General features: G+C 39.9%; 6 protein-coding genes across 7 annotated transcripts; all 6 read left to right on the top strand.

Moving 5' to 3' along the window:
- Window positions 1-4,864: 4,864 nt before the first annotated feature.
- Window positions 4,865-15,481, top strand: LOC137009335 (E3 ubiquitin-protein ligase TRIM39-like). The gene is made up of 6 exons (XM_067371462.1): window positions 4,865-5,437; window positions 10,681-10,776; window positions 10,890-11,123; window positions 13,090-13,237; window positions 13,822-13,848; window positions 13,957-15,481. Exons 1-6 carry the CDS (start codon window positions 4,865-4,867, stop codon window positions 14,490-14,492), a joined length of 1,614 nt encoding a protein of 537 aa, XP_067227563.1. The 3' UTR covers window positions 14,493-15,481.
- Window positions 15,482-18,059: 2,578 nt separating this feature from the next.
- Window positions 18,060-24,359, top strand: LOC137008893 (E3 ubiquitin-protein ligase TRIM39-like). Its single transcript, XM_067370663.1, has 7 exons — window positions 18,060-18,174; window positions 18,814-19,370; window positions 19,495-19,590; window positions 19,969-20,202; window positions 20,780-20,930; window positions 23,525-23,560; window positions 23,673-24,359. Exons 2-7 carry the CDS (start codon window positions 18,816-18,818, stop codon window positions 24,209-24,211), a joined length of 1,611 nt encoding a protein of 536 aa, XP_067226764.1. The 5' UTR covers window positions 18,060-18,174; window positions 18,814-18,815; the 3' UTR covers window positions 24,212-24,359.
- Window positions 24,360-28,127: 3,768 nt separating this feature from the next.
- LOC137008818 (E3 ubiquitin-protein ligase TRIM39-like) lies at window positions 28,128-39,566 on the top strand. The gene is made up of 7 exons (XM_067370532.1): window positions 28,128-28,600; window positions 32,548-32,638; window positions 32,758-32,853; window positions 34,086-34,319; window positions 37,001-37,151; window positions 38,988-39,014; window positions 39,133-39,566. The coding sequence occupies exons 1-7, from the start codon at window positions 28,128-28,130 to the stop codon at window positions 39,564-39,566; spliced, it is 1,506 nt and encodes a 501-aa protein (XP_067226633.1).
- An 11,104-nt stretch (window positions 39,567-50,670) lies between these two features.
- Window positions 50,671-95,419, top strand: LOC137009275 (E3 ubiquitin-protein ligase TRIM39-like). 2 transcript variants are annotated; one of them, XM_067371342.1, is made up of 7 exons: window positions 50,671-50,770; window positions 77,522-78,078; window positions 82,833-82,928; window positions 83,342-83,575; window positions 91,118-91,262; window positions 91,870-91,896; window positions 92,019-95,419. In XM_067371342.1, the coding sequence occupies exons 2-7, from the start codon at window positions 77,524-77,526 to the stop codon at window positions 92,579-92,581; spliced, it is 1,620 nt and encodes a 539-aa protein (XP_067227443.1). In that variant the 5' UTR covers window positions 50,671-50,770; window positions 77,522-77,523; the 3' UTR covers window positions 92,582-95,419. The 2 variants fall into 2 exon arrangements, with proteins under 2 accessions (XP_067227443.1, XP_067227442.1); XM_067371341.1 differs by lacking the exon at window positions 50,671-50,770 and adding an exon at window positions 73,630-73,716.
- Window positions 55,232-72,338, top strand: LOC137009288 (E3 ubiquitin-protein ligase TRIM39-like). Its single transcript, XM_067371360.1, has 6 exons — window positions 55,232-55,786; window positions 56,060-56,155; window positions 56,532-56,765; window positions 68,935-69,082; window positions 71,409-71,435; window positions 71,558-72,338. Exons 1-6 carry the CDS (start codon window positions 55,232-55,234, stop codon window positions 72,094-72,096), a joined length of 1,599 nt encoding a protein of 532 aa, XP_067227461.1. The 3' UTR covers window positions 72,097-72,338.
- A 1,793-nt stretch (window positions 95,420-97,212) lies between the features above and the next one.
- LOC137009451 (E3 ubiquitin-protein ligase TRIM39-like) lies at window positions 97,213-106,648 on the top strand. The gene is made up of 7 exons (XM_067371697.1): window positions 97,213-97,279; window positions 100,924-101,480; window positions 101,650-101,745; window positions 102,148-102,381; window positions 102,544-102,691; window positions 105,183-105,209; window positions 105,332-106,648. Exons 2-7 carry the CDS (start codon window positions 100,926-100,928, stop codon window positions 105,868-105,870), a joined length of 1,599 nt encoding a protein of 532 aa, XP_067227798.1. The 5' UTR covers window positions 97,213-97,279; window positions 100,924-100,925; the 3' UTR covers window positions 105,871-106,648.
- The last annotated feature ends 9,167 nt before the right edge of the window (window positions 106,649-115,815 follow it).

The following is a 115,815-nucleotide window of genomic DNA, read 5'->3' as shown; positions in this document are numbered from 1 at the left end:
TGCTAAAACAGACACTGCGTTCACACAATGTTAACTAGATTAGCTTTGAGGCTAAAGGCTTTAGCATACGAACTTCAATGTAAAAACTACAGAGGTTAGCTTAGCAACACTGTGCGGTTTGTTTACAATGACGTTCTTCCGGAAGCGTTGGTTAAGACTTCCGTGCCACGACTGTAACTATGGCGACCAAACAAAATGATAGTGGCGAAAATGTGAATTACATCAAATACATGTAACTGTACAAATGAAAGACACATGCACGTACAATCAAGCATTACGTGAAATGTCGTCGCATTTCAACTCTATAAATAAGAGACACCACTCGTAGCTGTTCTACGACGTGGGGCTTAAACTTAAAGTGATAGCTTTCTGCTGTAATAGATGGAAAAATCGCGACCTCGGCGGGTCTCTATGTGCACGCAAAATATAACAGGTTCGAAAGCTTCACTTGATCAGTTTCAAATCACTTAAATTGCGCTCGGACACGTATTACACGAGCTCAAACAAGCAAGCATATAGCGTTTAGCAAACGGGAGAATATAGCACACTGAACGCAGTGGAACACGCACTATGGTCAGTTTGGCTATAAATATAAAACAAGCAAGCGTATAGCGTTACTGTTTAACAAAGGGAGAATATAGCAGATTGAGTACAGTGGAACACGCACTGACCCTTTAGCTATAAATATATAGTTTTAGAAACAGACCGAGGAACACGCTCAATCTTGCCGTTCTGTGAGGAGAGTATTCGTCCTACACAGAGGTATTTTAACTATTGCAGTTTAGTTTCAATTCAGCTCTCTGATACACAATAACGTTATTATAGCTATTTGAATGACGCTGGAACACGCAGACATCAGGATAGCTATAAACAAGGCATTCTAGAATTTAAGGAACACGCTTAATTCTTACCTTATAGTATGTGTGATATAGATCTGAAATTTACTGCAGACTGGAGTTTAGAGACAAGACAGCAGACTGGGGTTACAGCTCTCACTCATTCAGGCACTCGTTCAAACGGACCGCGCCGCGCGCTGCATACGTCACACGAACACTGAGGGGTTTAATAATTTGCGTTGATAAAAAGAAAAATGACTTGATATGTGCTCCAAGTTTAGATTAAACTGCCCGAATTATTCTCCACCATTTGTAGCAAATTAGCTCAAAATAAATATGAATAATTAATCATAACTAGTTATAATTAATTATTAATATTTTAATCAGTCAATAAAATTAACTTAATGTAATAAAATTAATATTACAATCAATTAACCTATTGTTCAATGAACACACAGTGTTAATTGTTTATTAACTAAGAAATGTTCATTTCCAGGTTATGGGAAATAACAATCTTATTCTACTAAAAGCCTGTAGTCAGGACCGACATGAATAGGGACTCCAGTACATGAGCGCAAAACACGGACAACCTTACGTGTGACATGAACAAGACTTTATTAACTAGACTAAACACTTAAACTACTCTAACATTCACACACATACATGCATACAGTTTACCAAGAGAGAGAGAGAAAGCAGAGTACAGGAAGCAAGAAGTTACAGCATTGTTGGACATTCAGCAGATCAACAGCCTTGAGCAAACCATCAGTTTAGTTTTAACAGGCCCTTCTTTAAAAGGGGAAAGGATACTCAATGTATCCGATAATGAGACTAAGTTTGATACTTGCGTGTCTCTCCAAGTTGAATTAAAACTGTCCTGATGCAATTTGTGAGGCTTCCGTTGAATCTTTGCTGATATTGTCTTGACGAAAGAGAACCGGCTGGATTCAGAGGATCTTTGGTGAATGGAAGGTCTAGGCCGAGGCCTGGCACAAGCTTGGGGTTCCTTAGAAGCTTCTAGCTTCTTAAAGCATCATCTTGACGTCAGCATTCATCAGTAAAAGAGAAGAAGAGGAGGAAGAGCAGGAAGAGAAGGCTTGGTCTTGTGATCAGTAAATATAAGGGGTGAAGATGTCACACCCTCTTGAGGTGTCTGAGCCAATAAGGAGTTGCCCCCTCGGAGGGAAGTTTTACGAGTCTTTGTTCTGTAGCAAGATATTAGCATAAGACACTGGATTGGATGTTTGAGAGAAGAACCCTCTAGATTCTTATAATACTAATGTGTCACAGAGTTAGTAACATGTAACATAAATTACCAAATAGGAAATGAAAGTTGGAGTCCGTAGATACCAAGCATGCTGCCAATGTGATCTCAGTTAACTATAAATTTGCAACTATGGAACATTAATACCAAAATAGTTCAAAAGAGAGAATTAATACATAGAATAAAGCCTATAAAAGGAAAGTCATGAGATGGGAAAATTGGATACATGTTTATACATTTCCCAAGTGGTTATATAGAGAATACATAGGATTAAGAGAGTTTATTCGTCCTTCTCAGGAAGAATGAGTCACTAGTCTCTCCAGAGTTCTTCTGGATCATAAAAGTACCATATAACTGTAACAGGACACCTAGGTTGGCCTGTGTGCTAGCAACATTGGGATGCTGGTTGCAGTTTTAGGGGGATGAGTTCAGAGAACTTTGATAGTGAGAGTGAGTTTATGGGTAATTCATCAAATACAATGAATAATTGTGTGGCTGATTGGTCCAGACGTTACATCTCAGTGAAGGTGAAAGTAGTAGGACATCCGGGGACTTTTTCCCTACTCTACTGTGAATATGGACATACTTCTTCTCTCACATACTGTTTTTCAGCTACTACATAGTAGGGGGAAAAAAAAAAAAACACATTAAAGTGTTTGCACACTCAGCAGGGATGAATTAGAAACTGTTCCATATTCATGACTGTGGGCGGGGCTATGACATCACTGCAGCTGAGACTAAGAAGTCAGTGAAGGTGAAAGTAAATAAAACAGATGAACTGGAAGCTTCTTCAAACAACTTTATTCAAACACACGGAAACTAGTGATCACAGCTGACATTCACTCAAAGGTAAGTGTTGGAAATGTCAGAGCTCTTTCAGCAGTTAAAATGACTTTACATAAAATGACTTAATTTCTAAAATACTATTAGAATATTGTTAATGATATAATTCACCTGGCTGTAAACTTTGATATTTGCTGTCATGCCATACAACTAAAAGACTTCAAAAACAATGTACTGTGATTGAATTGCAGACAAAATAAACACAGCGAGAATGGGTGGGGGCTGTGTTTATTTTGTCTGCAATTCAATCACAGTACATTGTTTCATAAGCCGCGTTTCCACCGCAGTAACTTTCCCCGGAAACAAGGGACTTTGGGGTGGTACCTGGTGTGCTTCGACTGCAGGGACCAGGTCAAAAGTTCCAGGTAAAAATTCCCCCCTCAGAAAGTCCCTGCTAGTGAGGTAGTACCAGGTCAAAACGAAGTTCCAGGTAAAAAAATCCCCCTCAGAAAGTCCCTGTTCACGAGGTAGTGTTTTTTCAAAGTTTAGGAACTTTCAGGGGTGGGACTTGAGCGCTGAACATACCGATTGATTACTCCATGCAGCATTTTATTTCAACTACCATTTTTGAGTCTGTTGCAGTATATGCAGTAAGAGTTGTTTTCTATTCAAATCAACAATGGCGTTTAAAAAACGACCGATGGACCAACAACAAGGTTCAGGCTTTATTTATATGCGGAGGATGAAACCCAACGGGAACTGGAAAGTTGCACACAGTCCTACGTCACCGGACTAATTTTCACTGTACTTTAGACCACGATGGAAATGCAGACAGCAACAGGTCTGGGGGAAAAAAAAATTTCCTGCCACTAATTGTTCTGGGTAATTACGGTGGAAAAGCAGCTATATACACAAAGAAACTTGCTGAATGATCAGTTTTATATAAAGACAGGTGTCTCCAGGAGAGATAGCCTACTCTTTTCAGTATTTTGTTTTTTCTTCGACAGGACAGTTTTGTGCACTAATTTTGTACTTAATATACTAAAAATTCTTCTTTAGTACTTCTTAAGATAATCTTAAGAACATCTAATTGTACTCAACTGTGCTATTTTGAGACAGCATGAAATATGAACTAAAATGTGCTTTTAATATACTATCTCTATATTAATTAAATACATTTTTTAAATAGAGACAGTATATTAAAAGTACATTTTAGTTCATAATTCATGGTGTACTTTTTTTCACCTGGGTTATTATAATAAATTATATTTAGCAGACTTACTGTATTATTTCAACTCCAAACATAAAATTGTCTTATATTGTATCCTTGATGGGTGTTTGTATGACATAAATCATGAGCAGGGATATGAACATGCATTTATTTGAATTTCATGTTTTAGGGGAAATGCACAAGCTACCCCACAGGTTAGACCAGTTTACAAGACTAAATGATAAGAATTTATTTGCTGAAGTGCCGTCATACCTGTGGTTGCATGAGTTCTTAATTAGTTGTTGAAGAACTGAATTGGAAAGCACCACAAGAGTGCACACATGAGCTGTGGATGTCCAAAGCAGTAGACAGATACAATGAAATACAGTTGAGCTTGAAAGTTTAGATACCCCTTGCAGAAACTGTAAAAATGTTATTTGTTTTAACAAAATAACAAGGATCCTAAAAATAATTTTTTTAATCACATCTGTTATGTGAAATAGTTTATTCAGGACAGTACTAAATAAACAATAACATGCAATTTTTATGATCCTTCTTATTTTAATAAAATTATTCACATTTTTGCAGATTCTGCAAGGGGCATGTAAACTTTCGAGCTTAACTGTATGTGTGACTTACATGTCACTATGTCAGAATATACAGCTACTTTTGAAGGGCTGTTAGTAGAGAAGTACTTTATTTATTTACCAGTATTATCGAAATTGCTCTCTTCAGCAATATAGATGAAATATTGTCATTGTTTTGTCAGTCATGGCATCTTCCAGTGGTCCAGCACTAAATGAGGAGCTCCAGTGCTCCATCTGTCTGGAAGTGTTCACTGATCCAGTCACCACTCCATGTGGACACAACTTCTGCAGAACCTGCCTGAGCGAGTGCTGGACGAACACACAGACCTGCTTCTGTCCGTTCTGTAAAGAAGAATTCAGCAAAAGACCTGATCTCAAGATTAATACAACACTCAGAGAGGTTGTGCAACACTTTAAGAAGAACCTCCAGGAGAAAATCCAGGAAAATCCTGGAGAATCTGAGGTGTTCTGTGACTTCTGTGGTGAAAGAAAGCAGAAAGCTGTGAAGTCCTGCCTGACGTGTCAAAGCTCTTACTGTGATGATCATCTGGAGCCTCATCTCAGAGTCCCACGTCTAAAGAAACACAAACTGATCAACGCTGTGGAAAATCTGGATGATTATATATGCCAGAAACACGAGAGACCTCTGGAGATGTTCTGCAGAGATGATCAGACGTGTGTTTGTCTGTCCTGCACTGAAGGAGAACACAGGACTCACAACACTGTTCCTATAGAGGAGGAGAGTCGACAGAAGAAGGTAAAGAGTTACAGATAAAACTAAAAATTTTTGAATTAAAGGGGTCTTTAAACAGTTTTCAAAATCAATATTCAAATAAGACTTTTTTGTCAGAAGATGGAAAACTAAATGTGTGTGTTCCCTTTCAGTCAGTCACATTCGACGTTACGTCAGACTGACGAATGGGGTCTTACCTGAGAGCCCAATCACCTTCGAGTGGTACAAAAAGAGCCAATGGTACACAAAGTACCTTGGTCTGCGGAATTTGCATTGCAAGCTCCGCCCTGCTCTGTGGCTATATAAGGAGTAGCGTGAGCATTCTCGCATTTAAGCTTTCGCTTCAGAGCCGAGCGTTGTTGTGCTCTGCAATCATCTTTGAGTCTCTTCAGATACGAGTGTTGGCATAATGGTGCATTCAGCGGGAATCGCAACTAAAAGAACCTTTTCTTCCTGCCTGCTTCACAAGCTGCAGATCATTATCATGGTCTTGTATGCTGTGCTGCGATATCCCCCTGTGTGCTTCAGCACTCCTGAGAGAGTGAATTTCTTTATAAAGACACGGGTGTGTCTTTATAAAGACGTCATTCTCCCCATATGGTTCTGAATGCGATCGTTTCCTATTCTCACTGACGGCCATGTTTGTTGTCTCGCATGCCTGGGCATGAGCATGTTGAGACTGTTTTTGTGGGTGTTTCATGCTTTCACATGAAAGCATGATCATGTCGGCATGCTGGCTGTCTCACCTTTCTCATAATGGCTGAGCTTCTCAGCGTGTTGTGTGCATCAAATTTGAAATTAGCTAATTTTGTGCATAAAATTGTAAAAATTTCTCAGTTTAAACATTTGTTATGTTATCTATGCTCTATTGTGAATAAAATATTGGCTCATGTAATTTGAAAGTCTTTTAGTTTTCATTTTATTCAATTTTAAAAAACGTCCCAACATTTCCGTAATTCAGGTTGTACTTCTATAATTCAAATCATGTAAATTGTTAGGCTACATAAATTAGGTCAGCCGGAACTGGGAACACTTCCCATAACACCTGATGTACTTGCTACATCATAAGAAAAATGGCGTCTATACTAATATTAGGCCGCATTTACACTGCAAGTCTTAATGCACAGATCCGATCTTTTTTGACCATATCCGATTTTTTTGGACAACCATTTCTTTTAAAAGTGACCTGTATCGGATATCTCCTTTTTACACTGCACTTGGCGAAACGTACCAAAAATAGCCTATATGACATCACAAATCAATTTCAATGGTACATTGAGCTTAATTTATTGACATGAATTCATACAGAAACCCATGCAATAGTTACATCCCTATATAAAAATAATACAAATTCTTCACTACATATGCAGCTCCGCTGGAAGCGTGCGAATTGAATAATACTTGGGTACGGGTAGATATTCACAGCTTCATGGGCTCAAACCCGCCATCCTATACTAGTTTTTTTTTTTTTTTTCATTAAAACCAATGCGTTCATCAGTGATTGTATATCAAGGGCAGTGTGCTTTTTATTTTGTGGTTTCAATGGAATGAATAGAGTCTCCACAACGGGACTGAAGCGCGCGTCTGTGCACGAGCCATCATCACTGACAACAGCGGCAACGAGCACTCAGTGCGATTTCAACGTCAGATCGGATTTTATTTAACACAAACAAATGAAATGAATGATCTACCAATCAACTAGAGATGCTCTGTTTGTTATAGGTATTTCTGTACCGCGAAATGTTAAAAAACCCTTACTATTCAATGACACAGGAGTCGCATTTACAAGGGAATATCCGATTTGTCCGCTTATACTGCAGGCGCAAACGCACGTATCAGATTCATATCTGATTTAAAACCACATATGAATGAGGCCTGAAACCGATCTGTGAAAATCGGAATCCATGCGCTTTTTTCCTGCTTACACGGTCGTGACTCATATCCGATCTGTACCACATGGGAGGAAAAAATCGGAATTGGGTCACTTGAACCGTGCAGTGTAAATGGGACCTTGGTCTCTCTCTGTTTATCCCGAGGTTTCCAGTAGTCTGCCAGATCCAGGCCATATCCAGATGAGATGAAGGACCTGCGCCTAAACATGACCACAACGCAGCCCTTAAGTGTCAACTAAATTATCCCTTGCAAAGGGATCCCTTGCTCCTTCCCTTTCCTTTCCCTATGTATAGATAAAACATTATCAAAATGATTCCAGTTTGCACGGATCCGTGGAAACTATTAATAATTCTGTATTATGCGGGCCAGACAAGTAATTTGGTGATGTCACTTTGTAAAGAAAGACTAAGCATTTGCGCACATCCACATTCAAACGCGCATATCTATAGACTAAACATGTAAATGAATGGCAAGAACACATTAAAAGTCTTGTTTTTAGTTAAAAAGGTGCCATTTAAGTGGCCCCTAGGTTAATAATTAACGATTCCTCAGACCAAGTGATTTAATCAAAAACTTACTTTAGCTCTTTTAACTTTTTCCTAGAGCTGCTGTAAAGCCAAAGCAATCTCTGTCCATTAATTTTCCTATTATCAGTATGAAGCTGCTTTGAAACAATCTGTTTTGTACAAAGCGCTATATAAATGAAGATGACTTGACTTGATGCTGCGCCTTCTATGTCAGGGCTGTCTGTTCCACTTCGCTGCACCATGGCAGGTATGCCTGTAGTTCCTCTGACCCTGCTGGTTTGGTTCCTGGGGGCCTGACTAGAGTTCCCCAGCCCATCCCGCTGGCTCATCCAAACAATCAGGCTCGTCTATTTCGGGGTGTTCGCATAACAATAGCGGGCAAGGATGCCTCCGTCATGCGAGTAGAGGTCACAGCCCTACTGGCGAAGGGTGCGATCGAGCGGTCCCTCCAGCCGACATGAAGTACAGGTTTTTATGGCCCCTACTTCATTGTACCCAAGAAAAGAGGTGGGTTACGACCGATTCTGGTTTGCAGTGAACGACCTGAAGGATGCATACTTTCATGCCTCGATTCTCCCTCGGCACAGACCATTTCTATGCTTTGCTTTTGAGGTGCAGGCATATCAGTACATGGTTCTCCCATTCGGGCTGTCCCCGTCTCCCTGTGTCATCACGAAGGTCGCGGAGGCAGCTCTTGCTCCACTCAGGGAGCAGGGTGTTGGTATTCTCAACTACCTCGATGACTGGCTGTTTATAGCTCATTCTCGGGAACAGTTGTGCGAACACAGGGACCTGGTGCTCAGGCACCTCACCCGTCTACGCTCCCGCTGCATGTCACAATGCGCTCGCCATCTCCTCCTATGGAGTCAGAAGCATCTGAGGTCGCTTCTTGCCATTCATATCCAGGGCAAGCTCAATCTTGCACTACTATAGTGCACTGACTTCTGGTGACAACACGCTTGGGGCAGAAGTCGATAACAACAGATGCCTCCCTGTCAGGCTGGGGAGTGATTTTGGATGATCGCACAGCCCAGGGAATATTGGTAGTGCTCTGTTCTGGCCAGCTCAGATATCTCACCTGGAAGGCTCTCCATGGGAGATTCCGACCAGGAAGGACCTTCTCTCCCAGGCTCAGGGCATAATATTCCATCCTCGCCCCTGAAGGTTACTAAAGGTCTACTATCACTACAGCTACGGCCTTGTCTACCAGACACACCTATGATTTGAAGTGGAACCTCTTCATCACTTAGTGTTCTTCTCATCAAGCAGATCCCTGGAAATGCCTGATCGGGTCTGTGCTCTCCTTTGTTCAAAAAGTGTTGGAACGAAGGCTGTCTCCTTCCACCCTCAAGGTCTACGTGGCTGCCATTTCAGCTCATCATGACTTAATTGATACTAAGCCAGTAGGGAAGCACAACCTGGTCATCAGGTTTCTGAAAAGGACCTAGGAGGCATAATCCACCTCGCTGTCAACAGATACCCTCTTGAGACCTTGCAGTAGTCTTATATGCACTGCAGAGATCACCCTGTGACGAGCAGGGCGGGCGAGAGCCGTGAGGGAACGGCGCGAGGCCGGTGACGCTCATTATCACTCGCGTCACCTGCCTCGCGCCGTTCCCTCACGGCTCTCGCCCGCCCTGCTCGTCACACACCCTTTAAGCCATTGCACTCAGTGGAGCTAAAGTTCCTCTCTTAGAAGATGGCACTCCTGACTGACAGGGACCTGCAGGCATTTTCAGTTGACGAAGCGTGCCTGGAATTCAGGCCAGCGGACTCTCACATGACCCTGAGACCCCGGCCTGGATATGTGCCCAAAGTTCCCACCACTCTTTCAGGGATCAGTGGTGAACTTGCAAGCGCTGCCCTTGGAGGAGGCAGACCAAGCCCTAGCACTGCTCTAGTTAGAACTCAGTGCTTTAGGACCTCAGACCAGCTCTCTGTCTGTTATGGAGGCCAGTAGAAGGGAATGGCTGTCTCCAAGCAGAGGTTGTCCCACTGGATAGTGGATGCTATAGCCTTGGCTTACCAGGCTCAAGATCTGCCATGCCCCCTAGGGTTGCCTCCTCCTGGGCGCTGGCTCATGGCACCTCACTAACAGATAGTTGTAGAGCTATGGGCTAGGTGACACCTAACACATTTGTAAGATTCTATAATCTCTGTGTAGAGCCTGTGTCCTCCCGTATACTCACCCCAAGTGGCCAGTAAGTAGGACCTCCTTCGGTAGCATATGTCTTTCCCCTGGCAAGACTACACTTGCCATCTCTGATGTTGAAATATTTCCACCCTGTTGGCTAGGTTACCTCAGAGATTTCCATATGTATTACTGCCTATGCTGGTTCATATGTGTCCTTGTAAGTCCTCCCTATGGGTAGGCAGCGTGCTTAGCATATTTTCAGGTGGGAATATGCTTGCCCAGTGTAACTATGGTTACTTCTATGTTTAGCCTAGCCCTTTGCTCATACTGGCCTCACGACAGGGAGCTGTGGCTTGCGCAGGACACTGGAAGACAGCCATTGTGGCGTTTTGGACAGGGACCCCATTCTTCAGTCATTCTGACGTAACATCGAATGTGACTGACTGAAAGGGAACACACCGTCTCGGGTCCTCAGTGAAAAACTTGAATGCGAGAATGCGAGCGCTGCTCCTTATAAACCCACAGAGCGGGGCGGAGCTCACAATGCAAATTCCGCAGACCAAGGTACTTTGTGGCTCGTTTTGTACCACTCGAAGGTGATTGGGCTCTCAGGCGAGACCCCATTCGTCAGTCATTCTGACGTAACGTCTCCATTCTCTCCTTCAGGGAACGAGGGTTACATACGTAACCAAGATGTTCTTTTCTGTATGTAGAATCAGCTGGTTCAGACTCAGACAGACGTGCAGCAGATGATCCAGGACAGAATGAAAAAGATTCAAGAGATCCAGGACTCAGTAGAGCTGAGAAAAGTAAGTACAAGTTAAAAAATGTAAAATTGATAATGCATTATAGTATTTCAATCTGCTTAATAAAGGTTCTCAATTAAATGGATAAAACTTAATTGACTGATCTCATTTATTAGATAAACACAGAGAAAGAGAAATCCTCCAGTGTTGAGCTCTTCACTGATCTGATCCGCTCCTTTAAGCGATGTCAGTCTGAGCTGCTGAAGAAGATGGAGGAACAGCAGAAAGAAGCAGAGAAAAAGGCTGAAGATCTCATTAAAGAGCTGAAGCAGGAAATCAGTGATCTGGAGAAGAGAAACACTGAGCTGGAGCAGCTCTCACATGCTGACGATCATCTCCACCTCATACAGGTCTGTGAACATCTGTCTCATCAGTCATCATGTACAACATTACAGGACAAACACTGTTCCAAAAACGGATGAGCTGCTGTTATGGTGCGTTCACACCGGACGCGAATGAAGCGGTAAGCGCGAGTGATTTACATGTTAAGTCAATGCAAAGACGTGAATTGACATCCTGCGGCGCGATTCGTGCGAATGAAGCGGCGCGAATGACGCGGTGCAAATTGAGCGATTCGCGTGAATTGCGCAAGTTGAAAAATCTGAACTTTGGCGAATTTCCGCGTCGTGTTAACCAATCAGGAGCTTGCTCTAGTAGTGACGTGACGTAGCGAGCTGAGGCAGAAATTCGAAACAACAATGGAGGACAAAATCATCGTCGCTATACATCTTCATACATTTATAGAAACAGAAATAAAAAGGATCGTGTTTGAAAGAAAGTGAGTGAGGAGGTCGGACAATCTGATAAGTTGTAAAAAAACGGTCTTTACTCAATTAGAGCTATATATATATATATATATATATATATATTAAGACTACAGCTTATTCGCTGTAATTTACAATTATTTTCCCACTGACAAGTTGTGTTTATTCAGAGGAAGTGTGCAGAAAGCAGTGGGAGAGTCTGGGACACATAAAGGAGCGGGAGAGCCCCTCTCATGACGCGAATTCACGTCTGTTGTGAAGGGATTTAAACGCGCGAATGAAGCGAGTAAACTCAAAATGTTCAAGCGTCCAACTACGCGCGAATAGCGCGATTTATTCGCGCAAGTCGCGTCTGGTGTGAACGCAGCATAAGACATTGTAAGACAAAGGTTCTGACTTTTTTATATCATGCTTTACAAATCATACAGAAAATAAAGAAGCAGTAATAAAATCACAATAGGTAAATGACTTAAGGCAAGATGCTACAGACAAAACATTGTTCCCTTTTGAGTGGAACTCCACACTGCGTTATGATGTTTGATGCTGTGGCATCACCCCTGCGTGAGCTGGTGTATGAAGCACATGTGGGAAATGCCCATTTTGATTGGCAACGACTTGGTCACGTGACACAGCTTAAGCGCATCACCAAGACCATAATCACTACATCATTAGGGATGACAAGCTCGATCTCTGTATCATGTGTTTAGGAGTGAAACATGCTTGATCAGATCTTCACACCTTTGCTATGTAGAGAAAAGGGATCTTGGGACCGATGCTGAGGGCATGTTGCCACCAGAAGTCGGTAACGACAGATGCCTCCCTGTCAGGCTGGGGAGCGATTCAGTCTGTATTAAATGATAATCAAACAACAAAACAAAAGCTTTAATAAGGATTAATCTATATTTAATTTACACAGTTATGACTATGCAGAGTTAGTTCATATTTGATTATTCAATTTGTGTGGTATATTTACTTAACCTACAACTATTAGACCTACCTGAAAAAATATATAGCATTGTTTTATTTGTATCTTGGAATATTTTTTACCATGGTATCGACTTTGGTATAGAGTATTGTGCACTTTTGGTGGTACTGGTACCGACTACTAGATTTTTGGTATTGTGACATCCCTATTCGTTACTAAAAAATGTTTAAGTATCATAGTATGTTTTAATAAAGCTAAAATGTTTTAAAAAGCTATAAAAAGGCTAAACTATTCCATGTTTGACTCATATTTAAATTATTTAAAGATTTTCTAGTGTCTATCCGGTAAAGGTTTATAGGGATTTTAAGAAGTAATTAGTAATGAGTTGAATTACTTACTGAGTAATTAAATTACTTTAATATTTTTAAGTAATTTAAAGTATTTTAAATACAACATTGATGATGTAATTAGTAATTAATTACTTTTTTGAGATAACTTACACAACACTGGATATTTTACCCTATTCACCTGGGGTGTCTTGCCTCAACTGTGTAAAACATATTGAATTAACTTGTTTAAAAAAAAACAAAAATAACATATTTATTAGTCTTCTCTCTCCTTCTGTAGATGTACTCATCCCTGTGCAGTCATCCACACACCAATATCTGGAGTGAGATCAGGATTGACTCTGATGTGAATGTGTACACACTGCATAGAGCTCTGAGACAAGTGAAGAAAACTCATAAAGCTCTAAATAAAAAACTCAGTCAAACTGGTATGTGAATATCCAGTACAGTGTAAAAAAACAAAGAATTTCTGCCATTGTATTTCTTCTAATATAATTACTGTTTTTACTGCAAAGGCAAAAATCCACTAATATGCAAGGGCTTCATGAAATACATGCTATTCCAAAAAAGAAATATGAATTTATATACAATTATTAATGACACGTTAAGTTATTCAGTCATTCAAACTGATGGGAAAAGATTAGATGTACAAGGATTTCTTATTCTGTGGCTCCGCTGTTGGACAACATTAGTATTACATCCTTCATCTGAGAGTTGAAATGTCTGATAATTTCCAGTTTGCTATTAGCCTTCTGAGCACCAGAAATTCAAGAAACTTAGCATTTTACTTCAGAATGACTGTATCTCTATATATACAATTTTTTGAGAAGTTTGCACTTTGTCCACATACGATACAGGAGTATATGACATAGTCATAATGGGCCAGACTTTTGTTCCCTCAAGATTCTAAAGGTTTGTTTTTACAGTGAATAGAGATTTTAGATGTAAAATCATTTATCTGAAATATTCTTATACAGTATTCATCACCTTGTACTGTCATTTGTGTCCACAGGTTTGGGGTGTGTACAGAAGTATGCAGGTACAGTGTGATTGACACCGTTTTCTTCAATACACTTACAATAATTTATAATCCGTTTTATAAACAAGAAAATTTTTGTTCTGATTGATAATGTCTGATCTCTCTCAGTGGATGTGACTCTGGATCCTGATACAGCTAATCCATATCTCATCCTGTCTGATGATGGAAAACAAGTCAGTGATAGAGACATTATGCAGGACGTCCCAGAAAATCCAAAGAGATTTGATGACATTTGTGTTCTTGCAAAGGATGGATTCAGTTCAGGGAAATTTTACTATGAGGTGCAGGTGAAGGGAAAGACTCGGTGGAGTTTAGGAGTGGCCAGAGAATCCATTAACAGGAAGGGGGACATTAGCCCAAGTCCTGATGATGGAATCTGGTCTTTGTTATTGATTAATCAGAGTCAGTATATAGCTTGTGATAATCCAGTGGTCTCTTTCCCTCAGAGAGGGGAAGCTGAGAAGGTGGGAGTGTTTGTGGATTATGAGGAGGGTCTGGTCTCTTTTTATGACGTGGACTCCAGATCTCATATCTACTCTTTCACTGGTCAGACTTTCACTGACAAACTCTATCCATATTTTAGCCCAGGCTTTAATGATAAAGGTAAAAATTCAAACCCACTGATCATCACACCTGTCAACTGAAATGAAGTAACAAGAAATATGAAAAGATTAACTATGCATGTGCTGTTTCACACGTTGTACAAAATATGTTGTTTCAATGATATAATGTATTGTTATAATGGGAAAAAGCATATCGGTTTAATGACATAACATCTCGTTATTACCAGAAAATATTTGTTATTAGGAGAAATAAATGTTGTTTTAATGAAATAGCAATCCATTATGAATGCTATGAAATATTCTAAGATTATAAATAATCTTTTTAATGACATATCTCATTTTTACGACATAATTCAAAAGAAACAATAATATGTATATCACAGCAATGCACAACTTTAGTTTCATTTGATAGTACTCAGTGCTTCCTACATATAGACTTTCCTTGGGCGTGCCGCCCAGATATATATTCGGCTGCCCAAGTATTTTGGAGACACATTTTTGCTTTTATTATTTTTATCCTCTTATAGTTTTTTATCTGCCTGAGATAATGAAACCATCCGCGATCTAATAACTAGTGGAAAATCTCCCCTCACTTTATGCGTTTCGTACCTGCCCATTCTGTGTGCGTGAGATCTGTTTACTCCTGCTGACATTCCCACATGCGCTGCAGAGATGCAGTGGGTGGATATGTCACACAGGCTTGTGCAACAGTGCTTCAGACTGCTTCAAAGTTATTCTCAATCAATGAATATCACACATGTATGCCAAGCGATTGCTAATGAACTCAAGTTGATGAATTATGACAATGTACTACTTCATGGCCTTTATATAGTATGTTTTAGATGGTTGTAATAATGCATAATATATCTCTCTCATCTGAAGGATCATCCTGCAATAGTATAGACATTTCAAAACAAGAGTCCCTGTGTATTTTGGGCTTGTTTATATTTAAAAGTCACATGCAGTTTTTTTTTTTCTTCTTCTGGGCATTATTGGTATTTTTTGTTTCACAATAAATTGTATTTAATTTGATTTCCATTTAATTCATAGTAAACTATTGTAGCCTCTGGCTGGGATGCTCCCCCACAGGAAGAAACACATATTATTCAGAAATATATAGATTTGTCTCCCATTCACTGAGAGAGACACTATATGACAAAGCAAGGAGAACTCTTCCATTTAAATGCTGTAATTTTGCATAATTTACAATGCATAATAATGCATAATATTAGTATGTAATTAAATGTAATAGTAGCATATGTAATTAAAATGAATTTCAATAAATAAAAATATTGTTAAAAATCATACATTATTTGTTGTTTGTCACATGTAGTAGACCTTTTTTGTTCTGTGGGTAATAGGAGGATTTTCTACCCAGCTACAACCGCATACCTGTGGGAAGCACTGGTACAGAATTATTATTAAGTGTAAATGACTCTCAATCTAGTAAATATTCTTCAAGAGAAGTGAGAGCATTAGAAAGCTTCACAATGAAAGAGTTTTTCACTTTGGTTTGAGCACAATATCGGTGAATCCGTGAACCTGAGTGAGCTGACGGCAGTCCATCGATGCCAGGAGCTTCTGAGAGCCGGAGACGGTGGGAACAAACTTCTCCATCAGTGTAACCGTCGCAAGCTTCTCCTCATCACTGACAGACAGAAACACAATATCAACTCTCTGGAAGATTTTCACTCTCTGAACATCATATTTAATATAGTACAATTTATGTTTCTAAACAAATCTAAAGTGCATGAACACGTCACAGCTGAAATTAAACTGCTGTTAAACACTTAAAGTCTTACCCATACGGGATCTTTCTGACGCTCTGCATTCCCAATCCCTCTATCCGGAACAAAACGTTCCTCAACACTTGTGACAGCGGGTTCTGGAACGTGGTTTCTCTCCAACTTTACCTCCAACTGAGTTAGAAGTTTGAATTGTGAGAATTGAATCAACTAGTCAAATTATGAAAGCAGAACGAAATAAAATACTGTAAAGACAAACACAAACAGTAATTAAGGTATAGAATGAAATAAATTATTATCCTGTACAAACCTCTCCGTTCACCTTGTGGTTTCTCTCCATCAACTTTACCTCCAGTGACGCCTTCTCTCTCTCTTCATTTCTGTGATTAAACCATTAATATCCAGCATGGACTGACATATATTGTCTCCTTCATTTAAAACGTTTTCTTTTTAGACATGATATTCACACTATGAAGTTTCTGAATCTGTGAGCAATATGTGAACTCCTTTCAACAAGTGGGCTGCTGCTGCTTCATTTCGTTAACAGAACTTAGACTACAAAATAGTGCATTAGCGCCACCTACTGGGAGTATGGACCAGAAAACACAACACCAATATCGTTTTCAGCTTCAGTATCTGAACCTCACACTCCGTCCAGACTCAGAGCAAACAAATAGTACTCGACAATATTGTAAGCATATTTAAAATATGGTCTTCTTCTGTGCTGCACTGAGAATAAACACTTGACGAGAATTTCATACATTTATTTACATTGTTCTGACAAAAAATGCAATACAGCAATACTCACATATCTTAGTTTGATAAATCGGCAGAATCTCCTCAGACGGACCGCCAAAATAACCGTTGAAATTTAAATGGCTGAGATTCGCGCTTCAGGATCATGACGTGTGCACTCGTCGTCATTAACCCTTTCAACGGTGAGTTTAAAATATTCTAACTGTCCCCCCAGAGTGAGTTTTTTTTAAGGCGACCGTTATTTTAGAACGTTTGCCTTTAATGTTTCCATAGCGACGCGTCATGCGTGTCACGAGCGCTGAACGCAGCCACAATAACACTGTATGACAGATGGATCGCTATTATTTTCTTTTTCCTTGTTTATTTAAAATATTCACAAACTTGCTTACCATGTCATCAACTATCTGATATTCCGATCCTCAAATATGTGTAAGTGAGTGTGTTTTGTCGTTTAAAAACCTTTATAAATGATCTTTATCTTGATCTATAACGCGAGATGGGCGCCGCCATCTTAGTTTGCGCTGCAGTTCACATAGTCCTGTCAGTCGGATTTACAGCAGGTGAATTCATCAGTTTCTCCCGAAATATATGCAAGTAAGTGGCTGGTGAACTGGAAGAATAATAGAGTAAACTTTACAGTTACTTGGGCCCATTATGTGTGTCTGATATGAATAAATGTCGGCAAATTGTATTTGAATGGACTGTAATTGCTCCTTCCACTGATGTCTGACATCAGTGTGTATTTTATAAACTTGAAATATATTGTTTTAATGGTGCTTATGCGTATTTAAATGTCTGAAACCTTAAAAGAAACGTTATGTGTCTGAAAACACTGCATAGTTGTGATATATGATAAGAGCTGCGCGCGTCCGTCTCGCAGCCAGAGCGCGAAAGCACAGTTTGAATCTGGCAGTTATGTGACATCACTGAACGTTCGAAATCCCATATGTGGGACCGTACGCCCAGAGGCACAGAAATAAAAATCCCATATGTGGGACCGTACCGCTCAAAGGGTTAAGGAACTAAACAAAACTACACATATAGTCTGTCTGTATATTTATTACAATGTTTACACACTCAGCAGAGATGAATTAGGAACTGTTTCATATTTTTGATTATGGGCGGAGCTATATGACATCACTGCACGTGTGTATAAAGACCAGTAAAAGTGAAACGAAACAGATGAACTGGAAGTTTCTTAAAAACAACATTTCTCTTCAGAAACTCTGAAATTAACGATCAAATCTGATATTCACTCACAGGTAAGTGATGAAAATGAAAGTTCTCTAGTTTAATAGCATGAAGCAGTAAGAATGTTGGTAAAATTATAGTTTGTGTTCATGTCACATATCAGAAACAGGAAGTACTTGAACTGCAGACAGAATAAACAAAGTTCAGTGAAAAAACTCCATTAAACAGGTGTTTACAGATGTTTATTAAGTAGGTTATTTGTTTGAAAAAATACACTTCCACTAATTTTTTTGTTGTCTTTTATAAAATATATTTTCATGATGGTATTAAAATGTTGTAAAAAAAAAAAACCTCTTAAATTTGCTGTACTGTGGCTCCCAGAGACATATTTAGTTTCTGTGTTTAGTATCTTGAGTTTTATTTCTACCACTTAATAGTACCCAACTGCAGTGCCACAGAGCTGAAAGTACAGACCAGCAATCAGACCAGAAGTTAGTGGTGGAGCTTATAGGCTCGGTGTGGTTAGGGTTAGTGTTGGTGGATGGTCTGACATTCTTTGACTTTGATATAAACAGTGGTACATAAATAATCATTGTTAATTATAATAGTATTTAACATGCAACATCCATAGCCTAATTTATTCAGTGCATATAATTATGAAAGTTGCTCTCTTCAGCAATGTAGATGATATATTATCATTTTCTTTTCAGTCATGGCATCCTCCAGTGGTCCAGCACTAAATGAGGAGCTCCAGTGCTCCATCTGTCTGGAAGTGTTCACTGATCCAGTCACCACTCCATGTGGACACAACTTCTGCAGAACCTGCCTGAGCGAGTGCTGGACGAACACACAGACCTGCTTCTGTCCGCTCTGTAAAGAAAAATTCAGCAGAAGACCTGATCTCAAGATTAATACAACACTCAGAGAGGTTGCACAACACTTCAAGGAGAAGCTCAATCTAGGAGAATCTGAGGTGTTCTGTGACATCTGTGATGAAAGAAAGCAGAAAGCTGTGAAGTCCTGCCTGACGTGTCCAAGCTCTTACTGTGAGACTCATCTGGAGCCTCATCTCAGAGTCCCACGTCTAAAGAAACATAAACTCATCAACGCTGTGGAAAATCTGGAGGATTATATATGCCAGAAACATGAGAGACCTCTGGAGATGTTCTGCAGAGATGATCAGACGTGTATTTGTCTGTCCTGCACTGAAGGAGAACACAGGACTCACAACACTGTTCCTATAGAGGAGGAGAGTCAAGAGAAGAAGGTAATAATAATAATTTTGAATTTGCATGCTCTTTAAATGGTTTAAAAAGAAAAAAATCAAACAGGACTGTCAGAAGATGGAAACATAAATTCAGTGATAAATGTGTGTTTTTGTCTGTATGTAGGATCAGCTGGTTCAGAGACAGACTGACATTCATCAGACGATCGAGGACAGAATGAAGAAGATTCAAGAGATCAAACACTCAGTAGAGCTGAGAAAGGTTTGTGCTTTGATCAATCAGAGTTCATTTCCTGACTCATGGTCCTTTTCAATCCCCCTCTCCCATTTCACTTTCTGTTTAACTATCCTACCAAAAAATATATCTCAAAAAATGTTATGCATCATAATATTTCAATCTAATCAATAAAGACATTGAATTAAATTGAGAGTTCTGCCAGTAACCCTCAAGTTCTAAACACTTTATTTTTTCTCATATTTCACAAATCTTAGTGTATTGCACTTGAGTGTCTTTTGTATTCCACTGAAAATTACGCATTTTAAGTGATATGCGGTTAATTGATGATGTAATATGTACATGTACAATATGTAATATGTAATATATTAACAAACAGAACTTTTACCTGTTTTCATTCATCAGAGAAACACAGAGAAAGAGAAATCCTCCAGTGTTGAGCTCTTCACTGATCTGATCCGCTCCATTGAGAGATGTCAGTCTGAGCAGCTGAAGATGATGGAGGAACAGCAGAAAGCATCAGAGAAACAGGCTGAAGATCTCATTAAAGAGCTGCAGCAGGAAATCACTGAGCTGAAGAAGAGAAACACTGAGCTGGAGCAGATCTCACACACTGATGATCATCTCCACCTCATACAGGTCTGAACATCTGTCTAATCATGTACAATATTACAGGACAAACACTTTTGTCATTTATTTAGTGCAAGTTTTAGTACAGAAAATATCAACAATTCTTAAAGTATTCAATCAACTGGGGGTGGTATGGTATTATCCACACTTTGGATATTTTACACTATTCATCTGGGGTTTCTTGCCTCAATCCTGCCTAAAAAATATTGAATTAACTTCTTTAAAAATATAAACATAACACATTTAACTGTCCTCTTGTCATGCTACTAAAAGCCCAAAGATGAAGATGAGTCAAGGGATTCCTAAAACAAAAGGATTTAATAAGAAAACAAACTCAGATAGTCAAAGTCCATGAGACAGTGTGTCTAAGCACAAGCGTTACACAAACAATAACTCACAGTGAAATGAGAACTCACAGGAACTTAAATCTACACAGATAATGAACAGAATACAAGGTGTGATTAATCTGTAACCATAGTAACAAACAAAGGAAAAAGGAAACAACGCTGCGCAAACTAAAAGTTCATGAAAGTGAAACTAAGATAAGATAACTGAATAAGTGTGACATCTCTCTCTCCTGCTGTAGATGTGCTCATCCCTGTCCAGTCGTCCACACACCAAGAACTGGACTGAGATCCGGATTGACTCTGATGTGAATGTGAACTCTCTGAAAAGAGCTCTGACTGAACTGAGGAAAACTCTAGATAGGAAGCTAAATGAAAAACTCAGTCAAACTGGTATGTGAATATCAAATACAGTGTATAGATATTTTTGTTAGTAACTATCTAATAAAATAAATTTTCAAGGACTATATGTGATAAAAGGGTTATTTTATAGTGTCACTTTATTTTATAGTGTCACTGTTATATGTAGTTAGTATGGTAATAACTATAAAATATAGCTGCAAGCAGCAATTACGGGGCCATGCAAAAAGCGGCACAACAAGCCAGCCAACATGGCTGGGAGCATCAGACCAACTGCAACAATGAGAAATTAAAGACATATTAAGATCATTTTAGGCAAAAGAGCTGAAAATTGATATATACAGTCAATAATAAAGATTTATCTCTTTTGACCAATAGGTGGCGCTGTGACCAAATTAATGTGGTATGATCATAGTGAGGTGACAATGACACTCACTAAGGATATGACTCCCGTGAAAATAAGTCAACTAGATCAAAAGTTATAAGCATATGAAAAAAAAACACTAGGTGGTGCTGGTCCAAAACTTCTCAGGCTCCTTCAGGGCATTGTGCTGATGACCCAATCTGAGTTTTGTAACGATACGCTAATGCGTTCATAAAATACAGTATTTTCGAACTAAATTCAAAATAGGCCGATATGGGAAAATTGGATATCATCCGACTCAGTATGATGCCCCGAATCTAAAAAGACCCCGAATCTATGATTTTTGGACAAACCTATCTGAAGTTATAAGCAAAAATAGTATTTTTTTTGTATCTCCAGACCAGTAGGTGGCGCTGTACTGAAACTCAGCATGTAGTTTTTTGGTCATGCTTGGGAAGACATGTACCAAGTTTGGTCTGAATATGATAAAGCATTGCAGAGATACAGCCTTGAGTCCAAATTGGGTGCTCTATATTAAATTAATTTGCGTGTTATTTGAGATTGGTTGAGTTTATCAGAAAGCTTTTGATAACTTTTTGTCAGCATGGACTGAAGATGATCTGATTTGATTTTCATAAAAATCAAACAAATCATCTAGGACTAGTTAAAAAAAGTTCAAAATTTAACATGGCGAAAAAACCATAAGTCGAAACCTAGCACGTTTGGTATAGTTGGACTCAGTAGGGATTCAGGAGTGTAAGGAGATGACTCCCGTTAAAATGGGTCGACCACACCCAAAGTTATAAGCATTTGAATATATGATTTTACCACTAGGTGGCGCTGTTTCGAAACTTCTCAGGCTCCTTCAGGACATCGTGCTGATGACCCATTTTGAGTTTTGTAACGATACGCTAATGCGTTCGTAAAATACAGCATTTTAGCGCAAAATTCAAAGTGTCCGATGGCCAAAATGGCTGATATGGTAAAATTTGATATTATTCGACTCAGCATGATGCCCCGAATCTAACAAACTTATGTTTGTTTCCAAATTTATGATTCTTGGACAAATCCATCAGAAGTTATAAGCAAAAATAGCCATTTGTGGTATCTCCAGACCAGTAGGTGTTGCTGCGCCGAAACACTGCATGTTGCCTCAGGTCATGCTTGTGATGAAATGTACCAAGTTTGGTCTGAATATGTTAATCACTTTGGAGATATAGCCTCAAGTCTGATTTGGCGAGATTTTCGTCAAATTCATTCGAGTTGTTTTCGAGAACGGATGGATCTATCAAAAAGCTATTGATAACTTTTTGCAAGTATAGTCTGAAGATGATCTGATTAAATTTTCATGAAAATCGGAGTAAGAAAAAGTAGCTTTTTCGGAAAAATCAAAATGGTGGGAAAATTTTCATGATGGAAAATGATGACACATGGTGCATCGAAAGCGTTGAAACGCTTTAGCTTTAGCCAAGGAATCAGTGAAAAAAAAGAAGAATGTTGTTTCTAGCCCTTACGGTTCAAAAGTTATTAGCATAAACATGAGTGAAATTTTGGACAGGTGGTGGCGCTAGAGGGATTGAGTTAGAGACTCCAAATTGGCTATGGACACAGTTGTGACTGTCCTCTACCAGTGTGCCAAATTTCACAACTTTTTAGCATATTCTTCCAGAGCAGAAGAATAATAATAAAAAAAGTAACGATTACAAGAGGTGCCTTCGCACCTTCGGTGCTTGGCCCCTAATGATGCATAATTACATGCTGCAACTAATCCTAACCAAAGCAAACCAAACCCTAATCCTAACCCTACAGTAAGAACAAGTAGTTACTTAATATTGCTCAGCACTTAAATGTTTAATTACAGTGTAACAAAGACACCTTAAAATAAAGTGTAAATTATAACATTTTAGCATTGGTGACCTGCTGCTGGTCATCACAATTATTTAATCTCTGTCTGCAAACATTCACAATGTTTCAAAAAATAACCACAATATAACTTAAACTTGCAATGTTAGCATTAAACTGGTATGATAAAATCACTTACTAAACCTAGTCTATGTGAAGTTAAATCCAAACTTTAACTTATGCCATAACCAGTTACTGCAGTATTACTTTAACTTACTTTAGAGACATGACATAACTATCCATGTACAAACAATAATACATAACCAGAAATCACTACATTATTATGATGCTGCCAATAGAGATACAGTGACTGTTGACCTGAAATTATTCCTATAATAATTCATCATTATATTGTCATCAGTGTTCACAGAGTTGAAGTCTGTGCAGAAGTTTGCAGGTACAGTGACTGACACCATTTTCTTCAATACACTGACAATACTTTGTTTATAATTTATTATATACTGTACATCTGAAAATGAAGTTGATTGATAATGTCTGATCTCTCTCAGTGGATGTGACTCTGGATCCTGATACAGCACATCCACGTCTCATCCTGTCTGATGATGGAAAACAAGTCCATGATGGAGACATTAAGCAGAATGTCCCAGAAAACCCAAAGAGATTTGATACTTGTGTAATTGTTCTGGCAAAGCAGGGATTCAGTTCAGGGAGATTTTACTATGAGGTGCAGGTGAAGGGAAAGACTAATTGGGATTTAGGAGTGGCCAGAGAATCCATTAACAGGAAGGGGAAGATCACACTGACTCCTGATAATGGATTCTGGACTGTGATTCTGAGGAATCAGAATCAATATTCAGCTGCTGAAAGTCCACCTGTCTCTTTATCTCTGAGTGTGAAACCTGAGAAGGTGGGAGTGTTTGTGGATTATGAGGAGGGTCTGGTCTCTTTTTATGACGTGGACTCCAGATCTCATATCTACTCTTTCACTGGTCAGACTTTCACTGACAAACTCTATCCATATTTCAGCCCATGGCTTAATGAAGAAGGTAAAAACTCAAAGCCACTGATCATCACACCTGTCAACTGAAACAAACTAAAAACATCAAATCTGAAAAGATTAAATACGGATGTGATGATTTTAGAATATATAAATAAAAACCACTAACCACAATCAAGTACATTTTACTTGTGATTTTAAAGAAATTAATATGTGACTGACAAAATGTGTACAAGTGCCCCCCCCCCCCCCCCCCCCAAAAAAAAACCCTGTATATTTAGGCCCTTTAAAAAAATCAGTCACTGACAAAACATCAATTATAATCATAGTCAGAATTATTGGCAATAAATATTGGTAAATATGAGCAAAGGCGGCTGTGAAAATAAATCTGCATTGTTAATCCTTTTTATCTTTTATTAAACAAAAATCTCACCTTTCATTGAAGTAAAAAAAAAAAAAAACTACTAAAAACTGTAAATATGGGAATATATTTCAGAGATATTTTACTCATTAAAAATTACAAAAATTGTGGCCAGTGTGTTTTGGAGAAAAACATTCATTTCATAAATTGTTAGATTTTTTTACAAATAATTTGAATGAAAGATCAAAAGGATAAACAATTCATTATGTGTGATGAGGGAGTTAAACAGGCACAGGTGGAGGAAGTTAACTAATCAGGGACTAACGAGAACAGGTGCGGACAATACAGGACATTTTGGTGACATCATATGTATTTTTACATCCATCTTTGATCATATTTAAGAAGGGTGCCAATAATTCTGGCCATGACTGTATAATGAAATATTTGTGAGTTTTATGCTGTTTGAAAAAAATATACTTCATCACGGCTACATTTGAATGGCCAAAATGTGTCTTTATATTTCTAATCAAGATTCTCTTTCATTTATACTTTGTTTTTGCTTTTCAAATCTACTATGAAATTTTATATAAATTGATATAATATTATATGGTGAAATTTTACATAATATGCAACATTTCCAAAAGTGCTTCTACATATTATTTTGTAAAGAAAACTCTGAAGCCATTTTCTTCTCTTCTTCAGCTGTTGAATTGAATTACTTGTGAAATATTATGGTTCTTGATTTACTGTATATTGTATTAACTGCAGCATCTGAATAAAGACAAGAGTTCAATTCTATAACTGATATTGTTTATAAACTAAACAGATTGCTAAATATTATGCCAATACAGATTGGAGAATGATGAACATCTGCTCACACACAATAAACAACAGACAGGATATGAATAAAACAGGATCTTTATTGTTGACTTTCATCAGTTGTGAATGAAAATACTGAATTATTATTTAGCATAGATGCCATTAAATCTAGTAAATATTCTTCAAGAGAAGTGAGAGCATTAGAAAGCTTCACAATGAAAGAGTTTTTCACTTTGGTTTGACCACAATATCGGTGAATCCGTGAACCTGAGTGAGCTGACGGCAGTCCATCGATGCCAGGAGCTTCTGAGAGCCGGAGACGGTGGGAACAAACTTCTCCATCAGTGTAACCGTCGCAAGCTTCTCCACAACACTGACAGACAGAAACACAATATCAACTCTGGAAGATTTTCACTCTTTAAATATCATATTTAATGTAGTACAATTTATGTTTTTAAACAAATCTAAAGTGCATGAACACGTCACAGCTGAAATAAACTGCTGTTAAACACTGAAAGTCTTACCCATACGGGATCTTTCTGATGCTCTGCATTCCCAATCCCTCTATCCGGAACAAAACGTTCCTCAACACTTGTGACAGCGGGTTCTGGAACGTGGTTTCTCTTCATCAACTTTAACTCCAACTGAGTTAGAAGTTTGAATTGTGAGAATCAAATCAACTAGTCAAATTATGAAAGCAGAACGAAATAAAATACTGTAAAGACAAACACAAACAGTAATTAAGGTATAGAATGAAATAAATCATTATCCTGTACAAACCTCGGAAGCTTGTGGTTTCTCTCCATCAACTTTATGTCCAGTGACGCCTTCTCTCTCTTCATTTCTGTGATTAAACCATTAATATCCAGCATGGACTGACATATATCGTCTCCTTCATTTAAAACGTTTACTTTTTAGACATGATATTCATAGCCTACTATGAAATTTCTTCTGAATCTGTGAGCAAATGTGAACTTTCAACAAGTGGGCTGCTGCTGCTTCGTTTCGTTAACAGAACTTAGACTACAAAATAGTGCATTAGCGCCACCTACTGGGAGTATGGACCAGAAAACACAACACCCTTCATATCGTTTTCAGCTCCTTCACTATCTGAACCGCACACACCGTCCAGACTCAGAGCAAACAAATAGTACTCCACACTATATCGTAAGCATATTTGAAAAATGGTCTTCTTCTGTGCTGCACTGAGAATAAACTGTTGACGAGAATTTCATAAATTTATTTACATTGTTCTGACAAAAAAATGCAATAAAGCAATACTCACATATTTTAGTTTGATAAATCGGCAGAATCTCCTCAGACGGACCGCCAAAATAACCGTTGAAATTTAAATGTCTGAGATTCGCGCTTCAGGATCGTGACGTGTGCGCTCGTCGTACAGTGGGCATTAAGGAACTAAACAAAACTACACATATAGTCTGTCTATATATTTATTACACTGTTACGCACTCAGCAGAGATGAATTAGGAACTGATTCATATTTTTGATTATGGGCAGAGCTATATGACATCGCTGCACGTGTGTAAAGACTTCAGAGAAAGTGAAACTTAACAGGTGAACTGGAAGCTTCTTAAAAACAACATCTCTGAAATTAACGATCAAATCTGATATTCACTCAAAGGTAAGTGATGGAATTATAAGTATAACTAGTTTAATAGCATGAAGAAGTAGGCCTATGTTGGTAAAATTATAGTTTGTGTTCATCCCACATATCAGAAACAGAAGTACTTGAACTGCAGACAGAATAAACAAAGTTCAGTGAAATTTTCTGCCAAAATCAGTATTGTATCTGGTCGGTATTGAAAAGTACTTTATTAATTTTGTGCAAAATGCGATATCCATCGTGTTATTCTGTCATGTTTTCTCCCTTTCTTTACAAAACGTCTCCTTTTTCTGCAGAACGCGATATGCTCAACCAATCACAGCGCACCATTCCACCCACTGTAAACATTGAAGGCTTTTTTAAAAAGCCGTTTTTAATACCAATGTACTCGGCAAATGTATTTATTTAACCGTGCGGTGGTGCCAGATACTCTTTAATCGGCAATGACAAATAATTTATAACATTACCAAGATGACCCGTTGAATTCATTTTGGGAGCGACGGCTGAATGATTTTAGTAAAATGTCTGCATATAAGATAAATATTGGCAAAGTTCAGACACTGTCATATATGTGAATCAACTTACTTTGTTGTGTATTTTCAATTTGAAAATAACTTTTATATTGATTGATTAATTGCATTTTGAAAAAAATAAAAAGTGTTATGGATTTATTGCATTTTGGGGAAAAAAATAATACGTTTTTATAATAAACTTTTTTAAAATCAAAATGTAGATTTAAATTTTTAATGTTTTTATAACCAAAAGATGCTATGTGAAAGTTTGAAAAAGAAAATAGTGGTTTTCATCTTGCCACTTTCTTGGTAAAGAAAACAACTTTTTACTCAAATTAATCAAAATGGAGTTATTAAACCAAACTCTAAATATTTAGTTTCTGTATTTAGTACCTTCAGTTGTTTTTCTACCACTTAATAGTACCCAACTGCAGTGCCACAGAGCTGAAAGTACAGACCAGCAATCAGACCAGAAGTTAGTGGTGGAGCTTATAGGCTCGGTGTGGTTAGGGTTAGTGTTGGAGGCGGGTCTGACATTCTGACATATAAACAGTGGTACATAAATAATCATTGTTATTTATAATAGTATTTAACATGCAACATCCATAGCCTAATTTATTCAGTGCATTTAATTATGAAAGTTGCTCTCTTCAGCAATGTAGATGATATATTATCATTTTCTTTTCAGTCATGGCATCCTCCAGTGGTCCAGAACTAAATGAGGAGCTCCAGTGCTCCATCTGTCTGGAAGTGTTCACTGATCCAGTCACCACTTCATGTGGACACAACTTCTGCAGAACCTGCCTGAGCAAGTGCTGGACGGACACACAGACCTACTTCTGTCCATTCTGTAAAGAAAGATTCAGCAGAAGACCTGATCTCAAGATTAATTCAACACTCAGAGAGGTTGTGCAACACTTTAAGGAGAAGCTCAATCTAGGAGAATCTAAAGTGTTCTGTGACATCTGCAATAAAAGAAAGCAGATAGCTGTGAAGTCCTGCCTGATGTGTCAAAGCTCTTACTGTGATGATCATCTGGAGCCTCATCTCAGAGTCCCACGTCTGAAGAAACACACACTGATCAACGCTGTGGAAAATCTGGAGGATTATATATGCCAGAAACACGAGAGACCTCTGGAGATGTTCTGCAGAGATGATCAGACGTGTACAGGGCCTGAAGTTAACTTTTTTGACCACCAGCCACTGTGGCAGGTGGATTTAAAAATCCACCTGCCACAGTAACTTTTTACCAGCCAGTTTTTTTGTTTTGGTTTTTTTTGCCTCGTAAAGGTGAAAAATAGAAATCACACAAACATTGTTCTTTAACTTGTAAGAATACACATTTAAGTGCTGTCAAGTTATTAACGAAATCATTATAAGTAATAATAACTCTTAGACTATAATTTTTTAAATCTTTTTAATTCATTGATTTGCTGTGTCACAGACATAGTCATATGTCATATTCATATATACTGACTGCTGCTAATCTGAGTCCACAAAAAAGGAGCAGATGCACTCCTCTTCCTCCACTGCTGCTGCATCTTCATGAGGTCTGGTCTCCTTGACCGTATGCTGCTGGCATGCCACATCTCAACTGCTGTGCTAGGGTCAAAGTCTTTGATTGAGGGGGATGACAGATGGACAAAGAGCAGGTCAGACAGTGTCTCACATTTGAGACTGGACCGCCAATCAGACTTCACCATCTTCATTACATTAAACCCACGCTCACAGTCTGCTGTTGATGCAGGCATGCATAACACCAGATCCACAAGGTCCAGGAAGTCAGGGCATGTCTCCCTCAGCATCCTGTTAACTTCAGCCCAGGTGATTTTCTCCAGTGTCTGTGGCTCCTTGTAGAGGCAGGACTTGATGATGGTCCACTGGTCTGCAATCAGATCGACATCAACTCCAGAAGAGATCAATATCGGCTTGAAGTGACTTGTGAGCCTGTCCACTTCTGAATCACCAAAGTCTGAAATTATATAAAAAGATTATTTTAAAAGTTTGTAGTAGAAGTGTATGTTGTTTTGAGTGTAACATTTTGACCATTTTTAAAGTTGTGTTCTTTAATAATAGAAAATCATACTGCTCTCTGGCATTAGAAAAAAATTGTACATTAAGTTATTGCAAGTTGCTTTGAGATGCTAACCTGCACTGTTTTCTGGATCAGGCCATTGTTGGAAGCTCACTATCTTTGTATCGCTCAGGATTCCAGACTCCACATCCCCAAATCTGTTGTCCATGCTGTCGGACAGCTTGTCCAGAAGTTTGTCTTTGTTAGCCATCATGTGGCTGGTGTCACTATGTCTCAGGTTAACACCCATGTAAGTGTTGGAATCCAACACCTTCCTCAGCATCGGTCCAGGTCTGTAGTCAAAGTTTTAAGTTTTAGTTTACTTTTTTCAAAAGGATTTGTACATCAAGACTTTACAGTTTTAATCATTACAATACAATCACAATGAGTGGTTCATTGGATACATGCTGTGTGAGTAAAGAGCGTTTTGCCTTTATCAGAATAAATTAATTTAATACATGTGTGTCAAGACAGAGTCATGACAAGAGGGAGGTCAAATATTAGGAGGTAAAATTGGACTAGGTTTTAGGAATGAGAAAACCAATTTTTAAGCTGAAGCAAAGATTTGATAACACTTTTTAAACTATAAACAGTAATCAATATAATTATTAAATCATATAATTATAATATAATTACCTGTATTTGTATTTGAGGATCACAGCCTGGGTGGAAGTCAGGCAACTGTGGACGTCAGCTACTGTTAAACATGACTGCTGCAATTTCACTGACAGGTTGCTAAGATGAGTCAACGTATCATGCAGGAAACTGCTGAACTTAAGAGTATCTCCATCTGTCACCAGCTTGTAGAACCCTCGTGCCTTGCTCTGTTGAGCAGCATTTACCCCTTCATCGTCTGGTGACTGCATCTTTAGAAAACAAGAACAAAATTAATTAAACTGGAAATGGAAGAACTGCATTTGACATGTTAAATCAAAATGTTGACAGATAAATAATATACAACAGTACCTATAAGCTACTACTTACCTGCTCAAGGTGCTGAACAATCCCCTTAAACCCCCTTAAGAAATGGTCCAAGGCCCTCAATAGGTGAGAGACCCACCTTGTACCTCCTACTCTGGTGGGCATCAGTGGTTTTATCCCTAGCACTGAGAAACTGTCCTTTAATTTGGCTCTGTTCAGTGGGCTCCTGTGATAGAGGGTGAACAGGCCAGTCAAGAGGTCCTCAACTTTCCTACAATGACTGTTGGTCTTCATTACATCTTTAAATGCCAACTCAAGGCGGTGTGCCATGCAGTGGACTCCTAAAATGTACGTCCTTTCCCCACGAAGCCTGCTGACAACTCCTGTCTTGGATCCTGTCATAACGGCCGCTCCATCTGTCCCACAAGCAACTAGCTTTTCCTTCCATTCCTCCTCACCACCACTGACTGCAGACATCTGGGAGCATATTGCATCTGTTATATGTGCTGCATCTGCCTTTTTCAATGCCTGGATCCCCACAAACTGCACCTTGACTTTTCCTGCTCTGCTCATTCTAGTGTAGACCAACTCTTCTTCCATTACACTACTGTCTGTGGATCCATCTGCCATTATGGAGATGAACTTGGTGGCAGATATCTCCTCCTTTACCTTCCTCCTTTCAACCTCTGCTATGTAGTGCATGAAGACTTGGGCTTGGTTTGCATTTCTGTATGTCTTCCCTACAGCTAACCCTTTCTGTTCATCCACCCTACAGAAACAATGACAATTCACAGTTAGCTTGATAACACATGCATGCCAGCGCATGCACGCACGCACGCACCTACACACACACACACACACGTCTGGTTCACTATCTTTGTGGGGACTCTCCATAGACTTAATAGTTTTTATACTGTACAAACGATATATTCTATCTCCTTACACTAACCCTACCCATCACAGAAAGGTTTCTGCATTTTTACATTTCCAAAAAAACTCATTCTGTATGATTTATAAGCTTGTGTACGCATGGGACCTCTATTTAGGTCCCCACTGTGACACGACTCGAGTCCCCATGAGTCTGTGTGCATTCAGGTTGAGGTCCCCACCGGGATAGAAAAACGGGTATACACACACACACACACCGTGCTAACTCAACAGATATAAGTTAGACCTAAGTTACCGCAGCTCGTATGTAAACAAATCACACACGGCTGTGTTGATGGCTGATTTAGTCTGGCAACTGTTAATTACAGCCTTCAGGAACCGTTAAGCAGAACTAAATTAATATTAATATTACTGGTAAAGTTACCGGGTACCGGACATTTTCTCACTGGTTCCCAACTCAACATACACACGCACACACATCTGTGTAACTGTCATTGTACCATAACCAACGTCAGCTTTGCTTTATCTCATCTCATCCCATCTCACCAACAGATTAATACTTACTCGCACATCCAAACGTAGTCAGAGAAGGGCCTCATCTTCTTGCCGATCGCGTGAACGTTCCGAAACAGGAGTCGCATCCTCTCAAACTGCGCTGCTTTCATGGACGTCAGTGCCTTGACCGCAGCGGTCTCCTCCGGAAGCGCAGTCTTTGCTATTTTGCAACTTATCGTGTGTAGGTGGCTTTTTGATGACTCGTGGTCCTTAATTGCTTCTAATTTTAAATTTTTAGTCCCGATTACAAAAGGATTTGACTTCGCTTTCTCTGAGCCATACATACGGCAGTCACTGCAGTACATTTCGTCTGTACTGCTGTCATAAATCAGCCACTCACGAACCTTGCCATTGTCGCCAATTGTCCACTTTGAATTAAAACGTCGTCTTTTACTTTTCTTTGACTCATCCTCATCTTTTTGTTGGTTGTTCGTTTCAGATGGCCTCTTTACCCCAGTAATGTGCCGCCACATTTTGAGCTAATATCCAACGAAATGGCGGACTTTAAAAAAAAACAAAACAAAAAAAAAAAACAACAGACGCAAAAAACAACAACTAATGAATCACTCAATTCTCATTGGCTACCCGCCAATGTGGCAGGTAGATTGGCAGTTTTACCCGCCAATTGCAAAATTCACCCGCATTTGGCGCGTGGTCGGGTGTTAATTTCAGGCCCTGGACGTGTATTTGTCTGTCCTGCACTGAAGGAGAACACAGGACTCACAACACTGTTCCTATAGAGGAGGAGAGTCAAGAGAAGAAGGTAATAATAATAATTTTGAATTCGTATGATCTTTAAATGGTTTAAAAAGAAAAATTCAAATAAGACTGTCAGAAGATGGAAACATAAATTCAGTGATAAATGTTTTTCTCTGTATGTAGGATCAGCTGGTTCAGAGACAGACTGACATTCATCAGATGATCCAGGACAGAATGAAGAAGATTCAAGAGATCAAACACTCAGTAGAGCTGAGAAAGGTTTGTGCTTTGATCAATCAGAGTTCATTTCCAGACTCATGGTCCTTTTCAATCCCCCTCTCCATTTCACTTTCTGTTTAACTATCCTACCAAAAAATATATCTCAAAAAATGTTATGCACCATCATATTTCAATCTAATTAATAAATACATTGAATTAAATTGAGAGTTCTGCCAGTAACCCTCAAGTTATTTTTTCCCATAGAGCACAAATCTTGGTGCACTTGAGTGTTTTTTGTATTCCACTGAAAATTACGCATTTTAAGTGACATGCAGGTAACTGATGATGAGAGAATTTTTATTTTGGGTTGAACAATCCCTTTAAATAATATGTAATACATAATATACACTGCTCAAAAAAATGAAAGGAACACTTTAAAAACACATCAGATCTCAGTGGGGAAAAATATCATGCTGGATATCTATACTGTTATGGACTGGGTAATGTGTTTGGAATGAAAGGATGCCACATCGTTTGATGGAATTGAAAATTATCAACATACAGAGGACCGAATTCAAAGACACCCCAAAAATCAAAGTGAAAAATTATTCAGCAGGCTAGTCCATTTTGCTGAAATTTCATTGCAGGAACTCAAAATGGTACTCACTAGTTTGTATGGCCCCCACATGCTCCTAATGAGACGACGGATGGTGTCCTGGGGTGTTTCCTCCTAGATCTGGACCAGGGCATCACTGAGCTCCTGGGCAGTCTGAGGTGCAACCTGACGGCGTCGGATGGACCGAAACATAATGTCCCAGAGGTGTTCTATTTAGGTCAGGTGAGCATAGGGGCCATTCAATGGTATCAATTTCATTCATCCTTCAGGAACTGCCTGCATACTCTCGCCACATAATGCTGGGCATTGTCATGCAGGAACCCAGGACCCACTGCACCGGCGTAGGGTCTGACAATGGGTCCAAGGATTTCATCCCGATACCTAATGGCAGTCAAAGTGCCAATGTATAGCCAGTAGAGGTGGATATGCCTCCCCAGACCATCACTGACCCACCACCAAACCGATCATGCTGAACAATGTTACAGGCAGCATAACGTTCTCAACGGCTTCCCCAGACCCTTTTATGTCTGTCACATGCTCAGGGTGAACCTGCTCTTATCTGTGAAATGCACAGGGTGTTAACTGACTTGATGCTATTCTTTGATTAAAAAGTGTTCCTTTCATTTTTTGAGCAGTGTATAAACAAATAGAACTTTTACCTGTTCTCATTTATCAGAGAAACACAGAGAAAGAGAAATCCTCCAGTGTTGAGCTCTTCAATGATCTGATCCGCTCCATTGAGCGATGTCAGTCTGAGCTGCTCAAGATGATGGAGGAACAGCAGAAAGAAGCAGAGAAACAGGCTGAAGATCTCATTAAAGAGCTGCAGCAGGAAATCACTGAGCTGAAGAAGAGAAACACTGAGCTGGAGCAGATCTCATGCACTGACGATCATCTCCACCTCATACAGGTCTGTAAACATCTGACTCATCATGTACAATATTACAGTACAAACACTCTGTCCTGTAAGATTCACACAACTGGCCCAACGACGGTGTCCAGTGATGTGGCTGAAAGTTTTCTGCATGTTCTGTCTTTTTGGTGTGCAAAGTAATTTAATTTCAATTAAACTTTTAGCTGACTCCATTTTATCACGACCTCTTATTTGGAATATTAGGATTAGGGAACACCTTGATGGAAAATAAATCACAGTGCTCACACTTTATGCCCTCGAGGTTAGATGTGAGGAAGAGACACAGTCAGTACTCAGGTGAGGGCTCCCTCTGCTGGTGTGGCGTTACAGAACCTCCTCCTCTAGGAGCGCCTCCTGGCACTCGACGTGGAAGTCCCTGTGGTCTGGGCGCTGGTCTGTCGGGTTTGGCACGATGAAAGTCGTCGATGAGAGAAGGGTCCAGGATGTCGTGGGCGGCTACCCACGATCTCTCCTCAGGTCTGTAGTCCTCCAAGTCCACCAAGTAATGGAGCTGACCCCCTCTTCATCTTGAGTCTAGTAACTCATTCACCTTGTAAGCAGGAGTTCCATCAATGTCCAGTGGTGGTGGTGGCTCTTGAGCCTCAGGGTCAGCTCCTGGGTGGACCGGTTTGAGGAGGGAAACATGAAAGGATGGAGAGATATGGTAGTTAGCAGGAAGCTCTAATTGGTATGTCACCTCATTTATTTGCTTCAGAATCTTGAAAGGACCAACATACTTGGGGCTGAGCTTCCTGCAGGGTAGCCGCAGCTTGAGGTCCCTTGTTGAAAGCCAGACCCGTTGACCTGGTTGGTAGGGAGGATGTGGGCAACGTTGTCGGTTGGCTTGGAGTTCCTGTACTCTCACAGCTCTCTGCAGGTGGACATGTGCTCTGTCCCACACCCTCTCGCTACGTCGGATCCAGTCGTCCACTGCAGGGACCAAAGAAGGTTTGCCAGACCACGGGAACAAAGGGGGTTGATATCAAAGGATGCACTGGAAGGGGGTCAGGCCAGTAGAGGAATGAGTCAGGGAATTTTGTGCATATTCCGCCCATGGAAGGAATTCAGACCAGCGGTGTTGTTCTTGGCTACAGTATGATCGAAGGTATCTCCCAATTTCTTGGTTGAGTCGTTCAACATGCCCATTCAACTGAGGGTGGTAACCTGACGTGAGGTTGATATTAATGTCCAGGTGTTTACAGAAGGCTCTCCAAATGGACTGGGACATGAACTGAGTTCCTCGGTCGCTGACAATATTGTCGGGTAAACCATAATTCCTGAAGACGCGGTGAAAGAGCGCTTGAGCAGTCTCCGTAGCTGTGGGGAGACCCATTAGAGGCACCAGGCGACAGGACTAGGAGAACTGGTCAATTATGACCAGGATAGCAGTGAAGCTATTGGAAAGTGGTAGATTGGTTACAAAGTCAATGGAGAGATGGTACCAGGGACGTTGTGGGATGGGTAGTGGATGGAGGAGGCCTGAAGGTAAGTCTTTTGGGGTCTTGGACTGAGCACAGACTTGGCAGACTTTGACATAAGTAGTTATACCTCTTGTCATTGAGGGCCACCAGAATGAGTTCTGTAGCAAGTGAAGGGTGCGAGATATACCTGGATGACCGGCGCTAACAGAGGTGTGGACCCATTGCATTACTCTATGACGTAAATTTTGTGGAACATACTGCTTGTTAGGAGGGCAGTTCTCAGGTGCGGGGTCTTGCAGTTGTTCTCTCTGAATCTCCTCCATTATGTTCCAGGTGACCGGAGTGATGATAATAGATGGAGGAAGAATGCATTCGGGTGTGAGGGTTTCAGTGGGGAGATCATACCGCCTGGATAGGGCATCTGCCTTACTGTTTTTGCTGCCTGGTCGATATGTCACAGTAAACTGGAATCGGGTGAAAAATAGGGACCAGCGAGACAGCCGTGGGTTAAGCCGTTTCTCTTGATATATTCTAGATTTTTGTGGTCAGTTATTACTTGAAAGGGGTGGACTGCTCCCTCGAGCCAGTGTCTCCACTCTTCGGTGGCTGCTTTCATGGACAGAAGTTCTTTATTCCCTACATCATAAATCCTCTCTGCTGCGGTTAACTTTCTTGAGAAGAATGCACATGGGTATAGTTTACCGGGTTGGCCGTGACGTTGAGAGAGCACAGCTCCTATACCGCAGTCAGAAGCGTCTACTTCCACCACAAACGGGAGATCCGGATTAGGGTGTTTAGCATGGGGGCTGTTGTAAACCTTTCTTTCAACAATTTGAATGCCTGGTTGGCCTCTTCAGTCCACCTTAGCTTGGTAGGTTTTCCTTTCAAGAGAGATGTCAGGGGAGAAGCAATCATACTGTAGTTTCTGATAAAGGGAGGGTCGGATGAACCCTGAGCTTAGTGCTTCTTCGATATAATCTTCCATGGCTTAGGTCTCCTTTCTGGACAGTGGGTAAACTTTACTTTTAGGGGGCATGGCGTTGGGCAGTAACTCTATAGCAAGCAGTGAAATGAGAACTCACAGGAACTTAAATCTACACAGATAATGAACAGAATACAAGGTGTGATCAAATTAATCTGTAACCATAGTAACAAACAACGGAAACAGGAAACAATGTTGAGCAAACTAAAAGTTCATGAAAATGAAACTAAGACAAGATAACAGAATAAGTGTGACATCTCTCTCTCCTGCTGTAGATGTGCTCATCCCTGTCCAGTCGTCCACACACCAAGAACTGGACTGAGATCAGGATTGACTCTGATGTGAATGTGAACTCTCTGAAAAGAGCTCTGACTCAACTGAAGAAAACTCTACATGGGAAGCTAAATGAAAAACTCAGTCAAACTGGTATGTGAATATCAAATACAGTGTATATACACTCAAAAAAATGACACTTTAAACTAACTCAAGTCAATTATGGACAGTGGTTCCACACAACCAACTTAGTTTCTATTAACATTAAAGGTTTATTTTTACTCTATGCAAAATCCTTGAGTTGTGACAAAACAACTGACTAAGGAAGAATCTATGTAAAATAGTTATGTCCAGCTTACTCAATTCAATCATGGACAGTGGTTCCACACAACCAACTTAGTTTCTGTTAACATTAAAGGTTTATTTTTACTCTATGCAATATCCTTGAGTTGTGACAAAACAACTGACTAAGGAAGAATCTATGTAAAATAGTTATGTCCAACTTACTCAATTCAATCATGGACAGTGGTTCCACATGATTGAGACAAGTAAAAACCAATAGAATCAACCATGTTAAATTAACTAGAATCAATTGTGTTCATTTAAAATAAAATAAATAAAAAGCAATAAATAAATAAATAAAAAGTTTTCATATACATTGATTTTTGTTTAATTGTTTAATTTTGTGATGTTCTGTGTTAGAAATCTAGATGTGATACTGGATTCATCCTAAATTGCCTTAACCAAAAACATTGCAAAACCTAAATTGATCATAAATCCATTGGTGGCAATGGTTTTGCAATCAACATAGGCTTACAATGCTTTTGGGAAATGCAACCCAGAGCACTACCACAGTGATTATTTTCTTATTAAAGTAATTTGAAATTTTGTTAGCAGGTCCTCAACCCAAGCACAAGTGCAACAATTCACCACAATGGTAACCCTAAAACTATTAATTAACAGAAACTTTTAAATACTAACATAATAGAACAGTAAACAATAAAAAGTCTTTCCATTTTCTCATCTTCCTAAAAACTGCTTAAAATAACACTTTATTTCAACATTTACACTCCTAGTTCATCCCCTTTGCAAAGCATGATGGGAAGTTAAAATCCTGTTTGACTGAGTCCTGGTTGGGTTTACTTGATTGAAACATGTTATTCTAATATGAAAACATCAAGTTAAGTCAAAAAGTAATTGTTTCAACTTAATTTAACATGAAGCAATTGAATTTGAACCAGAAACCTAATACAATGGTGTTGAATCAAAATAAGTTGTTTAAATAAAGTGAACAGCATCAAAAAATCATTTTTTTCAGTGTATATATTTGTTGGTAACTATCTAAGAAAATACATTTTCAAGGACTATATGTGATAAAAGGGTAACACTTTATTTTATAGTGTCACTGTTACATGTAGTTAGCATGGTAATAACTATAAATGATGCATAATTACATGCTGCAACTAATCCTAACCAGACCCTATCCCAACCCTACAGTAAGAACATGTAGTTTCTTAATATTTCTCAGCACAAATGTTTAATTACAGTGTAACAAAGATGCCTTAAAATAAAGTGTAACCAATAGAAACATTGGTGACCTGCTGCTGGTCATCACAATTATTTAATCTGTCTGCAAATGTTCACAATGTTTCAAAAACATAACCACAATGTAACTTAAACTTGCAATGTTAGCATTAAACTGTTATGATAAAATCACTTACTAAACCTAGTCTATGTGAAGCAAAATTTACAATTCAATTACAATTTACAAATTCAAACTTTAACTTATGCCATAACCAGTTACTGCAGTATTACTTTAACTTACTTTAGAGACATATAAGCAACATGACATAACTATCCATGTACAAACAATAATACATAACCAGAAATCACTACATGCCACTGATGCAGCCAATAGAGATAAACTCACTGTAAACCTGAAATTATTCCTATAATAATTCATCATTATATTGTCATCAGTGTCTACAGGTTTGAAGTCTGTGCAGAAGTTTGCAGGTACAGTGACTGACACCATTTTCTTCAATACACTGACAATACTTTGCTAATTATATACTGTACTTATGAAAGTGTTTGATCTGAAGTAAGTTGATTGATAATGTCTGATCTCTCTCAGTGGATGTGACTCTGGATCCTGATACAGTGAATCCATCTCTCATCCTGTCTGATGATGGAAAACAAGTCAGTCATGGAGACATTAACCAGGACGTCCCAGAAAACCCAAAGAGATTTGAGAGTCTTTGTGTTCTGGCAAAGGAGGGATTCAGTTCAGGGAGATTTTACTTTGAGGTGCAGGTGAAGGGAAAGACTAATTGGGGTTTAGGAGTGATTAGAGAATCCATTAACAGGAAGGTGAAAATCACACTGACTCCTGAAAAAGGATACTGGACTGTGTTTCTGAGGAAAGAGAATCAATATATAGACTCCAGATCTCATATCTACTCTTTCACTGGTCAGACTTTCACTGACAAACTTTATCCATTTTTTAGCCCATACCCTAATGATAAAGGTAAAAACTCAAACCCACTGATCATCACACCTGTCAGCTGAATCGCATAAAAAACATCAAATCTGAAAAAAGATTTACTATGAATCTGATCTTTTCAGAATATATAAATAGAAACCAAAAAAACAATTTGCACAAACCAGAATCAAGTAAATAAACTATAATGGTCAGAATTATTGGCAATAAATATTGGTAAATATGAGCAAAGGCGTCTGTGAAAATAAATCTGCATTGTTAATCCTTTTTATCTTTTATTTAAAAAAATCTCACCTTTCATTGAAAAAAAAAAAAACCTGTACTAAAAAGTGTAAATATGGGAATATACTTCAGAGATATTTCACTCATTAAAAAGGACTAGCGAGCTGGCAGTGGTGGCGGCAAGAGCGTGTAAGTGTTTTGCTTAAAGCTGCAGTCCGCAACTTTTTTTGGTTAAAAATGATCCAAAATCAACTTTTGAGCAAGTACATAACCAGCCAGTGTTCAAAACTATCTAATTATCTTGTTTCGATTCACAACAGTAAGCTTGTAATAATGTTTTATAATAAGAGCGACATGGCGGATTTCCTGTGCGTCATTACATCACGTCCGTAAACAAAGGAAGGAGTCCTGTCCAGTTACATCATGTGAGGATGCTGCCGGTAGCGGCACATTTATAGCCTTTTCTCACAGCAGCTGAAATAATTAAACTAATAATTTTGATGGTGGATTGTAATCCAGAAAGATCCAAATGACAATCATCAGTGACAACTGAGATTCACCCGTAGTCAAAAAGCAAAAGACTTGGACTGTGGAGTGGATACAGAAATTGAAATCTACAGGTAACGCTAATACACACTAAATACATAGTCACGCAATGCTGATGTTGTTAACAGTAACAATTTGAGAACAATATAACAGTAATAATAATTTGCACGGTTTGGCATGATCCGGGCTAAGCGATCGTTAGATTTAATCATCATTGGCAGCGCAATTTATTGTAGGCCTAATGCTTTTTCCCTCAGTTGGTCAGAACAAAAGTGGCAGAAATGTTACTTCTTATATTCTAGAAATGTTAATTATAGAATATTATAGAAATGTTAAATTCTTATATTGGTCATACTTTCAAGACGTAGAATCTGTGATTCTGATGTTCAGTATCCACACCGGTGCGGTGACTGACAGCAAACATTAGATTCATCCGTACAGATAACTGTTCCGCATATGACTGCAATCGCATGTTTCAAACAGAGATGGCGACAAAGAGGAAAAATTGCGGACAGCAGCTTTAATATCTGTTCTGTGTTATTATTTGCTGCTAGGAAGGTTTCCTTTTTGATTTGGCACTTGTCCTATTTTCTACCTTGACTATAATTGTATTTTTATTGTACTTGTTTAGAATAACAGCTGCGTTTGCAGACTTTATTGGTGTTATTGTCCGCACTTGAGCAAAGTTTCGTTTTGGTTTTCAGCCATTCACAGCCATTTGGCTTTTGCAGTGCTAATTTGCAGGGCGGACCTAGCTGTTTTCAATCACATGTTAATAAGCAGTATATTAATTGTGTGTGTGCGCCGTTGCGAAAGCGTCAGCGGGAGTGTTCAGCCTCCTCGTGTGAAGGCCAACTCAGGTAAAGACCTGCGACTCTACCTGCGCGACTTGACCGAGCAGCAACACTGGTAGGCACTTAGGTTTTTCCTTACTTTCACACTTTTCCTTCATCCTCAGCATGTGCTTTCAACACATTCCTATTGTCTCTCGGCAACGCTCCACTAACTTACGTAAAAGGCACTCCTCTTATAACACTAACACTCCTCTCTCTGTCTCTGTGGGTCTATGGAATTGTCAGTCAGCAGTTAACAAAGCTGACTTCATTCTAGCCTTTGCTACTAATTCTTCTCTTAATGTCTTGGGCTTGACTGAGACCTGGATTCGTCCAGAGGACTCAGCAACCCCTGCTGCTCTCTCTAACAACTTCACTTTCTCTCATACCCCTCACCAATCTGGGAGGGGTGGGGGCACAGGTCTTCTCATTTCTGACAATTGGAAATACTCGACTCATTCCTCTCTTTGCAACAACAATTCATTTGAGTTTCATGCTATTACAATCTCAATTCCTGTCAAAATTCATATTGTAGTAATTTACCGCCCCCCAGGCCAACTGGGTACCTTTGTAGAGGAACTGGACATGCTGCTGTCCTCATTCCCAGAGGATGGTAGCCCACTTGTAGTTTTTGGCGATTTCAACATTCATCTAGAGAAGCCATATGCTTCAGACTTCCTCTCTCTTGTAGCCTCATTCGATCTCAATCGGCTCATCACCACAAGTACACATAAATCTGGCAACCAGCTTGACCTCATTTACACATGCAACTGCATCACTGACAACATTTTGGTAAAACCTCTGCACGTTCCCGATCATTTCTTCATCACTTTTAATCTACAGCACCCCATTTGTTCACCACCAACCCCTTTACCAGTTACCTTCAGACGAAACCTGCTCTCTCTTTCTTCTTCTCATCTTTCCTCTGCTGTATCATCCTCCCTTCCCTCACCCTCACAATTCTCCTCTCTGGATGTGAATACAGCAACAGACACTTTATGTTCCACCTTAACTTCTTCTCTAGATAGTATCTGTCCTCTTCCATCCAGGCCTGCACGTGCTACTCCCTCTAATCCCTGGTTATCTGATGTTCTTCGTGAACATCAGACCAAACTCAGGGCTGCAGAGAGGAAATGGCACAAATCAAAAGTCCAATCTGACCTAAGTAGCTATCAGTCTCTGCTCTCATCCTGTTCTGCTGAAATTCATGCTGCTAAATCTTCCTATTTCCACAACAAAATCAACAGCACTTCAAACACACGCACACTTTTCAAAACATTCAACTCTCTCCTCTGCCCCCTCCACCACCACCCACCTCATCCCTAACTGCTTATAATTTTGCTATTTTTTTCACTGTGTTACGTCCCAGGATGTATGTCATTCATTGTTGTTTAATTTTGTGAATGTGTATGTGACTGTGTCTTCTTGATGCCAACTGCCTGCTGGGAAGTGTAGTCCCCCCCCCCCCCCGTTTTCCTCTGTTCCTCCCTGTCCTCTTGCAGGAACCCAATTGATGCCACCTGTTCCTCATTAGTGTTGTGGAGAGGAGCTTGCATTTATACAGAGGGAACTGACTGTTCACTAGAGAGAGAGCATGGCCTATCTTCCCTGCCAGAACTTCTGTTGTGAAAGCTTCTTTAAGAAAACCTGTTGTATCTGCTGTTGTGGCAGTATGTAATTGCCCATTATTAATGTTTGCAGACGCAGTAGGGAGGTGCCTTTTGTTTTTACTAACCCCTGTTTTCTCCTGTTTTTGGTTAGTAAGGTAGTCAGGTAAGAGATTTGTTGTTTATTTGATGTTTTTGTTTGATAGGTTATGTAGGCTCCCTTACTCCCAGATAGTTTACTTCTTTTGTTTATTTTGGCTTTAACCCCCTCCTGAAGCTAGAAGCGTCTTCCCGTTATTTATCTTTACTTGTTTGAGTTCTCCCCGTTGTTTTGCATTATCCTTGATTGTTATAAGAGACTTTACTTTAAATAAACCCTTGAAGAGTTAATCTGTGTTTGTGTGAGTTCTGGGAGTGCCGACAGAACCAACTCTCTCTCTCGTTTTGGCCCTGTGTTTTAGAAGGGATACAATTTTTAGTCTTTATTTCTATATGTTACTCTCCCGCCACCCTTAGACAAAAGGGGGACGTAACAACTGACAAAACCTCTACCATCAGCACTCAGTTCTCCGCTCCACACACACAGGAACTCAGACCAACCACACACACAGCCACACACCTCCTCTCTTCATTCTCCCCCCTCACTAAGACAGAAGTATCTAAACTTCTTCTCTCCAGTCAACCCACTACCTGCCCTCTAGATCCCATCCCCTCACACCTTCTACAAGCCATCGCTCTCACACTTTTACCAGCACTTACACACATTATCAACACATCTCTCCACACTGGCACTTTCCCTAACACATTCAAGCAGGCTGGGGTAACCCCACTGCTTAAAAAACCCACATTAAACATGTCTCTTGTAGACCGCTACAGACCTGTTTCTCTCCTACCATTCATAGCAAAAACACTTGAACAAGTTGTTTTCAATCAGGTGTCATCTTTCCTCTCACAGAGCAATCAATTGGACGTCAGTCAATCTGGTTTCAAGAGTGGTCACTCGACTGAGACTGCACTGCTGTCGGTCACTGAATCCTTGCGGATTGCAAAGGCTGATTCCAAATCATCAGTTCTCATTCTGCTCAATCTATCTGCTGCCTTTGACATGGTGAATCATCAGATCCTCCTGTCCACCCTCTCATCACTCGGCATCACAGGTACTCCACTTCTCTGGTTTGAATCCTATCTCACAGGAAGGTCTTTCAGGGTTGCCTGGAGAGGGGATCCAAAGCTCATCAACTGACCACAGGGGTTCCTCAGGGTTCAGTTCTTGGACCCCTCTTCTTCTCCATTTACACTACATCACTCGGTCCCATCATTCAGGCACATGGTTTCTCCTATCATTGCTATGCTGATGACACACAACTCTTCCTTTCATTCCAACCAGATGATCCCACAGTAGCTGCACGAATCTCTAGCTGTCTGGCGGACATCTAGGCATGGATGAAAGAACATCATCTACAGCTCAACCTGGCTAAGACTGAGCTTCTCGTCTTCCTTGCCAATCCGACTCTAAAGCATGATTTCAGCATCCAGCTTGGCACATCCTCAATTACCCCATCAAATTCGGCCAGAAATCTTGGAGTAATCCTTGATGACCAACTGACCTTCAAAGACCACATTGCAAAGACAGCTCGGTCATGCAGATTTGCACTATACAACTATCAGAACATGCAACACAACTTCTGGTCCAGGCCCTGGTCATTTCTAGGCTTGATTACTGCAATGCTCTTCTGGCTGGACTGCCATCATGCACAATCAAGCCTCTACAAATGATTCAGAACGCTGCAGCACGTCTCGTCTTTAACGAGCCCAAAAGAGCCCACGTCATACCTCTCTTCATCTCTCTACACTGGCTACCAATTGCTGCTCGCATCAAATTGAAGGCGTTGACGCTCGCACCCTCCTACTTCCACTCACTCTTACGAGTCTACACTCCTACCAGAAGCCTGCACTCATTAAAGGAGCGAAGGCTTGTGGTACCATCACAGAGAGGCACGAAATCACTCTCCAGAACATTCTCATTCACTGTTCCTTGCTGGTGGAACTCTCTCTTGCCTTCATCCGGAATGCTGAATCCCTGGCAATATTCAAAAGACAGCTGAAAACTCATCTCTTTTGTGAGCACTTAACCTCATCTTAAAAAAAAAAAAAGAAAAAAAAAGTGGCCAATTTGTTTTGGAGAAAAACATTTATTTCATAAAATGTTAGATTTTTTTTTTTTTTTTACAAATAATATGAATGAAATATCAAAAGGATAAACAATTCATATTTATTTTTACATCCATCTTTGATCATATTTAACAAGGGTGCCAATTATTCTGGCCGTGACTGTATAATGAAATATTTGTGAGTTTTGAATTAAATATATTATTTGATATAATAATATATATTATATAGAGTGTTTCTACATATGAATTTGTAAAGAAATCTCTGAAGCCATTTTCTCTCTCCAGCTGTCAACATTGAATTACTTGTGAAATATTGTGATTTTTGGTTTATATTGTAATATCTGAATAAAGACAAGAGTTCAGTTCTATAACTGATATTTCTTATAAAACATATTGCTAAATATTATGCATATACACATTGGAGAACGATGAATATGCTCACATAAACAACAGGCAGACAGGATATGAATAAAACAGGATTTTTATTGTTGACTGAAATGAAAATCAGGCACGTGCACACATAGACATAAAAGGGCTTGGGCACCTGCCCTTTTTCTTCCTTGAGAGAAAGTGTTTTTTTCTGGGGTGCTTTTAAAAAAAAAAAAAAAAAAAAAAAAAAAAATTATATATATATATATATATATATATATATATATATATATTCCTGTTTGCGCACAGCTTACCTGTCAAACAAATATATTTACTGAATTAAAAAATTATTATAAATCAGGTCGGCTTTGTCAAGCTCAGATGCCCTCCCTCCGCAACACACCATTCATTCCCGCATACGCGCACCACGCCCCATCTCGTGTTTGTATGGAAGGCCAAATGGGCCAAAAACACGTGAATTTGAACACGTCAGCAACACGTTAATTATGTGTATTTCACACGTATTTAACGTGTATTTTACGTGTTAAATATGTGTATTTGACGTGTATACGCGTTAAAAATCTGTTTGAACAGGTCAGTGTCTTTGGCTGCTGAAAACTTGGGTCAAACCATATCTGTGAGCATAAGGGGGTGTAACATTTATTTATTACACTGTAAAAAAATTATTTTATGGCTAAGTAAATAAAACAGGAAAAATCATGCATCTTTTGCTTAGAATAATCTTGTAAAAGTGAAAACTCTAGAATATCAAGTAAAATCTAAACATGTACTCAATTTTTACTTGTATATATTAGACATCCAACAGACAAGTAAATTTCACTTGTGACTCTCTGGCATATTTACACAAATTAATAAAGTACTTGACGCTATTTAAGAAAATCAAGTAAAATTTACATCATCTTGAAGCAAGGAATCTGCGCATACGCTGAAAGAATACCCGTGATCATCGAAGGCTTCTCCAATCTGCACTGCACTCCATCTGCACTCGAGTCTCGACAAGTAAGCAATAAACTGCATTATATTGCCGATTTTTAGATTTAATTTATTCAGTAATTTCTTTCAATGGTTGTGTTGTCATCACCAAAGTCTGTACATTTGAAAAGTTTCGAGTGTTCTTAATGATGAGCTAGCTTTGTAAAACGTTAGCAATATAATGTTATGTATGTATCGTGGCCACGATTTAACAATATGTGAGCAGGTTTTCGTTCCCTCATTTTAAGTAAATGCACGATATGATTAATTCACCCATTCCCTAATTAATGTACTAAATCATGCATACTGTTTATTAAATAGTTCTCTCCTTTTACTAAACCCTGACGACATGCTAGCATTAATGTGAGGAAATGGTGGCGAGAACTTTGTACGGTCACGCAGGATGTTTTAATGTGTCTTAACTGATTTGTGACGTTAGATAGTCATGACGTTTCGTTGTTGAGTTCTTTTGATCACTTTTTTAATGCATGCTTTGCGTGATCTCATTCTGGGCGACAGGCTAAAAAGCAAAAAAAAAAAAAAAAAATGTAAAACTCACAGATGCTCTCCAGGGGTTGTTTTTATGTTAGAGACGTTTCAGCAGTGTTTCAAAATTACTTTTTCTTCATCAAATTAGTGAAATTGATGATGTGAATGCAAATTTTAAGCTTTAATGTAAAAATATTTGCTGTTTATTGATTGTTTTTTTGTCTTTTTTCTTAATTTCAGAATATTTCGCATGGGCATCCAATAATAAATAAATCCAAAATAAATAAATTGTTTTTACAGGCTGAAAGCGCATAGGATGATTTCACTATGTTTATAATAATGTTAAGAATAATAAATGTTAAGAAATGGCCGGCCCAGTTGGTCCCGAGATGGGCCGGCCGCCCCGCCCCCTTTAGTTACTGTGGCGCTCTCACTCCACACATCATGCTCTGTCAGAGTGAAAAATACATTTGAGCAAAGAACACTGACAATGCGTCGACAGACAAGAGAAATTTAAATAAATACCGTTTTGTTGCTCTTTAATGTGTCTTGACAGATTGCTGTAGCGGCCTGTGACACTACACACCATTTTTAAAATTCAAATCCACGACGTTAATCTAACTGCTTTCTTGGACATAAATGTGGATATGGCATTATGATTGGTTAGATAGCCTGTCAATCAAACTCAGTCAAAATCAGTCATCAGAGAGAGAGCGCCACACGAGTAAAAGTTAGAAAAAAGGAAAAGCGGTGGAGAAAAGGTTCAAGAAAGCAAAAAAAGGCTCTTAAGTCTGATGCTGCCAAATGCCTAAAATTAACCAAACTCTTTTCAAAAAGTTTAAATTTGGCTGCTGCAGCGGAGGACAGAGGTAAGAAAAAAAAAAAAGAAAGGAAAAAAAAAGAAAGAAAATACAGCTAGCTCAAGTCATTTTCATGCAATTCATGCTACTTTGTTCCAGTTTTTTTTTTTTTTTTTTGTATTAAACAGTTGTAAGCGTAGCATATAACCCGTGTATATTTTAAAATGTCATTGCTTCGTGGTAGCTAGCCTGTTACTGAATTACATGACTGAAATATCAGCAGATAAGGTGGGATTTAGGGTAAACAGACTGCCATATGCTACTTGCAAAGTTGCAATATAGTCAAAAACACGTCAAAAACGCATAGCAACCCAGGTGAAAAAAAGTACATTTTCATAATGTAGCCTACTTAAAACTTAGAGTTTTTCACTTTGGTTTGACCACAATATCGGTGAATCCGTGAACCTGAGTGAGCTGACGGCAGTCCATCGATGCCAGGAGCTTCTGAGAGCCGGAGACGGTGGGAACAAACTTCTCCATCAGTGTAACCGTCGCAAGCTTCTCCACATCATTGACAGACAGAAACACAATATCAACTCTCTGGAAGATTTTCACTCATATTAATGTAGTACAATTTATGTTTTTAAACAAATCTAAAGTGCATGAACACGTCACAGCTGAAATAAAATGCTGTTAAACACTGAAAGTCTTACCCATACCATACGGGATCTTTCTGACGCTCTGCATTCCCAATCCCTCTATCCGGAACAAAACGTTCTTCAACACTTGTGACAGCGGGTTCTGGAACGTGGTTTCTCTCCATCAACTTTACCTCCAACTGAGTTAGAAGTTTGCATTGTGAGAATCAAATCAATTCGAATCAAATTCAAATCAAAGCAGAACAAAATAAAATACTGTAAAGACAAACAATAACAGTAATTAAGGTTTAGAATGAAATAAATCATTATCCTGTACAAACCTCTCCGTTCAGCTTGTGGTTTCTCTCCATCAACCTCCAGTGACGCCTTCTCTCTCTCCATTTCTCTGATTAAACGGATTAAACCATTAATATCCAGCATGGACTGACATATATTGTCTCCTTCAGAACTTAGACTACAAAATAGTGCATTAGCGCCACCTACTGGGAGTATGGACCAGAAAACACAACACCCTTCATTTCGTTTTCAGCTCCTCCAGCATCTGAACCTCACACATCGTCCAGACTCAGAGCAAACAAATAGTACTCCATGCTATATTGTCAGCATATTTGTAATATGGTCTTCCTGTGCTGCACTGGGAATAAACACTGTTGACGAGAATTTCATAAATTTGATGATAATTATTTAAAATTTTCTGACAAAAAATGCAATAAAGCAATACTCACATATCTTAGTTTGATAAATCAGCAGAATCTCCGCCAGAATCACCGCCAAAATAACCGTTGAAATTTAAATGTCTGAGATTCGCGCTTCAGGATCGTGACGTGTGCGCTCGTCCTACAGTGGGCATTAAGGAACTAAACAAAACTACACATATAGTCTGCCTATATATTTATAACAATGTTTACACCAGTGGCGTAACTTTGTTTTAAAAAGTGGGTGGGACAGGAATGTGTATGTGGGGGGGCATTGTAATTGTATTATTACAATAATAATAATATGATATTAAAATTAATATGATAGTTTCTTCCTTACATCCGCTATAATACAATGTCTCGAGAGTATGTATATTAGTTAATAAATACGTGGATCCGCTAATGAAAATAAATTGTCCTGATGGACTGGAGGTATTATTTTCGTTTAGCATGCAAGAGATTCTGGGTTCGAATCCAGCCATGTGTGATTTTTTTTTTTTTCTCATTAAAACCAAAGATGTTCGTCAGTGATTGTATATCAAGAGCAGGGACACGTTTATGTGTCTTTTGTTTTGTGATTTCAACGTAACGAATAGAATGTCTCCGCAACAGCGATAGATTGAAGCGCTCGTCCGTGTGAACACGGCTCAGTGTGCACGAGCGCCAAGAGAACACTGTTGCGCCTCTGATAACAGCGACAACGAGCACTCAACATGATTTCAAAAACAACACATCCCAGCGCCAGATCGCCTATTATTAACACAAATTGATAATCAACTAGAGGTGTTTCTTTTGTATCAGATATTCGCGAGATGCCGCGAGATGTTTCAAAAAGTGGTGGGGACAATAGACCCCTTAAAAGTTTGTAAACATTGCAACGTTTCCTGGTGGGCGGGGCTTAGCTGGAGGCAAAAAGAGACGCTGGACCATAGCGCTGGACTCAATGTTGACAAGTGTAAGCTAGCATGTTTTAGGAGGGATTTATTAAACATAGATGCAGAAGAAGGTTCAGAACTGTCCGAATATGTACAGTCACTGACTCTTCGGGACCGTGACAGCTATTTTTGTAAATTAACTTAAGTTTTGGATATTTCCTAGACAACATATGAATTACTTTCGGATGGTTCGGGGAATTTTGTCTAATTTAACCTAACGCTGGGCTAACTGATTATGGCTAGCAATGTGGATTATTTTAAGAGACCATTCAAAGGATGGCACACCCATCTGTATGTTTGTTTAACATTTAAGCTAGCTAGTGCGCTGAAAGTTGGCGATTTTTGCTGATTTGTACTAGATAAAACCAACACACCATTACATATGCATCGATTATTTTACCTGATATGAAGTGTGCACTGCAAACACGAGTATTATTTATGATCGTCTCCGTCCAGTCTGTACGCCGTATTGCATTCAACCACAATTATCTTTTTGATTTCTGTTAAGGAATGTCTGCCGGGATCTGGTAAAACTTTAGTTTTCAACCAAAAGTGCTGTTCCTTCTATTCTGGCAGCCAAAAACACAACAAGACGACATTTTAAAGTCAAAAACTTTTAGCGCGCCTGCTATGAGTTCTTATTTATGTTTTGCCTCCAGCTAGAGCGGTGACGTCACAGTGACGTAGGCGATTAAGGTGTCTATATCGACCCTTTCAAAAAGTGGTGGGGACATGTCCCACCCGCAAATTACGCCTATGGTTTACACACTCAGCAGAGATGAATTAGGAACTGTTTCATATTTTTGATTATGGGTGGAGCTATATGACATCACTGCACGTGTGTAAGACTTCAGAGAAAGTGAAACTAAACAGATGAACTGGAAGCTTCTTAAAAACAACATTTCTTTTCAGAAACTCTGAAATTAACGATCAAATCTGATATTCACTCAAAGGTAAGTGATGGAATTATAAGTTCACTAGTTTAATAGCATGAAGAAGTACCCAGCAAACACATTTACGTTGTGGCAACGTCTGTGGCACGTTGCAGTTCTACTATGGCAACGTCGCGGTCTACGTGCCCACAACGTTGTGACAACGTAGAATTGTAAGACGCCACAGGGCTGTAGCAACGTTATAGCGCAACTTTGAGCAACTGCGACACGACGTTCTGACAACGTTTTTTTTTTTTTTTTTAACAGTAGATTATAAATATTTCCCATTCTGCATGTTATATTTTGTCGTTAATTTTTAATCACTATATAATACTTTAAAATATATTGTTTATACTTATTATTTATGGGCAACAAATTAATCAATTATAATCAACACCTGCAAATGTACACTTTGAAGAGTAAAAATTGCATACAAGGTTATATAATTCAACTTTATTAAAACTGCATATGATATTCAAAAAGGTATGCAAATATATATGTTTAATAAATAAAAAATAAACAGCAAAGGCAGTTCAGAACATTTATTGAACAAAATTGGGCTCTGTACATGGCTGACAGGTGAGCATAGTCAAAGGTCAGGTGAAAAGATTGGTAACCAGAATGAGTCCAGGAAAGATCAACAAATCCAGAGAGATGCAAGCGCAGAAACCTTGAGGCATGAGTCTGAAACCTGTAGACATCCGGGACCAGAGAGGGTTGTGCTGCAGGCACAGGGGCAGAGAACAGAGCAGATCGGAGATTGATATGACAGGACTAGACCGGGACTGACCAGAGTGACTAGTGAGCAGACAGGAGAAATCTTCCCAAAACATCCTCTGTGTGTGAGATCTCAAAATGGTAAAATTCTGATTATTTTTCATAAAAAGCTCTATTTATCTTACCTTAAAATTGATGAGCCATAACCTTGTCCTTCACTCTTGTCATCCATGTTTGGTGTGTTTCAGAAATCTAAAAAAATTTGTTAAGAAAAAACAATGAACAGCCATGTTATTATTAACTGACATTTGTAAAGATGAATAATAAAAATGTATCAAATGTATTGCTCATTGCTTATACTAAACTAATGTTAACAAATGAGACTTTAAAGGGTTAGTTCACCCAAAATTAAAATTTCTGTCATTAATTACTCACCCTCATGTCGTCCCAATCCCGTAAAACCTTCGTTCATCTTCAGAACACAAATGAATATATTTTTGATGAAATCTGAGGGTATCTGATCCACATATCCACACTAACGCAGCAATGTCATTGCACCTTTTGACGTCCAGAAAGGTAGTTAAACACATGGTTAAAATAGTCAACGTGACTACAGTGGTTCAACCTTAATGTTATGAAGTGATGAGAATACTTTTTGTGTGCCAAAACAAAAATAACAATTTTACTGGCGAATACTGAGCCCGCGTTCTGACCTAAACACGGAACCGCTGAACGTAAACAATGTAGCAGAATCACGGGACAGACAAATTTGTAGAATAAAGTTATCTTAGTTTTGTTTTTGCACAAGTATTCTCATCACTTCATAACATTAAGGTTGAACCACTGTAGTCACGCTGACTATTTTAACCATGTGTTTAACTACCTTTCTGGACGTCAAAAGGTGCAATGACGTTGCTGCCTATGTGTGGATCAGATACCCTCGGATTTCATCAAAAATATCTTATTTGTGTTCTGAAGATGAATGAAGGTCTTACGGGTGTGGAGGGTGAGTAATAACCCTTTAAAGTGTTACCAAAAGAAAGATTACCTTAAAAGAGAAATGGCCTAAATGTTGCTGTGGCATCACTGAATGTGTGTATAGTTGCTCCGTACTGCTGCAGGTGCTGTATATGGATCACAAGTGCCCAAAACATGCATTTTACTTTCATATGTTGTTTACCTTTTTTTGAGACGCAATGTAATATTTGTTGTTTGAAACAGATGGAAAATTAACAGGCCTGTCCTGCAGCTCTATGGGTGTTTTGTCCTCCAGGTCTCTGCTCCAGTCGCCTGACTGAAAGCTAGGAGTAAGAACATAGCCTGCTGAGTAAAGAAATAAAAGAAAATCAATATAAGAAATCTAGTATTACCATTTGTAATTTATTCCTGTGATCAAAGCTGAATTTTCAGCATCATTACTCCAGTCTTCAGTGTCACATGATCCTTCAGAAATCATTCTAATATGATGATTTGATGCTCAAGAAACATTTATGATTATTATCAATGTTGAAAACAGTTGAGCTGCTTCATATTTACGTGGATTACATATCTTAACTGTCATATTTGATCAATTTGATGTGTCCTACCTTGGATTAACGTTAGTGTATTTATTAATGTACATTACGTATAAATTCATGCATTCATTCATTTAAAAATAATCTTACTGACCCCAAGATTTTGATCGGTAATGTGACATGCTACACTAAAGAACAGCTTCTAATAAACAAGGTAAACAATACCGTGTTGATGGATCGATGGATAGCACTTAAGTTGGTTTGTGTGTTTATGTTAGTTTCCCAAAAATGGACTAACGTTAAACATTAACAGTGGAGTCGCTGTCTGTTCCTATGGTCTGTTCCTGGATCGCTGTCTGTTCATAATGTGCTAAAATGTCAACCATCACTCAAGTAATTTTCACTATGGATCATAACTTTTGGCGTTATGTTGAAATATTTTTCATTTAAGTTACCTGACCAGAAGACATTTTAATGTTCTGATCTGCATAACGTTACTTAAAAGACAAACGTTAGCTAGAATTACACTGGTAAATTTTGCATTAGATCGCAAACACTTTAGTTCAGTTTTTAGACAACAAATAAATGTAACATTTAGGCCGTGTTTGAATATTTGCATGTCTTATTTATAGATATAAAATAAAAGCAATACTCACGTATCCTGGCTCGATGAAGAGACGGTTCAACGGTAGTTTGTAATTTAAAATGCGCGCTCCAGAGGAACCAGAGAGTGACGAGCACACGTCGTGCCAGACACCAAAGCGCGACCTTGAGCAATGGAACTGAGCGGTGGTCAGATGTCAACGTTGTGACAACGCTGTAACAACGTTCACAACGCAACGCAGTTATAGCAACCTTTTGGCCACGTTGTTAAAACGTTGTTAGAAGGTTGGCTACGTTGTGCCAACGTTCTGTGTTTGTTGGGTAGGCCCGTTGGTAAAATTATAGTTTGTGTTCCTGCCACGTATCAGAAACAGAAGCACTTGAACTGCAGACAGAATAAACAAAGTTCAGTGAAAAGTCCATTAAACAGAACTGCCACCTTGTGTTTACAGATATTTATAAAGTAGGTTATTTGTTTGAAAAATTACAGTTCCACTCATTTTATTTGTTGTCTTTTATAAAATATATTTTCATGATGGTATTAAAATGTTGTAAAAACCTCTTAAATTTGCTGTACTGTGGCTCCCAGAGACATATGAAGAGTTTGGTTCCAAAACATGATAAACTCCATTTTCAAAAAAAAAAAAAAAAAATTGAGTTTCTGCCAAAATCAGTATTGTATCTGGTCGGTATTGAAAAGTATTTTATTAATTTTGCGCAAAATGCGATATCCGTCGTGTTATTCTGTCTTCTCCCTTTCTTTCCAAAACGTCTCCTTTTTCTGCAGAACGCGATATATCTGCTAAACCAATCACAGCGCTCCATTCCACCCACTTTAAACATTGAAGGCTTTTTTAAAAAGCCATTTTTAATACCAATGCACTCGGCAAATGTGTTTATTTAACCGTGCGGTGGCGGTAATGACAAAAAATTGATAACATTTACAAGATGACCCGTTGAATTCATTTTGGGAGCGACGACCGAATGTATTTTTAGTAAAATGTCTGTATGTAAGATAAATATTGACAAAGTTCAGACGCTGTCATATATGTGAATCAGCTTACTTTGTTGTGTATTTTCAATTTGAAAATAACTTTTATATTGATGGATTTATTGCATTTTGGGAAAAAATTAATACGTTTTTATAATAAACTTTTTAAAATCAAAATGTAGATTTGAATTTAATGTTTTTATTACCAAAAGATGCTATGTGAATGTTTGAAACAGAAAATAGTGGTTTTCATCTTGCCACTTTCTTGGTAAAGAAAACACCTTTTTACTCAAATTAATCAAAATGGAGTTATTGAACCAAACTCTAAATATTTAGTTTCTGTATTTAGTACCTTCAGTTGTTTTTCTACCACTCAATAGTACCCAACTGCAGTGCCACAGAGCTGAAAGTACAGACCAGCAATCAGATCAGAAGTTAGTGGTGGAGCTTATAGGCTCGGTGTGGTTAGGGTTAGTGTTGGAGGAGGGTCTGACATTCTGACATATAAACAGTGGTATATAAATAATCATTGTTAATTATAATAGTATTTAACATGCAACATCCATAGCCTAATTTATTCAGTGCATATAATTATTAAACATTGCTCTCTTCAGCAATGTAGATGATATATTATCTTATATTATTTTCTTTTCAGTCATGGCATCCTCCAGTGGTCCAGCACTAAATGAGAAGCTCCAGTGCTCCATCTGTCTGGAAGTGTTCACTGATCCAGTCACCACTCCATGTGGACACAACTTCTGCAGAACCTGCCTGAGCGAGTGCTGGATGAACACACAGACCTGCTTCTGTCCATTCTGTAAAGAAACATTCAGCAGAAGACCTGATCTCAAGATTAATACAACACTCAGAGAGGTTGCACAACACTTTAAGGAGAAGCTCAATCTAGGAGAATCTGAGGTGTTCTGTGACATCTGTGATGAAAGAAAGCAGAAAGCTGTGAAGTCCTGCCTGACGTGTCCAAGCTCTTACTGTGTCTCTCATCTGGAGCCTCATCTCAGAGTCCCACGTCTAAAGAAACACACACTGATCAACGCTGTGGAAAATCTGGAGGATTATATATGCCAGAAACATGAGAGACCTCTGGAGATGTTCTGCAGAGATGATCAGACGTGTGTTTGTCTGTTCTGCACTGAAGGAGAACACAGGACTCACAACACTGTTCCTATAGAGGAGGAGAGTCGAGAGAAGAAGGTCAAGAGTACAGAAAAACACTTTAAACACACTGTGAAATGCAGTTTTCTTTCCTGTGTCTTCACAGGTTGAAGAACCTGACCCAAATCCAATGGTCTTTCATTTCTTCTGATAAAAGCTTTTTGTTACTCGCAAAACTGTCAGGATTAAAAAATTCAAAACTATAATTTTGAAGTCGTATGAACTTTAAATGGTTTAAAAAGAAAAATTAAAATAAGACTGTCAGAAGATGGAAACATAAATTCAGTGATAAATGTTTTTCTCTGTATGTAGAATCAGCTGGTTCAGAGACAGACTGACATTCATCAGACGATTGAGGACAGAATGAAGAAGATTCAAGAGATCAAACACTCAGTAGAGCTGAGAAAGGTTTGTGCTTCGATCAATCAGAGTTCATTTCCTGACTCATGGTCCTTTTCAATCCCCCCATCCCATTTCACTTACTGTTTAACTATCCTACCAAAAAATATATCTCAATAAATGTTATGCACCATCATATTTCAATCTAATTAATAAATACATTGAATTAAAATGAGAGTTCTGCCAGTAACCCTCAAGTTGCTCCATTATTTTTTCCCATATTTCACAAATCTTAGTGTATTGCACTTGAGTGTTTTTTGTGTTCCTCTGAAAATCAAGCATTTTAAGTGACATGCGGTTAATTTTGGGTTGAACAATCCCTTTAAATAATATGTAATACATAATTTATAAACAAATAGAACTTTTACCTGTTCTCATTTACCAGAGAAACACAGAGAAAGAGAAATCCTCCAGTGTTGAGCTCTTCACTGATCTGATCCGCTCCTTTGAGAGATGTCAGTCTGAGCAGCTGAAGATGATGGAGGAACAGCAGAAAGAAGCAGAGAAACAGGCTGAAGATCTCATTAAAGAGCTGCAGCAGGAAATCACTGAGCTGAAGAAGAGAAACACTGAGCTGGAGCAGCTCTCACACACTGATGATCATCTCCACCTCATACAGGTCTGAACATCTGTCTAATCATGTACAATATCACAGGACAAACACTCTGTCCTGTAAGATTCACACAATGACGGTGTCCAGTGATGTAGCTGAAGGTTTCCTGCATGTTCTGTCTTTTTGGTGTGCAAAGTAATTTAATTTCAGTTAAACTTTTATCTGACTCCATTTTATCATGACCTCAAATTTAAGTTGGAATGGCAGGATCACGGAGCACCTTGATGGAAAATAACGCTTAACACCCATGAACGCTTCTCTCATCTACTGCGCGATTTAACAGTTTGACATGTCTGTCATTTGAAAGAATCATGCGGTGTCCTGAATAATTAGGAGACGGTGTCTTCTCATAGGATAAGAAAACTCAGTCTCAATAATTATGAGACACCGACGCTGTTACAACAGAGACGGCACGGAGGCAGATGTAAAAGCAAGTACAGTTGTTTATTGATATCAGCAGAGAAATACGGTGAGTATATGGTAATAGTGGAAGTTTGGTATGTTGATAGAAGCAGTGATACTGTCCTTTCGATGATTGCAGATGGAGTACGGAGAAGCACGTTGGAGACTGGAGACTGGGAACACTCACACACAGTAGGATAAGCACGCAGGGAAGACTGGAGACACTGGAGACGTTAGAAGCAGGTAAGTAGTAGATTGGAGTCCTTGAGGTAAGTACACATGGAGCTTTGGTACAAACGAGACCGGACAGTGACTGTGTGTGAGTGTGGGGTTTTTGAGGTGGTGGTGATAGCAGTGCTGATGATGTGCAGGTGGCGGTGATTAGTATTCCGGTGATTGAGTGCGTGGGTAATGGAAGGAGGTGGAACCTGACGTGTCTGTGACTGTACCCCCCCTCCCACAGCCCGCTCCTGAGGGCCGAGGACCCCGACGTCGTGGTGGTCGTCCTCTTGGACGTGGGGCAGGTCTGTTAGGGTGGCCAGCGTGGAATGCTTGCTTCCTGCTTCACTACTGTTCGGACGCTCTCGCTTACAGCTCCGCGCTTTGCTCTATTGCTTTTATATTTTATCTCCTAATTTTAACTACAGCAAATAGGCACAGTGCTCAAACGACAAATCTTGGCACCAACAATCTTTTTGACTGGAAGAATTGCTACGAAAAAGGGGAATTTTTATCCAACCAGCCTCCCACTGACGGCAGCCATAAGATTACATTCCGGAGAAGGGAAAACACAGCTGCCTACATCCAAAAGGATTAGAAATAATATGCCTCCTCTGGTTGAAGAATCTACCTGCTGCACAAACTGCCACAGACTTCTACAAAGGATTGCAGTTCTTGAAACAAAGTTACTTGCGGGACTACCAAACCAGAAGGAACACACAACAGAGCTTCATCATGGACGTCCTCAGCACACAGTCGGTGAGTCCCATGAATCTAATGCCCCTAAACAGACCATACCGAGTGCCGAAATTGATCAACATATTAATCGATGGCACACACAGGGAGCGAGACCCAAAGGCACTCGAGACATCAGATTGTTACGAGTGCCACATATTAATGCAGTAGCATCCTCTACCCCAAACAATAGCTCCCTACCACCGCCAATACATCTGGAGAACAGATTTGAAGTGTTAATGAATGTGGGTGAGGAATCCCCAAACATGATCGAACACAGATCAAATCAGCCAGCAGCTAACACCGATGCTAACTGCCGCTCAAGGTTGAACAGTCAGCGGCACTCAGCTCAGAGAGCAGCCGAGCCCAGGACTCTGATAGTGGGTGACTCTATTATCAGAAACATTAGCAGCAGGCATACAACTACATGCTGCCTTCCACAAGCAACAGTTTCTGATGTAAACAGGGAACTTAAGAGCATTCTGATGAAATATAAAACTGCAAATCGACTAATCATTCATGTGGGGAAGAATGATATTCGGAAGGAGCAGTCAGAACTCCTTAAGAGGGATTTCAATGACCTTTTTGAAATGCTTAAAAGACTAAAAGTTCAGTCGTTCATCAGTGGACCACTCCCAGCAAGAGGAACAAATAGATTTACACGGTTGCTTGGTCTTAACACATGGCTGCAAAAAACCTGCAACTTAAAAGGACTGAATTTCATCGATAACTTCAATCTGTTCTGGAGTCAGAGACAACTGTTCACTCATGATGGCCTGCACCCAAACAAACTGGGCTCAAGAGTGCTAAAGGACAATATCTACTTCTGCCTCCATCATCCTTCAGCAGTGTGTGCAAATCCACTCAACCTGAATGGCACAAACACACCTGGACAGAGTACAACTGTCCACAGGACTTCATTTCAGCACCTGAATGGACATGCGGTTGACACATCCCACAAGGTCAATGATAACACCACGCAGCCACAACAACCACTGCTCATGCACACAATCCTGACTGAGCCCTGCCCACAGAGCTCACCGAGAGACAGTGACGTGTTAGAACTGCTCCAAGATTCAGCACCCAAGGACGACTTTCGGGAAAACAGCCAGGGAAGCCAGGACAACATATTACAGCCTCCGGTAACACCAGAGCAACAGCCCCTCTCACCGGACATGTTATCCCTTTCTCCAGCATCCCCTCTTTTGTGCTTCTCAGAGAAAATGGAGGAACTGGTGTATGCTGGAACCAAACTCTCCCACTCTTTTGCTGCGAGCCCCCAGATATCAACAAAAAAGCGTCAAGCCCCGAAACCACCAAAGCCTGTGGGCCCAGCTCGCCCTCCTCCTCCTCCTGCGAGAGCTCTTCGGCCCCTGCCACAACGCCAGGGCCCTCAACCTCCTCCGTCTGTTCTAGGTGAACCAAAAACAACCGATAACAGCTCTCAGTGATGTGTGTCGGGTCCCCGCTATGATAACAGTGACTTTATCAAATGTTTACAGAACAAGTGGGAACCCAGTGTGCCTGTAGCTTTCTCTATTTCTGTTTTATTACGTTATAGAAAGCCTAAGGCCTTCTCAAACCGTTTGGCAAACCCATTTAATCTGCTACCTATTACACGTCAAACTAAGATTACTGTAGAGACAGAAAGTAAGACTGTTAAGTTAGCACTTTTGAACATCCGCTCACTTAAAAATAAATCACTTCTAGTCAATGACTTAATAACCACAAACAACCTAGATTTTATTCTTCTAAATGAAACATGGCTTGAAGACAGCTGCAGTGCAACAATCCTGAATGAAACAGTCCCTCCTAACTTTACTTTTAAGAGTGTCTGCAGAGCTGTTAGGAGAGGTGGAGGTGTTGCTGCTCTATTTAAAGATGTCTATCAATGCAAGCAAGTGTCATTTGGTGATTACTTGTCTTTCGAATACTTGGGTATTGTGTTAAAAGGTGCTCCTCGCATTCTACTTATAGTTATCTACAGGCCTCCAAAATACTCTCCAGCCTTTGTGGAGGACTTAACAGAACTGTTATCAGCAATTTCCTCAGAGTTTGACTGTTTTGCTATTACTGGGGACTTTAACATCCACATAGAAAATGCAGAATCCAATATGGCAAAAGAAATCATAACTGTTTTGAATACTTTTGATCTGACTCAACATGTACATGGACCTACACACAATCGTGGACACACTCTAGATTTAATTATTAGTAAGGGTCTAAACATTTCATCCATTGTCATTAAGGATGTAGCGCTATCTGATCATTTCTGTATTTTCTTTGATTTATTGATCTCTCCAGTTGTTGAAGCTAGATCTATCTCGGTCAAAAAGCGATGCTTAAATGAGAATACTAGTGCTCTGTTTATGAAGGCTATATCTTTAACACCAAGCATATCTGCAGACTCTGTTGATTTTCTCCTTGATTCTTTTAACTCAAAAGTACAGAATGTTATTGATAACATTGCTCCTGTGAAAGTCAGGAAGAAAAGTGGCAGACAAAAATCACCATGGAGAAACTCAACAGCAGTGCAAAATATGAAAAGACAATGCAGAAAAGCTGAGCGCATGTGGCGAAAGACAAAACTTGAAATCCATTATAACATCTATAAAGATATCCTTCATGCTTTCAATGGTCAATTAGGCAAAGCTAGACAGACCTTCTTCTCAAATATTATAAACAAAAGCTTAAACAACACCCACACTCTTTTTGCTACTGTAGAGAGACTAACAAACCCCCCAAGTCAGATTCCCAGTGAAATGCTCTCAGACAGCAAATGCTGTGAGTTTGCTTCCTTCTTCTCTGAGAAAATTAATAATATCAGAAAGGCGATCAGCACATCCTTGAGCTGCACTGGGGTAAAACAGATCAGATCACAACATCAGAAAGCAGCTATTATGTCTGTTTTCAAAGCAATTGATGGTAAAATTTTGGAAGAAACAGTACAGCACCTTAAAACATCAACCTGCGCCCTTGACACACTTCCCACATCTTTTTTCAAAAGTGTGTTTAACTGTTTAGAAGCAGATCTCCTAGAAGTGGTAAATGCCTCACTTCTCTCTGGGACTTTTCCAAAATCCCTGAAAACTGCAGTTGTCAAGCCCCTCCTGAAAAAGAGCAATCTGGATAACACCATATTGAGCAACTACAGGCCAATTTCAAATCTTCCTTTCATAGGCAAGATCATTGAAAAAGTTGTTTTCAATCAGCTGAACAAGTTCTTAAGCTTGAATGGATACTTTGACAACTTTCAATCTGGTTTCCGACCGCATCACAGCACAGAGACAGCACTCATAAAGATAATAAATGATATTTGCCTTAACACAGATTCAGGTAAATTATCAGTGCTGGTTCTACTCGACCTCAGTGCTGCGTTTGACACTGTCGATCACAACATTCTTCTTGACAGGCTGGAAAACTGGGTTGGGCTTTCTGGGATGGTCCTTAAATGGTTCAGGTCATACTTAGATGAGAGAGGTTATTATGTGAGTATAGGAGACCATAAGTCTGAGTGGACATCCATGATATGCGGAGTCCCTCAAGGTTCAATTCTTGCACCCCTCCTGTTCAACCTATATATGCTGCCACTGAGCCAAATAATGAGAAAGAACCAAATTGCATATCACAGCTATGCAGATGACACCCAGATTTACCTAGCCCTATCACCTAACGACTACAGCCCCATTGACTCCCTGTGCCAGTGCATTGATGAAATTAAAAATTGGATGTGTCTAAACTTCCTTCAGTTAAACAAAGACAAAACTGAAATCATTGCGTTTGGAAACAAAGATGAAGTTCTCAAAGTGAACATGTACCTTCACTCTAGGGGTCAAACAACTAAAAATCAAGTCAGGAATCTTGTGAATTTGGAGTCAGATCTGAGTTTCAGTAGCCATGTAAAGACAATAACTAAATCAGCATATTATCATCTCAAAAATATTGCAAGAATTAGATGCTTTGTCTCCAGTCAAGACTTAGAGAAACTTGTTCATGCTTTCATCACCAGCTGGGTGGATTATTGTAATGGGCTCCTCACTGGTCTTCCCAAAAAGACCATAAGACAGCTGCAGCTCGTACAGAACGCTGCTGCCAGGATTCTGAGCAGAACCCGAAAACATGAACATATCACACCAGTCCTCAGGTCCTTGCACTGGCTTCCAGTTGCATTTAGAATTGATTTTAAAGTACTGTTACTTGTTTATAAGTCACTCAATGGTCTAGGACCTCAATACATTGCAGATATGCTCATAGAATATAAACCTAACAGATCACTCAGATCATCAGGATCAAGTCATTTAGAAATACCAAGGGTTCACTCAAAGCAAGGAGAGTCTGCTTTTAGCTGTTACGCCAGCCGCAGCTGGAACCAGCTTCCAGAAGAGATCAGGTGTGCTCCAACAGTAGCCACATTCAAATCCAGACTCAAAACACATCTTTTTATCTATGCATTTGCTGATTGAGCACTGTGCTATGTCTGAACTGTTTGCACTTTATTTTATACGTATTATCTTTTTATTCTTTTAATTCCTTTTCCTGTTTTTATTTCATTTTTAATGTATTTTATATCTTTTATGTATCCTCTTGTTATTCTAACTTTTAATGCATTTTAAATACTGCTGTCTGGTTGAAAGAGCTGGGAGAATTAGGAAGAAAGTGATTAGGTTAAAATTTGGTAAATTTGAATAAGGGGACAAACCATGGGGAAATTTAAGCTGTAGTGCATGGTTAAGATATCTCTGGATTACAGTCAGGACACTTTCCAAAGGGGGAAATTTCCAAAGGGGAAATTTGAACTGCATTGCATAGGTAAGATATCTCCGGAAGGGGGATTAGGGCTGTGTGGTGCAGTTTGAGGTGTCTTGGCAAAAGGGGAGATTGAAACTGTGTTTATCAGTTTGAAGTGCCTTAACAGGTAGACAAAACCTGTTGTGTGAGGAAGATCCATTCTGATCCGCTCTGATGGATAGATCCGTTTAGATCCAACTCTGATGGACGACAACAACAACAACAAAAACAACAACAACAACAAACTCCCTGAGACTTCCTAGCTCTTCCATCCAGATAGCAAAATTCTCTGTTTTTACTGTTATTTCTATTCCTTATGTTCTATTTTTATTATTCTTTTTTATGTAAAGCACTTTGAATTACCATTGTGTATGAAATGTGCTATACAAATAAAATTGCCTTGCCTTGACTTGCCTTGCAAGATTGGGATCAAGGATATCGTTTCTAGGCACCCATGAGCGCTCCTCTGGGCCGTAGCCCTCCCAGTCGACGAGGTATTCTAGTACCGAAGCACCGAAGGTCTGCTGTCATCCTGCATCTGCGCAGGGCTCTCTGCAGTTGATGGTGGGCTGAGTCCCATACCCTCTCGCTCTCCCAGAACCAGTAGTCGACTGCGGGGACATTGGAAGGTTCCCCGTCCCAGGGGAACAGCGGGGGTTGGTAACCGAGTACGCATTGGAAGGGTGTTAGACCGATGGAAGGTTGGCGGAGAGAGTTCTGGGCGTACTCGGCCCAACCCAGATACTGGTTCCAGGAGTTCTGGTGGCCATGACAGAAGGTACGCAGGAAGCGACCAATCTCCTGGATCTTCCGTTCTGTCTGCCAGTTTGTCTGAGGATGGTAGCCGGATGACAGACTGATGGTCACACCCAGGAGTGACAGGAAGGCCTTCCAGACAAAGATGAATTGGGGCCCTCGGTCTGATACGATGTCTTCGGGGATTCCATAATATCGGAAGACGTGGTTAAACATGAGCTCGGCTGTAGTTAAGGCGGTAGGTAGACCTCTCAGGGGGATGAGACGGCAGGCCTTGGAGAATCGGTCTACTACTACTAGCACACAGGTGTGACCATCCGATGCCGGGAGATCCGTGATAAAGTCAACCCCCAGGTGTGACCAAGGTCGCTCAGGAACGGGCAGTGGAGAGAGCTTGCCGGCTGGCAGGTGACGAGGGCTCTTGGCGATGGCGCACTCCCTGCAGCCCTGCACGTACCTTCTGACATCCCTGGCCATGCTGGGCCACCAGAAGCGCTCCTTTAGCAGCGAGAGGGTCTCATTGACCCCCGGGTGACCAGTGCCAAGTGATGAGTGAGCAGAGTGTACCAGTGGAGTGCGACGTGTCCGGGTGACGTACTGAAGGCCCTGGGGACAACCCGGCGGAGTGTAGGAGGAGGCATTGGAGGAGGGTAGAGTTTCTTCGGACCATTGGATGGGATTCACGAAGATGGTTTCTGGAAGGATGGTTTCGGGAGATTCATTCTTTTCCTCAGGAGCATGGAGACGGGATAATGCATCAGCTTTTATGTTCTTGGAACCAGGGCGATAGGAGATTGTGAAATCGAATCTGGAGAAGAACATGGCCCAACGGGCTTGTCGAGGGTTGAGTCTTTTGGCAGCTTTGAGGTATTCCAAGTTCTTATGGTCTGTGAGTACTTGAAAGGGATGATTGGCGCCATCCAACCAATGCCTCCACTCCTCCAGCGCTAGCTTGACGGCTAGGAGCTCACGGTCACCGATGTCGTAGTTGACCTCCGCCAGGTTGAGTTTGCGGGAGAAGAAGGCACATGGATGGAGTCTACTTGGATTCCCCTGCTGCTGTGATAGTACCGCTCCCACTCCTGTGGTGGAAGCGTCCACCTCGACGACAAAGGGCAGGTCAGGGTTCGGGTGGACGAGGAGGGGAGCGGTGGTGAAGGCTTCCTTGAGGGCTTCGAATGCGTTGGTGGCATCTTCGGACCAGGACAGAGACTTGGGCTGATGACGGAGGAGGTTGGTTAGTGGGTGGACGATGGAACTGTAGTTCTTAATGAAGCGACGGTAGAAATTGGCGAAGCCAAGGAAGCGTTGGAGTTCTTTGATGGTTGTGGGAGCAGGCCAGGACTTGATGGCTTCTACCTTCCCCTCGTCCATCCGGATGCCACTGTGATCAATGAAGTATCCCAGGAAGTGGACTGAGGGCTGGTGGAAGGAACACTTTTCTGCCTTGAGGAAAAGATGGTACTGCCGTAAGCGTTGGAGGACCTCCGCAACGTGGTGGCGATGTTCGGCCAGGCTCCGGGAGTAAATCAAGATGTCATCAATGTACACGAGTACAAACTTGTGGAGGAACTCCCGGAGCACCTCATGTATGAAATCCTGGAATACGGAGGGGGTGTTGACAAGTCCATAGGGCATGACCAGATATTCATAATGGCCGGTGGGCGTGACGAAGGCGGTCTTCCACTCGTCCCCCTCGCGTATCCGGATGAGGTTGTACGTGCTGCGGAGGTCCAGCTTAGTGAACACAGTGGCACCACGGAGATGTTCCAGGGCCGCTGGGACGAGGGGAAGTGGGTACCGGAACTTGACTGTTATTTTATTAAGGGAATGATAGTCTATGCAGGGCCGCAAGCCTCCGTCCTTTTTAGCCACAAAGAAGAAACTTGAGGCAGCAGGGGAAGTAGACGGGTGTATATATCCTTGGTTAAGGGCCTCTTCAATGTATTCTTCCATGGCCTTCTCTTCCGGCACTGACAAGGGGTAGATCCTTCTCCTAGGCACTGGTTCACCCGGTAACAGATCTATAGCACAGTCCCATGGGGAGGAAGCTTGGAGGTGCGTTGCGGGCAGAAGACGTCGCTGAAGGGGGCGTAACAGGATGGAATATCGGTGGATCGTTTCTCTATGGGGCTTTCAATGGAAGTAGTACAGATGGAGATCTTCTTGGAGCTTGGAGACTTGAGAACTGGAAGTTCAGAGAAGCAACTGGAGAAGCAGCATTCGCCCCACTTCAGGATCTTGCCCATGCGCCAGGAGATGGTGGGGCTGTGCTGTTCGAGCCACGGACGCCCTAGAACCACGTCAGCGGTGGAATCCTCCAGAACCAGCAAATGGATGTCTTCAACGTGTAGTATACCTACACAAAGTTGAAGGGGTCCCACACAGCGGCTGATCCTCTTCCTGCTCAGGGGTTTGCCCGTGATGGAGTGGACTTGGTAGATGGTCGGAGAAGGCGAGGTTTTGAGTTTGAGGTGTCGGCAGAGGGAGCCTGAGATAAAGTTTCCTGCTGACCCTGAGTCGAGGAGCACCACCACTGGAACAGACACATCAACAGCAGTAAGGTTTACAATTGTAGTGAGTGGTTTCATCTTCTTAATGGAGGGAATGATGGCACTCACCAATGGTCGAGGAGGACGAATTGGGCATGCGGAGATTGCATGCCCCAGAGATCCACAGTATAAACATAAGTTCAGGGTCAGCCTACTTTGGCGTTCTGAGGGAGATAGATGGGAATTATCTATTTGTATGGGTTCGTTGGCTGGTTCTGGGGAGCTGACGGGTTCGGAACGGCGGGAAAAGATGGTGGAGAGTGGCTGGCCTTGGTGCTCATCGAGACACGACCGCGCGAGTGCCTACGCGGATGGCGAGCTGGATGAAGCGTTCGAGGCCGATGGAATCCTCGTATGCAGCGAGATGCAACCGCACTCTGGGTTCCAACCCCTGATGAAAGGAAGTGATGAGGGCTTGTTCGTTCCATCCACTACTGGCGGCTAGCGTCCGGAACTGCAAGGCATAATCAGTCACTGAATTTGATCCTTGTTTCAAATTATAGAGTTTCTCACCAATAGAAGAGTCAGCTGAGGGAGTTCCAAAGACTTCACGGAAGTGGGTGACGAATGAAGAATATGATTTCACCACGGAACCTTTTTGAGTCCAGAGTGAGTCGGCCCACTGGAGCGCCTTGCCTTGCAGTTGGGAGATTATGAACGCTATTTTAGCCGTGTCGGTGGGGTAGAGATGCGGTTGCATCTCCAGGACCAACTCACATTGCAGGAGGAATCCGCTGCAATCTTCCGCCGATCCTGAGTAGGGCGCCGGTCGGGCCATGGGACTGGCGTGCACCATCGGTGATGGAGTGGAAGAAGTGGAGGCGGAAGCGGCAGCAGGTGATGGTGACGGTGACGGTGGTTGTGGGGTGAGTGCTCGGCGCAAAGCGTCAACGAGCTCTTGAAATGGGTCTTGGGAACTCATGCTGATATCCTGTTGTTAAGGTCCGGTCTTCTGTTACAACAGAGACGGCACGGAGGCAGATGTAAAAGCAAGTACAGTTGTTTATTGATATCAGCAGAGAAATATGGTGAGTATATGGTAATAGTGGAAGTTTGGTATGTTGATAGAAGCAGTGATACTGTCCTTTCGATAATTGCAGATGGAGTACGGAGAAGCACGTTGGAGACTGGAGACTGGGAACACTCACACACAGTAGGATAAGCACGCGGGGAAGACTGGAGACACTGGAGACGTTGGAAGCAGGTAAGTAGTAGATTGGAGTCCTTGAGGTAAGTACACATGGAGTTTTGGTACAAACGAGACCGGACAGTGACTGTGTGTGAGTGTGGGTTTTTTGAGGTGGTGATGATAGCAGTGCTGATGATGTACAGGTGGCGGTGATTAGTATTCCGGTGATTGAGTGCGTGGGTAATGGAAGGAGGTGGAACCTGACGTGTCTGTGACAGACGCGTCATCGAAGTGTTATAGTGCGCCGCTACGTCACAGCTTGTGACGTGAACACGGTGTAGATTTTAAACCCAGAAGATGAAAATAGCAGACAAAAATCTCAGAATTAAGCACTTTCCCTCTACAATTAAATCTAACAGATGCTAACATTGTATTCAATGATGTTCAACATGCATACCTCCTGTTAAAATCTCAGAAAATTTAGTTTAGGGGTTCATGACCCTTTAACTCTCCAATTCACCTAACTTGCATGTCTGGTGAAAATCCCTTTTTTTCTGGCTGTTGTCAGTATTTTCTGATTTATAAATTGATAAAAGGAGACATTAAAAAATTCCCTCAGTAAAAACATTTAACTCTAATATGTCAACAAAATCAAACAAGAATTTTGAACCTCACTTTATTCAGTGTTTAGATTTATGTTCTTGGTATTTACACAAATCAGTGTATAATTAATGAGACAATGCCTCATTTATTCAGTACAAGTTTTAATACAGAAAATATTAACAAATCTTAAAGTAATCAATCAACTGGGGGTGGTGCGGTATTATCCATACTTTGGATATTTTACACTATTCATCTGGAGTGTCTTGCGTCAATTGTGTATGAAAGGACCTGCATAAAAAAATATTGAATTAACTCCTTAAAAAATATAAAAATATCACACTTAACAGTCCTCTTGTCATGCTATTAAAGTCCAAAGATGAAGATGAGTCAAGGGATTCCTAAAACAAAAGGATTTAATAAGAAAACAAACTCAGATAGTCAAAGTCCACGAGTGTGTCTAAGCACAAGTGTTACACAAACAATAACCGACAGTGAAATGAAACTCACAGGAACATAAATCTACACAGATAATGAACTGTGATCAAATTAATGAAGTGTGATCAAGTTAATCACTAACCATAGTAACAAAAAGTGGCAGGAAAATGAACAAAGGAAACAGGAAATGTTGAGCAAACTAAAAGTTCATGAAATGTAGTTCCAAACACAGGTTCAGGAGGAGCCTAAACATTCAGTCCTGTCAATCATCATTATAAGCCTATATAAGCAGCAGTCACTGCGTCATCCCAGCGACAATTCTTCCAGCATCCCTCCTCCTCCCCATCTTCTCCTCTATTTCTCTTATTCTCCCGCTATGCAGTACTGTTATAGGGGGGTTTAACTAGGAGCTCGAGCCGAGCCTCGGGTTCAAGCCTCCTTCAAGGACAGCAAGCCTGTTTTATCATTAACCATTTAGATGGAATGGGCAGGTGAACTTGTGAAAATGAAACTATAGATAACTGAATAAGTGTGACATCTCTCTCTCCTGCTGTAGATGTGCTCATCCCTGTCCAGTCATCCACAAACCAAGAACTGGACTGAGATCAGGATTGACTCTGATGTGAATGTGAACTCTCTGTATAGAGCTGTGACTGAACTGAAGAAAACTCAAGAGACACTAAATGAAAAACTCAGTCAAATTGGTATGTGAATGTCAAATAAATAATGCATAATTACATGCTGCAACTAATCCTAACCAAACCAAACCAAACCCTAATCCTAACCTTATAGTAAGTACATGGAGTTACTTAATATTACTCAATGTTTAATTACAGTGTAACAAAGGCATCTTAAAATAAAGTGTAACCAGTAGAATTTTAGCATTGGTGACCTGCTGCTGGTCATCACAATTATTTAATCTGTCTGCAAACGTTCACAATGTTTCAAAAACATAACCACAATATAACTTAACCCTCTACCGCACGCGTTATGATAAATCTATAGAAAAAAAATTGCAAATGTAGACAGTTAAAAACAAATATAATACTGTCCATCATGTATCATAAAACATTGACATAAAACCAAAAACATTGCAGTTTATGAAAATTCAACATTACGCAATCTTATGAGAGGAAGGTTATGAACATGAACCCCCCATAATCCTTGAAACTTCACCTTTTTTCTGTACGAAACTTCAAAAAGCATTTTTTTTCAGAGCTGAGACACATGTACACATCACATTTGGTGCACTTCACCCTAACAATACACTTACATCCACTTGCACCTGCCTTTTTGAGACACCATGGTAGGCCAGAGGTTGGTCTGGGCCAGTATACTGGCTGTGATGGCAGATCTCTGATGTTGATTTAATCCACAATACAAATGCCATGGCAGTCCTTAACATACGACTAATCAACATTATATCACTAGCATTAATGTTGTTATTGTTACAACTGCAGCTGACCTCTGCTAGCTATCTAACCTATTATAATAATGCCATTCCATTATTGCGCAGTGTTGCCATATGGCAACACAGACATTTTAGCGATTTACCAAAAACGAATTCCATAAAAACTTTTTTGAGTGGTGAATATCTCATCATAACTTACCTGACATGATGTTAACAATTTTTTTGTGAATGTGACATGGGTGGGTCCTTGTTTGTTACTGACGTTTTAGTTTGCTTTCAGCAACTACCGACAAGAGACGGCAGTCTGTCAGAAATCGCGCCACAAAGAAAAAAAATGCATGTTATGTGACTTAACCAAAGCACATCATTGGCTAAACTAAGGTCTTCTCTTACCAACAACAAAAAACGAGAATGTTCTCTTAAAGAGACAGTGGCAAGGAAATGAACACAAAGAGTGTTTTGCCATATGGCAACACTATGCGGTAGAGGGTTAAACTTGCAATGTTAGCATTAAACTGGAATGATAAAATCACTTACTAAACCTAGTCTATGTGAAGTTAAATCCAAACTTTAACTTATGCCATAACCAGTTACTGCAGTATTACTTTAACTTACTTTAGAGACAAATAAGCAACATGACATAACTATCCATGTACAAACAATAATACATAACCAGAAATCACTACATTCCACTGATGCTGTTAAAGGATTAGTCCACTTTTAAATAAACTTTTCCTGATAATTTACTCACCCCCATGTCATCCAAGATGTCCATGTCTTTCTTTCTTCAGTCGAAAAGAAATTAAAGTTTTTGATGAAAACATTCCAGGATTATTCTCCTTATAGTAGACTTCAATGGGCACCAAACAGTTGAAGGTCAAAATTAGTTTCACTGCAGCTTCAAATTGTTCAACACGATCGCAGATGAGATATAAGGGTCTTATCTAGTGAAACCATTGCTCATTTTCTGAAAAAAATTGAAAATTATATAAGTTTTAACCTTAAATGCTCATCTTGAACTAGCTCTCTTCTTCATCTCCTCTATCAGAATTCCGGCAGTGTAGACACTGCTAAGCGTATTACTGCCCTCCACAGGTCAAAGTTTGAACTAATTGTTATATACTATTGAACTAGCATATTGCATATAAAAATTTGTTCAAACTTTGACCTGTGGAGGGCAGTAATACACTTAGCAGTGTCTACACTGTCGGAGTTCTAATAGAGGAGAAGAAGAAGAGAGCTAGTTCAAGATGAAAAACTTATATAATTTTCAAATTTTTTTCAGAAAGTGAGCGACGGTTTCTCTAGATAAGACCATTATTTCTCATCTGGGATCGTGTAGTACAATTTGAAGCTGCAGTGAAACTAATTTTGACCTTCAACCGTTTGGTGCCCATTGAAGTCCACTATAAGGAGAAAAATCCTGGAATGTTTTCATCAAAAACTTCTTTTTGACTGAAGAAAGAAAGACATGAACATCTTGGATGACATGGGGGTGAGTAAATAATCAGGAAAAGTTTATTTAAAAGTGGACTAATCCTTTAATAGAGAGAAACTCACTGTTAACTTGAAATTATTCATATAATAATTCATCATTATATTATCATCTTTGTTCACAGAGTTGAAGTATGTACAGAAGTATGCAGGTACAGTGACTGACACCATTTTCTTCAATACACTGACAATACTTTGTTATAATCTGTATTATATACTGTACATCTGAAAATGTTTGTTCTGAAGTTGATTGATAATGTCTGATCTCTCTCAGTGGATGTGACTCTGGATCCTGATACAGCGAATCGATATCTCATCCTGTCTGATGATGGAAAACAAGTCAGTGAAGGAGACATTAAGCAGAATGTCCCAAAAAACCCAAAGAGATTTGATGTCATCATTTGTGTTCTGGCAAAGCAGGGATTCAGTTCAGGGAGATTTTACTATGAGGTGCAGGTGAAGGGAAAGACTGACTGGGGTTTAGGAGTGATCAGAGAATCCATTAACAGGAAGGTGAAGACCATACTGAGTCCTGAGGATGGATTCTGGACTGTGATTCTGGAGAATGAAAATGAATATTCAGCTTGTGAAGATTCATTTGTCTCTTTATCTCTGAAAGTGAAACCTGAGAAGGTGGGAGTGTTTGTGGATTATGAGGAGGGTCTGGTCTCTTTTTATGACGTGGACTCCAGATCTCATATCTACTCTTTCACTGGTCAGACTTTCACTGACAAACTCTATCCATATTTCAGCCCATGTGATAATGATGAAGGTAAAAACTCAAACCCACTGATCATCACACCTGTCAGCTGAAATGCATAAAAAAAAAATCTGAAATGATTTACTATGAATGTGTTGTTTTCAGAATATGTAAATGAAAACCAAAAAACAATTTGCACAAGCCACAATCAAGTAGATTTTACATACGATTATAATATGTGATAGACAAAATGTGTACAAGTGCAAAAAAAACAAAACAAAAAAACTACTAAAAATTGTAAATATGGGAATATATTTCAGAGATATTTTATTCATTAAAAATTACAAAAATTGTGGCCAGTGTGTTTTGGAGAAAAACATTTATTTAATAAATTGTTAGATTTTTTTTTTTTTTTTTTTTTTTACAAATAATTTGAATGAAAGATCAAAAGGATAAACAATTCATATTTATTTTTACATCCATCTTTGATCATATTTAACAAGGGTGCCAATTATGGCTACATTTGAATGGCCAAAATGAGTCTTTATATTTCTCTTTATATAAATCAAGATTTGTTTGCTGTTTTCTTTCATTTATACTTTGATTTTGCTTTTCAAATCTACTATGAAATTTGACATTTATTGATATAATAATATTATATGGTGAATTTCTACATAATATGCTACATTTCCAGTGTCTCTATTGTGTTATTTTGTAAAGAGAACTCTGAAGCCATTTTCTTCTCTTCTTCAGCTGTTGAATTGAATTGAATAAAGACAAGTGTTTAATTCTATAACTGATATTGCTTATAAACTAAACATATTGCTAAATATTATGCAAATACACATTGAACATCTGCTCACACACAATATACAACAGACAGACAAAATATGAATAAAACAGGATCTTTATTGTTGACTTTCATCAACGATTTACTGTGGTAACACTAACTGTAACCGTGTTATTTTGTCAGAAATGTAGGTTAATATCTCATTTTATTTTAATTTTTAATGTAGACATAAATCAATGAGTAATAAAGGCCAAAGTACAGACTATTTTTTTGTCATAAACCTGCAGTTTTGTGGATTCGTATTTATATTAAATTTATAGAATAAATACCATAAAGCCATTCTAAATATAGAGACAATATTTTTACTTTTTACCATGTAGTGAGGTGCCATGTTACTTGCCATGATCTAATTAGTACTTTTTAATTTAAATAAGAGTATAGCTCTAACTCTAAATTTCACCCTTTAAAAACAAGGTTGTTAAATGTTTTACAGATAGTTTGTGTAATAATTTTACATCTCTGTCCTATCTCAAGCTACTCTACTGTCAGCTCAAGCTTTTGTCAAATCAATTATTTCAAGAAACAAAACATGTAACATAAATATGTATGTATATCGTTTATGCCAATATTGGTTTAACCTCGAACAAGATGCAGGAATGACAATTTAACTTGTGATCTTGTATATTGTGTGGCATTTATTTAATTATATACAGCTGGGCTTCATAAAATTCTAGTTACTATAGGCATATCTACCCTAAGACTATTTACACACTTTCATATTCATGAAATATGGGCGGATCTACTGTATGACATCACAGCAGGTGAGTGAAAGAGTTTTTATTGAAGGTAAAACTATCACAGATGAACTGAAAGCTTCTTCAGACAACAACCTTTTTATTCAAACACTCTGAAACTAGTGATTACATCTGATATTCAATCACAGGTAAGTAATATAAGAAATGTAAGTGTTTAGTAGAGTTTAATACCATAAAGCAGTATTTGTTATTTATTGTTATTTATTTATTGTTTGTGTGAGTAGACGGAATGAATACAGTCCAGTGAAAATTACTCCATAAAATGAAAATCGCATGATGTTTAGAGGATCTTTATTTATTAGGTTATTTATCTGAAAAAAAAAAAAAAAAAAAATGCTGTGTTGTCTTTTAAATTATATAGAAAGATCCTTTCTTGATAGTAGTAAATGCTGTTGTTCTTCACTGTAGCTCGTAGAGACATTAGTTTCTTCTACACACCAGAGAGAGATGATAATCACTTACTTTGACATAAACGACTGTTTTACATTGTTACAATATATTTTATGAATACTCTGGAATGTGTCACCATAATGACTGCATGTTGTCCCCACTATCAGTGTTTGTGTGTCATGAAACAATTCCTTATAATCAATTTCATATGGAAATACTCAAGTTCATTAGAATTAGACTGTCTGTGGTGGTGTAGCCTAGAAGTTAAAGACCTGGAATAGCTGACAGATTATAGTACTTAGTTACTATGCTTTATTATTTTGAGGAATTTGTACCTACTCATGTAGCCTAAAATTTTGTAATACAACTGTGTCTCCAGGGAAAAACCTTGTACTTTGTACTCCTCATTTAGACTTTAAACTTATTCCTTATCAAACAATAAGGAAGTCTATAATACCTGATAAAAAGCTATCAGTTGCATTTACATTCATCTCAGTGGCAGTTGCTTGGATTGTGCATGACACCTAGAAATACACAACCTACCTGTTGTCATCTTTGTTCATGAGCACAACGTCTATAATATAATTTATATGTTGCATGTCAGTATACATGGCTACATGTGGATTACTGAATGATACTTTTGGCCATAGAATGGTGTAGTTACCGCATCTGCCAGCAGGGGCTAAGTGGACTGTGCTAACTAAACTTTTACCCTGTACGTAAAAAATACTTAGAATTATCCAGCAATGTAGATGATATATTGTCATTACTTTTCTTTAGAGCTGTCACTAATGATTATTTTTGTTGAGTAATCTGTCGATTATTTTGATTAATCAATTAATTGTGTATATATAAATATATATATATATATATATATATATATTTTGTGGTAATAAAAATAGACCTAAGTGAACGATAACCAGTAAAATCACTTAAAATACATAGGTATAATATCAATGAGGCAATAATAAGTGAAAGTGACATGACGTGAAGGCCGTAACTCATACTCGAAGGTTAGATGCCTTGCTCAGGGGCAGCTCAGTCCTTTCATGCCGGTATTGAGAATCGAACCCACAACCACTGAGTTACCAGTCTGACTCTATTTAATATACATAACATAAACATAATCAACATATATGTACATTACGTGTTATAACAAATGCCTGCAGAGGGCAACATGGTAATTGTTGTTGTTACACTTTACAGCATGATAAATCCTTGGCAAAACAACATTTAATTCAAAAGTCCACTTAATCGTTAATATTTAACAATAGAAATGCTACAACCACTGTAATTTCTTGAACAAGATCACAACATCAAAACATGCAAACTCAGAGCAAGGGTTTAAACTTTTATTTTGAAATCGCGATGAACAACAATTCGCATATTTAGAAACATATTGATGTATTCTCTCCTGTGTTGGCTTATAAATTTATAGATTTATGCTACAAATCTGATTAAAATGGTGCTGCGTACGCAGGTGAACGTTATAAGCAACCATATGCAGAGATGGAGTTTGTTAAAGAGATAGTTCACCCAAAGATGAACATTTGCTGTTAATTTACTCACCCTCAGGCTATCCAAGATGTAGGTGTCTCTTTTTCTTCAGTAGAAATGTAAAGAAGATTTTTAGCTGAAACTGAGATCCTTGGTGATTCATGTAATGCAAGTCAATGGCTGCCATCACTTTGAGAGTAAAAACAAAACAAAAACAAAAAGATATACAGGCAAAACAAATTAATACCTGTGGCTCCTGACGATACATTGATACATGAACATTATTTACAACAATATTTCCTGTAATCCACAGCCTCGGCAAATGGTCCTGAGCACATTCATGGCAGTCTGGAGCACAAGCTTCCTGTCGCATAATGATGTATGCGCAAATGTTAGGAATCCGTGAAATGTCAAGAAATTGCGCAAACCAACGTAATCTTAATTTTTTATATAGGATGTGTATGGTTGCCGAAAGAGCTTAACAAGCTGCAAAAAAAAATTAGCTAGTTAAGAAAACATCTTAATCATATTGACAACATGTGTGCTGCAAATACTCACAATCCAACTAAATACAGAAACGCACTGCAAATAGCACAGACCACAAATACAATCTTGCAACAGGACCCAATAATTGACGAACCTGGGTGGGACCGCTAATTGTTCAATGTCTGCTCATCACTGATGTTGTCAGTTACCTAAAAGGTGAGTTTTTTGTTTATTTTAACATCCTTGATCGTATGTACATTGTGAGTATTGCATTTCTGTATTTAGTTGAGTTATGAGTATTTGCAGCACGTGTGTTTTCGGTAGCACTTTATTTTACAGTATGTGTACTTTCCTGGTACATATATAGTAATTATGTTGTACATACAAGTACAAGAGTGGTAACACAAGGTACTTACCTGACATGTATGTACATGGAAACTAATAAGAAACACTGCTGTACTTTCCAATGGTAACTACTTTGTACTTATAGACAAGTGTTGGGTGATAACAGGCACTTAGTATAGTGACCGTATATAATAACTAACAGACACATTACTGTACTTTCTAGTGGTATATACATGGTAACTATGTTGTACTCACCCACAAGTGTGGACACATAACAGACACTTACTTAACTACTGAGAAACAAATGTGCTTACCAAAATGATACACTGCAGTAACTATACAGCATTCATAGTGTTAATACTTATCCAGTAGTCCTTTTAAGCAAGGCTTTTGACACATGACAACTGAGTATACCAAGTACAGTTGTAGTGTTACTGATCTATTGTATGTATGTCATCAAAATACCCCTATTGGTCCAATCGGTGAAGTGAATCATTGTCCAGTAAAGATTAGGCAAGCTGAATCGCAATAGTATATCATCCAGTACTCAAGAAGTATCTTGTACCATGCTTCAACCCCCCCACCACCAACCTAAGTAATGTGTAACTTCAGCATTAACTAACTGGTATATTCACTAGTACGCTCATAGTAAGTACATGGAATTAGGACTGTAAAAGAAAGTGCATCCTTATACATAAACATTACATAGGAATTACCAGCTCTTACGGGGTGTAACTTACGCATTTACTAACTGGTATATTCACTAGTATGTTCATAGTCAGTTCATGGAAATAGGACTGTAAAATAAAGTGCATCCTTGCACATAAACATTACATAGAAATTACCAGCTCTTTGGCCAGTTGCATTAACTGCTTAGACTAGTCTTAAAACTAAAGTCATCTAAAGTAAGGAACACTATTGAGTCTAACCTTTAGTTTAAACTGGTAATTCTTTGTTTTACTCACGTTTTTGCATTTCCCCCTATTAAATCCAGTCATGCAACAGGCTCTTTTGCCACTCAGTCTGGCTGAGAGGGCATGTTCTGGCAGGAAAGTGACATCAATGCATACCCTATATAATGCGGTCCATGGATTCTTATCCGTGAAATGCGCCACTTCCTGTATTTTGACGGTTAATCGACAAAGGCAAATTGTTTTAAAAATTGAATATTCAGATTTAATCAAGGAATCATGATAGCCCTACTTATCTTTTCAGTCATGGCATCCTCCAGTGGTCCAGCACTAAATGAGGAGCTCCAGTGCTCCATCTGTCTGGAAGTGTTCACTGATCCAGTCACCACTCCATGTGGACACAACTTCTGCAGAACCTGCCTGAGCAAGTGCTGGACGAACACACAGACCTGCTTCTGTCCGTTCTGTAAAGAAAAATTCAGCAAAAGACCTGATCTCAAGATTAATACAACACTTAGGGAGGTTGCGCAACACTTTAAGGAGAAGCTCAAACTAGAAGAATCTGGGGTATTCTGTGACATCTGTGAAGTAAGAAAGCAGAAAGCTGTGAAGTCCTGCCTGATGTGTCAAAGCTCTTACTGTGACTCTCATCTGGAGCCTCATCGCAGAGTCCCACGTCTAAAGAAACACACACTGATCAACGCTGTGGAAAATCTGGAGGATTATATATGCCAGAAACATGAGAGACCTCTGGAGATGTTCTGCAGAGATGATCAGACGTGTGTTTGTCTGTCCTGCACTGAAGGAGATCACAGGACTCACAACACTGTTCCTATAGAGGAGGAGAGTCGAAAGAAGAAGGTAAAGAGTTACAACAAAACCATTTAAAAACCTCAATAAATACAGTTCCCTTTCAAAGGCTACACTAAAAGCTGCGCTTGGCGCTATGGGAATGTCTTTAGTCGTGACCAGCTGTGAATATGTTTATAGCAACATCAATGAAATTGACCTATATTTATAGCCTGCGTGACGTCATTGGAATGCGTCGTAAGCGAGGCTATAATTAGATGTGCCACAGGTGCATCAGCAGGTCTTTTGTCTTCAGAGGCCATTCTGTGAAGTTGTGTGTGTTACTGTAACGCAGGGAGACTCAGGCAGGGGATCCAAGTGCAGCGTTTTAATAAATGTAAGTGTGGTCGTACAGGCAGTGTCAAACAGGAGCAAACAGGTACAGCAGAGGGTAGACAGAATCGTAATCCAGGTACAGGCAGAGGTCAGGACTGGCAGATATCACTCACAGGTCGGTATACAAAGCAAGGGTCAGGACAGGCAGCAACGGGTCAATAAACAGGAAACAGACAGGGATGGTAACAGACAGGCAGACAGGGAAATAACGCTCGGAATTGTCACAGGGTGAATCAAGACTTCGCGGTGAGGTGGTGTGTGTGAAAGTCCTTTATAGTCCTGGTAATGATCTGCAGCTGGGTGTGGTGATCAGTGTGGAGTGCTAGGCTGTATGTGGCAACAGGTGATTGGTGTAGAGTGTGTGCATGTGACTGATGATGACTGGCAGAGAGGATGATGGGAAATGTAGTCCGGAACTGAACAGGATTCGTGACAGTTACAAAAGCAATCTCTGTCATCTCTCTTTCCCTCTTTGTCAGGAGTTAGATTTGATAGGCAGAGCGCAGAACTTTCTCTCTTATCTGTTCCGGTGCTTCTTCAGCTCACAACGATTCTCTTCTCAAGTTTGCTGCCTCTGGGCATTCCTCACGTGATAATAAATCCGTTTAGGAATTACTGGAGGTAGTAACTTGAGCTGTGGCTAGATTACAGCTAGACTGGCCACAGGAAAAAGAGACCCCCAAATCATCTAAGCTTGAGGATAGGTTTTTGTCCGGTGGCAAAGGGGAGGGGCCACAATGTCAGTCTCTCCCATTCTTTGAGGACCTCCATGATGAATTCTCAAAGTCATGGAGAAAACCATATACCTCTTGTGTTTTTGTGCCCTCAACATTGATTTATTCGACTATCGTAGGTGCCAAAGCACGGGGGTATATGATGATGACACAGGTTGAAGAGATGCTCATCCAAGGGCCAAACCCCTGAGGCAAATAAGAGTTACGCGCCACAGGCTTGGAAACTTCACCCCAAGGTAGTGAAACAGATATGGCTGAGATTCTACGAAGAGGAGGGTGACCACTTCGCCTCTCAACAGACAGTGCAATGTCTTCTTTACTCCTCTCTCAGTCACCCAGCCCCCCTGGGTCTAGATGTGATGGCGCATACATGGCCTTCGTTGCACCTGTATGCCTTTCCTCCAGTTGCTCTGCTCCCTGGAGTTCTAGCCAGAGTTCGTCAACAATGGACTTGCCTCGTATTGATAGCGCCACGTTGGCCGAACAGAATATGGTTCTCAGAGATAATATCTCTCCTTGAAGGCTCGCATTGGGCGATACTGGAGAGGAGGGACCTTCTGTCTCAGGTGCAGGGGACAATATTTCATCCCCGGCCGGAGATGTGGAACCTTAATGTTTGGCCCCTGAGGGGAACCAACTGGGGGACACAGGACTTTCACCTGATGTTATTGAGACCATTTTGAGTGCTAGAGCTCCCTCCACTAGATCAAGTTTTGCCAACAAGTGGGGTGTGTTTGTAAGATGTTGTACTGCACACAATGCAGATCCAGTAAACTGACAAATTGTTACAGTTCTGGATTTTCTGCAGGAGAAATTATCAACAGGCACATGCCTCACCACTCTCAGGGTTTATGTGGCTGCTCTTTCGGCTTGCCATGCTCTGATTGATTGGGTGCCTTTGGTGAAGCATGTCCTGCTCTCTCACTTCGTTCGAGGAGCTAGGCAGCTTAAGCCTCCTTCTAGAACCAGGATCCCTTCTTGGGACCTAGCAATAGTCCTGGAGGGCCTGGTTGAGACCCCCTTTGAACCATTAGAGTAAGTTTCTGACAAGCTGTTAACTCTAAAAATGTTTTTTTTTTCTCATGGCTGTAACTTCTCTAAAAAGAATTGGGGATTTGCAGGCTCTATCTATTGTGCCACCCTGCTTAGACTTTGCCCCAGGAATGGTGAAAGCTATTTTGCATCCTCATCCTAACTATCTCCCAAAGGTACCTTTCTCGATCTTGCATCCAGTCACTCCTGAAGCCTCCTGCCCTCCGACCATGTCGCATTGGGTGAGGGATGCTATTGTCCTTGCCTATGAGGCGCGTGGTCACACTTCGCCAACAGGCATCAGGGCTCATTCCACCAGGGGAGTTGCCTCTTCTAGAGCTTTGGCAGGGGGTGCTTCCTTGCAACATGTTTGTGATGTGGCAGGTTGGTCCTCTCTGCACACATTCATAAGGTTTCATAGTTTGGATGTTCATGTGACTCCAGGCTCTTACGTCATTGAGACAACATCGCAAGCTAGTGTCTGAGACTCTGCGCTTTGTGTCACACTTCACAGCCAGGGGGTCCGGACACACAGTGTGGCGGCGTGGGTATTCTCGTTCCCATAGTGCCAAGCACAGCTTTGAGTGTAGGGAAAGCCCCGGGTTACTTTACTGTAACCCTGTTCCCTGTTACAGCTGCATTTCATTGCCGCACTGGGATGTCCCAGGACTGCTCTTCAGACAAAATATCTGCTGATACACCTGTGGCACATCTAATTATAGCCTTGCTTACGATGCATTCCAATGACGTCACACAGGCTATATAAATATAGGTCAATTTAACACTCTGAGGTCTGAAAACGCGTCGGCGCGTTTTGCAGGTTTTTTTTCACATTGCAGCAAAACAGACTTAAAATACTCCGTCATTTTTTGTCATAGAGACATAAGTAATATATCAATTGAAACTATAGAATATCTTCTTTTATTTGTATACACTCAGAGTAAAAACACAATGTTGTGCTTTTTGTAAAATAAAGAAAACTAACATGATGCGTGATTTCTCCTCTCCCTCTGAACGAAGTCCAATCTGATAGTTCTCAGAAAATTAACTGTAACTTAGTGAATACTAATCACAGAAAAATTAAACTTATGTCTAAAAAACGTTAAGATGTCAGGTTTTAAATCATGTAAGTCAAATCGAAAACAAACCTTCCGTGTTTATGTAATCTGTATGAAAAGAGAGCCATGTCAGAAGTCCGTGATTCAGCTCATTATCCGCTAATGCGGCCACGCCCACGGAGCCAGCGCTATTCAGACGCAAATTCAGAGGCAATACATGCATTCATCGTCTCAATCGTGTATTTATTGTCTTGAAAAGTGTTTATCTGGATGTAAAAGTCATGGTTAGGGAGCTCTAGAAGACATACAGTTAGTTCCTGTTTTCATTTCTTCTATAGATGAATTTTAGATGAGTTTTTGTTTCTTTAGCGCCCTCCGGCTGCAGTATGAATTGGAAACTCCATTCATGGAATAGCCTCTTCTTCTTTTAGATGAATTTGTGGACTAAAAATGCACAGAGCGCCCTCCGACTTCAAGGATGAATTGAAAACACCAGCGCTCATAGTAATGATAATGAATTTTAAATAAATATAACTCCTCTGTATAGAAAATTGACATAAGCATATGAGAATCCAATATTTCTCCAAATGTGCATGCTTTTAAACTAAAAGCCTATATTCAGACTCTTTGCATCACAGAAATACATTATATTTTAAAGTATAATATAAAACCATTACTTTATATTGTAATATTATTTTTCTGTATGTTTCATATATCATGATGAGCTTTTCACAGCCTACCTGACTGAAATGCCTCATTAATATGCAAGTCATTTCAGCTCATTACTATCCAATTCTTTTGTCTTCCCAGGTGAGAATGGCCCATTATTCATGTTGATTCACGCCTCCACGCATACTATGTTTCTTGGCAAAAAGTGTCTTACAAAAACTAAATCAATATATTGTTTTATATGAAGGAGTAGGCAGCATAATTTTTACATAATTTTGAAGCAAAAACTCTAGTTTACAACCTCCAATACCCAAAAGTCTTGTGAACACAGATTTACTATACTTTTTTTGGCCTTATTTCAGTGACTTAAGTTTTTTGTTTTTTCAATAACCATGCATAAATGTTATTCCTTCAAAAACACAAACATGTACATACATGTTCCTCACATATTATGGTAGCCTTTGTGCTGAATACAGTGTAATGACACTTTTTCCATTAATATGTTTATGAACAACTGAAAAAAGCACAAATGTCAGGGCATGTCAAAACTTCTCCAGGCCCCAAATCAGCCTCAGACTCCAGAGGGTTAATTGAAGTTGTTTTACACAAATTCACAGCTGGTCACAACTAAAGACGTTCCCATAGTGCCAAGCACAGCTTCTCGTTCTCACCTTTTCAGGGAACAGGGTTACAGTGAAGTAACCTGGGGTGTTTTCTTTCCTGTGTCTTGGCATGTTGAAGAACCTGACCCAAATCCAATAGTCTTTCATTACTTCTGATAAAAGCTTTTTGTTATCCTTGAAACTGTCAGGATTAAAAGATTCAAAGCTATAATTTTGAATTAATATGATCTTTAAATGGTTTAAAAAGAAAAAAATCAAACAAAACTGTCAGAAACATAAATTCAGTGATAAATGTTTTTTTCCTGTGTATGTAGGATCAGCTGGTTCAGAGACAGACTGACATTCATCAGATGATCGAGGACAGAATGGAGAAGATTCAAGAGATCAAACACTCAGTAGAGCTGAGAAAAGTTTGTGCTTTGATCAAACCGAGTTCATTTCCTGACTCATGGTCCTTTTCAGTCGCCCTATCCCATTTCACTTTCTGTTTGCTCTGTAACTATCCTACCAAAAATATATCTAAAAAAATTTATGCATCATGGTATTTCAACCTAATTAATAAAGGCATTGAATTAAATTGAAAGTTCTGCCATCATCTAGTAACCCTCATGTTGCTCCAAACACATATGCTTTTTTCCCATAGAGCACAAATCTTGGTGCACTTGAGTGTCTTTTGTATTCCACTGAAAATCAAGCATTTTAAGTGACATGCGGTTAATTGATGATGAGAGACTTTTCATTTTAGGGTGAACTAACACTTTAAATAATATGTAAATATGTAATAGATTAACAAATATAACTTTTATTTGTTTTCCTTCATCAGAGAAAAAGAGAGAAAAAGAAATCCTCCAGAGTTGAGCTCTTCACTGATCTGATCCGCTCCATTGAGAGATGTCAGTCTGAGCTGTTGAAGATGATGGAGGAACAGCAGAAAGAAGCAGAGAAACAGGCTGAAGATCTCATTAAAGAGCTGCAGCAGGAAATCACTGAGCTGAAGAAGAGAAACACTGAGCTGGAGCAGATCTCACACACTGATGATCATCTCCACCTCATACAGGTCTGTTGACATCTGTCTCATCAGTCATCATGGACAATATTACAGGACAAACACTTTGTTCTGTAAGGTTCACCCAATTGGCCCAGTGAGAGTGTCCAGTGGTAAATAAATGTGAAACAGGTGTGCATTCAGGTTATAACTTTGTCTAAAGAGACGTCCAGACACACCCCCTGTCTCATTCCAGTCAAGTAAACTGAAACGTTCCCTATCAAAAGCTACTCTCGATGCTGCATTCATACACAATAGGAACGGGAATGCCAATGTGATGTGATCGATCCAGTCATTACAATGGGCCATGGCGTCCAAACCTAGGGGGCTGGGTAATTCAGAGAGAAGTTGCGCTGGACATTATGCTGTTTCCTGTGAAGTGAAGAGGTCCACCTCTGCCTCGTAAAAAATTTCCCAAATCTGGGAAGCTTCCATTCCCTGTGTGTCACAGCCTGTCTCGACAGTAAATCTGCTCCAACATTAATTTGTCCAGGAATGTGAATCACCCTGAGGGTCAGGAACTTGTTGCACTAGTTTGTTCAGATGGCGTGAACGCAGTCCACCATGGTGATTTACACTGAACAAAATTATAAACGCAATACTTTTGTTTTTGCCCCCATTTTTCATGAGCTGAACTCAAAGATCTAAGACCTTTTCTATGTACACAAATGGCCTATTTCTCTCAAATATTGTTTACAAATCTGTCTGAATCTGTGTTAGTGAGCACTTCTCTTATGGCACGGGCCGATTGCTTGGTTGCACTAAGAGACAATATTTCCCCTGCTCATGCTCAATTGTTTTAGCAGTTCAGCCTGGTATGCCTACAAAACTGTCATGGTGTGTAGGGCAGCACCAGCCTGAACCGCTGCCTGAAACGTTTTCCCCACCAGTGTGGATATTATTCTACGTGGCTTGGAGTGGATTGTTGGCTTCTCTAAAGATCATGTGCTGCCAGGGGAGAGATCCACCAGTGGCATCACAGATCCCTGTGCCTTTGTGCCGACGATAGTTGAATAAAATTACGTTGAGTGTACAAAGACACGGGAAGAATATGGCTTGTTCTATGAATGAGATAACTCGTCATGAAGATCTGGCACTGTGGTTCTTCCCCTAGGCCACCTGACAGAAATCTGTCAGCTTAAGGATGCATGAGGACCTCACGATGGCGAGGGAATAAGAGAAAGGGAGGGACTCTCAGCCAGATCGACACATCAATTCAATTCAATTTATTTATAAAGCACAATTAAACACAACTGCCGTTGACCAATGTGCTGTACAATGTAAAAACGACAAAATCACAGCATAAATGACACAACATCGAAACAGGACAATATCATCACCCGTCATATAGTATAAGACAGTGGTTCTCAACTCCAGTCCTCGGGACCCACTGCTCTGCACATTTTGTATGTCTCTCTTATCTGACACACTCAATTCAGTTCATGCAGACTCTCCTAATGAGCTGATGATCTAAATCAGGTGTGTTAAATAAGGGATACATACAAAATGTGCAGAGCAGTGGGTCCCGAGGACTGGAGTTGAGAAACACTGATATAAGACAACTCAAATAAAAAAGTTTTTAACTTGGATTTAAAAATGGACAGAGTAGAAGCAGTTCTAATGTCAGTGGGCAAACTGTTCCAGAGTTTTGGTGCCGCTATTGAAAAGGCTCGATCTCCCCTGGTCTTGAGCCTCGATCTAGGAGCCACTAAGCGCCTCAGGTTAGCAGACCTGAGAGCGCGTGTAGGCTGATGGATTGTCAACAGATTTGAAAGGTAAGGTGGTGCTGACCCATTTAGCGACTTAAAAACTAATACCAGTACTTTAAAATGTATCCTATACCGCACAGGTAGCCAATGGAGTGTCTGAAGGACAGGAGTTATATGTTCCCGTTTGCGAACTCCTGTCAGGGCTCTGGCAGCAGCATTTTGAATCATCTGAAGGCGATTTATGGAAAATTGATTAATCCCCAAATAAAGAGAATTACAATAATCAAGTCTTGTGGTGATAAAACCATGTATTGCTCTTTCAAAATTTGCAAATGACAGAAAGGATTTAATTTTTACTAAGGTTCGCAGCTGATAAAAGCTGGACTTCACAACTTGGTTGATCTGTTTATCGAGCTTTAGGGCACTATCTACGGTGGCCCAGTAGTGCACAACACATCGAAATTAAAAAAGCAAACATAAGTTCACAACACAACGGAAACAAGCCACAACACAACGAAATAAAGCCACAACACAATGGAATAAGCCACAACACAACGGAAACAAGCCACAACACAACGGAATCAAGCCACAACACAACGAATTAAAGCCACAACACAACGGAATTAAACCACAACACAACGAAATAAAGCCACAACACAATGGAAACAAGCCACAACACAACGGAATCAAGCCACAACACAACAAATTAAAGCCACAACACAACGGAATTAAACCACAACACAACGGAATCAAGCCACAACACAACGGAAATGCTCCCGACCACTTGGGGGCTCTCAGAGCTCAGTAATATTACTATTCCTTGCCACTGTTCTATAAAGTCGACAGTTTTACAAAGATATCAATACCATGATTAGTTTTAATTATGTAAGCATTGTATATCGACATGATATATTAAATAAAAATCAACTACGTTCACAATAGCTTCATATTTATACTTGTGAATGATTTGACGCGATACCATGGCGCATGATAAAGGGAACATCCACCAATTCCACCAAGTGGTTAAAACGTATAATTTGTATTCATTAAAATTACTTTTAACATTTAAAATCAGACATGTTCAAATTCCAAAGGTTGTTAGTTCCTGTTGGTAAGACTGACAAGCTTTGGAATTTGAATATGTATGTTTTTAAATGTTAAAAGCAATTTTAATGAATACAAATTATACGTTTTAACCACTTGGTGGGATTGGCAGACGTTCCCTTCATCATGCGCCGTGGTAGCGCGTCAAATCATTCACAAGTATAAATATGAAGCTATTTTGCACGTAGGTGATATTGAATTAATATTTCATGTCGATATGCAGTGGATACACACTGTTTAAACTAATCGTGGTATTGATATTACTGCCAACTCTATAGAACAGTGGCAAGGAAAACTAACTTTACCGAGCTCTGAGAGCCCCCTAGTGGTCGGGAGCATTTCCGTTGCGTTGTGGCTCGATTCCATTGTGTTGTGGCTTTATTCCGTTGTGTTGTGGCTTTATTCCGTTGTGTTGTGAACTTATGTTTGCTTTTTTAATTTTGTTGTGTTGTGCACTACTGGGCCACCGTAACTATCCAACCACACGCCCAAGTTTTTCACACATGGCTTAACATAAGGTGCCAGAACACCAAGATTTACATCTCCTGTACCATGTACATCAGAGGGGGTAAACACCACAACCTCTTTTTTCTCTCATTCAAACTTATAAAATTCAGAGCCATCCATGTTTTGACATCTAAAAGGCAAGCGGCCACTTGTTCAATGCCATTCTTGTGTTTAAGAGGAAAATATATATGTGTGTCGTCTGCATAGCAATGATAATTTAAGCCATGCTTTTCGAAGATGGTACCAAGAGGGAGCATGTACAAAGAAAATAACATAGGAGCTAATGTGGAGCCCTGAGGAATCCCACAGGTCAATGGTACAGAAGATGAACGAAATTTGCCAATATTGACAGAAAAACTCCTGTTTGTCAGGTATGACTGGAACCAATGTAAAGCTGAACCTCTGATGCCCACTATCTGTTCTAAACGGGACAGCAGAACATTATGATCTACTGTGTCGAAGGCAGCACATGAACCCCATGATCTCTTAGAGCACCTTGATGGACTATATATCACAGTGCTCAGACTCTGTGCCCTCGAGGGCAAGAACAGCATGATCTTCCCCCAGACATCTAATACAGAACTCATGTGGGTCATCCACAGTGATGGGCCATGAACATGGCGGCATGCATCTCTTGATGGTATCTCATGACATGTTAAACTTTTTCTTTTGAAAGCTTCATTCCTGCCTAACAAAACTGACTTCTGCCACAGGGATAGTTTGAAAGAGAGGTAGCACACACAGCACATAATACTCAATACTTTGTTAGACAAAGACAAAGAAACCTAAAGGCACACCTGTTTCACATCTATTTATAGCTTCTCACAAGCCTATTCCTAAGGAGCCCCTAAAGGGTCCTTTGAAAAATATACAGAGTTACGCATGCGCATGAGAAATCTATCTTGTTATCTTCTATCGCGAGAAATCTATCACGTTATAATTTCCGGTTTGTGTATACTAAAAACTATTTAGTTTGTGCATCAGTGCCTATGAAGAAAGCATCTACAGTATTTGCTCAAAGAATGGTCTATTTGCTCAAAATTATGAAGAAAATGTGAGTATGGATGCGCATGAATTAATAAACATCTATTTGCTCAAAATTATGAAAAAAATGTGAGTATGGACACGCATGAATTAATAAAGATCTATTTGCTGAAATGTGGCTTTCATAGGGCAGTATATATCACGGCCTTATTTCTGCTTTAAAGCATTTTTTGGCGTTTAAAGCGTTTAATGGTCCATTCATGAAAAAAAAAACATTGGTAAAGTAAAAATGATAAAACTTTGGATTTTGTTAGGGCAGTAGGCCATATTTATATTGTCCCATATAAAAATACTGGAACTGTAAAATGTAGGCCTACTAAAATTTCGTATTTCACAAGATCAAACGCCCCTTTATTCAACCACTTTGCAGATTTAACGCATCCTTACAGCAGGTGGCAGAGAAATGCTTATTTTCTTCATTCAGTTTTAACAGCGCTCACTGAGAGCCATTGTGTGCATTCAGCCATTGACATAAAGGACTTTAAGGTGTTGTGCACTCTGTTTTGGACTCATTCTGGACTTGTTGTTGTTCCATTTCCTGCCACTAGTCACTCACCATGGTAACTGATCTCCCAAATCAGGGACATTCTAAAACGCTTAACGTGAAAAAGGCTTAACGTGGCTTAAGCCGGGGACACACCTAACGATTGTAAGGCCGATTATGAATGTAATTTGATACTTACGACTGATCATGTCCAATCGCGCCGAGTCAGAGCCAGTTGCGTTCAGTCGGTGTTTACAGTTGGTGCTTAAAATCGTGCAGTGTGCTGCGTCTAACGATTCTAGTCTTAGAATTTTAGAAACAGTCATTGCCAGTCCTCCTCACAAAGATTCTTCTCAAATTTGATAATTCCCACTTCTGAAGTAGTGATTATGAGCAAATCGCATTCAAGTTTCGAAAGGAAAGTCATTTTTACAATAGCGCTGAGAGCACGTGAAGGCAGCATAATATTTGCGACCGATGATGTCTCTGTTTCCTTGGAGACTGTGTCAGGCGATTGTAAACAAGCAGCGAAATGGCGTCAAAAAACGTTTGCAACATAAATACACATTGGACAACCGGTATGGAAGAAAAACTGGTTGAACTCTGGCAAGAGTACGAATATCTATACAACATATCTTCGAAGGAATAACGTACCATAATAGAAGTGATAAGGAAAGAAGCTGGGCTGCTATTGCGGAAGCTTTGAACGTATCAGGTACAGGGCCGGATTATCCATAGACGGGATTGGGCGAGTGTCCTGGGGCACCAGCCAATAGGGGGGCAACATGTGATAAAGATAATGACTAATGTTAGACTTTTTTTTATCATGTTTTGTATATATATTATTTATCTGGAAAGATACGGATACAAAATTAACAGTTAATGATACAATATATACAGAGAGAGTATAAAGAGCCCTTTGATCGCGAAAGTGAAAGTGCCCTTTGAGGTCGCATTGTGGTAGTATAATTTACTTCTGTGGTAATTTAATAGTCTGTACAGTGCCATTTCAAGTCGAACAAGCTTCATTGAGGATCGCAGCTTATCGTTGCTTAACAACGGCGACACCACCGGAGTGCAAGCTCTAAAAATAGGTTAATTTACCAAAGTTTACTCACCTCAAATTCTCTCTGTTGAAAACAAAGTGCGCGTTTTCCTCTTTTTTTGTTATTTTCCGCACAAATATAGCTGCAGATGAAGAACGCGAGCTGTTTGTTTACATCCATTTTCAAGATCCCGCGCACAGTGTGTTGCTTAGCAGCGGTCTCAATCGTAAACGTTTGTGTTCTTCTCCGACTGTCAACGATTAAAATCGGCTCCAGTCGAAGGAAACAATCGGTAAGTGTGTTCAGTTCAGTCTTAGAATGTTTCAGCTAATCGTTAGGTGTGTCCCCGGCTTTAATGTACTAAGACAGTGATTTTAACAGACCAAACTCACTAAATATCATGCTAATAAAGTATACTATATGCATAAAATCAGATGAGCTTATAAAACGTGTTAAGATCATATTTTGGGCTCATCTGATTTTTTGCACATGGTATACTTTATTATAATGATATTTAGTAAGTCTGGTCTGTTAAAATCACTGTCTTAGTACATTAAGCCACGTTAAGCCTTTTTCACGTTAAGCGTTTTAGAATGTCCCGCCTTTGGGGACATTTTGGGGACATAATCCCCTTAAGGGGACCTTCCATACATTCCATAGGGGTGTGGTATTTTCACCTGAATGAAGTTGACCAAACAAGTCCTCACTACTCACTACTCCTAATGTGTGTGCACGAACCTGGATGGCCTTCGCATGCCACTTTCACACTATAGAAACTTTCTCACAGATATTTTACTATTCTAACTGTGCTTATCTCCATCTATGGTATAAGTAATAGACAAGAAATGTACAGTTTTCACCATCATACTGATAAATATTCTTTAGTCATTCAGCAATCCTGCAGCCTGACCATTTATTACTGTGCTTTAGGAAACATAGAGAACAGGAAGAATCAGTAATAAAATCAAAGGGAAATGTGTTAAGGCAAGATACTACAGACAAAAACAATTCATGCACTGGTCAATTTTGAGATTTTGGGTAGTGTTTCAGTGGAAAGAAAACATCCAAAATACCCTTTTATGTATTTAATTTATTGCACTTTATCTATTTTGCTTGTAGATTTCAATTATATTACATATCTTGTAAGGCTGTCAGTTTTTCTCCTAAGCAGTTGTTTTATTAAATATTTCTGTATTTTCCATTTTCTTTTTTTTTGTCAATTCTATAAATTCTCATACTCACACAAGTATGAACAGATAGACAGATAATGAACAGAATACAAGGTGTGATCAAATTAATCAGTAACCATAGTAACAAAAAAGTGACGGGAAAATGAACACAGGAAACAGGAAATGTTGAGCAAACTAAAAGTTCAGGAAATGTAGTTCCAAACGTAGGTTTGGGAGGAGCCTAAACATTCAGTCCTGTCAATCATCATTATAAGCCTATATAAGCAGCAGTCACTGCGTCATCCCAGCGACAGTTCTTCCAGCATCCCTCCTCCTCCCCGTCTCCTCCTCTGTTTCTCTGATTCTCCCTCTATGCAGTACTGTTATAGGGGGGTTTAACTCGGAGCACGAGCCGAGCTGAGTTGAACTTGTGAAAATGAAACTAAGACAAGATAACAGAATAAGTTTGACACCTCTCTCTCCTGTTGTAGATGTGCTCATCCCTGTCCATTCATCCACACATCAAGAACTGGATTTGGATCAGTAGTGACTCTGTGAATGTGAACTCGCTGTATAGAGCTGTGACTGAACTGAAGAAAACTCAAGAGACACTAAATGAAAAACTCAGTCAAATTGGTATGTAAATATCTAAGAAAATACATTTTCAAGGACTATATGTGAAAAAGGGTAGCACTTTATTTTATAGTGGCATTGTTATATGTAGTTAGAATAGTAATAACTATAAATTATGCATAATTACATGCTGCAACTAATCCTAACCAAACCATAATCCAGTAAGTTACTTAATATTACTCAACATAAATGTTTAATTACAGTGTAACAAAGACACCTTAAAATAAAGTGTAACCAATAGAAACATTGGTGACCTGCTGCTGGTCATCACAATTATTTTATCTCTGTCTGCAAATGTTCACAATGTTTCAAAAACATAACCACAATATAACTTAAACTTGCAATGTTAGCATTAAACTGCTATGATAAAATCACTTACTAAACCTAGTCTATGTGAAGCTAAATTCAAACTTTAACTTATGCCATAACCAGTTACTGCAGTATTATTTTAACTTACTTTAGAGACATGACATAACTATCCATGTACAAACAATAATACATAACCAGAAATCACTACATTATTATGATGCTGCCAATAGAGATACAGTGACTGTTGACCTGAAATTATTCCTATAATAATTTATCATTATATTGTCATCTTTGTCCACAGAGTTGAAGTGTGTGCAGACGTTTAGAGGTACAGTGACTGACACCATTTTCTTCAATACACTGACAATACTTTGTTATAATCTGTATTATATACTGTATATCTGAAAATGTATGTTCTGAAGTTGATTGATAATGTCTGATCTCTCTCAGTGGATGTGACTCTGGATCCTGATACAGCGAATCCATATCTCATCCTGTATGATTATGGAAAAAAAGTCAGTGATGGAGACATTAAGCAGAATGTCCCTGAAAACCCAAAGAGATTTGATAAGAGTTCTTGTGTTCTGGCAAAGGAGGGATTCAGTTCAGGGAGATTTTACTATGAGGTGGAGGTGAACGGAAAGACTGGGTGGGGTTTAGGAGTGGCCAGAGAATCCATTAACAGGAAGAGGACGATCGTACTGACTCCTGAGGAGGGAGTCTGGACTGTGATTCTGGAGAATGAGAATCAATATTCAGCTTGTGAAGATCCATCTGTCTCTTTATCTCTGAGAGTGAAACCTGAGAAGGTGGGAGTGTTTGTGGATTATGAGGAGGGTCTGGTCTCTTTTTATGACGTGGACTCCAGATCTCATATCTACTCTTTCACTGGTCAGACTTTCACTGACAAACTCTATCCATATTTCTATCCAGGTCTTAATGATGAAGGTAAAAACTCAAAGCCACTGATCATCACACATGAACTTATTTATGTCGATTCGTATTTGATGTAAATGAAAACCAAAAAACTATTTGCACAAACCACAATCAAGTACATTTTACTTACGATTATAGATTATAAAGAAATTAAGTGCAAAAACAAAAAACAAAAATCCCTGTATATTATAACCATGGTCAGAATTATTGGCAATAAATATTGGTAAATATGAGCAAAGCCAGCTGTGAAAATAAATCTGCATTGTTAATCCTTTTTTTCTTTTATTTTAAAAATAATTGAAGTAAAAAATTCCATTGAAGTAAAAAAAAAAAAAAAACTGTACTAAAAACTGTAAATATAGGAATATGGGGATATACTCATTAAAAAATTACAATAATTGTGGCCAGTGTGTTTTGGAGAAAAACATTTAATAAAATGTTTGATTTTTTTTTTTTACAAATAATTTGAATGAAAGATCAAAAGGATAAACAATTAATATGTTTTTTACATCCATCTTTGATCTTATTTAACAAGGGTGCCAATAATTATATTTTTATTAAAGGTGCCCTAGAATTAAAAATTGAATTTACCTCGGCATAGTTGAATAACAAGAGTTCAGTACATGGAAATGACATACAGTGAGTCTCAAACTCCATTATTTCCTCCTTCTTATGTAAATCTCATTTGTTTAAAAGACCTCAGAAGAACAGGCGAATCTCAACATAACACCGACTGTTACGTAACAGTCAGGATCATTAAAATGTACGCCCCCAATATTTGCATATGCCAGCCCATGTTCCCAACATTATGAAAGGCATTAGACAAGGGCAGCCAGTATTAAAGGGCAGGACGTCTGGATCTGTGCACAGCTGAATCATCAGACTAGGTAAGCAAGCAAGAACAATAGCGAAAAATGGCAGATGGAGCAATAATAACTGACATGATCCATGATAACATGATATTTTTAGTGATATTTGTAAATTGTCTTTCTAAATGTTTCGTTAGCATGTTGCTAATGTACTGTTAAATGTGGTTAAAGTTACCATCGTTTCTTACTGTATTCACGGAGACAAGACTGTCGTTATTTTCATTATTAAACACTTGCAGTCTGTATAATTCATAAATACAACTTCATTCTTTATAAATCTCTCCAACAGTGTGTAATGTTAGCTTTAGCCACGGAGCATAGCCTCAAACTCATTCAGAATCAAATGTAAACATCCAAATAAATACCATACTTACGCGATTAGACATGTTGCATGACAAACACTTTGTAAAGATCCATTCTGAGGGTTATATTAGCTGTGTGAACTTTGTTTATGCTGTTTAAGGCAAGTGCGAGCACCGTGGGCAGGGAGTGTGAAGAATTAAAGGGGCCGCAGCCTGAATTGGCGCATAGTTAATGATGCCCCAAAATAGGCAGTTAAAAAAATGAATTAAAAAAATCTATGGGGTATTTTGAGCTGAAACTTCATAGACACATTCAGTGGACACCTTAGACTTAAGGCCCTTTCACACCGGACGCATAACGGAAAAGCGAAACGAAAAAGCTAAACAAAAAAGCGAATAGTTCGCATCAAAACCATTCACATCAGCCGCGACGCGCATCTTCATCCTGTTGAAAAAGTTGGTCAGTTTAACAGTTTAACTGCTCAGGACAAACAACATTTTGGGTGCACCCAGTCTTAAAGAACAGAGAGTCTGAGGGGGAGTACGCTAATCTTGTACAGGAGTTAACTTTATCACGGCCGTACATACTTTCGAATTTCAATTTGAGGAGCTCCTCCAGACAATGGCACCGCATCTGACGAGACAAACCACAAACTTCAGGGAACCAATAGATCTGGAACAGCGTTTGGCAGACTAGGGTAAAGTTGGTTTTATATTCACACATTTGGACATCCGTATTCAATAGGCTTGTTAATCACACTACATTGCACATTCAGTGGACATTCACAAGTAAAAATGCCATTAAAACAATACTTGCCTATTTTGATCGACTGTGAAAAATGTTGTAAGTTGACAATCGTTGGTTGTCAATATCATGTCGCTGCTTAAAATTCGCAAACATTAATTTATTGCACATTTATTGGAAAGTCTGAATTTATCAGAAGTCCGAATGTGCGAATATAAAACCAACTTTACCGAAGTGTTTGGCAGTCTGCATAAGGTGCTGTCCTCACTGATTGTCATGTTCAAGTGTTGATATTACGATGTTTCCAGTCACAATGTAAACAAGTTCCAAAGTCGTACTGACAGCAACACATTCACTCTCCATAGTCACGGACACAATTAGGTTTTAAAAAAAAAAAAATCAACAAGTTTTACCTCAAAAGGTTATGTTATCCTTGTCTATAGCCTACAGCGACTTGCATGTACCTTGGTTTCCTTGTATTTGATTGGTTGAAGCCTTTTCTGTCGCTTCGAAAGTGAAAAAAAAATCGACATCGAAGCGAAAAAAATAAACGTCGTTTTTTCGCAGCAGCACATTCGCGTTCGGTGTGGAAGCACTCATTACACAAACAGCTGATCAAAAAACAAAACCATCTCGCGTCCAGTGTGAAAGGACCTTTATATTACATCTTTTGAAAACACGTTCTACAGCACCTTTAAGGCTACATGTGAATAGCCAAAATGAGTCTTTATATTTTTCTTTATATGAATCAAGATTTGTTCGCTTTTCTCTTTCATTTATACTTTGATTTTACTTTTCAAATCTACTATGAAATTTTACATAAATTGATATAATAATATTATATGGTGAATTTCTACATAATATTCTACATTTCCTGTGTTTCTATTATGTTATTTTGTAAAGAAAACTTTGAAGCCATTTTCTTTCTCTCATCTCCAGCTGTTAACACTGAATTACTGGTGAAATATTGTGGTTCTTGATTTACTGTATATTGTAATAACTGCAGCATCTGAATAAAGACAAGTGTTCAATTATATAACTGATATTGTTTATAAACTAAATATATTGCTAAATATTATGCAAATACACATTGGAGACACATTGAAAATCTGCTCACACAATATACAACAGACAGACAGAATATGAATAAAACAGGATCTTTATTGTTGACTTTCATCTTTTGTGTATGAAAATACTGAATTATTATTTAGTGCAGATGATCATTAAATCTAGTAAATATTCTTCAAGAGAAGCGAGAGCGTTAGAAAGCTTCACAATGAAAGAGTTTTTCACTTTGGTTTGAGCACAATATCGGTGAATCCGTGAACCTGAGTGAGCTGACGGCAGTCCATCGATGCCAGGAGCTTCTGAGAGCCGGAGACGGTGGGAACAAACTTCTCCATCAGTGTAACCGTCGCAAGCTTCTCCTCATCACTGACAGACAGAAACACAATATCAACTCTCTGGAAGATTTTCACTCTCTAAATATCATATTAATGTAGTACAATTTATGTTTTTAAACAAATCTGAAGTGCATGAACACGTCACAGCTGAAATTAAACTGCTGTTAAACACTGAAAGTCGGGATCTTTCTGACGCTCTGCATTCCCAATCCCTCTTATACCAGGGCAGTCAAAACTGAATTTCAAACGGCTCTCAGCTTGTCTATTAAAATATATCATGTGTGGCCTGCCATGCATAATTTACAAATCGTGCAGTTTCACAATGTGAACACAAGGTGGCAGTACTGGATTTTAGGCCAGGGAAACAACGCAAAACGAAACAGCGCGCGACTCACGAGCTCACAAATGTGTGTCGATCACACGAGCGCTAAACATCCAGTGAGAAGTGTTCGAGTTCGGCGTAGAGGTCTCAGGTACAAGCTGCAAATCTCACTGTGGTTTAATTTAGTTTAAAGCCAGCTGAAACAGCGCTGACTGAATCAACAACACTAACTTGCAAATCAGGAGAAACACTGAGCCGATCAGTTAACGTATACTGTTCAACCAACAATTCAACATTTATCATGGATTTACTGTGGTAACACTAACTGTAACCGTGGTATTTAGTCAGAAATGTAGGTTAATATCTCATTTTATTTTAATTTTTAATGTAGACATGTATTAAATCAATGAGTAGGCTAATAAACGCCAGCTTACAGACTATTTTTTTGTCATAAACTTGCAGTTTTGTGCATTCGTATTTATATTAAATTATAATTTGTATTACATTTATAGACTAAATACCATAAACCCATTCTAATATAGAGACAATATTTTTACTTTTTACCATGTAGTGAGGTGCCATGTTACCTGCCATGATCTAATTAGTACTTTTTAATTTAAATAAGAGTAGAGATCTAACTCAGTAATATTATTTAAATTTCACCCTTTAAAAACAAGGTTGTTAAAAGTTTTACAGATAGTTTGTGTAATAATTTTACATCTCTGTCCTATCTCAAGCTACTCTACTGTCAACTCAAGCTTTGGTCAAATCAATTCTTTCAAGAAACAAAACATGTAACATGTATGTATATCTTTTATGCCAATATTGGTTTACCCTTGAACAAGATGCAGGAATGACAATTTAACTTGTGATCATGTTTATCCTGTGACGTTTATTTAATTATATACAGCTGGGCTTCATAAAAATTCTAGTTACTATAGGCATATCTACCCTAAGACTATTTACACACTTTCATATTCATGAAATATGGGTGGATCTACTGTATGACATCACAGCAGGTGAGTGAAAGAGTTTTTATTGAAGGTAAAACTATCACAGATGAACTGAAAGCTTCTTCAGACAACAACCTTTTTATTCAAACTCTCTGAAATTACATATGATATTCAATCACAGGTAAGTGACAGAAATGTAAGAGTTTAACAGAGTTTAATACCATGATGGAGTATTTATTGTTATTTAAAAGTGTGTTTGATGTGTAATATCATGTCATACTTCAGAAACAAGAACTTGACCAGTAGACAGAATGAACAAAGTCCAGTGAAAACTAATCCATAAAATGAAAATTGCATGTTTAGAGGATCTTTATTATGTTATTTATTTGAAAAATACAAAATTGCTGTGTTGTCTTTTAAATTATATAGAAAGATCCTTTCACTGTAGCTCGTAGAGACATTAGTAGTAATCAATCAACAACTGTTCATATTTACATTGTTGTTATAATATATTTTATGACTACACTGGAATGTGTCACCATAATGATTGCATGTTGTCAGTGTTTGTGTGTCATGAAACAACTCTTTATCAATTTCATATGGAAATACTCCAGTAATCCAGAACTAGACTGAGAAAGAATGATAAGAGTTGCTGCCCTGTCTGTAGTGATGTAGCCTAGCAGTTAAAGACCTGGAATAGCTGACGGATTATAGTACTTAGTTACTATACTTTATTATTTTGAGGAATTTGTACCTACTCATGTAGCTTAAAATGTTGTATTACAACTACGTCTCCAGGGGAAAACCTTGTACTTTGTACTCCCTACAGTCTCATTTAGACTTTCAATTTATTCCTTATCAAACTGTAAGGAAGTCTGTAATACCTGATAAAAAGCTATCTGTTGCATTTACATTCATCTCAATGGCAGTTGCTTGGCTTGTACATGACACCTAGAAATACACAACCAACCTGTTGTCATCTTTGTTAAAATCAGAGTAGCAAATGGATTGCTGCAATTCACAGAAACAACTGGACTCCAGGCAGTGAAACGTGGATTTGCAGTTATTATTTATGTTGAATTTTTGGGGTAAAATCATTCCCTATATATTGTATTGTTATATTATTGTATTGATAAATTATCACATAATATTTTCCATATTATATTCATGCATAATTGCAGGTTTTTAAATAAACACTGACAAAACTATACAAAATGTTTCAGGGCTGGACGATATGATGATATACACTGATCAGGCATAACATTATGAGCTCTTACATGTGAAGTGAATATCACTGATTATCTCTTCATCACGGTACCTGTTAGTGGGTGGATATATTAGGCAGCAAGTGAACATTTTGTCCTCAAAGTTGATGTGTTAGAAGTTGGAAAAAATGGGAAAGCGTAAGGATTTGAGCGAGTTTGACAAGGACCAAATTGTGATGGCTAGAAGACTGGATCAGAGCATCTCCAAAACTGCAGCTCTTGTGGGGTGTTCCCGGTCTGCAGTGGTCAGTATCTATCAAAAGTGCTCATAGGAAGGAACAGTGGTGAACCAGAGACAGGGTCATGGGCGGCCGAGGCTCAGCGAAGGCTAGCCCATGTGGTCCGATCCAACAGATGAGCTACTGTAGCTCAAATTGCTCAAGAAGTTAATGCTGGTTCTGATAGAAAGGTGTCAGAATACACAGTGAATCACAGTTTGTTGCGTATGGAGCTTCATAGCTGCAGACCAGTCAGGGTGCCCATGCTGACCCCTGTCCACCGCTGAAAGAGCCAACAGTGGACATGTGAGCATCAGAACTGGACCACGGAGCAATGGAAGAAGGTGGCCTGGTCTGATGAATCATGTTTTCTTTTACATCATGTGGATGGTCAAGTGAATGTGCATCGCTTACCTGGGGAACACATGGCACCAGGATGCACTATGGGAAGAAGGCAAGCTGGTGGAGGCAGTGCGATGCTTTGGGCAATGTTCTGCTGAGAAACCTTGGGTCCTGCCATCCATGTGGATTTTACTTTGACACGTACCACCTACCTAAGCATTGTTGCAGACCATGTACACCCTTTCATGGAAATGGTATTCACTGGTGGCTGTGGCCTCTTTCAGCAGGATAATGCTCCTGCCACAAAGCAAAAATTGTTCAGGAATGGTTTGAGGAGCACAACAACGAGTTTGAGGTGTTGACTTGGCCTCCAAATTCCCCAGATCTCAATCCAATCGAGCATCTGTGGGATGTGCTGAACAAACAAGTCCGATCCATGGAGGCTCCACCTCACAACTTACAAGACTGAAAGGATCTTGTTGGAAATCTCAGAAGCATAGACCAGGAGACTTTGGGATCTCTTGAAGCAGAAGTTACTCTTTATTGAGAAACACGCTGTGCGTCGCTGTGGTCATCCAAAATCTGACTAAGGCAATGACTTGGTAGTTCATATACATTCAAGGGGGAGGGATACATAGAGTAGAGGTGTGGACAATCTAAACAAAGGATGCAAATGAAGTACAGGAATCAGATCATTCCCTACATTTCCCAGCCATGATCTAATCAGCATAACTGTGTCATTCAAGTGCATAGGTGCTAATCCAATCAGTCTGGCAGTATCACCTATACCTTTACATTATCATAGAGACAAAAGCACAGCTGTATCTTGAGCTGGTCATGCCACATGGTCAGGAAGTGCATGAGACAAAAAGGTTAGTGTCTCAGACACCTGGTCTGCCTGCCTTGACACAATATACATAAAGTTTTCAGTTCATATACTATTACATTGGAACCTAGATATAACATAGAACAAATTTGTAATCCCACAATCTGTTGCTAATATCTTGGTGCAGATACCACAGCATACCTTCAGGGGTCTAAAGGAGTCCATGCCTCAACGGGTCAGGGCTGTTTTGGCAGCAAAAGGAGGACCAACACAATATTAGGAACATAGTCATAATGTTATGCCTGATCAGTGTATATAAAGTTGACATAAGTGATCAACCATATTTAGACCTATCTATATTATATTTATATAAAGCGTTCACAGGCAAATTTTTGCTTTATGTTTTTTCCTTGTGCCAAAATCAGGCACATATAAATACAATAAAAACACAATTCCTGGCTGCATGTCAAAGTCCCAAGGATCACTGGACCTTTGGTGAGTCATAAGGAACACTACTGAGTCTAACCTTTAGTTTAAACTGATAATTATTTGTTTTACTCACGTTTTCACAGTTCCCCCTATTAAATCCAGTCATGCAACAGGCTCTTTTGCCACTCAGTCCGGCTGCGAGGGCATGTTCTGGCAGGAAAGTGACATCAATGCATACCCTATATAATGCGGACCATGGATTCTCGTCCGTGGAATGCACCACTTCCCGTATTTTGACAGTTAATCAACACTGGCAAATTGCAATCAAGGATGTTTTAAAAATTAAGTACTCAGATTTAATCAAGAAATCATGACAGCTAGGGCTGGGCGATATATCGCATACGATTGTCACGCGCATTTCTTCAGTAAAGCCGGTTCCCTGATTACCGCTAAATCGCCATCACCTGATTTCAAATGGAGCGGCATTTAATAGACAGAAACGTAGATCACTGACAAGCTACGCAGTATCGCATTCATATCGCAGATGAATCGCCTTCGATAATGAACGCGATATTGCGTAGCTTGTCAGTGAACTATGGCTCTGTCTATTAAATGCCGCTCCATTTGAAAGCAGGTGATGGCGATTTAGCGGTAATCAGGGAACCGGCTTTACTGACGAAATGCGCGTGACAATTGCATGCGATATATCGCTCAGCCCTAATGACAGCCCTACTTATCTTTTCAGTCATGGCATCCTCCCGTGGTCCAGCACTAAATGAGGAGCTCCAGTGCTCCATCTGTCTGGAAGTGTTCACTGATCCAGTCACCATTCCATGTGGACACAACTTCTGCAGAACCTGCCTGAGCAAGTGCTGGACAAACACTTGGTCCTGCTTCTGTCCGCTCTGTAAAGAAAAATTCAGCAGAAGACCTGATCTCAAGATTAATACAACACTCAGAGAGGTTGTGCAACACTTTAAGAAGAAGCTCAATCTAGGAGAATCTAAAGGGTTCTGTGACTTCTGTGATGAAAGAAAGCAGAAAGCTGTGAAGTCCTGCCTGACGTGTCAAAGCTCTTACTGTGATGATCATCTGGAGCCTCATCTCAGAGTCCCACGTCTAATGAAACACACACTGATCAACGCTGTGGAAAACCTGGAGGATTATATATGCCAGAAACATGAGAGACCTCTGGAGATGTTCTGCAGAGATGATCAGACGTATATTTGTCTGTCCTGCTCTGAAGGAGAACACAGGACTCACAACACTGTTCCTATAGAGGAGGAGAGTCGAGAGAAGATGGTAAAAAGTTACAGAAAAAACACTTTAAACACCTCATGAGATGCATCTTTGAAATGCACAAAACTACAACTGGGTCTTTAAATGGTTTTCAAAATCAATATTCAAATAAGAGTTTGTCAGAAGATGGAAACATAAATTCAGTGATAAATGTGTTTTTCTCTGTATGTAGGATCAGCTGGTTCAGACACAGACAGATGTTCATCAGATGATCCAGGACAGAATGAAGAAGATTCAAGAGATCAAACACTCAGTAGAGCTGAGAAAAGTGAGTGGCAAAATGGCAAATGGTCAGGTTCAGAAGGCAGGTAGCAAGAGTCATAAATAATAATAATCTAAAAAGGGTCAAAACCAGGCAAGAAAATGCTCAGAAATGTTAGCCTCGGCAAAACAAGACTTGGCACTGAGCCTAGCTGGCTCAATGCTTAAATAGGCCATGAAATGGTGCACAGGTGTGTACAATCAGTCCAGGTATGTGAGTTCTGGGATTTGTAGTCCAATTACTAATACTCCGGTGGCACACAGGAGAATGTTCAGCGTCAGCGTTCGTGACATTAATAAAGGTGCTGAATTTAATAGATTTAAAAAGTCACATATTTCTTAAACTACCCTTTTAAATTAATATGTAAATACATAATAAATTAATTTGCTAATTGATCTCATTCATCAGAAGAACATGGAGAAAGAGAAATCATCCAGTGTTGAGATCTTCACTGATCTGATCCGCTCCTTTGAGAGATGTCAGTCTGAGCTGCTGAAGATGATGGAGGAACAGCAAAAAGAAGCACAGAAACAGGCTGAAGATCTCATTAAAGAGCTGCAGCAGGAAATCACTGAGCTGAAGAAGAAAAACACTGAGCTGGAGCAGCTCTCACACACTGACGATCATTTCCATGTCATACAGGTCTGTAAACATCAGTCATCGTGTGAAATATTACAGGACAAACTCACTATTTCCCAAACCTGATGAGCTGCCTCTGTAAGCAAAAGAGCAAAAGAGAATTTGTAAAACATTTAATGAACTTTATAAAAAAGAAATATTTAATATTTCTCTCTTCTGCTGTAGATGTACTCACCCCTGTACAGCCGTCGAAATGCCAAGAACTGGACTAAGATCCGGATTGACTCTGAAGTGAATGTGAACTCTCTATATAAAGCTCTGGCTCAGCTGAAGAAAACTCACAAAACACTAAATGAAAAACTCAGTCAAACTGGTATGTGATTATAAAATACAGTGCATAGATATTTTTTGTCAGTTGTCAGTAATGAGAAATATTTTTAAAGAAAATTCTGGGACAAATCCGATTTAAGGATCTGTTATGTGCTGGTGATTACCATAGACAATTATTTAGTCTCAGTTTGTAGGGTTGCTTAGAAAATATAACCATAACATAATCATCAACTTAAAAGCTCCATATTAGCATTAGACGGAGGTGGGATAGGCTGTGCCCCTTTATAGTCCAGACAGGGAGCACAGGGGATTCAGAGATGGCCTCAGTGGCCTTAACAGAGGAGTCAGGGATGGCCCTCCTAGTCAGCAGCAGATGACACTGCCTATGGGGGAGCTGTAGCGTTAATGTCACCTCTGGGGAGGTGTGTGTGGTCCAGACACACAAGATGGCAGTAGCTATTGTAGGAAGTACTGAAGCCAGGGGATGGACTTCAGTGACCGCCGGACTTGGGACCTCCAGGCTAGGGATCACAGAGATCACCAGACTTGAATGCAGAGAAACCAATGGTGAGAGCTGAGACCATCGAACTTGGGACCACTGATATAGGGCAGAGTTCTCTGATTTCTCTTGGCAGAGTTTTTAAATTTCTTCTGCTGGGACCATTGTGGGTCAGGTCTTCTATGACATAAGAGGAACTCAGAGATGAGGAAAACTGGATCCAAGTGCAGATAAAACTTTAATAGAGATTAAAAAAATAATAATAAATAAATACTAAACACTAGGAAACAAGGAACAGAACAAAAACACAAGGAAACAAGAAGCACAGAGAACATCAACCAATAGCTAGGGAATAAGATGACCAAGTACAAAGGAAGCACAATTGCTATACATACATATACACACCAATCAGGCATTACATTATGATCACCTTCCTAATATTGTGTTGGTCCCACTTTTGCTGCCAAAACAGCCCTGACCCTTCGAGGCATGGACTCCACTAGACCCCTGATGGTGTGCTGTGGTATCTGCACCAAAATGTTAGCAGCAGATCCTTTAAGTCCTGTAAGTTGTGAGGTGGATCCTCCATGGATCGGACTTGTTTGTTCAGCACATCCCACAGATGCTCGATTAGATTGAGATCTGGGGAATTTGGAGGTCAAGTCAACACCTCAAACTCGTGTGCTCCTCAAACCATTCCTGAACCATTTTTGCTTTGTGAGATCACCAGGAAATACCATTTACATTAAAGGGTGTACATGGTCTGCAACAATGCTTAGGTAGGTGGTACATGTCAAAGTAACATCCACATGGATGGCAGGACCCAAGGTTTCCCAGCAGGACATTGCCCAAAGCATCACACTGCCTCCGCCAGCTTGCCTTCTTCCCATAGTGCATGCTGGTGCCATGTGTTCCCCAGGTAAGCGACGCACATGCATTGCTTACCTGGGGAACACCTGGGGAACATCATGGGTGGATATATTAGGCAGCAAGTGAAAATTTTGCCCTCAAATTTGATGCATTAGAAGCAGGAAAAATGGGCAAGCGTAAGGACTTGAGCGAGTTTAACAAGGATGGCTAGATGATGGAAACAGTATATTTGAGGTGTAGACTTGGCCTCCAAAATCCCCAGATCTCAATCCAATGGAGCATCTGTGGGATGTGCTGAACAAACAAGTCCGATCCATGGAGGCTCCACCTCACAACTTACAGGACTTAATGGATCTGCTGCTAACATCCTGGTCCAGATACCACAGCACACCTTCTGGGGTCTAGTGGAGTCCATGCCTCGACGGGTCAGGGCTGTTTTGGCAGCAAAAGCAGGACCAACACAATATTACATATACATACAAGGAATAATGAGGAAGCAACACCTGGGCAAATAACAATAGAAGTTTTCTACCTCACAAGGACAATTTAGACACTTTACAGCTCAAATAAATGCAAAGTTCTGGCATGAAACTCTAGATGTTGTAAGCTGATAGGTCTAACTCATTTGGTAACGCTCACATCTTTATTTACATAGCACAGCTGATTTGTTGTTGTCACATCAGCAGCCAATGAGCTGCAGCTCAACAATCCAACAAATACTGGTAGTGTTTGCTGTTAGCAGTCTGCAGCACGCTTTCAGAAACCCTTCGCCTTCCTCAGCTCCACCTGTATAGATCTGCTATGGGGGTTTAATTTATGTATGTTACATGTGCAGCTGCATGTCTTACATGCTCACAGCAATGTTTGTGAATGTAATGGCAGCAAGTCTCTGTACTTGCTCTGCAGCAGCGTAGCAGATCTACATTTACACGCCAATCTATTACCATACCAATTTCCCAAGAGTTGTCATGACAGGACAATTTAGTTACTGAATAATTAATATGCCCTTATATTTTTGTTATAAGTACATTTACTGTAAACACATTATGTTTTAGAAATGGATGGATGAGCCACATTTACATGCCACTGAATAGAGATAATCTCATTGTTAACCTGAAACTATTCCTACAAATAATTCATCATCTTATATTATCTGTGTCCACAGGGTTGAAGTGTGTACAGAAGTATGCAGGTACAGTGAGATTGACATAATTTTCTCAAATACACTTTGAATACTTTGTTAATCTGTATTATATATGTACTGTATGAACAGCTGTGCTCTGAAGTTGACTTATAATGTCTGATCTCTCTCAGTGGATTTGACTCTGGATCCTGATACAGCAAATCCATGTGTTATCCTATCTGATGATGGAAAAGAAGTCAGTCATGGAGACACTGAGCAGGACATCCCAGAAAACCCAAAGAGATTTGATGTCTGTTTTTGTGTTCTGGCAAAGGAGGGATTCAGTTCAGGGAGATTTTACTATGAGGTGCAGGTGAAGGGAAAGACTGAGTGGGATTTAGGAGTGGCCAGAGAATCCATTAACAGGAAGGAGATAAACCAACTGACTCCAGCGAATGGATTCTGGACAGTGGCTCTTATTAATGAGGATGAATATTTAGTTTGTGATGATCCAGTGGTCTCTTTCCCTCACAGAAAGACACCTGAGAAGGTGGGAGTGTTTGTGGATTATGAGGAGGGTCTGGTCTCTTTTTATGACGTGGGCACCAGCTCTCATATCTACTCTTTCACTGGTCAGACTTTCACTGACAAACTCTATCCATATTTAAGTCCATGCCTTAATAATGAAGGTAAAAACTCAAAGCCACTGATCATCACACCTGTCAGATAAAATGAACAAATACATTCCCCAGATGTTAAACATTAAACCTGGAAAATGTATCTATGCATGTGCTGCTGTTAAGGATTAAAATATGTACAAAGCCAAAATGAATCTGCACACCAAATCAAAAAATTAGATTGATAATTCAAACTGATGAGGCTACAAATGTAAGACCCATGATCAAGTATATTTTACTGAACAAATCAAATCCTGTAACCTTCAGGTCCAACTCTACTCCAGCACAACTGGCTGTTTTCAAGTAAAGCCACAGTCACACTAGACTTTGAGCATGCAAAATTTCTATGGACACTTCAATGATCGTAGTATGACTTAACACTCTGTGGCGTCTTTTTTAAAAGCATAATTCAACATATACACAATATATTACACAAAATGTAAAAAAATGCAATCTACACCATTTTACTGCAAATCTGCAAACCTGTAGATTTAAAGATTGCGTTCTTTTAATTCAGCTAAGAGTAAAGCCGTTAAGCATCAGTCTTATATTGGTCACATGACTTTATGTGATACAAATTCACAGGGCAGAGTTCACCAAACTTGAACTCTGGAACGCAATGAAATTCACATGAACTTGTGTTTCCTGACTCACACATTTGCATGCATATGAATGGAAGTCAATGGAATGAAAAGTGTAAACGCCCCTTTATCTTACTGGGTTATGCTAACCATCCAAACCTAAGTAAAAACACTGAAACCATGGAAACTCATTTCTATAAATAATGCCATTTTTTACTTCATGTGTGGATTACATCTTGTAATGAGTCAATTTCTGAAGCCATTTTCTCTCTTTGTTCTCCAGCTGTTAACTTGAAATGAGATGTAAAATGTTACAGTTCTTCAACTTCAGCATCTGAATAAATAAATGTTAAATTCTATAACTGATATTGCTTGTACTAAACTGCATGCTAATAAATATGCAAATACAAACTGCAGAAAAAACATCTCACATAAACATTTGTACAGACAGACAGGACATGACATTTACCCACCACAGTGTCCTGTATAGAGGCTGAAACAGTACAAACACAATCAATGGACGTAGAGTTTCTTTTTGTGTTGAACTGAATCCAAATATGATGCCTTCAGATGTTTCATCAGGTTGCAGTTCCTCACTCTAAGCATCACATGACTTCAGAAGACTTGGAATATAGTGCATGAGCCAGAATGTAGTGCACTACTCTTATGATAATTTATAGTTACATAATCTAACTGAATCCAAAATGCAACATCATGAAACATAAACATGTTGTAACAAATAAAGTCTAGTGTCTCATTGGCGTACAGTGATGATGAGGTCTGGTGTGCGCAGTCTGAAGTTGAACCATGTGGCCAGAATCTGTTTGGTCTGATTGACCCGTCCGGTGACTGAGCATCAGAGCGCCCTGATCCACCAGATGATTCATGTACTCCTTATACTGCAGAGTCCAGGGAATAGTCTTGGCTGCTGATTACACTTGTGTCTTCCTTGTGTTGATAATACAATAAGAGGCTCTACAAGTTACCAATATCTCAAAAAAATCCATCTGACCAAAACTCAAAACATTTGATGCCACTTGTGAAAACCACTACATAAAGAAAACTATTCTCTATTCAGTAAATATGCCTCTTACTCAAGGTTTTGCTTCTTTTTCATTGCTGGTGCTTTTGTGTACAATCAGCACACTGCACATCATGTATTAGTGGCTTCGATTAGAAGATGCAATAAATTACATTTTTAATGTGCCCTATAAGTGCTTTTACATTTTTCATCACCTTCCTAAGCTAAGAAAAAAAAAAAAAACATTCAATTTAATGCAACCCAGAAATAATTTTTGCACTGTTAAAATCATCTCACACTGATGGCATTTGTATGGTTTGTGATACTTAATACCTTTCTGAATGAAAATATTTCCACGTTGGTGGCCCGTGAATAACTTTTCTTCAGTTATGAGATTGAGGTTTCTGATGCTGATGTTTATCCTCCATTTCATTCAGCTTTTCACTTTCTTCTTCCATGTCCATCAAGTCTAAAAATGAACATAGGAAACTGTGAAAAGTCGTTCTATTGTGACAAATGTAAATCAAAAAGAAATGAAAGGGAACCCCAAATTTTTGCAGAAAACATAAAACTGAAGTATCTGTTTTTACATGTTTCAGGTCAATAAAAGACCATGGTGGGGCTGACGAAGGTGGGATAAGCCGTGCTCCTTTATAGTCCAGACAGGGAGCACAGGGGATTCAGAGATGGCCTCAGTGGCTGTAACAGAGGAGTCAGGGATGGCCCTCCTGGTCGTGACGGGGAACTCGGGAGCAGATGACTCCACCTATGGGAGAGCTGTAGCGGTCAATCTTTGGAGGTGTGTATGGCCCAGACACACAAGATGGCAGTAGCTATTGTAGCATCTCGTTCCCTTCTCAGGGAGCAAGGGTTACAATCATAACCTGAGACGTTCCCTTTCGAGGGAACTCACGCTGTGTTGAAGACGACACTTTAGAGAAGAAAATACCTACTGCACCACAATGACTAGTGCCTGTCCTGGTGTGAAACTTGTCAGGCACAGCTCAGGATGAGAGGACTTGAGAACCTGGTGTTGAGGGCAGATCCAAGCTATAATATCTTATGAAAGTATGTGGGGAGATCCAGCCAGCGGCATCACAGACCTCTTGAAGGGAGACCCCTGATAGCTGGGCTTTAGATGCTACTACTCCTCTAGTTGAGTGAGCTCTTATCAGGAGAGGCAAGGACTAACTGAACACATCATACACTGAAGAAAAAGCCTCCACAATCCACCTGCTAACGGTCTGTTTAGAGGCAGGGGAACCCTTCTTAAGTGACCCAAAACACAAATAGTTGGTCAGAATTCCTCCAACCTGAGGATCTCCGTACATAGGCCTCTAGGGCCTGGATAGGGCATAATAGGTGTAGCCTCTCATGATCAGCTGACATGTGGTGAAGGATGAAGAGCCTGCAGGATGATAGACTGCACTACATTCGATGGCCCCTTGGGCACATATCCCGGCCTAGGGTGGAGAATGGCCTTTACCCTCCCAGGAGCAAACTCAAGGCAAGAGGGATCAACAGATAGTGCCTGCAGTTCCCCAACCCTTTTGAGGGTGCAAGGGATAACCTCTCAAGAACCACTGCCAGGTCCTAAAAAGGAACCCTGGCTTGGACGACAGGAAGGAAACAAACTATCAATTGGTGTCTCCCCAAAGGGCCACCACTTATAGGTGTGTGGAAGGCAGCTATGGCCACCACATAGACCTTAAGTGTGGATGGGGAAAGACGACTTGAGAAACAACCCTGGGGGAACTCCAGCACTGAAGCCACTGGGTAGTTAAGTGGGTCCAACTGCCGTTCTCTGCACCATAAAGTGAACACATTCCACTTTAAGGCATAAAGTTTCCTTGTGGAGGGAGCTCTAAAATTTAAAATGGTCTCAACAACCTCGCTTGAAAAAATGAAACAAAAGAAATACTCATACATTTTAGCTCGATGAACCAACAGATTCTACTCAGTGGAGCAATAATAAGTATGCTGTATGCAGTGCATGAGTGCATGGGAGGGGGGTGAAAAGGAGACCCTTTTCACAGACTGATGACGCGTTTTAACGGTCATCAGTATCGTAAGTCCTGCAACGTTTTTTATATTTTCATTTTTTATTTTTTTTATGTACATTTATAACAGTGTAGTTGGCATTATATTACATCTGTATTAAATTACAAAAAAAAAAAAAAAAACGTCACCGTCGACCGTTATGCTGCAGTCATGCAAAAGACTGAGCGGCAGCATTGGTTTTCAGCGTGAATGCTGCGAAAAACACACAAAACACATCCAAAATGGGAAAGAGCTTTGCGATTAACTCTACAAATAGATTTGACACAAAACCTGAGGTAAATATTTAAAGACTGCCGAAAGCTACAGAAAAAAAGCAAATGGATCACTGCAATTCACAGAAACAGCTGGACTCCAGGCAGAGAAACATGGATTTGCAGTTATCATTTTGTGTCAAAATGTTGGATTTTGAGGTAAAATCATCCCGTATATATTTTATTGTTATATATTGTGTTGACAAGTCATCAATTAAATATTTAGCATCTTATATTCTGCATAATTGGGTGTTTTTAAATAAACACTGACAAAAACTATACAAGTTTTAGGGCTGGACAATATGATGATATATATAACATTGATATAAGTGAACACTCGGATTTAAACCTACCTATATTGTAGTTATATAAAATATTCACAGGCAGATTTGCTTTATGTATTTCTCCGGCGTTGAAATCAGGCACATATAAATGTCAGGAAACTCGACTCCTGGCTACATGTCAATATCCATGGATTAGGTTTATTTGACGTGTCATAAGGAACACTTTTGAGTCAAACCTTTAGTGTAATAAGTTTGTTTTACTCGCATTTTCACAGTTCCCTTTCAAAAGGGAACTTTAACTCTGCGCTGATTGCGCTATGGGGGAACATCACTCGTGACTCGTGTTCGAAATGCCAAAAATCACAACACTCCAATCCTATTGGCCAGCGACAGCCTATGACGTCAAACGGCGCGAACCGTGACGTATAAAGGGAGCACCTAAGGAAGCAGTCAACATCCTTTTGTCTTTTTGGGACTGTTTTGTTCGTGCCATTGTTTCACAAACTCCGGTAGGAAATTACTCCTTTTTTGTCTGCAAACGTTCAGGAGAATGTGTTCATCCATGTCCCCTGGTTTGACACTTGATGTACACGTTTCTGGCGTTTTTCTGTCTGGTGAGGAGCGAACGCATAGATGTTGCTTGAGGGCACCGTCTATTTGTGTTTGTCTATTATTCACTGCGAGAGTCTCTTCTGTTTGGACGCTCTGTTCTCGTTTGACACTCTTTCTGAGGGAGGAGGTGTCTGCATCTGTGCCTGTCATTGTAGCCCCGTGTGTTGAGGCAATACGGCAGCTGCAATCATAGGGCTCGCAGGTGAGCTCGTTGGGAAGTCTGAGAGAATTATATTTTCTCTCAGCTTCCCGGAGCTGACGAGGGTGTATTGTTAGATGACTGTGACGTCCGTGTTTGATGTCACCGCGTCCGACAGTGACCGCTCCTCTGGCTGCTGGGTATGTGAGCCGCTGTGTTTTTGGGACGCGCTTTTCGGCAGGCTGCAGCTGCCGTGAGTGTGCGTTAAGAAAGGAGCCGCGCACGGACGGTTCGACGAACGGTTCCTTTCTGTCCATGAATATTGCGGCTCTCATAGACTTTCCATTCTGTCCTGATCTCTGCGTTTGAGATCGGGAGGGCATGGAAAACCCCCTGGCCATACAGATTTGGATCTGAGCCAGACAGACGGGAGGAAGAAGAAGCGAGAGTGAGATGGGTGATCGATTGTAAACACCGTTGCGCTTGTAATCGATTCCCCAGCTATTTAAGGGCGATTTATATCTACCTTCTCCTCTTCTTCTTTCACCTCCCATAAATATATATATATATTTCTACTTGCTCAGGTGTTTTTACAGTTAAGCTGTCGGCTGGCTTTTTTCCGCAGGAAGGTAAGCTGGGTCCATATTTTTATGTTTATAAAAAGTGTGGACTTTGTTTCTCCTGTATAGCTTTCCTGAGCATGTAGTCAGTAAAGTTAGAAGGGGCTTTTTTGGGCAAAATAACTGTAGCATTAGGTTAGCTAGTTTTCAAAACGTGCAGGCCGCTTTATGGCCGCTATTTTGTAGCCTCCTATGTTAGAGTAGCTTCTCAGCTAATACTTTAGTTTGGTTTAAGTTAGCACTCGTCGCTTCAGTTATTTGTGTACAGGACGGCTTATCGGCCGCCTGACACTGTTTGCTTGCAGTGCTTCATTTTCTCCTCATATTTGAAGGTTTCAAGATGAAGCCCAAGCTTTGCTTGGCCCAGTAGGCCTTAGCTAGGCTAGAGCTAGGTTAGGTGTTTGTTTGTTTACATTCCCCTGTTATTTACTATCCCCTTGTGGTCATATAGTTCCTAGTTCTGGCCTCCTCCTGAGGGAGTTGGTGGCCGTTTTTGCCCATATTCCCCTTCGTATGTAGGTGCTTTAGTCAGATCAACAGCTAAGGTTTAGGTTGCTATTAGCCTTCCTGGTGCTGTTTGTCTCAGGTGGCAGGCCCTTATCTCTGAGGAGATAAGTTGTGCGTTACGCTAGGCCTCACTGTTCAGAACCTTTCATGCTTTAATGTTTTCACGTGAACCCCTTGTATTATCAAGTTTGATTTAATGGTGCTAAGCTTCGTAGCTTCCGTTTTTCTTGGGTTCAGTACAAATGTCAGATTTGTCCTGTGAAAAACATTTATCCTTGTAAGGATGGCATGTGTGTTCAAAGCATTTTTTGCTTTGGGGTTCTTAGACTTTAGCCCTACATATTTATGTGAGTTTACTCTAGTGCTGCCACAGGTTAACACCTGTTTCTGTGATAGCAGGCTGTGAATGGCCTCTGTCTATGAACGTGGTGTTTTATTGTACTCCCCGGTTAGGGTTTGTGTTTCACTGAGTGCATCACCTGTTGGATTGCACACTCGGGGTGAGTGTAGAGAGTCCTATTCTGGTTAGAATAGTATATTCTTGACTTCTCCCAGTCGATCATGACCACAGCAGCTGTTTTTAGATTGTTGGCTCTTTATTATAGCCTCTCTTTAATACAGCTTGTTTTGGGGCGCTGTTGGTTTACGATCACTAGTTTGCTCACGCTTTTTAGCACTGCCTCAGGCTTATGCTCACGTTATTTGAGGTGTTAGGCCTTATAGGCCTTCCTTAGACCGTGATAGCATATTTACATGTACATTGCCTGTTGGAATGTGTAGGCTTAAGCTCAGGTTGTGTAGCCAGTTCCCCACAGTTATCGTGTAGGGTCTAGAACTGGTCCCCTTTGAGCATTGGCCCTGTTATGACCACAGGCTGGCGCCACATGGTGCTTAAAAGTAGTAGGTCTTACCAGGCCTCCTTTGTAGCCTCTGTGTTGGCCCAGCTGGGTTGGTTATATCTAGATTCTTTCCATGGTTGAGTCATGTCTTATGACACATGCCGCCAGTGGCCACGCCCCCTCCGTACGAATAAGCCTTAGTTCAGGCTTTTCATTGAGTTCTGTGGCGTAGTGTGTACTTCTCCTACCTATGGGTCTTTCGAGTACTGGCCTGTTGGCTGGCATTTGTCATAAGTTACCACTGTTGTTGCCATGTGTTCATGGAGGTTGTGGGCCCTCATCAGGGCCTCCTTTCATTCTGCATGTTGGCACAGCTTTGTGTGGGTTTTTTGTATGTCTCTTCACCATGGGTGAATCGTGATTGCACTAGCTGACGCCGTGTGTTTCATGAGTCGTAGGCTTTCACAGGCCTCCTTTGCTATCACGCTGGAGTTTGGCTTTGTACTCCTCTCGCTTAGAGAGTAAAAGGTGCTTTTACTGAGTACATTTCTGAGTGCATTTGCTTCCTTAAGGATAAGGAACGAGCTGATGCCACGTGTCTGCCACGAGCTGATGCCACGTGTCTGCTGAGGTTATATTATATTCTTTAGTGCGTGATGGCGTACGCTGTACTCCTCTTGCTTAAAGAGTAGAAAGGTGCTTTTACCGAGTACACTGCTCGTTGGATTGTGTTAGATGGGCTGTTTTCGTGGGCACTCACAGCTACTTAATTACTTGGTGGTCATGCTTCCAGCATGCTATGTTTCAGGTGCTTGGCCTTACGGGCCATCCCGGAATATCGCCTCATGTGTTGAGTTTCTGTGGAATGCTTAGTTCATTATTAAGAACTCTAGTTATGTTGTAGGCCCTTTGTTCCGGCCTCCATGACTACGTGCCCACAGTACGGTCTGTCTGTTAGGTTGAGCTTCGTACTTCCCTTTTGGGTTGACTGTGTAATTGTGCTTAGCTCCCTAAGCTGGTCATTGGTTGTAGACTTCTGTGAAGTCTCCTGTTCAGACTGGCCCCAGGCTGGTTTGTGCTCCCCTGTACCAGGGTTTTTCTAGCGCACAGCCTCCTCAGTGCTTTATTAGCCACTGAGTAGATCCTAGGAAGAGCGGATTTTACTCCCCTCAATACGAGGGTTTATAGCGCTTTGCTGAGTTCTGCTCTCCGGGATGCCCATCTCTTAATGGACGCTAGCTGACGCGGCATGTAACGGGTAGGCCCTCGGGGCCTCCTTTGGGAACATGCTGGCATGTACCTTTTGCGTTTCTTTGACAAGAAACAGTGAAAGGAATTTTGTCGCTGGCTGGCCAGGGCTCCGGCTGACTCATTAACCTCCTCTGTAGTCGGTTTGTTCTGCCTGAAGCTTGATAACACTGCCACGAGCTGATGCCACATGTCTGCTGAGGTTATAGGCCCATGGGGCCTTCTTTAGCGCGTGATGGCGTACGCTGTACTCCTCTTGCTTAAAGAGTAGAAAGGTGCTTTTACTGAGTACACTGCTCATTGGATTGTGTTGGACGGGCTGTTCGTGGGCACTCACAGCTACCTAGTCATTTGGTTGGTCATGCGCTTAGCATGCTATGTTTTCAGTCGAATGGCCTTATGGGCCATCCTGAATACCACCTTATGGATTGGGTTCTTGTTGTGATATTAGTTCATTATAAGAACTTTAGTTATGTTGTAGGCCCCTTCTGGTTGGCCTCCATGGCTATGTGTCTACAGTATGGTCTGTATGTTAGGTTGAGCTTCGTACTTCCCTTTGGGTTGACTGTGTAATTGTGCTTAGCTCCCTAAGCTGGTCATTGGTTGTAAACTTCTGTGAAGTCTCCCATTCAGACTGGCCCTAGGCTGGTTTGTGCTCCCCTGTACCAGGGTTTTTTCTAGCGCACAGCCTCCTCAGCGCTTATCAGAAGCTGAGTAGATCCTAGGATGAGTGGTTGTACTCCCCTCATACGAGGGTTTATAACGCTCAGCTGAGTTCCGCTCTCCAGGATGCCCATCTCTGCGTGTGGGTTTGAGTTGCTTACTGCCTTTTCTCAGTCGCTCTTTCCTGCTCTCCTCTTTGGAGTTTGCGCTTGGAGATTCTGTGTATCAGACAAGGTTGGCCAGGCTAGGTTTGGCTTTCACTAGATTAGTAAAGCCTCCTTGGTGGCGTTGGGGGTGATTTTGTCCCCCCCCCTAGTGACTGGCCAGGATTCCTTTTGGACTCTTGGCCACATTCCCTTAGAGGGACCACTTTCTATGGTTTGTTGGTCCCAGATGCTCGAGCAGCCTTGGCAGGCCTTTTACGGAAGGCCTCTTTTAGGCTCAGCTTGGGCTGTTGGCCGTAGGGAATGCTGTCACTGACAGCCTTGGAGAAATTGCTCCCGGTTTTTCCCTGGAACTGCCGGACGTTTGTCCAGACATTTTGGGCATGCACTCTCCTCTAGCATGGCGGCGTGGATATATCGTTCCCCATAGCGCAATCAGCGCAGAGTTGAAGTTCCCTTTCGAAAGGGAACGTCTCAGGTTACGCATGTAACCATGGTTCCCTGAGAACAGGGAACGAGACTCTGCGCTTTCCGGCCATGCTTCAGGATGCCTGCTGAACAGTCCCTCAAGGACGAAAAGATGTTGACTGCTTCCTCAGGTGCTCCCTTTATACGTCACGGTTTGCACCGTTTGACGTCATAGGCTGTCGCCGGCCAATAGGATTGGAGTGTTGTGATTTTTGGCATTTCGAACACGAGTCACGTTCCCCCATAGCGCAATCAGCACAGAGTCTTGTTCCCTGTTCTCAGGGAACCATGGTTACATGCGTAACCTGAGACGTTTCCTCTATTAAATACAGTCATGCAGCAGGTTCTTTTGCCACTCAGTCCAGCTGAGGGAGCGCGTTCCAGCGGGAAAGTGACGTCGATGCATACCCTCTATAGAGCGGCTATGGGAGTGATGGTAAAAAATGACATCTTTCTCTCTTCTGACGGCCGTTATCAATCCCACTTTATTTTTTCCCTTTTTGAAAGTTGTGAAAACAGTATTATGGAGTTTTTCTTTTG

This window comes from Chanodichthys erythropterus, chromosome 20, assembly GCF_024489055.1.
Source record: "Chanodichthys erythropterus isolate Z2021 chromosome 20, ASM2448905v1, whole genome shotgun sequence".
NCBI lineage: Eukaryota > Metazoa > Chordata > Actinopteri > Cypriniformes > Xenocyprididae > Chanodichthys > Chanodichthys erythropterus.
This window is presented reverse-complemented; position numbering and strand designations above follow the sequence as displayed.

Bases quoted from the DNA above. Each gene is read 5' to 3' on its own strand.
- LOC137009335 (XM_067371462.1), top strand. From the start codon at position 4,865: ATGGCATCTTCCAGTGGTCCAGCACTAAATGAGGAGCTCCAGTGCTCC. The intron at 5,438-10,680 runs GTAAAGAGTTAC...TTCTGTATGTAG, and splicing joins AGGAGAGTCGACAGAAGAAG to AATCAGCTGGTTCAGACTCA. The intron at 10,777-10,889 runs GTAAGTACAAGT...CTCATTTATTAG, and splicing joins ACTCAGTAGAGCTGAGAAAA to ATAAACACAGAGAAAGAGAA.
- LOC137008893 (XM_067370663.1), top strand. From the start codon at position 18,816: ATGGCATCCTCCAGTGGTCCAGCACTAAATGAGGAGCTCCAGTGCTCC. The intron at 19,591-19,968 runs GTTTGTGCTTTG...TTCATTCATCAG, and splicing joins ACTCAGTAGAGCTGAGAAAG to AGAAACACAGAGAAAGAGAA. The intron at 20,931-23,524 runs GTATGTGAATAT...TATTGTCATCAG, and splicing joins TGAAAAACTCAGTCAAACTG to TGTTCACAGAGTTGAAGTCT.
- LOC137008818 (XM_067370532.1), top strand. From the start codon at position 28,128: ATGGCATCCTCCAGTGGTCCAGAACTAAATGAGGAGCTCCAGTGCTCC. The intron at 32,854-34,085 runs GTTTGTGCTTTG...CTCATTTATCAG, and splicing joins ACTCAGTAGAGCTGAGAAAG to AGAAACACAGAGAAAGAGAA. The intron at 37,152-38,987 runs GTATGTGAATAT...CAGTGTCTACAG, and splicing joins TGAAAAACTCAGTCAAACTG to GTTTGAAGTCTGTGCAGAAG.
- LOC137009288 (XM_067371360.1), top strand. From the start codon at position 55,232: ATGGCATCCTCCAGTGGTCCAGCACTAAATGAGAAGCTCCAGTGCTCC. The intron at 56,156-56,531 runs GTTTGTGCTTCG...CTCATTTACCAG, and splicing joins ACTCAGTAGAGCTGAGAAAG to AGAAACACAGAGAAAGAGAA. The intron at 56,766-68,934 runs GTCTGAACATCT...CTCCTGCTGTAG, and splicing joins ATCATCTCCACCTCATACAG to ATGTGCTCATCCCTGTCCAG.
- LOC137009275 (XM_067371342.1), top strand. From the start codon at position 77,524: ATGGCATCCTCCAGTGGTCCAGCACTAAATGAGGAGCTCCAGTGCTCC. The intron at 83,576-91,117 runs GTCTGTTGACAT...CTCCTGTTGTAG, and splicing joins ATCATCTCCACCTCATACAG to ATGTGCTCATCCCTGTCCAT. The intron at 91,897-92,018 runs GTACAGTGACTG...GATCTCTCTCAG, and splicing joins GTGTGTGCAGACGTTTAGAG to TGGATGTGACTCTGGATCCT.
- LOC137009451 (XM_067371697.1), top strand. From the start codon at position 100,926: ATGGCATCCTCCCGTGGTCCAGCACTAAATGAGGAGCTCCAGTGCTCC. The intron at 101,746-102,147 runs GTGAGTGGCAAA...CTCATTCATCAG, and splicing joins ACTCAGTAGAGCTGAGAAAA to AAGAACATGGAGAAAGAGAA. The intron at 105,210-105,331 runs GTACAGTGAGAT...GATCTCTCTCAG, and splicing joins GTGTGTACAGAAGTATGCAG to TGGATTTGACTCTGGATCCT.